Source organism: Glycine max, chromosome 11 (assembly GCF_000004515.6).
Source record: "Glycine max cultivar Williams 82 chromosome 11, Glycine_max_v4.0, whole genome shotgun sequence".
Lineage (NCBI taxonomy): Eukaryota > Viridiplantae > Streptophyta > Magnoliopsida > Fabales > Fabaceae > Glycine > Glycine max.
This window is the reverse complement of record NC_038247.2, coordinates 15282615-15426793: the sequence shown is the minus strand read 5'-3', so window position 1 is coordinate 15426793 and position 144179 is coordinate 15282615. Positions and strand designations below refer to the sequence as shown.

General features: G+C 32.7%; 9 protein-coding genes, 1 non-coding gene and 2 pseudogenes across 13 annotated transcripts; 7 read left to right on the top strand and 5 right to left on the bottom strand.

Annotated features, from left to right (window-relative positions):
- Positions 1-6956: 6956 nt before the first annotated feature.
- Positions 6957-7680, bottom strand: LOC106795074 (DNA damage-repair/toleration protein DRT100-like; annotated as a pseudogene).
- A 16728-nt stretch (positions 7681-24408) lies between these two features.
- Positions 24409-34285, top strand: LOC100780250 (OVARIAN TUMOR DOMAIN-containing deubiquitinating enzyme 6). Of its 3 annotated transcripts, none has more exons than XM_003538057.5 (10): positions 24409-24603; positions 24786-24832; positions 24927-25741; positions 26475-26636; positions 27365-27442; positions 32824-32902; positions 32982-33127; positions 33370-33435; positions 33542-33716; positions 33899-34285. In XM_003538057.5, exons 3-10 carry the CDS (start codon positions 25097-25099, stop codon positions 34108-34110), a joined length of 1563 nt encoding a protein of 520 aa, XP_003538105.1. In that variant the 5' UTR covers positions 24409-24603; positions 24786-24832; positions 24927-25096; the 3' UTR covers positions 34111-34285. The 3 variants fall into 3 exon arrangements, with proteins under 3 accessions (XP_003538105.1, XP_025980239.1, XP_040862925.1); XM_041006991.1 differs by having other exon boundaries at positions 24452-24603; positions 33902-34285; XM_026124454.2 differs by having other exon boundaries at positions 24411-24603; positions 24786-25741.
- A 3187-nt stretch (positions 34286-37472) lies between these two features.
- LOC100779713 (nicalin-1) lies at positions 37473-46240 on the bottom strand. Its single transcript, XM_003538056.5, has 14 exons — positions 45518-46240; positions 43769-43938; positions 43194-43297; positions 42761-42827; positions 41985-42077; positions 41742-41906; positions 41493-41633; positions 41325-41402; positions 40807-40919; positions 40517-40577; positions 38807-38974; positions 38346-38447; positions 37806-37895; positions 37473-37721 (listed from the first exon to the last, which is right to left on the bottom strand). Exons 1-14 carry the CDS (start codon positions 45789-45791, stop codon positions 37659-37661), a joined length of 1689 nt encoding a protein of 562 aa, XP_003538104.1. The 5' UTR covers positions 45792-46240; the 3' UTR covers positions 37473-37658.
- Positions 46241-48139: 1899 nt separating this feature from the next.
- Positions 48140-53009, bottom strand: LOC100779185 (uncharacterized). 2 transcript variants are annotated; one of them, XM_014764116.3, is made up of 9 exons: positions 52761-53008; positions 50676-50842; positions 50399-50503; positions 50131-50187; positions 49886-49966; positions 49602-49636; positions 49310-49399; positions 49040-49199; positions 48140-48672 (listed from the first exon to the last, which is right to left on the bottom strand). In XM_014764116.3, exons 1-9 carry the CDS (start codon positions 52906-52908, stop codon positions 48553-48555), a joined length of 963 nt encoding a protein of 320 aa, XP_014619602.1. In that variant the 5' UTR covers positions 52909-53008; the 3' UTR covers positions 48140-48552. The 2 variants fall into 2 exon arrangements, with proteins under 2 accessions (XP_014619602.1, XP_025980238.1); XM_026124453.2 differs by lacking the exon at positions 50131-50187 and having other exon boundaries at positions 52761-53009.
- Positions 53010-61299: 8290 nt separating this feature from the next.
- On the top strand, positions 61300-61662 carry LOC100776538 (ethylene-responsive transcription factor 7-like). Its single transcript, XM_003539111.1, has one exon. It carries the CDS (start codon positions 61300-61302, stop codon positions 61660-61662), a length of 363 nt encoding a protein of 120 aa, XP_003539159.1.
- Positions 61663-72789: 11127 nt separating this feature from the next.
- Positions 72790-74934, top strand: LOC100778648 (probable F-box protein At2g36090). The gene is made up of 2 exons (XM_003538055.5): positions 72790-73397; positions 74052-74934. Exons 1-2 carry the CDS (start codon positions 72918-72920, stop codon positions 74595-74597), a joined length of 1026 nt encoding a protein of 341 aa, XP_003538103.1. The 5' UTR covers positions 72790-72917; the 3' UTR covers positions 74598-74934.
- Positions 74935-75573: 639 nt separating this feature from the next.
- LOC102660442 (uncharacterized) lies at positions 75574-83230 on the top strand (annotated as a pseudogene).
- An 11302-nt stretch (positions 83231-94532) lies between these two features.
- Positions 94533-95922, top strand: LOC100775996 (rhodanese-like domain-containing protein 9, chloroplastic). The gene is made up of 4 exons (XM_006591541.4): positions 94533-94549; positions 95405-95490; positions 95567-95671; positions 95750-95922. Exons 1-4 carry the CDS (start codon positions 94533-94535, stop codon positions 95818-95820), a joined length of 279 nt encoding a protein of 92 aa, XP_006591604.1. The 3' UTR covers positions 95821-95922.
- Positions 95923-110412: 14490 nt separating this feature from the next.
- LOC100305746 (putative photosystem I subunit O) lies at positions 110413-113482 on the top strand. The gene is made up of 4 exons (NM_001249217.2): positions 110413-110644; positions 110989-111064; positions 111217-111396; positions 113145-113482. The coding sequence occupies exons 1-4, from the start codon at positions 110569-110571 to the stop codon at positions 113233-113235; spliced, it is 423 nt and encodes a 140-aa protein (NP_001236146.2). The 5' UTR covers positions 110413-110568; the 3' UTR covers positions 113236-113482.
- On the bottom strand, positions 112949-113020 carry TRNAQ-CUG (transfer RNA glutamine (anticodon CUG)). Its single transcript has one exon. It is a non-coding gene; the product is annotated as a tRNA-Gln (tRNA).
- A 4186-nt stretch (positions 113483-117668) lies between the features above and the next one.
- Positions 117669-121217, top strand: LOC100775454 (uncharacterized protein At5g41620). The gene is made up of 3 exons (XM_003539110.5): positions 117669-118623; positions 118729-118854; positions 119618-121217. Exons 1-3 carry the CDS (start codon positions 118147-118149, stop codon positions 121001-121003), a joined length of 1989 nt encoding a protein of 662 aa, XP_003539158.1. The 5' UTR covers positions 117669-118146; the 3' UTR covers positions 121004-121217.
- Positions 121218-122851: 1634 nt separating this feature from the next.
- LOC100778110 (bifunctional nitrilase/nitrile hydratase NIT4A) lies at positions 122852-127187 on the bottom strand. Its single transcript, XM_003538054.5, has 5 exons — positions 126953-127187; positions 126557-126736; positions 124883-125176; positions 123940-124221; positions 122852-123181 (listed from the first exon to the last, which is right to left on the bottom strand). The coding sequence occupies exons 1-5, from the start codon at positions 127185-127187 to the stop codon at positions 123030-123032; spliced, it is 1143 nt and encodes a 380-aa protein (XP_003538102.2). The 3' UTR covers positions 122852-123029.
- Positions 127188-144179: the final 16992 nt, after the last annotated feature.

The following is a 144179-nucleotide window of genomic DNA, read 5'->3' as shown; positions in this document are numbered from 1 at the left end:
AAATCAAAGTAAAGGGAAAATGTTAGGTTTTGTGTTTTGGATAATTTTTTAGGAAAATGTAATCGAAAAATGAAAAGGGAAATATGAGAAGATGAATAAGGATTGAACGAAGGTAGGTGTTGGTTGGAATCGGTGACTCATGACAGAGGACGGCGGCGACGGTGAACGGAGAAGTTGACCAATAGTGGCAGCGGAGAGGAAATAATAAAGCTCTGATACCATGTTATAATTCATATGAAGCATACAACGCAAGAAAGAAAATGGAGAAAATGAAAAGGTGGAAGAGAGAAAATGGAGAAAAAGGAAAAAGTGATTAATATTGGGATAATGCTCAATTGAGCAAACTCTCCTCTTTACATGAATACATTTAGCTTTATATAAGTAATGCTAATATGTTACATAATTGATTACAAGAGCAACTAACTTATAACTAACTAAACTAACTAATGCTAGTAACACTAGTAGTCAGTAATTTATATCTTTAATAGCTATGATGATTAAACTGGGTTTCCACAATGGTTATGTTAAGTGGATTATGTTATGCGTATTCTATGAATTTTTTTGTTAATGTCAATGATGATGTTATTGGGCTTATTATTCTTCAGAAGGGTCTTAGACAAGGAGATCATTTATCCCATTATCTGTTTATTTTGTGTGCTGAAGGGTTGTATGTTTTGATCAAAGATGCTGAGAGGAAATGAGACTTACACAATATTAAAATATGTAGAGAAGCCCCTATTGTGTCTCACTTGTTTGCATATGGTAGCTAGCTTTCTTTTTTTAACAGCTCAGGAAAAAGAAGTTATAGTCAGGAAATTTTGGATGAGTATGCTATTGCCTAGGTCTAATGATTAACTTGTAGAAATGAAGTTACTTATAGCAAGAATGTGGAGCATGTTTTTAAGTCTTTGGTGTGTGCTGCTTTAGGGGTTAGAGAAGGTGGAGGAGGAGGAGGCAAGTACTTGGGATTTCGTTCAATTGTGGGAAGGAAAAAGAAAGCTATTTATTTTAATTTCATTAAAGATAAAGTGTGACAAAAAATTAATTCTTGGAGAAGGAGAGTTCAATCTATGGTTGTTAGGGAGGTGTTTGTAAAATCTTGCACGTGGAAGTTTTATGGTCAAATCTGAAGGACGGTGAGGGAATGAGATTCTAGAATTTATTTTTCTTTAATTTGACCATGTTATATAAACAAGGATGGAGTTTTATTTTCTTCCCAAATGCTTTGTCATCACGTGTTTTCAAAGCCAAATACTTTTCTAATGGAGATTTTATGGGTGCATCCCTTAGGCACAACCTATCTTTTACCTGGCGAAGTATATTATTATCTAAAATAATCATAAGAGAAGGATAGAGATGAAAGCTTGGGAATGGTCTTAGTATCCCAATATGGGGATAGTTGTGGTTGAGAGAAGAAGACAATTCTTTCATTTGATCCCCTATACATGAAAGTGAGTGAGCTTATCGAAGGAGAATCCTTTGTATTAGGTATGTTAGTAGTTGGTAGTTGGTTATGGTTGTTAGTAATTAGTTAGCCCTGTAACTAACTTCTAGTTAGGGTTGTTAGTAGTTAGTTAGGATTGTAACTAACTTCCTTTATGTATAAAAGTTGTACCTGTGAATATATCATGCAGGTTTTAATGATGCCAAAAGTTTACTTGATGAGCACGGATTGAATCAAGTCAAAGAACAAGATCAAGAAAATCTAAGATAAGGACTTAGTAAATTTGTTAAAAGAATCTCAATTTGATTGCTATAGTTTAGCCTCAAAATCTTTACTGTCAAAATTCTTTTATTATAGTTAAATTAGTTTAAAAATCTCTTTTTGAACTAGTAATCGATTACCAGGTTCGTGTAATTGATTACCAGAGAGTTTGTGAAAATGACATATTGAAAATTTTGAACTGAAGAACCAACGACCAAAATTATTTGAATTTTGATCTGTGTAATCGATTACAAGAGTCATGTAATTGATTACCAGCGAAGAGATTTAAAAAAAAACTATTGAAAAGTCACAACCCTTCAAAGATATGATTGTGTAATCGATTACTAGTGAAAAAGTTTTAAAAAATCTTTTGAAAAGACACATCTCTTCAGACTATTTTGAACAGGCACAATGGGCCTATATATATGTGTCCTTACTTCGAAAAGAAGTGAATTCTCAGAGAACTTAACTTTCAAAATCTCTCTAAACATCTTTGGTCAAACTCTTGCAAATTATTGAGAATTCTTCTAGAAACTTTAAGTTGTATCATCAGCTCTAAAAGAGAGAAATCATTATGTTCATCTTATAAAACTCAGTTGTGATCAAGAGATTGTTTGTCTCTTGGCGTGTGAGAAACTCGAACACAAGGGTGAGGGATTCCAATGTGTATTCAAAAATTGTAAAGGATTTACAAGGATAGTGGAAAATCTCAAATGGGTTATTTGAAGACTAGACGTAGGCACGGGAAGTGGCCGAACCAATATATATTGAGTTTGTAATTCTTTCTTCCCTTATCTCATTTATTTTATTGCAATTTACTTTGTCTTGCACATTTAAAAAATATTGTTAAATTGATTGCAACTTCTTCTTCTACATTCTAAATCTATCACATATCATTTAAAAGGGGATTAAAACTTGTTAGTCAAAATTTTTTTAAAACTTAATTCACCCCCCCTCCTCTTAAGTTATTGAGGCCACTTGTTCAACAATACCAATAACCAAACCAATAAGTGGCAATAATTCATTAATTGATGAGCTCAGCTGCATCACTCTCACAATTATCTTTTAGCTCTTTTCTGATCTATTGTTCTTGTTTTTCTCACAAGATGAGTGAAGAATTGGATCAATCACTCAACATACATAGTCCATACTACATGCATCCAAGTGAAAGTCCAGCTACAACATTGGTTTCACCTCAATTGGATCCCATAAATTATAGTTCTTGGAGTAGATCGATGCTCACTGCCTTGAGTGCAAAGAACAAGGTCTATAGTTCTCTAAGCCAGCTACGACTCATGCATTCAGTATCAACATCAACTCGACAAAGTATTCTTTGGATGGATAACATTGTGGATATATGGAAGGATCTAAAGGCAAGATACTCACAAGGTGATCTTTCGAGAATTCTTGACTTACGGCAAGAACTTGCTTCAATTAAACAAGGTGACACTAGTATTACTGATTATTTCACTAAGTCGAGGGTTATTTGGGATGAGCTTGAGAACTATAGACTATAACCTATTTACACTTGTGCCACAAAAAGCTCTTGTAATGTTTAAAAACTGTGAAACAAAGAAAGACTCAGGATCAAGTTATGCAATTTTTATGTGATTTAAATGATCGGTACAGTCATGTGAAATCAAATATTTTGATGATGAATCCACTTCCTGTCATGAATAAGGTGTTTTCTTTTGCTGTCCAACAAGAGAGACAATTTAATAATGCTAATGCTTTAGGTAATTTGAGTGTAGTTAATGTTGCTTCCAGAAGTAATTCATGTACTTACTATGGCAAAGATTATCATATAGAGGATAATTGTTATAAAAATCATGATTATCATCCCAATTTCTCTTCTAACAGAGGAGGAAGAGGAGGTAGAGGTTTTGGTAGAGGAATTTTCGGAGGTAGAAGTAATAACAATGGTAAAGTGTGCACACATTGTGGGATTAATGGACACATAGTTAAGGAATGTTATATAAAACATGGATATCAACCTAGGCACAAGTTGTACGAGACTTAAAATGTTCGATCAATAATGCTATGAGAGAGGAGTCTAATGCCTCAGATTTAAATGACAATCAAGAGACACATAATCAAAATATCAAAGTCACACCACAACTGTATCAAGCTTTGATGTCATTGCTTCAACATCAATCTAATAATGGGGGATTCACTTCAGGCACGTCACACATTAATCAAGTTGGTATTGTTACTGAACCTCACATAGGTAAAGTTATTTCACTTACTTGTAGCATAAGCAAAGCTAAGCCTAGAGATTGGATCTTAGACTCAGGAGCAACTGACCATGTTGCTTGCTCTTTAAAATTCTTCTCCACACACAAACAAATTAGTCCCATAATAGTTCAATTTCCTACTAGTCAACAAGTGATAGCCATACATTCAAGAACTGTGAAATTTTATGACTCTCTATACCTTGAAAATGTGTTGTATTTGCCATGTTTCAATTTCAACCTCATCTATTTCCAAATTAGTTGCAAATCTGATATGTCAATTGACTTTTTCTAGTGATCATTACTTGATATAGGATGTGACCAACTAGAGGATGATTGGTACAGTTGAGTATGTGCAAGGACTTTACAGATTGATGTTGCCCTCTACTGAAAGTGTTGTAATCAACACAATTAGCCTTAATACCAAATCTGTCTTTTCTTGTAACAAGGTGCCAATTGACCTATGCCATTTTCGTTTAGGCCACCCTTCACATGATAGATTTCATTTGTTAAAACAATGTTATCCTATATTGTCAAATGAAAAACAATTTGTTTGTGATACTTGTCATAAATCAAAGCAAATAAAGTTGTCTTTTCCACATAGTGATTCACATGTTGTTACTCCTTTTTCTCTTATTCACATTGATATTTGGGGTCCTTGTGCTACTCTCTCTTTTAATGGCCATAAGTGCTTCCTTACAATAGTTGATGATCATACTCATTTTGCATGGATTTTTCCTACGATTTCTAAAGCTGAAACATAAACAAAACTGAAAAATTTTGTTTCTTGGGTTGAAAGACAATTTGATACTAGAATCAAATCTATAAGGTCTAATAATGGTGTTGAGTTTCTCATGCAATGCTTTTATGATACTACTGGGATTATTCATCAAACTACATGTGTACTTGATACATCTTTGCCTACTGACCCTGACCCTGACTCATTATTAGTTATTGATATTGAGCCTAGTCATACTATTGCTCCTAGCTATCCTATCATTGTTGTTGTTCCAAGATAGTCAAAAAGGCAAGTTCACAAACCTGAGAGATTCAAAGACTTTCACACACAATTCATCTCAATTGTAACCACTGATTCCTCAGGTAATCGCTATCCATTATCTTTACTTATTTCTTATACCAAATTATCACCTTCATGTCACCATGGTATCATATTTTTTTCTTCTCACACTGAGCCTAAGACACATGCTGAAGCCTCTAAGCATGACCAACGGGTAAAAGCTATGAATGTTGAGATTCAAGCTTTGGAATCCAATCATACTTAGATATTGATCGATCTTCCTCCAACCAAGACAGCTATAGGATGTAAATGGGTTTATAAAATAAAACACAAAGTTGATGGTTCCATTGAGAGGTACTTTTTTCTCCAGTAGCTAAAATCACTACTGCAAGGTTACTTCTAGCATGAACAGTAACGAATAATTGGCATTTAAAGCAACTTGATGTTAACAATGTCTTTCTTCATGGTGATTTGAATGAAGAAGGGTATATAACTTTACCTCCTAGCATGATTGCTGCAAAATCAAGACAAGTGTGTAGATTGCAAAGGTCCTTATATGGCCTAATACAAGCTAGTAGACAATGGTATGCTAGGTTATCTGCATTTCTCATCTCTCATGGCTATAAACAATGATCTTCTGATTATTCACTATTTCTTAAAAAGTAATCAGTTATCTTTTACTAACTTATTGGTTTATGTCGATGATATAGTTTTAGCTGGAAATGACTTGACTGGAATTAGACATATTACTCAACTTCTTAATAATGTTTTCAAAATCAAGGACTTGGGAGATTTGAGATTTTTTATGGGGTTTGAAGTAGCCAGAAGCAATAAAGGTATCAACATCTGCCAAAGGAAATACACTATTGATAGTTTACATGATATAAGCATGATAGGATCCAAACCTGTTTCTACTTCATCAAAAGTCTGGAACTCTTCTTTCTAATACAAATGCTTCTGATTATAGAAGGCTAGTTGGAAGAATCATTTATTTGACAAACTCAAGGCCTAATATCACCTTTGTTGTGCAGAACCTTAGTCAGTATGTCTCTCAACCACACACTGATCATCAGAAAGCCATTTTTAGAATCTTGAGATACCTTAAGGGTTCACCAGGTTCTGGTGTGTTCTTCCTAGCTATTGGCACTCCACAGCTAAAGGCCTTCAATGACTCAGACTAGGCTGGATGCTTGGATACTAGACGTTCCATTACTGGTTTTGTTGTTTACTTTGGTTCTTCTTTGATTTCATAGAAATCAAAGAAACAAGCTATTGTTTCTCGAAGTTCTTCTGAAGCTGAGTATAGAGCAATGGTCAGTGTCACTTGTGAGCTTCAATGGCTCACTTACTTACTTGAAGATTTTGGTATTCAATTCAGTAGACCTGCTTTATTGTACTATGATAATCGTTCAGCATTACATATTGCAGAAAATCTTGTCTTTCACGAAAGAACCAAACATATTGAGATCGACTGTCACATTGTTAGAGAGAAGATTCAATTTGGATTGCTCAAGCTACTACCTATAGCTTCTGTTGATCAATTGGCAGACATTTACACCAAAGCTCTCCCACCTAGTGCATTCCAATTTCTTAATTGCAAGCTAGGAATGTCGAACATACATTCTCCAGTTTGAGGGGGATATTAGCTATTTAGTAGTTGGTAGTTGGTTATAATTGTTAGTAGTTAGTTAGCCGTGTAACTGACTTCTAGTTATGATTGTTAGTAGTTAATTAGGATTGTAACTAACTTCCTCTATGTATGAAAGCTATACCAATAACCAAACCAGTAAGTGACAACAATTCATTAACAATGTGTTTGGATGGGGAAATTAAAGCAGGTAAAGTATTTCAACAGAGATATTAAAATGCCTTTCTATAATGTAATATGTTTGGATGAGATATTTTAAAAGTAATTAAAATGTTGTCATTTTTTAAAAGCATTTTAATATACTAACTTAACAACATTTCAAATTCTCAACAAAAACAAAGGAATTAAAATTCCTTAGCAGCGCACACCAGCTCTCTCTCCCTCTCTTAGCCACATGTACTCTCTGTAACTCTCTCTCAGCGGCGTACCGGTTAGCTGGTTCCAACTTAGCAACATGTAGCTTAGCATGGCCAGATTCCCGAAGTCTTCTGGAATCTCGCCGCAGAGCTGATTATTGATGAGGTCGAGGTGTTTCAGTGAGCCCAGTCAGGTGATGGACGCTGGAATTTTGCCGCTGAAGGCGTTGTCAACGAGGTTCAAGACTGTCAGACGTGAGAGTTTGCCGACATCGGCGGGGATCTCACCGGAGACCTTGTTGCCCATGAGGTCCAGGATGTGGAGGGAGGGAAGCGTGGTGAGGCAGGCGGGGATCTCCCCGGCAATGTCTTTTCAATCAGCGATGACGAGGGTGGTGAGGGTGTCGATGCCACAGATCGCCGGTGAGAGTTTTTCGATCATGTAGCCGGAGCAACCGGCTTTCTCGAAGATTGGGTCTTCGGACTCCCCGCGGAGGTTGTTGTCGGTGACGCAGCCAGTGGTGGTGTCGCAGCTGATGTCGTACCAGTTGAGGTAGCAGTTGGAGCCCGTCCACGAGTTGAAGAGGCCAAGGTAGGGCTCGTTCAACGCCTTCCGGAAGGCCAGCAACGCCGCCCTATCCGATGGCGAGTAAACCGCTCACGACAGAGCACACAATGGCAGGAATGGCAGTCGCTAATAAGAGGAACGAGTGGCAAGCCATTGAGTGAGAGAGAATGTTTAACCATTTCAGTGCATGTTTGTACGACATTAAATTTTGATTATTTTGATTATTTAATTATTAAATATTAAAAAAAATTGATTATTAAATATTGTATAGCATTAAATTTATTTTGAATATTTAACTATTTAAAAAATGACTCATATTTATTTTCATTCAATATTGAAATTTTAATTTTTAAATAAATATTTAAAAATAAAAATTTAAATTTCATTGAAATTGAATTACTTTATCCAAACAAGAAAATTAAAAGACAAACAATTGAATTATCTCATCCAAACAAAATATTTACAAAATAAAAAAAATTTAAATCAAGATAATTAAAATGTTGTGCATTTGAATTTCCTAAAAATTTCTAAATCCCTGGTACAAACATATACTAATAGTATTACGTGGAATGTTACTTTTGAGCTGGACAATAAAACACTAATGGATAAAGTAATGAGTTCAGGTACTGGCAATTCTAAGTTAGAATGTTTAATTCATGAATGCATGAGATTAGTGGCCCGTAATTCAACCATTATTCTAGTCTCTACACTTTTAACCATGTTATTTTTTATATTGAGTAACTTATTATTAATGAAATTATATTAGTATATTGAAGTAAAAAAAATTACATTGTGGGGTTCGTTTTAGCAACTTTTTAGAGTTATTAGATTGAAGAAAAAATTATTTTAGCTGCTTAAAATAATAAAAATAATAATATAATATATTTGTTTCTATAAAAACTAAAGACAAATATAAATTTTTTTATAACAATTCACACATATTTTTAATCAACTTGTCTGTATGCTTGTACGCTTTAGATTTTTGAGTCCTTGATGCACATATGTACCCATGGGACACGAAACTAAACAAGTATTTATGCATCTTGAATCTTAACAAAATTGTTACGAATAGATTTTTTTTTTCTTTATCTTTTTTATATGGCTCTTTTATGACATTGTTACTTAAAAAACAATTAAAATTTGTTGGAGTTTTTTAATTTCTATTTTGATATTTCCAAAAAAAATATAAATAGTGGGATAGTGAGTAATAAATAATGAGTTTATATTAGAATTTTCACAATATCTTTTTATTGCATAGGAATTTAACTATATCATCCTTCCTTAAGGAAATAAAAAAAATAATTAACAATGAAAAAATAATTTTTTTAAATAAAATTTACTCAAGAATATTTTTTATGACTTTTTAGTTTAATATGGAAATAAATATACTCATTTTGATATCTTTAAGTCAAGTCTAATTCCATTCGAATCAATGATTTATCGGTTATTACACTTTATCATATAAAAATAGAAAATAAAAATATACTAAAAAATTAGAATTATTCATATATTTAATTGATATATCTCTACTTAGTTATCTAATTAATAAAAAAAATATTTATCCAAATAATACATCCAATAAATTATTTATATGAATGATACAAAATATTGTAACAAGTAAGAAATTGATTCCTCTAAATTGATTTCTCACTTTTTTTTTCGGTAGTTAAGAAATCAAATTTGTACAAACATTAGGAAATTGTTTTTTTTTACACATGTTTAGATACCGGTTCTATGGAAACCGATTTCTAAACGTGTTTTTTTTTAATTCAGTTTAGAAATAATTTATTCTAAACTGAGTTTTTATTTATTTGTTTTTTTAGTTTTTTTGTTATTTATTTTAAATTTTTGTTTCTTTTCATTTTTTTCTATTTCTTTCCTTACAGTTTTTTTAAATTAAATGTTTTTTTGTTTTTATTTTACTATTATATATATATATATATATATATATATTAATTTATAAAAAATATAATTTATCTAAAGTAATATTAAAAAAACAATTAATCCTTAAATGAAACTCGACATAGCTAAAAAAAATATAATATGGACTATCATATGATTTATATTGAATTTAAATTTAGTTGAATATTTTTCTTATGAAAAATATTTTTGTTTAACTAGTGTTTAAGGAAAAGAAACTCAATATAAATATCTAAATATTCACAAAATACAAAGATGTATATTGAAATTAATACTTGTATGGACTATGAATGTGCATTTTAGGAAAATACAAATTAAAAAAATAATATAGTATAATATCTTACCTATTAAATAGAGTCCTTATAAAGAAACAAACACAACCAATGAAAAAAAAAGAATCATTTTAAATTTTCTTACATCATATTTTTATTAATTTTCTTACTTATTAAATATATATTTTTTAAGAAAAATGCATATATTTTTAAGTGATATAATTCTTTTTTTTTTATATAAAAGATTAAGAGAATACTACTATTTGATTACCATATGTAAAATACGATTAAAATAGTGTAGGTCATTATAATTCACGCTTGAGTTTGAGTTCACTTAACTTTATAGGATCTTAGGAATTTTTGTGAAAAGTCATAAAATCTATAAATTGATTAATAAGGACAATGAGGCATCACTAAATTAAACAAATTAAATAAATAAAACATGTTCAATTTTAATAGTGTGCATTGATGATTGATGTAAAACTATAAGTACTTAAATATAATAAAGCTTAAGTAAACATCATAATCCTATAGGACTAACACGATTAAAGTAGAGAATCTTTTAAAAAAAAGTAACAACAAAATTCCAATGATGAATTGCAAGTTTATTTTAAAAAAGTAAACACAAGTAGTTTGCTCAATGACTACACATATTCATCACGCATAAGAGCAATTATCTCATCAGTCATTCTTGATTTCCTTGATTTGTGTAGCAGGGCAAGGACTTCATCTAGAGAATGTCCAAAAGTTGCATTCAACTGAATTGGACCTTTGATATTAAATTCTGAATAGATGAAAAATATTTTTCTCACATCATCATATTCAACACAACTATCACCAACGTAGATTGGTTAACAGTAAAAAAAAGTTTATTAAAATTTTGCAAGCTTCATTGGCATTAAAAATTGTTTTCTTTAAAGCAGCAAGCGACATGTCCTCATTTATTGTGATGACTTTTGGATCAGTAGGATATTCAAATGTTATCCCTTCATATGATGAAATCATGTCACCAATGCAATACACAATAATGGATGCACTCTCCATGTTTTAAACAATATGGTAAATATCAGACAAAGGTGTTGAGTTGCATCTAACCCTTACTACTATATATATTAGGTGATCAAGTGTTCTCTCGTGACTCATACCAACGACTGAGATCACACTAACAATATAAACAATTTAGATTGAGTTCGAGTGTTAATTAATTACGTTTGGTTTATGCAATTTGAAAAAATAGTGTTCAGTCACATTGTCTTGAAACAAGCAATGTGAGGTCAAATCATATGGGAAAAAGCAATGGTTGGTCAAATCATCTAAAAAAATCAACGTTTAGTCAATTCGTATCAGAAAAATGCAGTGTTCATTGTTTTAAATGCATTGTTCAGTGTTCATTTAATTAACAAGGACAAACTAATAATCATCATAATAGGACATAATGAACAAGGGCAATTAATGTCGTTAGTGTTCATAGGCTCCACATCTGGGAGGTTGCCTGTTTCTTGTCGGTTGTCTACATACTCATACATGCTCTTATGGTTGAAGTTGTTCATTAGGAACAACAAGTTACACTTTCTAGACGAAGTCATTAGTGGAAGAATTGTTGGCAATAATTTGGTGAAAGGAAGCAAACAAAGCTATTTGAGTGTATGTGACAAACCATTAAAAAATATAAATATAGTTTGCACTAAGGCAATATAATCCATTTCCTCAATCAGAAACCTTACTGCTACCCTAAACCCTAACCCTAACCCTAAACCTTAAACCATGACTTCATCATCAGTCAACGCGATTGTGTATTACAATGGCTTCATCATCACAACTAAACATGGCTTAACGTCTGTAAGCGGTTCACCAAAGATCGTTCAACTTAACAATAAAATGTCACTTGATGCCTTGAAACAAGCTATTGGAAACAAGATTAGTATACAAAATGGTAAAGTGGTGAATGATATATATTTTCGATTACCTGTATTGATAACTGCTAAATATAAGCTATTTTTGATAATAAAAATATATTGAAATATCTTTAAAAATATTTATTTAGCAGTTATTTTTGGCTTAAATGATAGGAATTGATGTTTTTATTATTTATGGCTTGTAGATATGAAAAGGAAGGATTAAAAGAGAAAAAGATCGAGAAAATATCAAAAATATGAATAAGGAAGATTTTTAGCATCAGGCCTAAGTCCACTCCAACAAGTATAAAAAGGGAGTCAAGCTAAGCAAAAAAGGGACCACCACGACACCACACACAACCCTGGAGACTCAGAGCTCTACAATGAATACATCCTAAGCTTGAGTATCTCTAGTAGGGGAAATCATTTACTCCCTTTCTTTCTTTCACCTCTCTTATTCTATCAGTTCTTATACCCCATCCATTGTAAAGCTGTCAATGGTCATGAGTGGCTAAACCCCTAGTTAGGGCCTGGCAGGCCTATAAAGGCAAAGCGATGTATGGTGTACTTCATATTTATCAATGCAACATGATTCTTTTCCAAGTTTTTCTATTCTATTATCTTTTCTGCTTTTATCTTACATTATTCATCTTTATATTCTTTTAGGGGTTAGACGCTCGGGAGAGGGTAACTTCTAAATAAGATTTAAAAAAATATGCATGCATTAGTTTTAGGGGTTAGACACTCGGAAAAGAGTAACTTCTAATAGAACAAAAAGAAAGGATTTCATAAGAAAGTCATTGCTAGACATAGAATGATTATTTTATGCCCATGCATTTTTGCAAACATCTAGAATTCATACTTCATGCATTTTATTTGTTGAGTCTTTGCAAAGGAATTTGGGAGATAGATAAATAAAATAGGTTTGTCATCATGAGAAATCAGGGGCAAGTAAATGAACAGATATAGGTAGAATAGAATCACCTAAATTGATAAAGAAAAATCATAAACTCATACATCCTAGGCAAACAAGACATGCTAGGTCCTAACATTCACATTCCATTAAATTTTCTCTTTAATTATTCTGCTTTTAATTCTTTTGCTTTTTATTATTTATAATTCACTATTATTGTCTCGTATTCTTTCTTCTACTCTTTTCTTTTATTATTTTTCCCTTATAAATTGAAAAGTATCCAAGATAAGTACAACACAAAATTCATGTGGAATCGACACTCGGACTTCCGAGACTTTATTACTTGGACATTTGGTACATTTGTCAAACACCTAACAAGTTTTTGGCGCCGTTGTCGGGGGCTTTATTTTTCGTACTTGATTATTTGCATATTCCAATTTTAAAGCAATTAGTTTTCACTTTTTATTTTTTATTTTATTTTACTTTCTTTCTTTTCAAAAAAAACTTTTTCTTGTGAGTCTAAGCTTGCAGGGTGGAACCTGAGAAGAACTTGATCCATGAGAAATATTTCAAAGATGGAAGATATTTTTAAGAGATGGACTGAGTATCTTGACAGCACACGATCAAGGGTCAATCACCCATCACCGGTAAATTGTATTTTTGTGGAGGAGAGCATTTCAATGACAATTGTCATCTCTACTCCATGAAAAATTCTTGGTGGGGACAGGAGTTACACCCTTACAATCAATATGAAAGAACTCCTAATCTTGAGAGTGTGTTTACAGAATTCATGACATGCCATCCTAGCTCTACAACTAATCAAAACTCAATGCAAAACCAGGAAATTCAGGTTGGCAAGAGCTACTCCATGGAAAATTATCAGTGAGAGCAAGAGTTACAACCCTACAATCAATATGAAGAAGAAATAAGTTCTGATCTGGATAATTTGTTGATGCAATTCAAGGAAGTCACTGAATCTACTCAACAAGCATTTAAAAGTCTAGAAATTCAAGTTGGTAAGCTAGTAGAAGAAGTGACTAAATTTGTGGCCAGAAGAGAAGAAAACTCTGTAAAGGTTGAAGCTCATGAGGAAAGCCTTGTAGAAGAGTTAGAAGAGCATGATTCAAAAGAAAAAAGATGAAAAGAAAAGTGAGGAGAAAGCACAATAATGGGAGAAGTACTCACAAGTAGAAATTCAACAAGAAAGTATTCTCCAAGTCAATATCATCCTCATCAACTGATTGTCAAGGAAGAAAGGCATAGAGAACATACGGAAGTCTTAAGTGTCATTCTTTCATTGATTGCTACCACTTCTCTTGCAATAATGTGGAAGGTGCTTCCAAAATATATGAGTTTCATGGCGTCTCTAGCTAAGAGGCGAAAATGCAAGGAAGATGTGTTCTATGTGACCTTCATGCCACCTTGAAGGTATTTGACTCGTCAAGCTAATGACATTAAAGAAGCACTTACTGGGAGGCAACCCATAATTTCTTACCTTATCTCTCTTTTAGTTAATCGCATTGTGTTTTTTTAGGATAGTTGTGTTATTTCTTTTCTTTATTTTGATTTTGTGCATTTTAATTTCAACAATTTAATTTCAATAGTTTAAATTCAGTCATTGAATAAAAATTGCATGATATTTATGAAGTCATTGCCAAAGCTTTTTCTGAAGGACTCAAACACTTGAAATGGTGCATACCAATTTTTGAGAAAATGTTGGTTCCATGAAGGCAAGCATCAGTTCAAGTAGTGGAGTATGAATCACAACAAAGAAAGAAAAGGTTAGTCTGTCTGAAAGAAATCATGGTACGGTAAGCCAATAACTTTATCTTGTCCTGGTGAGCTGTGTGAACTTAATTATGAGAGAACGTTTGTTTTTAAGTTCCTAATTTTGCATCATTCTTAGACTGTTAGATCAATTACATAAGGTGGAAATGATCAAGGCCATGTTTCTTCTTATTTTCAGCCACTTAGCCAAAAAGCCAACCTTTGATGATAATTTACCCCTTGCACCTTATTTGAGCCAAAGATGATAATGATGTTTTTTTTTTGTAAAACCCCTAAGCCTAATTTAATTATCTCCTACCTTGTTTTAGGGTTTAAGAGAGCATAAGAATTTTAATCATGATATGCCCCTAATTTGGGGGAGGGTTAAGGTAAAAATATTGTCTCAGGAAGGTAAAACAACACACAATAAGGCACCCTTAAAAAAACTAGTAAGCCCAAAGTTTCTTTCCTAAAAAAAGGAGATAAATCCAAAAAAAGAAGAAAAAAAGAGATAGAAAAGAATAATAAGGGCATAAAATAAATTGGTGCCATAAGTGTTGTTAGAACAATAAATTGAGGCTGAAAAATAAATAAGCCTAGGCAGAATAAGTGGAAGATTTTCTAGGATTAATGCTCTCTTATAACCCTAATTATTGAAATCCTAGAAAAATCATAATTTTTTTTAGCGCAGGCCACATTACAAGCCAATAAAAGTCCTTAGTGATCCACAAGTGTAAGCAGAATAACTTTAACTAAGATGAAGTGCAAAATTGGGAACATTAATTACAGGTCGTAGAATTTTAAACACTCACCCAAGACACTTGCGCAGAGAGAAACACTAAAGCCTTGTGAGGAAAAGTGAGGCAAACCGACCTGGTTGATTTCTGCTACTAACCAATTCTATCTCAATGTTTGTTTGTGCTTCCATTGCAAGATCATGGCAAATGCAAGAAGGTCCAACTAAGGGAATTTGAAAAATTGCAGTTATTGAAAGTGTTGGAGCACTCAGAGCCTGCTCTTATTTTTGTTTTTGCTTGAGGACAAGCAAAGTTTTTAATTTGGGGGATTTTGATAACTGCTAAATATGAGTTATTTTTTATAATAAAAATATATTGAAATATCTTTAAAAATATTTATTTAGCAGTTATTTTTTGCTTAAATGATAGGAATTGATATTTTTATTATTTATGACTTGTAGATATGAAAAGGAATGATTAAAAGAGAAAAAGATCGAGAAAATATCAAAAATATGAATAAGGAAGATTTTTAACATCAGACCCAAGTCCACTCCAACAAGTATAAAAAGGGAGTCAAGCCAAGAAGCAAAGGGACCACCACGACACCACACACACAACCCCGGAGACTCAGAACTCTACAATAAATACATGCTAAGCCTGAGTATCTCTAGTAGGGGAAATCATTTACTCCCTTTCTTTCTTTCATCCCTCTTATTCCATCAGTTCTTATACCCCATCCATTGTAAAGTCCTCAATGGCCATGAGTGGCTAAACCCCTAGTTATGGCCTGACAGGTCTAAAAGCCAATCGATGCATGATGTACTCACTATTTATCAATGCAATACCAGATTTTTTTTATCCTATTATCTTTTCTGTTTATCTTTTCATGCATTATTCATCTTTTCATTCTTTTAAGGGTTAGGCGCTCGGAAGAAGGTAACTTCTAAATAAGATTTAAAGAACGTATGCATGCATCAGTTTTATGAGTTAGATGCTCGGAAGAGGGTAACTTCTAATAGAACAAAAAAAAAAGATTTCATAAGAAAGTGATTGTTAGACATAGAATGATAATTTTATGCCCACACATTTTTACTAACATCTAGAATTCAGACTTCGTGTTTTTTATTTGTTGAATATTTTCAAAGGGATTTGGGAGATAGATAAATAAAATAGGTTTGTCATCATGAGGAATCAGGGACAAGTAAATGAATAGATGTGAGTAGGATAAAATCACCTGAATTGATAAAAAAATCATAAAATCATATATCATAGGCAAAGAAGGCATGCTAGGTTCCAACAATATTATCACATCCTGATAACTTATCTTTCAATCATCTTATCTTATCTTTTTCTTATCTTATTTTTTTATCTTTATCTTAATCTTTAATTTTCCTATCTTTTACTTTTTTATCCTATTTTTTTATCTTCTATTTTATTTAATCTTTATCATCTTTTAATTCAAATCTTTTATCTTTTTTTATCTTGTATTTTTATCTTTAAATCTTTTATCTTTTATTTTTTAAATCTTTACCTTATCTTCTATCTTTCTTTATCTGTTATTTTACATTTCTTATCTCTTGCTTGTAAATTGAGTTTGCATTAATCTAAGTACAAATGAAGTCCTTGTGAATTCGACACTCGAACTTCTGAATACTTTACTACTTGTGACAATTTGGTACACTTGCCAACGAGTTAACATGTATCATTTGTTGGTGATTGTGACTAGTACAAGGCATGCATATTGTATGATGATGAGGACGTAATGACTATGTTTTGTATGTTCAAGAAACTCTTCAATCTCACATGCCTTGAGTTATATATTATCACTGTAGAGACACTCACACAAACATGTGCACATCTACCACCATATTTTGCAAGCTCTTTGAATTTGGAGGGTTTGGATGAATACCTCAATAAAAAAATGAACCTTGAATCAAGTTTTGAAGAAAACCCCCGAAATTATTTGATTTTTATTTTACTACTTAATGATTTGTAGTCATCATGTGTGTTTTTCATTGTTGTATTGTTGAGTTGTCGTGATGTTAATGCCAAAAGTTAGAAGTATGGATTGTTTATTTGTAGTTTTAGAAATTTTGTCTTGTTTTTGGCCACTTTGTTAATGCGTTTGAGGGTCGAATTGATGCCCAAAAGTTGTCTTAATGGCTTCATTGACATGAAAATGATGGAAATGAAACATTATTTTAACCAAAACAACTTAATTGACATGAAAATGATGGGAGTGAAACTTTATTTTAACCAAAATAGCTTATTATACAAATAACAGTCTAAGTTTTTGGTCACTTTGTTAATGCGTTTGAGGGTTGAATCGAGACTCAAATGTTGTCTTAATGACTTCATTGACATGAAAATTACAGGAATAAAACATTATTTTAACCAAAATAGCTTATACAAATAACAATCTAAGTGTCAAAACTTACCATCATGGATTGAAATCTTTTGGTTTTAGTATTTTTTTTCCTTTTTTTTTTGCCTTCATTCTCGACCTTGGTCCATATGTTTGTTGCACAAACCCTAACCCTAGTATATTAACTGAACCATGGACACTGACCATAATCACAACCCTAACCCTAACCCTAGGTCAGAGACAATTGCTTTACGCTAATGCGTCAAAGACATTTTTGCTTTTTGCTTCTATTCCAAAGATATTTTTGCTTTACACTATGGAATCCAATGCTTCAAACCCTAACCCTAAGTTTTTAGCCCTTACTCTTAACCCCAAACCCTATACCTGCACCAAAAAACCTAACCCTAATAAAATAATTGAACCTTATTATTAAGAGGAGAAATAACTTATTTTCTCTGATCTTTCTTCTTTGAAATTATTTTAATGTAAAAAATTGGTTATATGAATAAACTATTCAATATTCACACAACAATCATCATCTAGCTAGAATTCACGACTTCTTTTCTTCTTTTTCTCTCACTCATGGGTTTACAACTTCACCCACATCAATTCATGTCAGGAAATCCAATGCTTCAAACTCTGACCCTAACCCTAGGTCGTAAATCACTAACCCTGACCCCTATATATAGAAGTCATATTCACCTTCGTTTAACACATTTGCACAACATTTTCTTTCTCTATTAATTTTTTCCAACTTTGTAGACAAAAACCATTTGTCATATTCTTTTTTTATTACATAACATGTCTTCCTCATCTATCAATTGATTAGTGCACTACAATGGTCAAATAATCAAAACAGATGAACAAGATATGTTTCAATGTCTATACTTGATGTTCTTTCAAACAAAGCGAGGCCTCACACTTGAAGCCTTGAAATGAAAAATCCATCAAAGACTCTAACTTCAACCACTAGACCAAGTATGCGATATTTCATTCTAATACCCACAGGTAGTAGGACGCTGAATGCTCAAGTTTACAGCAGTGCAAATTGTTGATGATGAAGACGTCAAAGATATGATTTTTGTTGTTTGCTAACATGAGATTCTTTCATGCATTGAATTGTATGCAAACATCTAGCTATATACACTTTCCACCCCAAACCATAACCAATATCTCATGAACCTCAATATTATCCTCGGTCCCATTATTCACACACATCTGATGCAACCCTAGACATTTTTGCTTTAATCTAACCACAACAAAATTTATTTGAACAAAACACATCTTCTTTTACTTAACTTTTTTTCACACCATTTTCCACCAATTTGTTAGACTCACAAACATTTGATGCTAATGAGGATCAACCTCACCCATATGTGAGTACCCCTACAATAGAGCCTACCTCATTAACCCAACCAAATGAACCCGAGTTTATAGCAGAGCTTGACTTACCTAACGAATCTAGGAAGATCATGAAAAAGAACTGAGCTTGTTTCTCCCATAAAAACCATACCACCATACTACAAGGCACCATGCAACATAATTTTGAAGAATTGAACTTAGAAGATTCTGAATACGGTCATATGTTGGATCGTGAAAAGGTCCAACATCCAATGGAGACTCTCTTTGAAAGGATGCATTTTCTAACAAAAGAAGAAGTACAACATGCTTTGTAGCAGTATCATGTGAGCAAAGGAGTTAACTACAAGATACAACTATTGAATCCAACAAAGCTAATTATCATTTGTGATGACGATAGGTGTGCTTGGAGGTGCAAGGCAACCTACATCCTTGCAACTAATCAATAGGAAATAAGAAAGCTCTGTGAACCTCATACATGTTCAAATCCATCAATCTCATAAGATCATGCAAAACTGTTGTATCTGCTCATCAGTAAAAGCATCCATACGTTGATTGAAAATGATTCATCAACTTTAGTGTCAGCCTTGATAACACACATCAAGAGCACTAAAAGATACACTATCACATGCCTAAAAGTATGGTTGGCCAAGCAAAAGGCCATTAGAAACATCTACGACAAATGAGGAAGATCATTCCACGATTTACCGAGATTGTTGCAAGCTATGCAACAATTTCTTCCTAGTATGGTTGTGGAGAAGGAAACACTGCCAATGCCAATACAAGGAAGTTAAATAGTGGAGGATTTCATGAAATTTAATCATCTTTTATGGAGTTTCAGATCGTATGTTGATGGGTTTCAATATTGCAAGCCCGTGATTCAAGTCGATGGAACATGATTGTACGGTAAGTACAACAAGGCCCTCCTTGTGGCAATTGCACGAGATGGGCAACAATAAAATCCTTCCAATAATCTTTACTGTTGTCGAGAGTGAAATAAAGGAAGCATGACTCTTCTTCCTCCAAAATTTAAAAAGGCATGTTATCCCACAACATGGTCTATGTTTGATTTTAGACAAGCACAAATCAATAAAAAGTGTCTACTCAAGAAGTGGTAGTGGGTGGATGACACAGAATCTTGTGCATCTGTTTTGCATTTGACACATTTCACAAAATTACATGAGGAGATACAAGATCAATGAAAAAAAAACTAATTATCAATATGGGTGAATGTCAGACTTCTTTCTCTTCATATTAAATATTACTTCATTTTGTATTATTCACAATATTGAAATTGTATGTTTATAACTACTCAACATATGCAAGGATAGAACCTACGTTCAATCACTATTATAACATTCTGAAGGAGGAAGCAGATGGTCATCAAGTAATTAATTGGCTCAACGAGATTCCACAAGAAAAATGGTTTCTTGCATGGGATGGTGACCGACGATGGGGACACATGACCACCACTCTTGCTGAGTTGATTAATTTGGTACTCAAGAATTCAAGAAATTTATCAATAAGTGTGCTAGTAAAATCAACATATCTATGGTGTAATGCATTGTTCAACAAAAGAGGGAAATAAGTCATAGCAATGCTCATATCTGACCAAGTTTATATGCAATTACTAAACAAGGTCATCAAAGATGCACAGAGAAAGGCAAATGCTTACATTGTTCTTGAGTTCGATCGATGCGACACATAGTTCTTGGTCCAGGAGACAATAAACCCAAGAAAGATTCAACCCGCTAGAAATTTCAAGGTCGGGCTGGATGAAAGGTGGTGTGACTGTGGAAAATTCTAAAAATTGTATATGTCTTGTTCTCATGTTGTTGCTGCTTATAAGCATGCTCACCATGAGTACATGAACTACATACATCATGTGTATACGTTGAAAAGTGTCACGAGCCAATGATCTGCCCCGACCCAAACAAAAAAAGAAATTCTAAGGATCATCTTGTTTCCTCTTGTATGTATATTGAAATGGATATCTGAGAACTAGATCAACCAAAGCGATGTCCCATGTGTCGCATCCTAGGCTATTCAAAGAAAAATTGTCCCCACCGTGTAGGTTCAACTCAACAACGTTAACTTCATGTCATAATCTTTGTATTTAAAATTTTTTATTGTATACTTTCAAATTTATATATTTTATTCTATTGTTGGTAATTTTATAATTTAGTTCAATTCAACTCGTTGGTTACATATGTTTTTTTTTTTAATTTCAAATATGTATTTTAATAATCAAATAAAATAAAAATATAAATAAATAAAAACACTTTATATTTCTTCTTTTTTTGTTTCGCCATCGAAATATTCTATAGTTTTTATGCAAGTAATGAGACTACACTATACTACTCATAGAGTCATGGTCAATCAATCAATTATTGCACCAGAAGAACTTTTAAACTAAGAAATAAAAATATAAAATATAAAAAAAACAAAATTGGATATATACTTACAGTATATGAAATGCATGTTAGGGTGAGTTGTTGTTCAATCTTTTTTATTTTAAAAATGTAAAAGTAATTGAATACTAAATATTTTATTTTTAACTGAACAATTTTTAAATCAACTTTCTTTCATTTTAGTAAAATATTTTAAAATAAATCTATTTAATAATTGGAATATGAATTAGAAAATAAAACATATGAAGGAATGTGTTCAATAAAATGTGTGCAAGTGTTTCTAATAATTTACCTATTATTTTATATCTTTAATTATTATTTAAACTAAATAATCATAATATATTTTATATTTAATTTTATATAAAAATATTGTGTATGTGTGTGTGTTTTATTTTTTACCATATGCATATTATAACTTTAGTCACATTGTTTTATATAGAATGAATATAACAATGCAATTAATATTTGTAATTTACAAATTTTACACTTTTTTCCTTAAAAAAACTTGGTGAATGATGTTGCTTTAACTTTTACTTTTATTTCTATTGGTCTTTTGTGTCTAAATATGTCTATAATATTAAAATTAAATGAACATAAAAGTAATAAAAACACTAAGATAAAACAAATAAAAAAGAGAATTAATTAAAGAACTAGAGTGATCATTTGATCAAAGGGTTTACAAAGGGTACTTTTTTTCCAGTATTTATTCACACCAATAACAAATGCTACTACTATGGATGTTATCTTTAACAACTGTGACATTAATCCATCTCCAAAAGGAATTAATTGCTCTTTCGTTAACAACCTTAGCTTATAAACAACTTCGACTGAATAACAATTTGAGAAAGTTTGAACTCATTTTCGTATAGGACAAGAAAAATGATCACTAGGAATAATACTAACTCTCCCTTTTACTTTTGATATATCCCAAAAGCCAAAGGTTTTTTTAATTGCATTCTTAACTGTTGTTCTTTAGATAATGACACTCGTATCGATTATGTGATTTATTTATGAATTTTTTTGGAGTTACTTAGTAAAAATAAAAAGTGATTTGAATTATCCAAGGTAGTAAAATAACAATGTAGTATTAAGAAAAAAGTGTAAAAATTATACAAAATTTCATTTAACAATTTATGAAAGTTTTTTTTTCTTCTATACTAGCATATAGACAATTAAAAAGGAAAAAACAATTAAAAAACAACAATTAAAATAAACAATACAAAAAAATCATGTTATGAAATCGGTTCATAACTAGTTCCAAAAAAAAGAACGTTTAAAAATTAATTTCCAGGAATCGATTTCTAGATGTGTACAAAATAGTACTTTTGACTTCTTTAAGTATTGTAAAAAAATATAACCAAAAAACATAAGTTAAAAAAAAATTCTTTTCCTCTCTTTGTTTCTTTCCAATTAAACATTATGTTTGGATAGATTAAAATATTTTTTTTATTCTTATAAAATAATTAAAGTTTAGATTTAATACATACAAATTCTGTACTGTTTTTTATCCTTATAAATTATAATATGTTATTTTTTAGTTTGAAGGGAGGATTGGGTGATTCCAAAAGGTAAGTGACATTTTTATAATTTAAATTTTTTGAAATATAATTTATGGGATTAAAAAAGGTGATCTTTGAGCCCTCTTCCCTCACTTTCTTCAGCGTGCTGCAGCGGTGGCTGCTTCACGGATATTTCGTGCGAGGAAACGTCCTCCGACACGTGGCCGAACGGGAACATGCCTAGCAAGAAACCTACAAAGAAGCTTGTTCGCGATTATGCAAATGCCAACAAAGAGGAATTAGTGACATTGTCAATGGCCTTTGATATGTTGTCTACGTATGAAATAAAAATAGAGATATCAATGATAAACGGAAAGAACAACAGAGACCAAAAACAAAATGGAAAAGAAGGAGAAAAAACCCTAGTGAATTTTACGTGATAAGATTTGAATGTTTAGAGGTATTGATTGATGAAATTTGATGATTTGAATTATTATTATGATTATTATTGGTATCATGATTCATGGTGATGGCCACTGGCTTTTCTTGTTGTATGGCTCCTTCAAATATTTTTCAAGACCAATTTTTCCCTTCTTCTGAGTTTCCTTCACCGGAAGAAACTGTTGGCTTTTTGCATTAGGCTTGGAGTGGAAGTCAGTTAGCATTAACTATATGATATATGTTCTTTGTTGGGTTAATAGTATTAATTGATCGACTAACTAGTAACTTTATACAGAACCCAAGCTCCCCTCTTACAGGCCATTAATTTCAGAAAAAATGAAAAAAAAATATGGCAGTTTTCAACCCACATAAATTATTTTTTTTAAAAAAATACATTGGTTTGAATATGTTTAGATTTATCCAAACTTAATTTTTTTTAAAATAATACATTATAATTTTATTGGAAAAAATAGATAATTTTTTTTACTGAAACTAAATTTGAGCTATAACAATTTTACAAGACTAAAAATATTTTTTTTATTGAACTGATACATTTAGTTTTTTATTTTAAAAGAATTATACATTAAGGTTGAATTGCAAATTTTATTATTAAATTTTCATTATTTTATAATCCAACTTTCATAATTTTAAAGATTTTACCACTCAAAAAATTTTTCATAATTTTTTTTCATTCAACTTTCAACATTTCACAAATTTAACCATTTTATTTTTTATTTTTTTTATAATTTACCATCACATTATAACAAAATGATATAAAACATCATTTTTCTAGATTTTTATACATAAGTTATGAATATAATCAATCTATATTAGATATAATTACAACCAATATTAAAAATCAAAATCATTTGTCTTTAATAAAAAGTTTTCAAAATCACCTAACTTAGTATATAGTTTACAAAATCAGTTTGTTTGATAAAAAAAATCCCTCTATAGTGATGAAATATACAATAGTTAAAAACTTTAATGATAAAATTTATAAAAATAAAACTTAAATGATAAAATTTAAAAAATAACAAAAAATTAAATAATAAAATTTATAATTAAGCCCAACATTAAAAAAAAATGTTAAAAGACACTAGTTAGTTTGTAAGACCCGATATTTATCACACACATACGACACGAGTCATTTCTTAGATAATATTATATTTTATTTTATCTCTTACTAGTTACTACTATTATTTATCCTAGCCTACAAGAAATGAATTTTCTTACACACACGTGAATTCCATTCGGGCAAGGGTAGCATAAATAAGACAGACAGTGAGAGAGAAAGAGAGAGGAAGCTAAAGCGGCACGTGCCATCAAGTGTGCCTGAGTGGCCAGGTGTAAGGTGTTGAAGGAGGGCCCTTTGGTGTTGAGTTGAAACAAAAAACTCACCCACCGTTAAAACGTTTGCACACTTTTCTCCTTTCTCTATTCTTCTCTTCTCTCCTCTTCGCTTCCAAAACCCTAATCAATCAATCCTTCTTTTCTGGTCAGTCACTCAACCACTCCATCTCCATTCTGTCTTTTTGTCCTTTCTCAATTTTCAAAATCACAATATTAATCATAACCATAATTTACAATTACAATCATCACAATTTTCCGTTGTTTTTTCTTTGATCTTTTCGATCCACACACGATTTTTTTTTTATTTGGATGCGTGCGTGCGTGCAGGTTTGGGTTCGCGAAGGGTTTTGATTTTTCGGCGGCGGAAAATCTTGGTAAAAATTCGTCTTCTTAACCAAATAAAAAAGAAAGGTTTTCTTCTTTAAAGTTGGAGGGTTGGGTCTGATGAGAATTGTTAGGGGAATGCAGAGATCGCTTTGCGAGGAATACTACTGCTGCTGCAACAAAGATTCGTTCTTCCCAGGGGTTGGCATCACTGCGCCCAAAGCCAGAACCCGCGACAAACTAATCATCCAAACCCTCTGAAAATTCATCCAAAATTAGGGTTTGTGTTGCATTACGGTACGGTGTGAATTGAAATGACTCGCGTTTTGGTTCAGAGGGGTTCTTCCGGTGGTGGTTCGACTTCGTCCAACCCGAACCGGAGTGGTGGTGGGTCTTCTTCTAATTCCTCGGCGCGGGCGGAGCCGCAGGTTCCGGTTTTGCCGGAGAATAGCGACGAGGTTGTTGTTGGTGTTGTGTCGGATGAGGTTTTAGAGAGTGGTGATAAGGGAAAAAGTGACGAGAGTGTTCATTTTGAGCAGGGTGATGGATCGTGTGACGATGGCGTGGCTGCTGCTGTTGTTGTTGAGAGTGATGTTAGGGAGGAGATTGTGAAGGGGTTGAGTGGGCTTAGAGTTGGTGAAAGGGTTGTTTCGGAGAGTGAGGTTTCGAGTGGGGATTCTTCTTCCCTCCTTGTTGGTGGTGGTGGTTCGTGTCCCCCGCCGCCTCCTGTGCCGCCTCCCAAGCCTTCCGTGACGGGGAACTTGAATCCGAGGAGGAGTGTGTCCGGGAGTTTGAATTCCGGCATTGTGGGATCCTCGAGGAGGGCGTGGCCGGTTGTTTCGGCTAGGACTTCGCCTGCTGGGTCTAGGCCGTCTTCTCCCAGGTCACATAATGAAAGTGAGGGGTACAACAGTGCTGATGAGCAGAAGCCTTGCCTGGTTTCATCTTATGATGATTTTGTAAGTTGATCACGTGTCTTGATGAATAAATGAATGTTGCCTGTGTTTTGGATTTCTATGTTGCTATGAGTCTTGGTATATGATTCTGTTTTTGGCAGTAATGTAGAGCTGGTTCTAAGGAGAGATTAGTAAGGAGTAAGGGACTAAGAAATGTGCTAAGATAAATTGGCCAATTCTTCTATGTTATAAGAGAATAACCATGTTAACTAAGAGACTATTTAAGTATCCCTTTAGCATTTTTTTCCTTGTTATGGATACATAGTTATTGAAATATCATGATGGCATATTTGTCGACTAGGTATTTATCTTTTTAGAATATTGATATAGTGGTATTTCGTCCTAGTTATTGATACAAAGTAATTGAAATATGATGGCATGCTTGTCAACTAGATTTTTATCTTTTTAGAATACAGACATGCTACTGTCTTGCAATTGGCTGATTATGTCACACAGGGATTGAGGGGATGTGTCTAATTTGTATAAAACTCTTTTCATTATTGATCATTTATACTTTACATTTCTTATGCTGGAAACCCTATGTTGTGTTGTATCTTGATGCTTGCTTATTCTAGTGCAATCTTGTCTGTTAAGTTTCTCCAAGTCAAAGGTCCACCTTGATAATGTAATTCTGTTGCATGACAGCCTTTACTGAGATCCCTTATGTCATATATATGTATATATATGTATGTATGTATGTATTAAAAATTCAAACTGATATCGACATCTATCCCAGGAAAGGGAGCGGCAGTTTGAAATTGATATCAGAAGGGCAAAAGGTTATGAAGTCAAAAAAATGATGGAGGATGGAAATTGTCTTTTCCGAGCTGTTGCAGATCAGGTGTATGGGGACTCTGAAGTGTATGATTTGGTCAGACAGATGTGCATAGATTATATGGTATGATAATGTTGTATTAGTATTTATTTGTGGCAAATATCCATACTGTTTCTGCTTCTGCTTACAGTAGAAGGTAAATCTCTGATTAGCTTCACTGATTATTCATTTTATCAGAAGCTGATTTAATTTCTATGGGTTTCAGTGATCTTATCAAACAGTGTTGATTTTTTTAAAGGATTTAGTTCTCTTTAGCATTTGTATCTCTTAAAGAATTATTCATATTTAACATATTAGGAAAGATCCTACCATATATTTTTAAGGCTGTCAAAGTTTTAGAATATTGGATTTTAGGTTTCTTGTTTTAGGGTGTATGTACTAATGGTTGGTTAATGGATTCAAGAAAGTCCTGTGACTTTTTCTTTAAATTATTTATTTTGCAGTGGCTAACACATGCCTATTTGCACATACTGGTAGAACTTGCTTCAATTATTCTTCAATGTCCTGTTTTGTTGCTTTTAGATTTTTTTTTCTTGCTTTGTTTTTCATAAATATGTTGACTCTAATTCAATTGACAAATTGTTGGCTATTTGAATTAACTTCTTAATATGGTATGACATTTGTTATTTGTAATTCTTTTGGTGGTTCATCAGTATTTTGACTCTGCCTGGTGTTTTAAGTATGTTCATTTAGGTGAATGGTGATACTTCCTTGATGTTTCCCATGCGCATACATTGTTGCAGTTTTCTTGAACTTCAGAGGATTAAGTATTTATGGTTTTATATTTTCAGGAGCGAGAGAGAGATCACTTTTCTCAGTTTATAACTGAAGGCTTCACATCTTACTGCAAGAGAAAAAGAAGAGATAAGGTATGTGACAGTATAGTTGGCAGAAGTTGTTTTTCTTGGTTCAAGGAAAAACCTACAGTTATTGGGATTTTAGGTTTGTGTTTTTGCTTTATTTCTCTCCCTTTTCATTTGCTATTGATTGTGCAGAACATTGTGGTGTAACTGGTCAGTTTTTATTTTTAACATATTTCTGGGTTTTAGCAAATTATTTCGAAAACAGTTTAGAATGTTATACCATTACAATCAAAGCTGCAAGCTTGTCATTGAAACTGGTTCGAATTAAGCAAAGAGCACACTATTAATAAACAGAATTGGAGAGATCCAGGACTCCTAGCCACAATACTAACTCCCTACTGAATAACTCCTCTCAGCCTCTCTTCCTATTTATAGGCAACATGCCTTATCTATTTCTTCTAACTCAGCTTAACTAAGGCTCTCAACTAACAGACCTATCAGTACTCCCCCCCTAAACATTCAACTTGTACTCAAGGTGATGGCTTGTGGATGTTGAAATAAAGTCCCTTTTGTGTTCTAGACTTCTAGTTATTTGAAACAGGATGTCCTAATAGAACCGTAATTTATTCAGTATTTTCCTCTGCTTCCCTTGACATAAATATGTCTGCAACGTCTCTTATGATGATGTCTTTCACATCAATGTTTCAGAGTTTCACAGATAAGAGTCATTTTGAAGTTTGAACGACTAAGTTATGCTATAAATATCCAATCTAGTACTTAATGTGTTGAGACATTATTTTTCATGTTAGATTGTGCAAAAATTCATTGCTTTATTCCCTTAGATATTCTTGCAAACCCTTATAACTTCAGACTTTCTTGTTCTTTCTGCATTGTCAATAATGTGGATGTGGATTTTCCTTATAAAGAAATTAGGGGGAAATTAAATCTGGCTCTTCCGGACAATATTTTCATAATTGATAATTAAAGGAATTCTATGAATCTTTATTAAGTCATTATTAAGGCAGTTGAATTAGTGCCATAGTGGGGTTTGAACATGCCTTGGTGTTCAATTTATGAGCTTAACAGCTTGTAATTTTCTGCACTTATTCCTAGAAAGTAAGCTTGTGTCCATTATAGAACTACGCTCGAATATGGATGTACTTAGAAAAAAGGTCAAGTGTATTAATAGTTTGGTTATATTGTCTTATTAGCATTTTCATTTGAAATAGTTCTTTTGACAAGTCCCTTTGATGTTTTGGTATTTCCATTTCTCATTTTGCAGAGTAAATTATGTATACCTATCTTTTTCTTACCCAGAAATTTTAGTTTTACATTAATTTTTTCTTGTTGATTAAGAGTAAAGCATAGCAGTAGTCTCTCTTGTAGAATTTATGATGTCAACAATCATAAAAGATGCTTAGAAATTGTAGCATTGGCTGATTTTTTGTTGGATGGATGGATGTATTAAAGGAAGCCTGTGTCATATTCTTGAAACATAGTTTGTTGTATTGAGTTGTGTCAGACTAGCAGACTAGCGGTAGTCTCTCAAGTGTAGCGTTCAATCAGTTCATACTTCATAGCAATGTTGTTAATGGCGGATGGCGGTTCATGGCGGATAGCCAAAAATCCGCCATAAAAATATGGTGGATGTCATGACGGACAAAAAAAATAAAATATACATATATATAAACTCATTGAAATTGAAAAAAACACAATGGATTGCATTCAAATAAACTAAAAAAGTTAAAAAAATTTCATGAGTTCATACAATAATCAAGTACCAACACCAAATAAACTCATTAAAGAGTTCAAAATAAGAAAATGATAAAAACATAATGCAAAGTGCAAAGTGAAGGTTGAGGCTCTAGTCATCTTCTCCAATCCCAACATAATCATCTTCGTTGTTATCATAAGGTAATGGAGCATCTCCCTCTCCCTCTTCTCCATCAGATGCCTCAAAATTGGCCTTGATTTCTTCTTCTTCTTCAGATTCAAGTTCAATATTTTCCTCAAAATCTAGATCCTCATCATTTTCTTGGACTGCTTTTTGCTTCCTTGATGAAGATCCTACAACCATTGCCTATTTTTTAGAAGTTTGGGCAGCAGCAGCACTTGTTGTTTTTTGCTTTTTCCGCCTAGTATACATCCTACACTCTTCAACCCTCGAAGCCTCATACACAGTTGTCCAATTTAGAGCATCATCATCTTCAAATACCAAATCATTTCCAGCATCATTATCATCATCTTGATCCATCTCTCCCACGAGCCATTCATTGCACACATCAATATCATTAAGAGAAATTGGATCAATTTCATCTCTTGCATTATATCTTTGCTTCAATTGTTGGTTGTATTTGACAAACACCAAATCATGCAACCTCTTGTGCTCAAGCCTATTTCTGTTTTTGGAATGAATCTACAACATAACAAATAAATGCTGATTTCAATCTCAAATATACTCCAAATAATACTTGACCATCAAAATTAAATAAAATTAAAAAGTATAGTTAGAGTTTTGTCACAATTACTTGCTCAAATACACTCCAATTTCTTTCACATCCTGAAGCACTGCAAGTCAAACTCAAAATTTTAATAGCTAGTTTTTGTAAATTTGGAGTTTGTGACCCAAACATTCGCCACCAATATGTTGCAATACCAATTACCAACCATGAGCATAACTTAGAATTCTGAATTATAACATTAATACATAAAAAAATAGTATAGTATTTGTATTTGTCATATGGTAAAAGTTTCTTACTAGGAGAATGGGTTTTCCTTTGAGCCATTGCAAAGTCAGAACCAAAGTGTTCAGCACCAATCTTGTAAAGATGCAACTCGGTTAGAATTTTCTGTTGCACTTCAAATTGTGGAATCAACTTCTTAATGCAATCAAACAAACCATTGGTGACCTCAAAATCAAACTCCAAATCAGTGTTGTCATAAAAGAACTCTGGATTTAAGAAGTGGGCAGCTGCATGCAATGGCCTATGAAGTTAACAATTTCATTTTTATCAATGATTGCAAACACATCTTTGTACTTGCTTTCATTGTTGTTGAAAGACTTGATAATTGTTTCTTTTGCCTTGTCCATTGCTTCATAAATATAGCCTATGGCTGGTTTCCATTCACCATCCACAAGACGAAGCACTTTCACAAGTGGAGTCATGACTTTAAGAGTGTAAACCACACTATTCCAAAAAGAAAGCATGAGCACTACCTTTTCAGCTTCTTTTCCCTTAGGATCCTTAGATAACTTGTTTAAGGTCCATTCATCAAAAGTAAACATCTTTCTAATATTGGCTTTCTCTTTGTGGAGCCTTTCCAAGGTTAGATAAGAAGTGGCAAATCTAGTAATAGCATATCTCACCAATTCACTCTTGTTTGTAAAATTTCTCAACAAACTTAAGGTACTAGAATGGGCATAGATAAACCTAACTAGATTAATTCCCCTTCAAATTTTCTTTCTTATTAAGGGAAGCTTCCCAATATCTTCAAGCATCAAATCAATACAATGAGTTGCACAAGGAGTCCAATAAATATGTTTTCTTTTCTCCTCCAACAACTTACCCGCTAAAATATAGTTGTTCCCATTATCGGTTACAACTTGAACAACATTCTCTTCTCCAACTTCCTCCACAATGGCATCAAGCAACTCAAAAAGCTTTTCACCTGTCTTTACAAAATCAGAGTCATCAACAGACTTCAAAAACATGGTACCAGCTTGAGAGTTTGTTAATCAAAAAATTAATGATGCATCTTTGTTTCTGATCAGTCCTTGCATCGGACATAATAGTACAACCATACTTGACCCATTGCTCCCTGTGTCCTTTCATCAAATTTTCAGTATACTTGACCCATTCCTTCTTCAGGAGGGGAGCTCTGATGTCATGATAGCTAGGAATGGGCAAATGTGGCCCATATTGACCAATGGCTGCAATCATATTCTCAAAGCTTTTCAATTTAATGAGGTTGAATGACAAACCTGCTTGGTACCAAAAGCGAGCAATATGTTGATGCATCTTCAATACTTCATTCTTATCCATTGACTCTATGTTCATTTGCCTCAACATCTCCATTTTTCTCTGATTGATTGCATTTTTTGGATTCTTACAAAAATTTGCCATTGGTCCTTTTTTAGTTCCACACTTTGTCTTTGCAGGAGCATTACAAGAGTCCACAAACTCATCATCTTCACTTCCATCACATCCAATTGGTTCACCAAATTTAAAATCTCTTATATTTGCCATATTACCATTGACAGAAGTACTGTAAGTGGTCCCACCTTTTTTGGTAGCCATATATTCCTTCAACTCTTCGACTACATTTGGTGGAGTTTTCTTGCAAGCTGCAATGTTACCCGACTTCCCAATCAAGTGTTGTTTGGCTCTGGTTCTTCTTTCCTTTGTGATTTTTTCACAGAAATTACAAACAATTGTGTTTGTATCCCTTTCAACCAGTGAATGACAATATTTCCAGCCTGAGTCTGTCTTATTTTTCCTTGTTGCACTTGCAGTAGCAGCATCGGATGATGGTTCAGCCATTTAAAAGAGGATTGAATAGAGAAAAAATAAAAAATGTGGTGTCAAATAGAAAAAAAAATAAAAATGGAACTGTCAAAAATAAAAGAGGGTGTCAAATAGCAAAACGAAAAAAAAGTTGCAGACATATAAAAGGGGTGTCAAACAGCAAAGACAAAATTAAAAGCTAGTGCGCACCACTGAAAAACGCAAACGCTGCGACGTTCGCCGTTGTTCGTGCGGGTACGAGGTTGGTTCGGCGTCGCCTTTGTGGGGTCGTCTGCTGGTGCTCGTCGCCGCCGTGGGGTCTTGTGCCCGATGCTCGTCGCTGCTGGCTGCGTTCTGCGTGCGGGGGGTCGCGGTTGGATGCGGGGGTTCACGTGGGAGGGCTTTGTTCTGATTCAAGCTGCATGGGAGGGCTGCGCTTTTAAATAAATTACCGGGTAGGGTTGGATCGGGTCAGCCCAACTCCTACCGTGAAAAAAAACCAAAAAAATCCGCTATTTCCGCCATGCCATCATAACAGCCATGGCCACCATTTGACAACACTGCTTCATAGCATTGGCAATCGTGGAATTTATTGTTGGATGGATGTATTAAAGGATGCATGGAAATAGCCTTTGTTATGCTAGGCTCTTGAAATATAGTTTTAGCTATGTTATATGGGGTTGTCTCAGAGACTGAAAACCTATATGCTCTGCCCAAATCTTAAGCCACCACCCTAAGCACTTAAGGAAAGGTAGTTGAAAGTTATAAGATTTTTGTCAGTTGAAATATGGGAAGATGAAATTGCATTTATTGTTTATGCACCGTCTGTGTAGCCTTCCTTTTTAACATTATTAGAAAATGCAGTTTTAATCTGATTGAATGTGTTTATAGCTGTTTTAAATTTCCAATTTAAGAAAAACTCATGTTCATTCTTCTTGGCAGGTCTATGGAAACAATGTTGAGATCCAAGCCATGTGTGAAATGTATAATCGTCCAATTCACATATACTCCTACACGACAGGTGAGCCTCTGAAATTTTGATGGCTGTGTGAATCTGTGATTGTTTATGTACTATTCAATAACATTAACTATTGATGCAGAACCTATCAATATCTTTCATGGAAGTTACAACACTGACACGCCACCAATACGATTGAGTTATCATCATGGGAATCATTACAACTCCCTTGTTGATCCACGGCGCTTGACAATTGGTGCTGGGCTTGGGTTCAGCAGTCTTCGTGGAGTAAGTACCATGCCTATTGTTGCATAATTTGCTCTCAATTCTCCTCCTGTGTTGTGATTTTAACATTTTATACTCTAATGAAACATTAAGAGTTTAGGTTTATCTGCCAAACTTAAGATTGCACTCTGCAATTAATATTTATAGGAAACCTCAACGATTTTAGGGCTCAGAACTATGGAAGTTGTCACGTTAACAAATTGGTTTGCTAATAGTTGATGTCCCATTTTCAATTTATGATGCAGACAAATGTTGACAAAGATAAAGTCAAGGCTGCTATTAAAGCTCAACAAGACCAACAGATCAATAATGTAAGTATTTTAAATTGTTATATAGTGAGAATGACAATTTTTTAATTTGATAATGACAATTTTTTAATTTGATGATGACTAATTTTTATCTTCTTGCTTTCAACAGGCCCTGTTAGCCGAGGGTCGGTTTTACTCTGATCTTGAGCTCACAGAAAAGGAAATTGAACGCATGGTGATCGAAGTTTCTCGAGCTGAGTACCTTGCAGATAGTGCATTTAAGCAACAGCTTGGCAATAGAGAATCCTCTACCTCAAATGCTGAACCATCATCTTCTGGAGCAAGTGAGTCTCTTTGACACTTTTATACAAGTTGTTCTATTTCCTCCCTAAAAATAGTATGTTACATCCCAAGGTTTAAACAGTGTTTTAGAACTGAATGTGTGAAATTAAGTAAAACTTTATATATATATATATATATATATATATATGTATGTAGCTAACTATTTGTGTGTTGATGAGAGCAGCAGGATCATCGGGCACTGATCGCAAGACGGAACATGGGAGAGAGCATGGTTCTGATCTTAGTAGCGGTATGCAGATGTTACTATCAATGGGATTCAGTTACATGCAAGCGATTGAGGCTTACAGCATATTTGGGGACGATGTTGATTCAATGGTTTGTTACCTGTTAGAAACCGGCAGTAGCAGCAGACGTAAAGGCAAGGCCACTGAATGACATGCCATCAAGTTAAATAAATATCTATATCTATAGTTTTTGAATTGCAACCAAATCAGTTAAATAAATAACCCTGTATCAAGCTACTTACTCTGTAGTTTAATTTGGTATCTGGCATATTTATGACGGATATAGAAAGAAAAAACTGAGCAATGATACAATTTTATTTGGCTAATGATTGCAGGTCATTTTATATTCAATCCATTTTTTTCCCTTGTGTTTTTATTCCAAGGCTAATCGCTGATGGATATTTAGACAAATTAATTCTCTTTAAAATTAAGTGCCCATGGCCATGTTATTCTTAAAACTGGATTTGTGTGTCCTGTTTCTTTAAAAATGATCTTTGTTAATGCCCGAAAGGGTTTTTATATGAAACATTTTTATTAATTTTTATTTGCATTGGAATTAAAGAGGTGTTACTTATGGAACAAATTATACAATTTTTTTTCTCTATTTTCACTAAAACTTGTTTCTTATAAAAAAAGACCGAACGGGAGTAGTAACTAATGTTTGCGCTACTTTGATATCGAGGATTATTTTTTTTAGCTGCACTGATTTCAAATTTGACTCATTTCGTTACTATTTAATTTTTTTATTTGTATTTTCTATTGGATTTTGTCTTTGAACCTGGTGTGTTTTTTGTGATCACAAATATTTTTTTTTTGTCTTCATCCATTATTATTATATTTTGCTTGTATCATGTGTGCATTTTTATTAGTTTATTGATTTTAGATATTTAAATTTAAAAACTTGTGATAAGATATTTCTTATTTTTACTTTCAAGTTATATTCCTCTTGTTTTTTTAGTAAAATTGTAATATACTCAAGGCAAATGCACCTCCAAAAAAACATTTTAGTTTATTCATTTTTTTAGGGGTCACTTTTATGTTTTCTATCCGAATTCTACAATAATAAGCCACATTTTGTTCGTCCTCTTCAATTTCTGGTCCTTCTATATTATCCTATCCTTGTACATCATTAAAAAGCTTATAAAAATAATTCCTCCATCACTCTTCGATGTAATTTGTGACCAGAAGTTCCCCTTTTGTATCCTTCATTGTCTTTTCTCTATTTTTCGCAAACTTATATATCTTAGTTCTTCATTTTTTTTATCAATATATATTAGTTTGTTAATTTTTGTTGACGGGAGGATTCAAACTAATGACCTCTTCTTTCCTTCATCACTAAGTTAACTTTATATCTTTCTTTGTTCTTCATTCTTTATCGCAAGCTCTTTGTAAAACTCTTTAAATGACTATAGATTGTGCTTCACTCACTGGTTTTCTTGTCTCTCCTAACATTTTGATACTTTGTCCAATTTTCAACATGATTGTTCATGCAAGACATTTAAGAAACATTTTTTTTCTTATCTTTAACATCTTTGTTACCAACAAGATTCTTTTTCTCAACTCAAAACCTATTGAAAAATTATTCGTGTTCTATTTAGGGTGCTACTAATGGCCCCAACTAAATTGTTCTTGGCCCCTACCAGCCAAGACCAATTACCAAACTACCCTTCCTCACATCCTTTCCTTTTTCATTCTTCTCTCCCTCTTTATATTTGACAAAATTTCAAAGCCACTTGGATGGGGAAATATGAATGATGGAAATTAATTTTTTACCAGTTTGACCTTTTGTATAGAGTTGAGCCCAATGATGAAAATGACGGTATAGGGTATAATTATGATGAAAATGTTGGTGAAGACATTGAGGGCCAAGAGCAACCTAGTTATCCTGACTTTTCTAGTTATTTCACGACTAATGAGGTATATATCATGAGACTTTTTTTATATTTGTTTGTGTTTTGAGTTTTGTTATTGAGTCATTTTTTTCAATTCTTTTAGGTTTTTCAAGAGTGCAATAATTTGTTGAATTGGGCTTGACGTGTGGGAAAGGAGCACGAGTTTGTGGTTGTCTCATAAGTCATAAGTAAGTAAAAAAATAAATAATATATTGGCTTGTGAAAAGGGGGGGGGGGGGTCCAAGGGAAAGTATAGATAGTACATAGACAAGTTAGTGCGCAAGTCCATTGGAACAAAAAAATGTGGGTGCCATTTTAAATTAAAAGGGAGGTTTGTCTGAACTATAGGGGAGAGACTTACTACGAAATGTGGTTTCCATCACCATAAAGTCATAGAAACATTGTCTGGTCATTCATATGCTAGTCATTTAAGTAGTGAAGAAAAAAAAATCGTGATTAACCAATTGACCAAAATATGGTGAAACTTGATCAAATTTTGTTAACAATCAAAGATTAAGATTAGACGAATCTCAACACCATTAAAATCATATACAATGCACATTAGAGATATTGTCTCCAAGAAAGGGGTTCAAGAATAGAAATACAACATCTGATGAAATTGATAAAACAAGACCAATATGTTTATTGGTTTAAACGAGTAGATACTGAAGATGTTGTTAGAGATATAATGTGGGTACATCCAGATTCCATCACTTTTGAACTCATTTTCAGCACTGTTGATTTGTGATACTACTTACAAGACAACATCTTCCATTACTTCTAAATATGTAATTGAAATTTTTAGGAAATTTTATTTGATAATCTCATTGCTAAAGAAAACTACAAATTCTGGAAGAAAAAAAATGCAAAACGGAAGTGTGCTTCCATTATGTGATTAGTTGAAATTTATTAAAAACCACTAATTTTAATAAGTTTTGCTTCTCAATTAATGTTTTTCTCCTGAATTTATTAAAAAATTGGTGATTTTTAATAAATTTCAATTAATCCCAGAGAAAGTATCCAAAAGAGAGTGAGACAAAATTACAGATTCTATTGTGCACAACTTTTGCTCACTCTTTGCAGTGGAAACACAATTACATTGTAAATTTGAGGGATTTGTAATTTGGGAATTTTGAGATGGTGGGAATGCTATTGGAGCTAATAGCAACTCTCTTCTATTAATCAACAAGTTTTACGTACCATCCTCCTTAACGCCGTTCTTGGGAGACCAGCTATGGAAAATAGGCGGAGCTTCATACTCAAGTCAGCTCCCATAATATTGTATCAAGTCCCCTAGTCCATTCACTGAGTTTGGGATTTTGGTAACAATTATAGATTAAAATTTTTTAATTAAAAAAAATGAACAGTTGACACGATCCGGACAAATTAATTTAGTATAATAGATATTTCAATTGCAATCTTATGCAATGCCAATTTATTAAGCATCCAGCAAACTTATATTTGACAAATTAACCAATGGGATCCTTTATTGAGCCGAAACTAAGTAGCATGCAAACAAGCCTTGCCTATAACAACCCGGGTAACCTTGTGTTCACAAGGCATGAATTAGTAAGCATTTTTCTTCCACAACAAAAATGCGCCAAATGAAACGGGCAAAAAATATCAAAATTTTGGCGTCGTTAATTTCGCACAGCCAAAACAAAATATCTTGCTGTTTTTATCCACTAAAGCAACCAACTTCAGCAAAGGACGAAAAAAAATCCGATACAGAGCTTTTTCATTAGAAACTTCCATCCTAAGATACTATTTAAAACTTCAGAACTATGTTGGAAAATCCTGCTAGCCACTATGCAGTTTTCACTTTTCGAGAGGGAGGCCGCCGGAATAAACTGATTAGATCATCAAGACCCTGTCAAACAGCATCATTAAGATTGAGTGCATACAAATCGGATAACTAAAGTTTTGAAAATGATGTTAGATGATAAATAGATACCCTAGTGGTGATGACCAAGAAACTGAAGAGCACAATCAAATACGATCCCAATACTAGTAGCAACAGCAAGTCAAATGTGACACTAGCAACCTGCAAAACCATAAAACAATTACTCAGCAACATTTAATTATGAAGCCATAAGTAAAATGCTCAAAGCATGTTTCGATTAACATTTTGGAGCCTTAAAGAACCTTTTTGGACACTTCTAAGAGATTTTGAATAATTTTTTTTTCTAAGAATAGCTCAATCAAAATGCATTTATTTAAAAAATAATACAGATTTTGTTTGTTGTGAAAATTCCCTCCTTTTAACCAAGAAAGGACGTCCTTTAAAAAAGACAAGGGAAAAACAGGTCAGTCAAATAACCAAAAAAATGTTGCGCCCATTGAAAAACACTAGATTACAAACATGGTCAGGACTCAGAAATGAAGATCGTCCAATAAGCAAGACTCTATCAATGATCCATTAAGTTGATTCAGCCGCTAAAAATAGCTAACTTTTGTATACAGAACAAGATGCAAACAAAATAACTTCAAATACCTGATAAATGTTAAGCTTTGTGCTGGTTGAATCATAGAAAGTGACAATCCCATCAAGCACATCTCTATGCAGATTTACGTCATCAGTATGATCTTCTAATTCCTACATACATGTAAGACACTTGGGTAAGTACAGGAGTGGAACTCCAGGTATTGAGAATTGAGGAGTGAGCACCCTCAGCTTAACATGAATTCTTTCTTGCGATTGAAGATTTTTTTATATATATTTTACATTAATTTTAGATTAATTTTATGTTCTATTATAGTCATGCCGTGTCTTCATGATTTTTAAATTTGCCACATCTGTATCATATAGTATGTGTCTCTTGTATTTGTGCTTCCTAAGCTACAAAGATTCCCTTGGCTGATCCACAACCAGAACCATCTTATTGTGGGTAATCCTTTAACTTGAAACAAAAGTAAAATCCATGATAAGCAAAAGCAAAAATAATGCAATAATACCTTTTTCAGTGCCATGACAAAAGGATCACTTTTTGAGAAAAATGGAGCTACTCGAGGCGTTTGGGACAAAACATCTAACCATGATCGAACATAAGAAGGATTGACAGCCAAGTTACTGTTGTCTGCAAAGATCTGAATGTTCTTTCCTTGATGTCCATAGATATGCCTCTGTAGAAAGTAGATCGGAAGACTATTTAAAACAATGAAGTTGGCTTCTCATAAAAAATATATGAACTGATGACAGACGTTTCATCAAAAGATACTGGGAATCCAATATATCTCTAATGTAATTTTTATTTCTGGGCAATTCTTTAAAAACAGGATAATAACTAATCAACTAAGTTCATGAACTTCTACTCAATTTATACTACAGCCTCACTGATTAAGCCAGGTTGCAATAATCAATGAAGGTTGTGCTTGACCCCTTTTTTCAGCTTTTTTCTTAAAAGGAAAAAGTAGGTCAGACATTTTCTGAAAATCTCTTCAAAGATTAAGCAACTTAATTTTTATAAATGGTAGCTTTTAAGAAAAAGGATAGGTAAAGGAGAATTCATAAAAAAGAAAATTACTCTCCTCATTCTCTTTTCTCTCTCCCCACTCTCTGTTCTCTCTCGGGTCACCTCTTTTAAGTTAAAAAAAAATACTACTTAATGTTTAGAGCCAAGCAAATCAAGGATTATCTTCATTAAGCACCAAAAGTAAAGAGCCAAGCATAGCCAAAGAATAGGTTCACAAGAAATCAACGATTATCTTCATTAAGGCATATACCCAAAAAGTCAACGACATGAGCACTTCAAATTTCAAAAATCTTGTTATCATATTAAACACCATCAACCACAACTACAACTATGAGATTGTCACAATTCCTATAATTCAATCAAATCAGGTAACAATATAAAAATTGGCAAACATCATGTTTTTACTTAAATGATGGATAGTGAAAAGATGAGGTGGAACACATGAATCCATGATGGAAGGAGAAAGGAAGCAAAATATGTGCCACGAGTAACTCGCTGTTTAAGTTTGAATGAATCAAACTACAGAGTGGAAACTTTGCATATTCAAGGAATCATCTTAGTGAAATCTCATCAACAACCCTTAACACAATGCTATTATATACAATAAACATCATGTCATTAATGAATTGGCATCATCCATATGCAGTGCTACACGGGCATTAATAATTAGCTAAACTTAGCGCCATTCAGGGGTATTTGTTGGATAAGACAAAGTAGAAGGAGCCACAGTGCCCACACAGGTAATAATCAAGTCAAATTATTCTGGCTACCTTAAAGTCAAACTAATTCTGGCTCAGTAGCCTTTTTCTTAATCATAATGGAGCAAACTAATGCCATGTATAAAGATAAATGCCCATAATAGAAGCATCAAAACATGCAAACCACCTGGTGCATATATTAAAAAGTATCTACCCAACAAACTCAAATATTATACACAAAATCACATAAGAGATAAGTTTTGACATTATTAGAAATACACACCAACAAAATATGGTGAATAAAATACTAGATTTTTCAAGCATAATTAAGAATCAGTGCCCAGAGCAAACAACAAAACACTCCTCATAACTCTTACGCCAAATTATGAGAAGGAAAAATAATTACGAAAACATCAAAAGGTTACATTCCTAATCTTTTGGGGTTTTCTTGTGTGTGCATTGACTTCTACTTTTTGAGGTAAAATTAATCTTACCGCAAGACTCTCAGCAATTAATTTCACACTTCTGACAATAGCCGCTTCATTGACAAAATGCCTGCAGAATGAAGCTCAGTATTAGAGTAGTACATTAGTTAGGTGACAGTTAGAAGTTAGTTAGCTGAAGTTCTGTCTATAAATACAGAAATGTACTCTCAAAGTCAGTTGGCTAAAAAAATCACTTTTCCCTTTTATCTGATTTTCATTTTCTCTTTAGATTTCTATTATTCAGTCAGCAAAAATGTACAGAAATAATAAAATTCTTGCATTTAGGTCCAGAAATGAACCTTCCATCAACCAAGCCACCAGTCTTCTCTAGAAATTCAGGTGCTGTAGAGAGTTCAGAGAGGGTGGCCGCAGTAACTCTCAGCCTTGAAAACTGTTCATGCTCCCAAGCTACCTACAGCAGATGACCATCTTTAATAACTATTAGAGGTAGCATTTAGACAAAATGCAGGAAGCATGTGCTTGCTATCAGGAAATACTTCAATAAGACATGAAGCACAAGCTGAAATGATTAAGAACAGGAAGTGGAAACCAATAGGCAGCTGTAGAAATAAAATAAAATGGTTTGACATCAGATTAAAATAAAATTAGAAGAAAAGATGCATTGCAGTTTCCAAACCTTTTTTCTATAAACATGTAAACCATATATAAGGTGTTTGAACATGGTAATATTGTAATAAAATAATGGGACAATAGCATTTGTCTGAAAATACAACCACATTGAGATTGAGCAAAAGCTAAGTATAAATTACTAAAGAGCTAGGCAGGTGAAACAGAACACTGAGAATATATCACTTACTCGGGGATTGGAAATGTTAATTTTCTTATGCTTCAGATTCACTTTAAAGCCTAATTCTTCTGCAACACTTGAAAAATCCTACACCATATTTTCCATTGAAAGTCATGAAGATAGAACTGTTAGAAAATCCATTTAGTAAAGCCTGCATCACTTTGACTATTCACTTACTTCATGAATTTTCTTAATAAAGGCATTTTCTGGAGGCTTAGATACATGAATCCACAATTCATTTTCCCAAGAGCCAATACTATCCAAGCAAATAGCATAGTCAATGCTCTCACGCAGACGTTGATCAAAGCTCCTAAGCCACTGAAAAATGCAGAATTGTATGTAACCAAAACCATAACAAAAGGGAAGGTTGATTGCGCGTTACAGTTCTATCAGCAAATAAATGAACTTCCAAACAGGAAATATCACCTTATGGGTTCCATTGTAGTTATAAGGCCCACCAGACGTTAGCCCAAACAGCAGATTGTATTGTCCTCTTGTCTTTGGATTAGAATATAAGAGAGAAAACAACCTAGCTACTTCAAGAAGAGCCACAATGCCACTTCCATTACTATCGCTTCCCACTGATAATGCCTACAATTACATATATTTTAGCATAATCATACATTTCAAACAGTTTGGTTTTATAGGTAGAATTCATAAATAACATACAGGAGCAGCCCCAAAGGTGTCATATGAAGCAACTATTGCAATGGTGGGTAATTGATGAGCATCATCATCTGTCTTCAGTCCTGCCAACCATCCCTGCAATCATATAAAAGATGCATCCAACATCCATACAAGCTCTATTCAAAGAACAACAATTTTAAAAGACTTATGACATTGAAGATAGATTGTAAATATTTTCTGTGTAATACAGAAGCATATGTAGGAGCATAATCATTTGTACTTACATATCACAAGTTGTGATTACCATGATGTATGTGAAACATGTCTTTAAGTGTTCTATTTTATCAAGAAGAAGCTGTATTTTTCAATGCTTAAATATAAATCACAAGTGCACATTTTAATATCTATAATTAATCTGCAACTTGCATAAACTTTAGAAGATGATCATTCAAGCAATTAAAAAAAAATAGGCCTATAATGAATAAAGTGTTCTTGGAAAAAAGAAATGATCAAGAGGAAGAAAATAATAAAAGTCAAAAAACATTATCAAACACTTAATAATACAAGAAGAAACATACAAATCAAAATAAATTAATCCATCAGGAAGTAACTGACGAGTTCATAAGCGTATAGTTGATTATTAAGCAGGTTTCTATAAGTTTACAAAACATTATCAAACACTTAATAATAAAAGAAGGAACATATTCACCATCCTGGAAAAAGAATAAGACAAGAAGCAGATTATATTCATACAACATTAGTTTTATTTATCATTTCAACCACATTGAATTTTTCTAAAAAGAAGGTTGAACAAACACCTGAATATTTGTAATGGGAGGAGATACAACTTTCTTTGGTTCTGTGGCCGAAACAACAAATTTGTATCTGCAACATCTCAAAAAAAGGGAAAGAAATCATTGAAAATGTCACTTCCAAAAGAACATAAACTTGGTAATGCAATAACTCAACATACATGCAAATTGACTTACTACAGACAGAAACTCCAAGAAAGAGAATTAAATATAAGAAAAGCAGCAACTATGAAACAAATAGATAATTGAAACATAATCCAAACCAATATAACAGAAGGTATTCAATAAAACAAGATCTAATACCCAGAAGTTGGAAATATGCAAGGTAATCCCATATGTAAGATCCAATGGGTCAAGTCCTAAAGTTCTTTGATCATCTAGAAAATTTTACAAAATTTAGTTAAAGTAGTGAAAGCTTTATTCACTGATTTGAACTCACCCGCCAGTTGTTGCTGTAGCAGGCTGACCAGTGACATCATTCTTCTTGATATCAGTTAACACAGCATCAATGTTATCATCCTCGAATGCAAAATAAACAGGATACTGCAACAAGATGCAGCACCTAAGTTAAAATTCTCTCAAAATAATAAAAATAAAATGATAAGAGGTACATGATAATGTAATGGAAGTGGGGGAGGGGGGGCAAAAACTAATTGTAGGAAACATGCTACCTCATATTACACGGAAAAGGATGTCATGTCACACATACTACAGCAAAAAGCATTTATTATTTTTTCCTTAGATAAATGGGAAAAACATCAATTTATGGAAGAACAATTAAATTCAAAGAAGTGCGCCTTTCATTTCTCTCACACACATTCAAAATAATAATAGTAAGCAGCACACTGATATAGGTCTTCTAGATAATTGAGTAACCAAATTCAGCAGTTCATTACTTATGTTGCCCATTGACTATGAGACTTTTAAGAATGACTAGAAGTCCATGCTGTAAACTAGAAAATGGTGCTAGAGCAGAAGCTAGGTGGAAAGTAGAAGTTAAGAAAATTTACTCACAGGTAAGTTGGCATGTATAAGTATTTTTTCAAGTTCATCCAATACATTCTTCAGCGGTTCTTTACTCTCATCTTGATGATTACTTCCCATACCATCTTTGTTTTCAAAACTGAACATCCGGGGAAGCAAAAATATTAAACCCCCAAGAGGCTTGCTTTCAGCAATATACTCTGCCATATTGCAGTCACAAGATTTTAATCTTGTTAAATAATAAGTGAGACAAAATGACATTCTTCAAATAATGATCAACATAAAATGACAGGGACAAGAAATGTTAAGCATTCAACTAGAACAATATAGAACACGGTTCAAACTTTGAATAAAATGGATGATATCAGGGTTGGGGCAAAACACAGCAACCAACTTGTCAACTTTATTAACACAATAAAAATATAACCTTTCTTGCTTGCCTAGTGAACAAGAACCTCTTCAAACTTAATACCGACAGCATATAAGCTAATAAGGGTGCATTTGGAAGAATAACACAAGTAATTGTACAAGTGTTTAAGAGAGTTTATGAAAATGGCTTAAAATATGTTCAAAAGTTGTTTTCAACTTATTTCCATAAGCTCTCCAAGATAGCTTATAACATATGAAAAGAGTTTAACCCTATTTTCTCTTCAATTGTAGAAACAACTTATACATAAGTGTTTGCATGATAAACATAAACACTTATTCAATAAGTGCTTAATTAATTAGTTTAGCTAAACACCTCGTCACCTCTAACTCTAAGTCATTTTTACAGGTATACAAAGTAAAGTACTTCCCATAGACTATTATAAGTAACATCTTAACCAATTTAATATTTGTTATTCCCATACGGCCACTAGCACTTTCTTCCTCCTCTATATACTTCTCAGACAAGTATGACCTGTTTGGATAAGCTTCTCTAGAAGCACTTTTAGGAAAAGAAAATAAGAAAAAGAAACAAGATGAGCTTCTCTATAAGTTAAAATGAGCTCTCCATTAGCTGATTTGTAGATGTCCTCTCATCTTTTAGAGAAGTTACATGAGAAAGCTTCAACAAATTAACTAATGGAGAGCACATTTTTACTTATGAAAAAGTTCATTTCATTTTTTTTCTTGTCTTCTCTTAGAAGTGCTTCAAAGAAGCTTACCCAAACAGGCCCAATATATAAATCCTTTTAAATATTATATGATGATTTCTTCCAAGAATTATGCAACTTCATCTTTTCCGTACGCAAGTGGAAAAAGATAAATCAAAATTATCAATACAAAAAAGAAAAAAAAAAGTATTGAAGCAAAGAAATTGTCACGGTGACACTGCAACAACTCTTCTGCAGTTTCGCAAACACCGCCCCTAACTCACGTAATTCTGAATTATGTTTACACATCTAATTCACGCACAACAAATGTGTTTGGATGAGAGTTCACAAAATTGATTTTGAATAAAAATAAATTTTGGATAAAATTGATTTTGAAGTGATTTGATTTATATTTGAATTTTGTTATTTTGCTGATTGTTTGAATGTTTTTATTATAAATGTAAGTTTGTAGTAAAACTCTTATAAAACGTTTTATCTAAGGTAAAAGTTACTTAAACTTAAAATCAATTCTGGAACTATAATCAATTCCTCAACACAGAACCAAACATATGAAAAATTACTTCAAATCAAGTTAAGTGGTGTTTCAACGTGATTTTATCACAAAAAAATAATAACAACAACAATAATAATAAAACCTAAAATTAAAATTTCTTTAAAAAAAAGCATAAAGTAGAAGAAGAACCTTTGACAAAAGACATGTTGAGTTCACGAAGCGGTATGAGGAGGACGGTGCGAGAGAGATCGGCGTGCGGAGAGAAGTGGAGCGAGGCGGCGTGGTGGTTGAGGCTGGCGAGTCGAGATCCGAAGGGGACGCCGGACATGTCGTACTGGATGAGGCGGTAGACGTCGACGACGGTGGCGCCGTCGCAGAGGTCGACGCAGGCAACGAGGATGAAGACGAGCGCGATGACGGAGTCGAACAGCATTTCACGCTCGCGAGGTTTCCTTGGCGCCATAGCCACGAACGTGAGATCAGATCTGCTGCTGCTGCTAGCTAGGGTTTCCGAATTTGCGATTGACAAGTGGATACAACACTACACGACGATGCCGATCTACGCTTAAATATGTCAGTCTGTTTCCATCGATCAATATAATAATATTAATTATATTTATTTTTCATTTCAGAAGAAGGTAGGCACAAAATTATGCTAGAGAGAAAGTGACGCTGATTCAAGAGGGAGAAGATGAGGAAACCACTCAAACCAGGTTTAGTAGTAGCATAGCCACGGTTCACTATAGTGACTTAGTGAGAGTAGTAGTGGATTTTCTTTTTCTTTTTTTCCATTTTAAGATACTTTCTTTTCTTTTTAAGATTTTTCCTTCTCTTTCAAGTGAGTCTCGATGAAACTAAGGAAAAATATTAGGAATAAATCTTCTATTCATATACGTGGAACAAAATTTTGGGAGAAACAAAACACACACTTGGTGATCTTTATGTTTCGAGGAACTATACGTACAAGGATATCTTATTTTCAGAAGAAAAAAATACAACCACAATAACATTTTAAAGAAAAATTATTTTCACAACTTTTTGAACAACAATGAAAAAGGGAAAACAATATAGAATGTGATAGAGAAAAAAAACATTATTGAAATTATTTTATATATATATATATATATATATATATATATATATATATATATATATATATATAACCCCAAATGTTTTTTAAATGTTCATATGTTTGGTTGGATGGCTCGGGACGTTTGAATTAAATTTCATTAAGTTATATATTTGTGAAACACTTTGATTAAGTTGTGTTTCAATAGTAATTTTGAGTTTTTTTTTAATATGATTTGAGTTAAAGTGAAAACAAAATCAATGATCAAGAACTTGAAGTCTTGAATAATTTGCGTGTTATTAAATGTAATAAACATGATGCTGAAAGAAAGAAAGAAATATATTAGAGCAATCTGTTTAAATATTTATTTAAAAATGTTTTTTAATTAAAAATATGTTTATATAATTTTACGATAATTAAATAGTTTTAAAGCAACACAAATTCAAAAAATTAATTTTAGTATTTTTATTTTTTGAATGATTTTTTTTAGTATTTTTCTTAAAATTTAAAAATACTCCTGCACAAAATTTTTACAATAATGGAGGACATATTCAAAGTAACTTTCAAGATCAACTAACATGTATGGGCCGGAAACAAAAATTAAAGAGAAAACTCGATTGAGCTTGAGCATTTACTTATCTCGCAATTTGTTTCAAACTTGGCACCATGAAAGCTATCATTAGATTTTATTCGTAAAATATTTCAGTTAGTTTTGTTTTTTTTATTAGCTAAAAAGACTTTTTACTAAGTTAATCTTCTTAATAGTTTTTATCATTTCTTAAAATGATATTTAAAATAGTTTTTTTTTTTGAATATTACTTTCTAGTTTTTATATTTATTTTCTTTTTATCTTTAAATATTTATTAGATTTCATTTTTAATTTTTTCTATTTAAGATTAAATTTTATTATTTTTATTCTTTATATAATTTTATATTTTTCAGCTACTTCAATATATAATTCTACCATATATTTATAATTCAATATGATGGTTTTTTTAACTTTCAGCTAGGTTTGTGAAACATTAGTGTTTTGGTTTTGAAAAGAATACTTATTTATAGTAAAAGAGTTAAACGGTTTCCTCAAATATGATATTCCCTTTACGTGCATGGGTGAGGATTGAAGGTTAACGTTAGTACGTTACCATTGGGTATATACAGGCTAATTAAGATTTTTGGACTTTTGGCCATGAATCATGATTTGCACCGTAAATAACTAAATATTAATGAACCTTGTAATAAATGCTTTATTAGTAAAGCTAATGAAAATAACATCTGATGGTAGTTGCATAACAATAACATAGAGTCACATTGGGTTGTATTAATTGAAATAAACCATTGATTTTGACGAAGAGAAAGAAAAGAGTGAGGGCTGAGCAAGAGAAAAGATTAGTTTTTTTCTTCTAAACTATAGATATTTTTCACTTGAGACAATCATGTTTAAGTTAGATAAGATAGATAAGACCATGTGAAAAAAACAAATGTGACAGAGAGTAGTGATGACATGAAATTATGCAAGGGAAATATTGAGAATAACCAATAAATACTCCTACCATTTCCAAGATTAATTAACCTGATTGCTAACACCCATGCATGGTTCAGCCATGTCGTCAATGTCAACCTCCTGCCACAATTGAACAGAAACATTTTCCTAAAAATATAAGAAAATTTCTCCACACTGCATTGGACACCTGATAATTATCGAATACAACAAGGGACCATAAATGTATAACTACACGCAAGCATAACAACTAACTATCACTTTATATTTACATCTCAGTAGCCAGTGCAACAATATAGTTTGGAACTACACGTATATGGGGAATATTAACATTTAACAACCACTATTTACCATTTCAAATCGTCTTGTATTCTTTCAACATCAATTTCAATTTTTATGGGTACAAAATAAAAGTGGGACGGAGGCTAATGGCTATCCAATATGCATCCATTTATGTCATGTTTTGAATTCAGAGACATGATATTAATACACTTGAAATAGCATCATTCTAAAATTCAACAAGAAGATGAATGCGGTGAAGGGTTGTAACTTGTAATCAGTGCTCAGTTAAGGATGCAGCTCAGCATTTCCAATGTCCAAGGGTATAGTGAGTAGTGTACTCAGCTGCTGAGTGCTGAGCATAGCAAAATAAATATTTCAATAGCTTGATCCATCTTCATTTTCGGGAAATACAAACCGTAAACCTTCATTGTCTCTATAAGCTTGCACCAGAACAGCAGCCTTGTAGACAAACATTCCGAACATGGCTGGCACAAGCTAGGGTGAACAAGAGACATATATAAATGAATGACCAATGTATTTAAGGAAAGTTGAATAGTAAGGCCATGATTGGATAAACTTCTCTCCATGCGTACATATGGGAGAAGAAATTATGAAGATAAAATGAATTGAGTTTCTCCTGTAAGCCTAAGTTAATTTACATACTTTGACTTTTAGAGAATTTAAATGAGATTGCTTTTATAGAAGTAAAGTGCATGAGTTGATTTTAACTCATAGGAGATGCTTAATTTATTTTATCTTCTTATTTTCTTCTTCTATAAGTGCTTATGAAGAAATTTATCCAAACAAGAAACCTTGGCGGCTCAAGAAAACATTTTTTGATATGCATGCTGCCAAGGATTACCTGGAAATCAAAAATGTCATTGGTAAAATACTGATGAAACAGAATCCAAAGCCCATATATTGTTGCTGGAATAACTAGCCTGGGAGATGAAAGAGATATACCGCTACCCTTGATTGTCCTCTCCAAGAAATCTTCAAGGTCTTCACTTCTTATACCAATTCTGGTTAAGAAATATTGTTTATCCAAAACAAGGGATAAGAGAATGTCAACAACAGAGAATGCTAACTAGCACAATTAGATCAAATTCAATGCACAAGTTTTCATTTGTACTTCTTCGACTTCTTTTTCTTGAATATTTGAGGAACATCTTCACTGGATAGGTTGTCTGCATGTTGATACAAGAGTTGAAGGTACAAGCAACTGCATTGAAAATGATATATCAGTTAAGTATAATAATGAGCAATGGTAAGAACAGTTTAATCTTTTCTTTTCTCTCACACACAAAAAAAACAATGATGAACAATATCAATTTAGGCTCTAACTGTCTTACTAGTGGCCCTTAAGCTCATTTAACAAATAATTCAATATGACAGTATCAATATAATACAATGCAATAACAAACCTGAAAAGGACTCCAATCGCATAACTTATAGCAGCCTACACATTTAGGAGAATGGCACACATCAGTGAAGGAAATAATTTGAAACTTACACCATGGGGTAGTGTTTGAAGTTAAAGCATTATGGTAAGACATTGGCATCCATCCAAAGTTAGACTTATCATGAAGAAAGAGAACATAAATGAGTGGTAAGAAGCACAAAAATGATCTGGTTCTGAATTATAATAGCAAAATGATAAGACTTTTTTATTATTTTTTGAGACACAGCATGCAAATGTAAAGTTTACCTGTACGGAAAAAATAACCAAGCAATATCCACTACAAGCCAGTCCAATACCCACAGATAGAAGCAGTAATTCCCTCTTGAGCTACAATTAAGAATAAAAATGACAGAATAAGCAGCCAACAGCCTTACACAACATCTGAACAACTGTAATTAATCAAAACCTACATGCCTTGAGGTAAGAAAACACTGATGTCACTAAACTTGAGCAAAGAAAGAACAATAACGAGGTCAAGAGAGGTATTGTACAGATTCATATTTGAGCATGTTCAGTTTCATGCGTCTTGCACTGCTGTCCTGTAATGCCTGTTGATATATGAAATGAAGTTTCCAACATTATTGGATGACTGGGTTATTATTTATTTACCACAGAGAGAAGGTGAATTTGAAAAACATTTGACAAAATAAAATATGCATTGTAACACATCAATTTCATATCCAATTTCCCTGACAAGATAATAACATACAGAAGAAAATGAAAGTTGGGATGTAAAATGAAAACTACTCTAAAGCATACCTTAGCAGTCACCTTCTTGTTTATTGGTGGAGAATTGTCACCTGTTAGCCACTCTTGGGTTCTTGTAAGTTTCAAAAAACCACCATCACTGTCAGTCTCTATGATCTACAAATATTATAAAAAACACGTGAAATTGAATTATTTGACCAACGAATCAATATACAAAATTTGCAATGAATCAGTACAAGGCAACAAATTGCCAAAACTGACACACTTGATAGAATCTTTAAAATTGGATAGGAATAGTTCGAAATTAGATATAATGAGTCTGCTGCACCTGCTCTATTTGTTGAGAAGTGTTGTCGGTGAGCTCGCTAATATCATAATCACCAGAACTTCTGAAATCTCTTCTCCATAATAAATCGGAAGCTCTTGATATAAAATCCCCATTTAATTCTCTCTCCTTAAAAAATATTTGCAAGACATCCTCATCTGTATCACTCACTAAAAAATGAGTTTCAACCAATTAGCTTTCAGCAGAAACAAGGACTGAGTGAAAAGAAAAAAGATACTGTGCCAAGGATTAAGTATTACATATGCTGGGGCTAAAATGATAGAAATAACAGTGGCAGAACATGTAATTCAATAAATGTAGAAGCTAGAAGGATGAGGTATTCGTCAATGAACAATACAACTGATGAACATTTTTCAAACACTCCACCAATGCAAGAGCCTTTTTTCAGCTTGAAGAGTAGACAATGTTTATGCTTATGCTTAGCTACCTTGTACTGAAATTCAACAAATGACGAGGACTAAGGCTACCTTGTGCTCAAATTCAATTTTTATTTACATCTACTGATGTAAGAGTACTATTTTTGGCTTGAGGCTAGGACAATATATTGGAATTTTCTATTCCAATAATTAATGTGGACTAATATTATAAGACAATTATATTAGCTATTTATCATTAATGGATTTTATTTTATGTGATCAAATTAAGTGAGTCCGTTAAACAACTAAATCAGAGGATATGGACTTAAATGAGCAAACGTCAATGTTGGCCTATTAGAGAATAATGGGAACCCTATTAAGTTAGGGTCCCCAACATACGGAGCCATCACATATAGTTTTTTTTCCTCCTCATCTGAAAAGTTAAGGAATAAAGAGGTTTCAGTTGAGGAAGAATCATGAAGTCACTGTTAGCCAGTTATTTTTTCCGTAACAGATCCTACTAAGAAGAGCACATAGATCAGATATCAAGTAATGTGTTCCTGATGGTTATATTGGTATTTTGTAAGGATACCTAAAATTACAACACAATATTTATGCATATTCTTATGCTTAGCTACCTTATACTGAAATTCAACAGATGACGAGGAACTCTTGTTTACTTGGTCAGAGAGACTCTAATACCATGTCAACAACCGATTCTCGCAAAAGCTTCAGCTATTAGGTTAAAGCTCATGAATGGTTTTTATATCTAACTATACATCAATGGAAAAAAGGCGATAGAAAAATAACGAAAATAGTGATAAGAATGTCAAACCATACTAGCTTTTAATCAAGAAGAGCTGGGTGAAAATTGCAACTCTATTATTAATCTAACATATTTTAACAGAATCGTAGTCGGAATAACAAATAAAAGAGAACTAAAATGAATAACAATAAGAAACATAAGAAAGGAAGCCATTAAATTCCCTAAAATAAAACAGAAACCTTTCTTTGACAACAGTTGTTTACTTATTTTGATGCACCCTCAACTTGAATGTATCAACAAACTACTCATCCAAGAAAAGTAACACTTCAAATGCCTCTTCTTTCTAATGGTCCAACCCATTCTCTTGCAATCCAAACACCAAAAAAGATGCATGTACTTAAAAGAGATGATGATTTTAGTCAAACATTAAACCTAGCTATCATGTTAACCTTGCAACAAAAAATTGGATATTTTTTTAAATAATCCAAGCACAATATTATATTTTCAAAGCTTTTCTGACAAAATATTCAGTTGAAACAATAATCTGGAGCTAGCCAGCCAGAATTACTTTCAAATAAATCCAAATTTTCCAAATTGCAAAAATATAGAGTGTGTGCAATTATTTTTTCCAATGCAGAGTCTAAGTTAACAAACTGTAATACAAAGTATCTCCAATTCAAATAGAAGATGCTGTTTCTCCAGCAGAGAGAAACATTCTTCAGAGTTCAGACGAAAATTATGTGCATACAATAAGAACTCAACCATGAGAATTATGCCTGTCACTGCGCATCTTTTCCATTCTGAGCTTGAAACATCATATTCAATTGTCTATTACCCATTTCCCCAAACCCCTTCCCCTTTCCAAAAATGCTAACTCACTAAAGGGATAAAAAAAACAATGGAACAAGTCCAATTGCGACGCAAGAAACAGAGTGAGTGGCTAACCTGAAGGAGGACCAGCTCTTACTCTTAGCACTGAAACCAGGGGAGTGGCTGTGGAAAAAGCATTTGGGAAACGAGATAATGCAGAGATTTTTGGGAACTGAAGACTGTAACAAGTGGGGAGGAATCTAATCCTTGAAAGGGTATCCATGACATAGATGGAATGAAAGCCCTGCAATAAACTCGAGCTACCTTACCCGCAACAGTACCACCTTTGGCAAAAAAAAGAATGGATTATAACAAAAGGGTACCAAGATTTAATCTATATTGTGATTTTGAACTTTAAATTTTATGCATATTGGACTTTGTTCCTTATTTTTAGTCTTTTAGGGTTGGCATGGGTCACAATTATTAGAGATATAATGTTATTCTAAAATGTACTGACATGATGAGAAATGATTAATTGGAAGATAAATAAGAAGTAACGTATACTTATAATTAAACCAAAAAAATGGTAATTGAAGTGATACATATCTGACGTGAAATTTGAGACCAATTTATCATATATGGGTAATTTTTTTTTTAATTTACTAATTGAGAATTGTTTTTAAATTATTACTTATTTGTGATAAGTCATAATAAGTATTATCATTTTTGAGTCAAAAGTTACATATATTATGACTTCTTTTTTTTCTAATTAAAGTCCTAAATTTTTTTACGATTTTAATTAATTATTTTTAATTTATGACTTTTAAGTTGTAATTTTTTTTTTGTTTTTACGATTTAAAGTCATAAAGTGCTTTTTTTTTACGATTTTAAAGTCTAAATTTGTAAATATTTTTTTTATTTTACAACTTTAAAGTTGTTAGTGTTTTATTTTTTTATTTAGAAGTCATATATTTATTTATGAGTTCTAATTTTTTTGTTTTATGTTAAAAAAAATTAAAAATTATAAATAGTTTTTTAAATTTAATTATCTAATAAATAATTTTTTTACTTGTTTTAGTTTTATTTAATATTTTGTATATACTTTTTATGTGATTTTATGTAATATTTTTATATTTTTAAAATTATTTTATTTAATATATTTTCTATATTTAATATTTTATATATTTTTTTACTAATGTTAAGAAATTTGATTTGTAAATGAAAAAAAATAATGCAAAATACTTAAATTTAAATAAAAATTACATCTTCTTTTAGCAAAAATATTAATAGTGAGATGATGTCCTACAATGAGTTCTCCTAGATATGCGTTAAGGTCTCTCATCTTGTTGCATTGAATTTGTAGGTGGTTGTTATCCTCTAGTGCTACAATATTTTCCTCCTCTTGTTTTAGGATGATCACATGTACTTGTTTATTGTTGTTGAGAAACATGATCACCACCATTGTCATGATCATCATCATTATCATCATTTTGGTTGGTATTGTTATTATCATCATCTTCTTCCTACTTGTGTCATGCATTTGAGTAGGTAATGATGGACAATAACAAGAGCTCGATGGTGGTGTGTTATAAGCATATGGCATAGTGTTGAAAGTGGTACCAAACCTTTATGAGAGTCCATCAACAACATTTGAGGTAGAAGGAACTTGAGATGAGTATTGAGGCATATATGATAAGAACCCTAATGGTTGAAAACTTTGTTCACATCCTTGAGGCATGTATCCAAAGAAACCAGATGATTGATAAATAGATTGTGCATGTGATTGATGATGTTGGGACATATATCCAGAAACATGCGATGAAGGTACACTGGGTTCAACATGTGATTGATGGTGGTGATGGTCAGGATAATACTATGAATTAAGATTTACAAAGTTAGAAATAATAACGAATAATAATAGCAATAGTTTATTAAAAATTCTAAAGTAAACTTACAACCTCAGTAGATAGTGTTCCCTCGCGCGATATATATCGTCTAGTTCGACGTATATACCATTACATGTATTCTGAATTTTCATGGAAAATACATTGGTCCATTCCACCTTAAACAATATAATTATTCTAATGATTCCATTTAGTAATCTAGTGACAATGACGGTGAGGCCAAAAAATATATGTTCCCTCTCTCATATCTATGTTGTGGAGTTGATTTAGGTTTGGCAGGTCATCTGGAATATTTTAGCGCAGTCCAAATTGTCTCATGACCCTGTCTACTGCATGTCATTCCACAACTGTAAAACATATGAGTGGTAATTTTGCACAAACAACCATTGATACCTTAACATTATTAATTAATGACCTTATTTACATATATTTGTATTGTCACATATTTATTAACGAATAGGAAACACGTAGAAATACTTAACATGAAAATTAAGAAATGAACTTCATTTGTATCTAGAGCTCGAAAAAGGGATGCTAATACTGCTACCCCCAACTATAATGAGCTGCCTCGGTCAAATTTGATAACAAAAGGAGATACATAAAATGAACTCTTGCTCCTGATGTATCTGGCATCAAACATCCGCATGTGAGCATCATGATATGAACTCTAGCATGTTGTGCAATGACAACATCATCAACATCAAGTGAAAGTTGCTGAAAATTTTGCCGGAACTAGGTTAGATAAATCATTTTTCCCTTTATATACCTATCAGGTGGAGTGTCCCCAAGTAAGGCCTGACAAGCAACACATACATCACCGATAATGGCACCAGTTACTGATAGTTCGTCAATCTTAAGGTCCAACTACAGTACCACATCTTATAAAGTTATGGTTGTCTTCCCATGTGGAAAATGAAATGTGTGAGTTTCGGTTCCCCAACGTTCAACCAACACATTAACCAAATAGTGGTTAATATCAATCTTTCTGACATTTATAACATGACCAAAACCAGCTTCATTTATTAGGTTTTTGACATGATTATATATACGATCCAAGTGCTAAAAGCCCTAACAGAATTACACCTTGGACGAATCATTCTCTTAGCCTTTCCACACTTGATTCGAAACATGATTGTCTTGTAAGCGCAACAACAAGCCATCAGTAGGTCCAGGTTGTGCATGTGCCATTGGTTCACAATAAAGGAAACAGAAGATTAAAACAAGGATGAAAAAAGTGGGATGTGAGAAACAAAAATAAGTTTCATAAGGGAACTTAGGTTGGATGAAAATAAGAGTGGAGAAGAATGAAACTGCAAGTGGATAAAGGCACGCTATATGAGATAAGTTGGCTTTGGATAAGTTAACACTATATGAAAGTATAATTTGTATAAAGCCATTGAGTTTACGTGGAATGCATCACACACAACCATAAACTATTCATGGCTTTTTTGTTTCACGAGGCATGCATTTGTCTTTAGCCAACTTTGAGAATCTCATGCCTATGTACTTGATTGGACTTCACATAATGGTTTGAGTTCACGTGATTGAAATGTCATGCATTTTAGTTCATGTTGAACGTGGTAGAATAGAATCTCATGCCTATGTAGCTTTGGACTTTGTTGAAGATGTAGCCTTGGTGTCTTCAAGTTATCATTCACCAGCTTTAAAACAAGAGTCTGCACTTTCAACCAGCTAAGATTCTTCATCATTCACGAGCATCATAGTTTAAATTTTGTATGGTCATTTCCATACTTCATTTCATGTAAGCTATATGCGGTAGCCTAACTTGCACTAGCTTGATGCATCTCCTTATTTCCATTACAGATTCACGAGATTGTTGCATTATTCATTCACTAGTTGCTACAAAATACTATTAATGCATGTGCAGTTCATTCACAAGTTTGCTGAATTTTCATTTAGCAGTTGTTCACCACTTGTTACTGGAAAACATTCCAAGCACGTGCAGTGTAGAAGTCGTGTAATTGGCCACGACTTTAAAGTCGTATGAATAGCCACGACTTCATCAAATAGCAATGGATGGTGGGGATTCATTGGAGGATGGAATGGATGGTAGAGGTCGCGAGATGTTGCATGACTTTAAAGTCATGAATAGTGCCACAACTTTAAAGTCGTGTGACCTTTTTTTAATGATATATGTCAGGGGTTTTTTAAATGATATATTTAATACATATTTAGTTATTTAGGATTTTACTTAATTAAAGATTTTATGTTATAAGAAAATATGTTGTTAGGGTTTTAGTTAATTAAAAGTTATTAGTTAATATTATTTTAGGGTTTTAGATATTTCAATAAGTTATAAGTTATTGACTAATATTATTTTAGGGTTTTAGTCTTTTATTACGTTATAAATTATTAGTTAATATTATTTTAGGGTTTTACATATTTAAATAAGTTATAAGCTATTAGTTAATATTATTTTAGGGTTTTAGTATTTTAATAAGTTATAAGTTTTAAGTTAATATTATTTTAGGGTTTTAGTCTTTTATCGAGTTATAAGTTATTAGTTAATATTATTTTAGGGTTATTATTATTTATACAAAAATGTTATAAGTTAATTAAATGGACTCTAAAAGATTGTACATGAAATGAATAGTTGTATCAGGTAAAATACTATTCATTATTCATGGAAAAGTACGCTTTCATCTTCAGTCATGTTCATTATAAAAGGGGCACTCAGGGTAACAAGGTTACGATCTTTCATATTTCACAAAAAATAAAGAGGTCTTTCATCTTTACATTTTTCATATGGTATTCCCAATATGTTTTTTATTTAACACCAGATACTCTAAATTATTTACATTTTCACTAATAAGTTACATTTTTATTTGTTTAGAGATGACTAGTGAAGTACCCATAATGATAGATAATGTTAGTGACTTCAGTGACAAGGAGCAATGGCACAATGTTTATGAACATGGAGAACCAAGAAATTAAAGTCAAAGTGAGTCATCTTCATATTTTGAAACTATTGATAGTCAACTTTCAAAAGATCAATAATACTTAGAGATGACTAGTGAAGAACCCATAATAATAGATAATGTTAGTGACTTTAGTGACAAGGAGCAAGGGCACAATGTTCATGAACATGGAGAACCAAGAAATTAAAGTCAAAGTGAGTTATCTTCATATTTTGAAACTATTGATAGTCAACTTTCAAAAGATCAGTAATACTCAAATCCTTATCAGAACACAGGGAGTGACAATACGAATGATCTTTACAAAGACATGATATTTGAATCAAAACAAGCAGTTGTGAATGCCATTAAGCAATTCATTTTCTACATTCATTTAATTTTGATGTTGTAGAGAACAAGAGTGACAAGTATGTTGTTTAGTGCAATCAATATGGTAATAGATGTTATTGGAGGACAAGAGCATCCTTCAGCAAAATACGCAGAAGGTGGGAGTTGAAGCAAATAAATGGTATTCGCACTTGGACAACTTCTCTCATATCACAATGTCATATTAGGTTAGACTCATTTGTAATTGCTGATAATATTGTTCATTTAGTGAAAACAAATCTTGGTATCAAAATCAAAATCTTGATTGTAGACATGCTACAATGCTTTAGTTATATTGTTTCATACAAAAAAGCATGGACAGGTAAACAAAAAGCACATGAAATTGCATTTGGAAGTTGGGAAGAATCATACAGTTATCTGCCTGTATGGATGACAACTACTCAACACTTTGTACCAGGTACAATTGTTAGATACAAAACATTCACTTTAATGGAGGATATTGAGGATAAGTCTTCTAAGATGATTCTTAATCGTATATTTTGGGCTTTTAAGTCATGCATTGAAGGCTTTTGATATTGCAAGTCAATTGTGCAAGTAGATGAGACATTTTTAATTGGAAAACATCATGGTACTTTGTTGACTGTCATTGGACAAGATGGTAGTAGAAACAATTTTCCACTTGCTTTTGCAATTGTTAAGAGCGAGAGCAAATAAGCTTGGATGTGGTTCTTGCATTATTTCAAGAGATATGTTATCTCAACCAAATTTGTGTATTATATCAGACAAGGGAACCGATTTGCTAGTGGCTTTGCAATCAGGACGAGTTGGATGGACTAGACCAGATATATCTTATGTATATTGCATTCACCACATTACATCAAATTTTAACAAACAATTTAAAAATGTTGACTTAAAAAAACAAGTCATCAATATGGGTAAGCTTCTAACCATTTCATGCATCAAATTCTTGATTTATTACGTGTTTACCATATTTATTACTCATTCTTTTGTCTTTTGCCATAGGATATGAGATAAGGAAACCGTGATTTGAGACAAAGGTACTCGCAATGCAAGCAGTGTTTCCATGAGCAACGGATTGGTTGGACCAAATTCCCAAGAGTAAATGGACTCAAGCCTGTGGTGAAGGAAAACAGTATGACCATATGACTATCAACATTGCCAAATGTATGAATTCTATTTTGAAAGGAGCTCGAACATTGCCTATTACTACCTTAGTTAATGAAACATTTAATAAAATAAATGATTTATTTGCTACTAATGACATGAAAATCATGAATATGATAAATATAGGACATAGGTACTCTGAAGAGGTATATGTGATGATGCAAGAAAATCGACACATTGCTTACGTTGCATTATGTTCGCATGTACGTGTAGCAATGACATGCACAGTCAAATTGAATGAATGATCGTGTGATTGTAAAGAATTTCAAGCACTTTGAATTCCTTGCTCGCATGTAATTGCAACGTGTGCTTCTTGCAATTTAAATTATGATAACTTTGTTGATCCTAAATACAAGTTGGAAAATATTTACAAAGTGTATCAACATCATTTTCATTCCCTTGGAAGTGAAGATAAATGACCTCAATATTTAGGTTCATATTTTATACTTGATCCTTCAAAACGACGAGAGACATCAGGAAGATAAGCCATTACTCATATACATAATGAGATGGGCGAAGCAATTCCAAATCGAGAAGGTCAACCATTACTTGTAGTAATTGTCTAAACAAGCAAGTAGACGACTAATATTGTTCTACATTATATGTTTCTCTTTAATGTGTATTGTTTATTTTATATTAATGTATTATGTTATTTTTACTTTAACAACTACTTTTATTACTAAATTATTATCTGTTGTTAATATTAAATTCATTTATACAATAAAATTAATATTAAATGATAAATTATAAGTTAATATTAGTATCAAAACATTTTAGTATTTTCATTTAAATTTTAGTCTTCTTAAATTTAAGCACTTTGTATTATTTTTTCATTTACAAAATAAATCAAATTCATTAACATTAGGAAAAAAATATAAAATATTAAATAAAGAAAATATATTAAATAAAATAATATTAAAAAAACATATAATATATATTAAATACAAAAATATTCAAAATATATATAAAATATTAAATAAAATCATATAAAAATATATACAAAATATTAAATAAAACTAAAAACAAGTAAAAAATATTTATTAAATAATTAAATTAAAAAAATTATTTACAATTTTTAAAAAAATTTAACGTAAAACAAAAAATTAAAAGTCGTAAATAAATATACAACTTCTAAATAAATAAAATAAAACACTAACTACGTTAAAGTCGTAAAATAAAAAAAAAATTTATTACTTTAAAGTTGTAAAAAAAAAACACTTTACAACTTTAAAGTCATAACAACAAAAAGAAAAAAAAATATATATACGACTTAAAAGTTGTAAACTAAAATTTTTTTACGGAAGTAGTAAAAATTTTACGACTTTCATTAAAAAAGAAAAAAAATCATAATGAATGTTACAACTTCCAATTCAAAAGTTGTAACACTCCTTATGACTTACATCAAAATGGATAATAATTCAAAAACGATCCCAAATTAGTAAATTTGAAAAAAAAAATTACACTCATATGGTCAATTGGCCCAAAGTTGGTCATCTTCAATTATGACATTTGGTTTCATAGTTTACATTATTAGACTATTTCTTTTCTTAAAATTTTATGCAATATATTAGCATGCTATTCTTTAAAAATGTTAATTTTTCGTAAGTTGAATCATGATAATTTACTATTTAAATAATTAGCTTATAGTTAAAATTATTAATTTTCATGCCTTTAATTAATATCTATTTTTAATGTGTTAATTTGCAAATTTCATGTGTTTAATTTAACTTATTTTAGAACAATATTTTTATAAACTTTTTAAGAGAACTTGCATTGTCCAAGGTCCGTAAAATACACGTGTCATGTTACATGGTATTTCGAGGCAGACGTCAACCTTCCATGTCAGCCCTGACATAAGAGCATGAACACCCAACCCTTAACAGTCGAGCTTTCCAACAACAGGTTATCTCTAACATCTTATTATTTAAATATAATGTCATCTCTTTATCTCTTGGCAGATATTCAATTATCTGCAAGGCTACACATTATTTGTAAGTAATAATTATTTACTAGCTTTTATCTCTAAGTTATACATTATCTCTAACATTATCTATAAGCTACTTTTATCTACTAACTATTATCTACAAGCTAGTAATTATTAGCAAAGATTGTTATGTCAGTGTAAAAGCCCTATCAACAAGGACCCACAACTCCCTTTTCACACTATAAGTATTAGATTCCCTCTACTCTCTCAACACGCTTGCGCTTGAGATGAACACCTTCACTTGAGATGAACACCTTCACACCTGTTCATATACTTATTCTCTCACATTCTCCTAATTCACACACTTATTTATTTTTTTCATTATTTTCTCCGAAGAGATGCGGAAGGGCAGGGGTGGAGGAGCCTCGGCGACGGCGACGGTGGATGTGAACGGATCCATTTTAAAGGAGCCTCGGTACTGGGGCATGAGGAAGAGACTGTGGGGGAGATTCACGGTAGAGATTAGAGACCTGTTGAAGAAAGCCAGGGTTTGGTTGGGAACCTTCGATTCTGCTGAGGATGCTGCTCGTGCCTACGACATTGCCGCTCAAACTCTCCGAGTAGAAGAAGAAGAAGAGAAGGTGGTACCGCCTTCAATTCTCTTTTTCTCTCTCCATTTCTCATCCTCATCATCTTATTATTCCTTTTCCATCTCCATTCTCCATAACACCCAACACACCACTTGTGAAAAACCCCATTAATATCACACACACTGACATGTATCTCTGAGCTCCAATCCAATCCAAGACCACACCTTGTCGTGTCGAAGCGTCAGAGTTCTTTGTTTTGCAGGTTCCCCTTTTTTATCCTCCTAACAAATGTCACTCTTAGCCCAGCGTGCAAAGTCCAGGAGTCCACCTTAGCCATGTCTGCCATGATGTGTGTCAGCTCCGAATTTTGGTAAGTACATTTGGCGTCTACCATGGGATCGCGGTAAAACATACCCCGTGATCTTTCTTTCTTTCTCTTTCTCTCTCTCTTTCACACTCATGGTTAGCACTCGGTCTGGCCTCAGACACGAGACCCCTTTTGAAGGCTCCAATCCTCTTGCAGTAGCGATGCCAAATACTGATACTCTCCAACAACTCCAAAACCGCATTGCGGAGACGGAGTGACGCCCTGAGGAGGAGCTAAGAAAGCTAAAGGTTGACCACGATCAGTTGAAGGCTCATTTCAAATGCCCCTAGGTCGATGAACACTCTGCTCATACATTGCCTGAGCGCACTCAAGAGGAATCACACCCCTCGACACACAGTCAACACTCAAGATGACCCAAGTCTCTCTCACACCCACCATCCTGTAGTAGGATGACTGCTCATTGCCACCCTTTTATTGATCGCATCATGGAAGCTAACATACCCCTAGGTTGGAAACCACTCAACCTAGAGTAGTATGATGAGACCATCGATCCAGATGAACATTTGGATTCTTTCCTCACCCAGGAAAATCTGTACACCAATGACAATGCAATCTTGTGTTGTGTCTTCTCCACATCCCTCAAAGGGGCGACATTGACCTGGTATGGTGGACTTTCTCCAAGGTCCATCGACATTTTTGATACTCTTGTCGAATGCTTCAGTGCGTAATATGCGACCAGCCGGTCACATCGTATGACATTTGCCGTACTGGCTAGCCTGTGACAAGCAGATGATGAATCTCTTCGAAAATTCATGGATTGGTTTGGACACATTGTTGTTCAGATCCGAAATCTCAACCTAGAGGTAACATTACATCGTTATTCTCGTCTATCATCTCAGTTACTGCACTTTTTAATTTTATGTCTATTATATAAGAAAGATGCATTAATTATTTATTCACTATTTCTTAATTTGTTTTAATATTATTAACTAATTTTCTCATTTGTTAATTAACGTTTATAACAAAACAAAACCATCAACGACACATAAATTTAGCTAAAAAATACATACATTGTAACTAATAAATTATATAATAATTTTCTCCAATTTTATCATTTTCCTTTATTTATATATATTTCTAAAAAAATAAAATAAAAATCATGTTGAGAATTCGGGTTTAACACAAAATTGAATTTTTTTTTAAAAATCAAAGTGTAAATTTAAATCTCACCCAAATTTATACAGTAAAATTGTATATTGAGATCAATAATGGAAGGGGTTGTATATTTTGGTAATTTTTTTTTTGGTATATTCTGGAAAAAAATTTCAATTGTAGAATTCGATAATTACATTCTAAATAATAAGATTCTAATAACTATATTCTACAACTTTATTTGGAATATAAAAGTATGAAGTTGCTGAGTAACATATGATTCATACCTGACTTTGCTGCCTCGAATAACTACATGCTCAAGTTAGGATGTTTTTCCATCCTGGCATCCTGCAGAGGATTTGAAAAATATCAGCAACAGAATTTGACAAATATCAGCAACAAAATGAATTATACTGTGCATTTTAACAAATATGTTTGAAATTGGAGATATTAAGGTGATGTGTGATGGGCAACATTACAAATTGAAATACAGATAGCACACAAGTGAAGAGATGTTGGTAGAGAGGAATATCAGAGTGTTATTAAATTTAAAAATACAAACTTTCTCCATAATTAGAACCTAGAAACAGTGTCGACACCGTTCTATATCATACACTCACTCCATCAACACCTATTATCTAGGATTTGGTGTCTACAAATAATGTTTCTTTTCCATTGACAAGGAAACGAATTTCTAGAACGCGAATATTCAAAAAGTAAAATCTAAAAAAGAAAAATGGAACCTTGGCAGTGTAAGTAATGCTTTCGAGTTGACAGTTCCAGTTGTCCTCGCACTCAATCATGCTTCCTCAGTAGACTTTTGAGCTCAACCGTCACCACGTGACCCGATGCCTCGTGGAGTAAGTTCACCGCTATTCCCAAACTCCTGCTCATCTTGCACCCAAACCCTACCCACCACAACACACACACACACCCTCCTTCCACACTCTCAAACCAAACGAAGCTAATTAAATTACTTCTAACAATTTCAAGTTTTTTTTTATCCGTAGTTTAATAATGGAGCGTTCGGACTGGGGAGAAGCTTTTTATGCCCCAAATCACGATTCACGCAAATCATTTCTTCCAGGAACGAATAAAATTGTTTGCTCTGTCATGGAAAACTTTCTAAGGATGGAAGAGTTATTTAATATTTTTATCAGTTATTTTATCTATTTATTATATTAATAAAAATAACATAATCTTTTTATTATAATAAAAGAAATAAAATTTGAGAAAATAAAATTCTCATATATTGTTTTTTATGAAAAAATATGTGTCAAAAACTTATGATTTTTATTTTTTTAGTCTTTATAGTTTCAAACTGATTTTTTTAATTTCTATATTTTATATTTTAATTATATTTTAGTTCTTACTATAAAAAAATATATAAAAATAATTAGCTATAAATTAATTATAAATTATTAATTATTTTTTTATTATAAATTATCTTACGATAAATTAATTACGAATTACTTGTTAATATTTTTGTAATTAATTGTAATTGATAATATTACTCACATTTTGATGATAAAGACTAAAATAAAATTAAAATATAAAATATAGGGACTAAAAATATTATTTTCAAATTATATGAATTAAAAGAAAATTAAAATAAAAATTATAAGGATTAAAAAAATTACTTTTAAAATTATAAGGACTAAAAAAGAATTAAAATATAAATTATAAGGATTAAATGAGTAATTTAACGAAACAAACTTAACTAAAAATTCAAAACTTATTCTTTACCTCCTAAATCATGCACTAAGCTCAAGCATCTGAGTGACTTACACTCGTCGGCAAACAATTTGAAGTTAATAGTACAGCCTCTTTCTCTGGCTCCATAGATCTTAATATATATGAATTTTATTAAAAAAAATCTACCAATAATAATATATAAAAAAATTATACTATCGTGTAATTTTTCATTTTTTTTAGAACGGACTGGGCAAAGAACACCCAAGCACCAAGAGTATAATTATTACTTATCATATGGGTTATAATTGTTATTTCTTAATAATTATTTAAAAAATTTAATTATACTAATATAACAAAATGTAAAGTATTATTTAATTATAAACTATATTGTACGTAAAATTATTGATTTTTATAATAATTATTTTAAAAATTATATATAAAATAATTCTTAACTGGTTTATAGTGTGTAAAAACATGTATACTTACCCAATAAAACTAATCTCGATTATAGTTATTTCAAAAGTAATAGATAGAAAGTAATAGGTTTAAAGTAATAGTAGTCATTTTAATTTTCTCACTCAAATGCAAACAAAATTAGTAAATTAATGTTTTCCCTCTTGTATCATAAATTAATATTATTATTTTTGTTTTATAATAAATGCTAACAAATGTATTTTCTTTTAAGAAATTATGATGAATTTTTTTTAGTAAATTATGATGAATGTTGGAAAGTTAACTATTTGTAACATTCTAATTAATTACCTAAAATAATTCAGGTAATCATTTTCTGACCCAAATCAATGTTAAATAAACTTAAACACTGGTTTGCTCTAAGTATCCATCCCATATTCTATCATATTATAAGTTTGAGTAAATAGTCACTTTTGTTCCTGAATGTGTAATTTGCTGATAAATATGTCCCTAAAAGATTATAAAAGAGTAAAAAAAATACGATAAATATATCTGACAGTTAACTTCCATTCGTCAATGTTAATAAAATAGCTTATTTGACACATATGGATAAATTTGTCATTAAAATAATTGTCAACGTGACCCTATCAAATTGTCAGCCTAGAGGCATATTTGTCATATAATATTTTTTTACTTTTCTTTTTTTCGTCTTCTTCTCACTCCGCTGACAAATGTGTCCCTGGAAGATGAAAATACAAAATTTAGTCCTTGAAGCTGTAAAAAGTGTGAAAAATATATCTGGACGTTAATAATAAATTGTGACTAATTATTAGAATTTGAAAAAATTTATACTGATTGCGACAAGTTTTTTTTAACAAATTCGTAAATTAAATTGAGTCTAAAAGAAAAAAGAATACTAGTTTTATAAACTTGTAAATAACTTTTTTATATTCCCATGCTTGATGAAAGGTTTAAGTAAAAAAAATGTTTATTGTAAAGCATTATAGTTAAATTAAATCCATGAATAATTTTTAGGAAAAATTACAATTACAATGACATTTTTAATTTGTAAAAAATGTTCATCTCCTTGGAATGATTTTTTTAAGGTTATGATTTTTTAAATGATTAGTCAATAAAAAATAATTGTGTATGATATAAAAAAATTAATTTAAAAATCAACAAATTTTTATTATAATTTATAATTTGATGTCATTGCATATACTAATAGACATTCATATTTTATTATGAAAAATTTATTAAAAAAACAATTAAATAAATAGTGTTTGATTAAACAAAAACAATGATTTTCTTATCGTTTTACAGTAAAAGTTTTCCTTCTTTTTTCTGTGTTGATAGTATTTATTCAAAAGTTAACAATCGAAAGATTGATTTTTTTTTTGTAGTTGAAGAAAAGTAAGAAGATCGAATTCGCCACTGTAATAAAAATTCACTTCCATTGATAATATTTTGTTGCAATCATTATAAATTTTTTAAAATGATAATAATTAGTTACGATCTATTATTAACATCCTGACATGTTTGTCGCATTTTTTATACTTTTCGAGACTAAATTTCGTATTTTCATATTTCAAGAATGTATTTGTCACTGAAGTAGAAGACGAAAAGTAAAAAAAATATTATATGACAAATATACCTTTATGCTGGCAATTAAAGACGACTACGTTGACAATGTGATAAATTTGTCTCTTTATACCATATATAGTATTTTATATATTTATCGTAATTTTTATATTTTTGGAAATTAAATTTTATATTTTTATTTTTCAGAAATGCATTAAGTAAATTATACCTTTATGAACAAAGTAACTATTTTTTTTTAAGGGCGATCATATTATAAGTTATTTGATAGAAAAACAAATGAGGTGTATCCTTCCAAGCAAGGATATCAGGTTGGCTTTCTAAAAAGAGGAGAGATTATCCCCCTAATTTGGTTTGTGATATGGCTAGGGAGTTATTCCTGGAACTTTTGATGATCCCAACACCTATGCATATCCACATAATTTGCCACAGTCATATTTGAATTTGTAACTAGAGCATTCACCCCAATATTAATATAAGAATCACTCCCAAGAACTCATCTGTCATGCCAAAATCTTATACGAATTCCATCCCATATTCTCCAAATTGCGCTTTGGCAGAAAAGATCTCAAGTAGAACATAAACCCCGTCCCAAACTTCTTTTTATCAATAACAAGAATTACAACATCCCTACACCCATACTTCGTATAAACCAAATTGGCAGATTTTGGTCACAGAATCTCCAACTGGCACATAGCATAAAAGCTTTATTTAAGTCACGCATTTTCCTCAAGCCCAAACCTCATTTAACCTTAGGCAAACAGATAGTGTCCCAATCAACCAGATGCATTTTTCCGTGTATCTGAATCATGACCCCGCACGAAATTTCTACAAGCCTTGTCCACATCATCATAAATAGACTTAGGCAACAAAGTGGACTGCATAACATAGGTAGGAAGAGCTTGGAGAACAGGCTTAGCTAGAGTAATCCTACCTTAGAAAGACAAGGTCCTAGCTTTCCAAGCTGAGAAACGCTGATGAACTTTATCCAAGATAAATTGAAAGGTATTTATGGAAGTTCTTTTGTGAAAAATGGGGACGCCTAAATATTTTCCCAAATCCTTTGTGAACTGAATTCCCAACTCCTCACTCAGATGCTTTCGCTGGTCTTGGCCAATATTATTAGAGAAATAAACACAAGATTTTTCTAAATAGTCATAGCCATCCAGCCTTTGCCCCTTCTTCTCCCCTTTCTTTCTCATGGAGTGAAAGATCTCTTGAGCCATGATGATATTATCCCCGCTTTGACAATTAAGCACAAAGCTGGACTGAAAAGGACCCACTAAGTGACTCATAAAAACCTGATCATTTGAGTGAGAATCTTAGTAATCACTTTATATACCACATTGCAGAGACTGATAGGTCTAAAGTCTTTGATGAAACAGACCTCATCCTTCTTTGGAATGAGAGTAATAAAAGTCTAGTTTATCTCCTTCACATTCTCTGGACACTGAAAAATATCCTGAATTAACTCACACACATCATTGCCAATCACCCTCCAATTCTTTTGGAAGAAAATAGCTTGATACCCGTCTGGCCCTGGAGATTTCAAACTACCCATTAATTTAATAGTTTGAAAATTTTATTCAGGAGAGGCCATCATTCTCTGGAGATCCTTCACCTCCCGTTGCGGAAAAGCACCAGCCACCACAAATGGAATATACAAGTCATCATCAAAATACAAAGCTTTATAAAAACATGTAATCATTACGTCAAGCTGTGTATGATCAGAAATCCAGTTATCATTGGCATCCTTTAGCATATGATACTTATTTCTTTTGCGCCTAATAATCATCACTCCATGGAAGTATTTCGTGTTGCGATCTTCCACGAATAACCACTTGACCCTTGACTTTTGATACCAATGTATTTCTTCTTCTGCAAGAACTTGTTGATACTCCTTCTAAGTACTTTTATATTATGTATCTACCCTTGGGTTAAATGAAACACCTATTTTACCATCCAGCCAATCAATCTTGATCTTGAGAGAAACTTTTTTCTTCCAAATGCACCCAAAAGTATCTCTATTCCAGCGCTTGAGCTTTTGAGTGAAACCATCAATATTGCAAGACGACGAACTTGCACTCTGCTCCCAATTTGAAGCCACAAAGGAATAGAAATTTTGGTGAGTTTCCCATGCAGCTTCAAATCTAAAGGGACGTCGATGATTGTTCTTTCTGGTAGACCCCTTCATTCGCAACAATAACGGCTAATGATCGGACTTCATCCATCCAAGGACCAAGGTGGACAATAATAGCATTTGAAAATCTAAATCTCCATTCGAGGTTAATTAAACATTGATCCAACCTCACCCTGATTCGACCATTCTTCCAAGTCATAGCTTTACCTTGGAAGCCCATATCCATCAAGTTGCCTTCGTCCAAGAAATTCCAAAAGGTACTAGAATCTATGTGACTATTCGAAGAGCCTCTAGTTCTTTCGCTAGAGGATAACGTATTGTTGAAGTCACTGATGGCTACCCATTCACCTTGCCTTTCCCATGGAATTTTAACAAGTTCAAACTTTCATCATAGAATTGTTTCTCTTTCCTTTTCGAGTGAGTACTGTTAGGTGCAAGACGATTCAACAACTCCTTTCCCACCTGACCCTTATGCTTAATCATTGGTTGAGATTGCTTCTTGAAGTTTGATTTCCCCCTATACGCAACTCACCTCCCTTACCTCTTTGTGAGTTCTTGCCACCATGAGCATTTCGCACACGCACCTTTTGATTATGGGCCAACACTTGGGAAGCATGTTTGGATTGCATGCCCCAATCCTTTTAGTTGGGAGTCACGAGACATAAATTTCTTATTGGTTAAAAACGGTAGTATTCTCCTTGTTTTTGGCATTGACTACCTTTCTCCTCCTAGGATTCCACTACGCAATCATCCATACTCCAAAGCGATTCTCCTTGTTTGGATTGCTGACGTCAGCCCTTTCATCATCTTGGACTTCCTGAGAAGGAATCACGACCATCACCTGTACGTTGTTGCTTCTCCTACGCTGGAACCACCGTAGTGCTCACTATCTCAGTGCAATTATCTTTTTAGTGGCCAAATCTTCCACAGTGGAAGCAAATTGAATCAAGACCCTCATCTTCTAAATTAAGTTTATAATCTCTCTCATAAATATGAGACTCCGAAGGCTTTTCTAGATCCAATTCCACACAAATTCTAGCGAACTTTCCTCTAGAATGTATAGAAGTAAGTTAATCTACCTTTAGAAACTTCCCCAAACTCGATCCAATTCGCTGGATCGAGGAAAATATCATTGTAGAGTTCAATTTGTAATCTTTGAACCCTAATCTAAACAACTACGTTCTTGGTAGTTTTTGCATGCATAAGAAAAAACAGACGCCAACGTTGAACAATTAATAGATAATGATCAACAACCAATCAAGGCCCCTCAAACAAAGTGAAATTATAATCCTCATGATCACTAAAGACCACTTGATAATACCCTATCATGGAGATCTATTATCTGGATCATTCCCTTCCTTGCCCAGGTGCGTTGTAGCTTCGCTTCCAAAGGTCGAAAACTAACCTTCTCCAACACAAGAGTATTGAGCCACAGGGAGGCCCACCTAAGAAGCTCAACACCAAATTAAGGAATAATTGGCCCATCGGAATTCCTTTCCAAAATAGGAGGCATATCCTTTGGCACTTCATCGAGGACATCACTATGCAACTCATCCTCCGTAGGCTTTTCTCTACTCACCATGCCCCTTATAGGTTGAAGGAGTTTATCAAACCTAAGTTGGGGCCCCACCTTCCCCAAACACCTCTATATCGTCTTTAAACTTTTTATCCAATGTTATATCTAGTGTACGAATTTAACACGCCATTCACCCTTTCTTTTTTTTATGAATGAAAAAAATGCGCTGATTAAAAAAAAAATATTTTTTACAAGGTTAGAAATATATGTTAACCATGCCTATGAAATAAATCTTATCTCATTTATAAATAAATAAATAAAAAAACCTTATCTCGTCTCAATTAGAAACGTTCAATCTTATCTCATATATGAATAATACAAAAATCTTATCTCAATTAGAAATGTTGTTAGTAGTTGTTACCGCATGCAACGTGCACTAATTCACTAAACAATACCTTGTTAAGAAAAAATCACTAAACAATATTCAATTGTGATACTTTGCGCATTTTGGCTTACGAGTGACGACAAATACAACGTTACAAAGAGAAGTTGTAATACAAAAATATTACCTAAAAACATTTACTGTAAAGAGAAGTTGATATACAGTTTTTTTTGTGATTAATGGGTATACGTTGTTAGTGTAAAGATCAACCAATTAAAAATCATGTTTAACTTTTAACTAGTAATTATTATAAAGTTAATAAATTAATCATACCTGATAGTTTATGATTAAATAGTAGTGTAAAGATATTTTTACTTTTCTGAAAATATCAACTATTTAAACTTCTAAAATATTTTTTAAAATTTATATTTTTAAATTAATTTTTTATTTTCTAAAAAATCTAAATGATCTTTGTAGATTAATTGAATTAAATTTCAATTCATCTTTATATATTAATCAAATTAAATTATATTCACTGATGCGATAATCGTTTTCCAAATAACTATTCTACATTAATTCTCTAGAAATTAATATAGTATATAAAATAATGATAGTTTGTAATGTTGAGATTAACATCTATAGTAGTTGACCCAAAATGTGAACGTCTTATAAAATTTTAATTTTGAATTTTAGATTAAACTTTATAGATCAATTTTTTTTAATTAATATAGAAAGAAACTATATTGATTATATGAACAAGTCATATAAAATATTGATGCCTTTTCAACTTTTTGAAAATTTTACAAAACTTTTTGGATCGGTTATACTAAAAAATAATTTAGAACTACACTTTCAATTTTGATTTTTAGTATGACCGATCTAAAATATTTATTATATTTTTTAATTATTAATTTTAATAAGAGAAAAAAATATCATGTATAATGACTTAATGATCATGCTAAAATACTAATTAATTATAAATAGAATTATTTTTATACAAATATTAAAATATATTTTTATTGTTAAAATTTAAATTTTTTGCTCTATTATTATAAAATACACTATCAGTCTATTAGAAATCACTCTAAACATAATTTTAAAAATAATTATATATAAAGAGTAAATGATATATGCATTAATTACTAATGTAAAAAAACTTTACAATATTATTCAATCACACATTATTATATATAATAAATTTATTATTTTTTAGTTAATTTTCTTAAAGGTTATACTAATCATAATTTTTTATCGGTTAATATGATAAGTTTTTTTAACACTAATATAGTACATAAAATTTAAACTACTATACTAATATAGTTTAGTATAAAATATTTATTATAAAAATTATTAAATTTACTACATGGAAATTTATTCCAACTAGATGTATTTATTAATTAGTACTAATCAAAGAAACATTCGATTGATATAGGTTTAGATAAAAATATCTTCAATTTTCAACTGTTCTGCTGATAAATTATCTAACTATTCACCAATGAGAAATATTGTATTTCATTATCTATCATTTTATATTTTTATGGCATATGTCTCTTTTCAATGTAAGTATTAATTGTTATTTTTTTCATTTATGTTCAGGTTTCAAAGGTATTGCTGAAAAAAAATAGCTTAAAAAAGCTAAAAAAAATTATTATTTTGAAGCAAAAATTAAAAGTCTATTATTTTAAAAAGGAGCAAGTATCTTTTATCATCATAAAAACTAAGGAATAAAGTGTTTCTAATAAATTTGATAATGGCCGTGTGGAAAAATAATAGATAAAAACATTTTTTTATCCATTAAAATTAAATATAGTATATTTATAATACTGAAAAATTCTGCTTAATAACAGTCAAAGACCGTACTTAATAAATTGAATTAGACAGCTTAGTATAGATAAAGACATATGAAATGCCTAAGATGTTTCCCAACTAAAATAATGAAACATGTAAAGGGAAAGGTTTGAATGCTGGCTTAGGCAGCCAGAGCTTGACAGCCAACTTTGACTAGACTCCAACTTGTCTTTCTTCTACTCTGTTTTTGGCTATTTAAATAAAGCACACTCCCTCATCTTCTATTCTCCTTTCATAATATTAATATATTACACTTCGCAAAGTAAACACGTTATACTTTATTAGTCCATTACCCGCCTCTGTTCTTTCTTTCTCCATTCTCCACTAAGAAACGGAAATTGGAACACAACTAACTATGATGATGGCTGATAATAGTGATAATACTTCACTACCGCCGGAAAAAACCGAAAGCACGTCGAGCCTCGCCACGCTCCACTCCGACATCATCCACGCGCACATCCTCACACGCCTCGACGGCGCCACGCTGGCATCCGCCGCATCCGTATCGTCCCTCATGCACCGCCTCTGCACCCAAGACGATCTCTGGCGCGAAATCAGCACCGCCACGTGGCCCTCGCTCCAAAACCCCATCGCTCGCCACGTCATCTCCGCCATCCCCGGCGGCTACCGGTCCATTTTCTCCGACGCCTTCCCTTCCCTCCACAACTCCTCCTTCCGCCGCCACCGCCCGCCTCCGCCGACGCCGGAGCTCATCTCCGCCGTGGACATGTACTACCAGGGAAAACCCGTGTTCTCGCGCGTGATACGCACGGAAACGCAGAAGAACTGGTTCTTCGCCTCGCCGCTGTGGATAGACGCGCTTCAACACAAAGAGGTAGTTATAATTAATAAAACATGTTACGCAACTAAATTTAGTTATCAAAATTGCTTTTTAATCATTAATATGCCAAGGTAGTTATAAATTATAATAAAGGGAAATCATAAACTTCACGAAAAAGTTATTCGTCAAAAGAAATGAATCGTGATTTCCGGTACAATTTTTAACTTGTATTAATTGAATTAAAAAATCCCAGCCTTAAATATTATCTCTCTGCTATGCAATTCGTACATTTTTTTTTTGGTACAAAAATAGCGTCACTTATTATATTTCTGACTGAAAGTATCCCTAGCCATAGATAACAATTAACAAGTAGGAACAAATAATTCAATTGAGTATTATTGCTGAATCATTGAATTTCTTATTTAATGTTTTCTGTAACATACTCCATGGTAAATGTCGTGATTGTGGACATATTATCAAACCAAATTTAGGGATGAAAATTATTTTTGGGGTATGAGTCTTAAAAAATTTAGTGCTCCATAGTAAAATAATTGTTGTCTCAAAATGATAGGAAATATAAGTAATTACAAAAAATAATAAATTAAAATAATAATTATTTTGAATTTTTTTTCTCTTAATGGAGGGAGTATTTTTTTTTTAAGAATTATGTATAAATTTTAGTGGTTAATTTTTAATTTTTCTTTGTAGTTAATTCCTACGACAGTGAAGTTTGCGAGGAAGGACGAGGAATGGCTGAAGCACTTGGAGGAGAATCTGAGCGTGAGCTGGATTATTGTGGACCCCACACGGAAGCGTGCGGCGAACGTATCGAGCCGGAGGGCGGTGTTGGCACAGCGGCACTGGCTGACGCGGGAGGTAGAGGTGGTATACGCGGCGGAGATGGCGGGGGAGCGGGGGGGCGCGACGGAGAGGGTGCAGTGCCTGGTGAAGGTCACGTGCTGCGGGAAAGTTGGAGGGGAGTTGCACGTGAGGGAGGTGAATTTGGTGATGGAGGACACGGAGGGGAGGCGAGTGAGTGGGAAGGAGAGTGTGGAGATTCTGCAGAGAGCCATGGAGAACGGAGAGAGGAAGAGAGTGGATCACGTGAGGGATAAAGATAGGTTTATGAAATTCACGTGCTTGATGAAGGAGAGAAGAGAAAGGAAGTTTAGGAGGGAGAAGGCACGCGATCTTGTTTCTACGTTCTTGGCTTTAGTTGCTCTTCTCTTGTTCTGTTTCCTCGCTGGATTCTGAGCTTTCAACTTTTCAAATTCAACCTCATTTTTTTTTCTCACATGTCTTTTTCTTAAAAGAAAATCATATTCCAAACACATTTAGATACTAAATATGATTTATTATATTTAATCTCTTTATACTCAACCCATTGATAAATTCAAAGTCATTTAGATCCATTAGTACTAAATGAGATTATAGATTCACTTTTATTCATTTTATTCGCACTGTAAACAAAATTCAGATTACACAAATCGTTCATCATTACATGAACATACAGATTCTAGGTTCATATATCATGATGTTATACATTCACCGATCCAAATTGGTTTATGATAAAAGCTTTGTTATTCTTGTATTTATCATTCATTTATTTCCTTTTAAGTGGAAAGTGATGCAATTAGTTTTCGTTTTCTTGGTGGTCTGCTTCAAGGATGTTTCAAATCTACCTAGATTCGTGGTTCAATTTTAGTGTAACTTTTGTGTACTAAAAGTGTTACTTGTTGAATTAGTTTAGTACGAGTGTGTTGGCATGTGTGAGCTGAAAAATAAAAATTATAATATAAGTGTGGACTATAATTATAATATTAATATTGTATAATATTATTATTTATTAAATTTAAAAGTAAGTGAATGAGGTAAAAATTAATATAAGCTAAAAAATGAATCATCAGCACATATAAACCCATTTGAGGATGGGGCAAAAGGAAAACAAATATTATATACCAAAATGGAAATAACAAAGTCATAATGTTGAAGACATTGTTTCTAGCAAAAGCTTAACAATCAAATAAGTGTGTAATTTACAATTGTGACTTTGACATTGTAGTAAATTTATAAACATGGTCAAATCAAAGCATAGTTCACATTTGGATAAGGAAATTCAAAGATTATTTCCATGCTAGGCTTGAAGCTTTGAGCTTCGAAAAAAGCTCTCCAATCGGATCCAATTTTGGTTGTCTTTCGCCAGTCATTGTGCACAACGTTCTATAATTAAATGGGTAAACCTTTTATCTTTCATAAAGTAATACATAATACTTAAAACATCCTGACATAGACAATAACTTAATGTAAGAAATGGGATAAAAAAATTGACAGATAAAGGTGCTTTTGAATTAATTAAGTATATAGCTAAGTAACTTACCAAGTTGCTGCACATGACCTTGTATTCATCCAGAAATACCTTGAAAGTGATTGAATTCGACACTTGATGGTATAATAAGTACCATTTTGAAAAAGTTTTTGCATCATTGCTGGTTTTGAATATGGTCAGCAAGAAGAGACCCTGACCATAATGGGTTAATGTCACTTGGTGATTTCCCTCGAGTCCATAGAAAGTTCTTAGTGTTGTCCATCCATGGACAATGGTTGGGCTGATCAAATCTTTGTTGTAGACAACATCATGCATATTGCCATGTTTGTCTACCAAATGCCAGTGACGTTCTAGCTAGTCCTTCCATCTAACAGCAAATGACCTACTGACTTCACCGTAAATCTACATTTGAAATAGGTGTAACATTAGAATAAGACTAATTGGTTGGTTAGGTGTATCAAAATGATTCAAAAAATGACATGGTAATTGGAAATGACAGTAATAGCATAATAAATGGTTGACCTAATCCTTTGCAAGAACGGTGTTGAACATCTGCTCTTCAATTCTTGTGATTCGCATCATTATTTCTGCCAATTCATAGTGCTTTCTCTGCATATCATTCATCAATTCTAAACTCCATATGGAGTTAAAAACTTGGCATCATTAAATCTTGATACAAAAATAACCATTTAAGCAAATTAATATGTATCTAATACTATTATACAATGCTATAACAAAATTGACATTAATGTTGTACTAATACTATTATGCAATGCTATACATAAATGAGCAGTTCCTTCTGATGCAATCCTACCCCCCAAGGGTATTGGATAGAAGACTCCAAGAGGCTTGGGCTAGAGCTACTAAAGAATGCCCTAGGGTTCTCATGAACCTTAGGGTAGATTTTTGAGCCCATGGGTCAAGTTTGGATCCACTATTCTTTGTAAATATTAGAATAGGTTTTTCCTTCTTTTAGGCCTTGTATTTTGACCATTCTAGTAGTATAGGTTTTTAACCTTGTATTTCAGGGCATTTTGAGTAGTCTTTGTAGTAGAGACTTTTTTTTTTTTTGTATTTTCATGTATTTTGTCAAGGAGGTGAGCTTAGTTTTTAGATGGGTGCGTGTAGCTAAGCTCTAGCTTCTCAAGGAAGCTTCTCAAGGAGGTGAGCTTAGTTTTTAGATGGGTGTGTGTAGCTAAGCTCTAGCTTCTCAAGGAAGTTTTCTCAAAGAAGCTACTCTCATGAGACACAACTCAAAGTTCAACTTCTCTCCCTTTTTCTTTCTTCAATTTCGTGCTCCCCCCTCTCTTTCTCTCCCTTTTTCTTTTCCTCCATTGAAGCATCCTCTCCAAGCTTCTTATCCAAGGCTCATCTTGGTGGTGAAGCTCCTTTTTCCATGGCTTATTCCCTAGTGGATGGCGCCTCCTCTCACCTCTTCTCCTTTGTCTTCCGCTGCATCTCCATGGTGGAAAATCACCATTAAAGGACCCCATTGAAGCTCAAAGATCCAGCCTCCATAGAAGCCCCACAAGCAAGCTTCCATCAAGTGGTAATCAGAGCACAAGAACTTCAAGTAGGTACTCTTTAAACCTCCATTAATTTTTTGCTTTACCTTCTCTTCCATTGTTGTTTCTTCATTTTTCTCCATGTATCTCCTCACATGTCTTGTGCTAAATGTTGTTAACATGATTCTTTAGAGTTTCCACCGATTAAACTTGCTATAAAAGCTAGATTTAATTTTCTATGATTCAAATTTCTTGTTCTTGTTCTTGAACCATGAATTGTGTTGAGTTTAGGTTCCTTTGAGTTTTGTCATGTTATTTTTTGTGGCTGAAACCTAAACTTTGAAATTCTTACAAAAATATTAAAGTAGAAGAAAACCTCAAAAATCTAGAGTGACTTGTTCACCTATCGTAGTTTTGTCATAGAAGTCATGTCTAGTCATGAAACTTGTCACATAAGATTTCTTATGTTGTGCTGAGTTTTATTTTCTTGTTTCTTTGTCTAACTCATTTGTTCATGAGTGTATGAAATTATTTTAGCCTATTATTTTATTTGAGTCAAATCTTTCATTTTAATTAGTCCTTAACATGTTCACGCAAAATTCTTAGAGTCTTTGATTGTGAACCTTTTCTTGAACTTTTAGGTTTCCTTGTGATTGTGTCTATTATGAATTTGAGTTTTGGTGATTGAATTTCTGGCTGAAATGTTGATCCTAAGTGAATATTGAACTCCTAAAACTGTGGTAAACAATCCTAGTGAGTTCAAAATACATAGGAAGGTTGAAAGTAAGCCCAAGGCAATCAATATACCATGCTTAAAAAAAAAATCGCTGGTGCTGGCAGCTTGGACATACAAACTTGTAAAAATTATTGAGAATTGGTTACTTCGAATTTTGAGATGAAATTTTTTACTGAATTTTCTAGACATCTGGAAAAAAGTTAGAAAAAAAGAAAAAAGTGATTTGGATAAAAGGAAAAAATAAGAAAAATCACACAAGTTGACAGAAAAATCAGTATGCAGGAAAAAAAACAGTGAAAGAGAAGTGTGCTTGCTGTTTTGGCTCAAAATTTATTCTATAATTGGTGCCTATGTTATACCAGTCTTAGTTCCAAAATTTCAATTGAAAATTACTGTGAAAAAAAGTGCCAAAGCTAGAGGTTTGTTGAGTCTTTTTTTTTTGGTTTTTTATTCTACTCTAGAGCCATTCTAAGTTTCTCTTTGAGTCCTAGCTTGCTTCTATGCCCTTTTCATTGCTTTAATTGTTGAATAATCCTTGAAAAATTGTCTTGTTAAAACTCCATTGGTTTAGCTTTCATTTCATTTTTTTGGTCTTTGGTTTTTTCTTGTCTCTTTGTTTCCTTGTTTGTGGGTTGCCATATAGGGAATTGGAAGGAGGATTGGTGCCATCCCTTGAAGAATTTGAGTCAAGAAGCAAGGGACTAACCACCTTAAGAGCTATTGGACTAAGAAGCACTCCAAATTGAGTGAATCACCAAAGAGAGAACAACCACCAAAATTGAGGACCGTTTTGTAATTTTGTAATTTACAATTTACTTACCTTCATTTCTTTCAAGTTTTGTAACAAAAAGGCCTTTCATTGGAAGTGTGTTGGGAGCCTCCAATAGGTTACCAAACTTCTATTTATGTGTAATAATTTTAGGCATTTTTTCCTTAGGATAGTGAGTGTTTTGTTGGGAACCTTGAATGTGGTCATCCAAACACTCTTAGGATTCGCCTAGTTTACATTTCTTGCTTACTTTCATAGCTTATTTCCTTTACCTTCCATTGTCAAACCGCCTAGATAGCTTTCCTTTTACCAATTAGTTTTTTTACCTTATCTTTCACACCTCTTTTAGTGTTTATTTTGGCTAGTTTCAACCATAGTTTATTTTACCTTTTGTTTTCAAACCTCCAACAAGAAAGAACCACAACTTAGGAACCAACATGAGTCATCATTCATCTAGTGTTAATGGTGAGGGTACTAGTCATAAAGACCCTTTATCTAGAATCTTAGATGAGTTGAGTTCCCTCAAGTTATGGAAATAAAAACAAGAGAGAAAAGAAAAAGGAAAAAAAAGAGTGGAAGAAATAAGTCAAGATGAAAGAAAGAAAATAATGAAAGAAATAAAAAGAGAAAAACATGTCTCCTATATAGTCATAACTCTTGCAAGAGCCTAAGTGAAGAACTTCGTGACTATTACGAAGGAAGGCATAGGTCACATCTTAGACCTCACTCCCATAGAAGAGAAAAAGAAAGAAAGCCTCAAGAGGCTAACATTAACCTCTCATACTTCCATGGGAAGGATAATGTAGAGGCTAACTTAGATTTGGAAATAAGGGTAGAGCAACAACTTAAAAAGAAGTCTACTTCAAAATCTTATGGCTCTCACTCTTATCCAAAGAAAGACCAAGGTCAAGGCATCTTAGGAGTGACACCTTCTAAGCCCAAAGATGATAAAGGGAAGACAATAGAAAAGCAAGCCCCTAAGGCTAGTATGCAAGAGAAAACTAGCTCTATAAAGTGCTTTAAATGTCTTGGAAGAGGACACATTACTTCTCAATGCCCCACCACAAAAACCATGATTATGAGGGGCCAAGACATTTATAGTAGCCAAGATGAGGCTACTACTTCACCTTCCTCTAGTGAAAGTGAAGAAGCAAAAGGGGAAGAATCTAGTGAAGAAATCTACCCCCAAGAAGAAGGACAACCATTAGTGGTTAAAGAGAAGTGTAAGGAGGTAAGTGTCTCCTCCAAGAGTTTAGCTAAGAAGGAAACTCATTTTACAATAAAGACAAACATTAAAGAAATTTTCCCTCTTAGACAACCTCCACATTTTCTCTTTTGTAAAAAGACACTTGTTAGCACTGCCACACCTCTTGGGCTTGAGGTTATTCCTCAAGTAAAGGAGTTGTTGGATGAAGGTTTGGTTCGTAAGAGCTTAAATCCTTGTGCTTTGTTGGTGCCCAAAATAGGTATTATTAGGCACCAAATCCCTACAATAAGTGATATGATGAATTTGTTGAGTGTTGCAACCCTCTTTTGTAAAATCAGTCATGCACCCAACGTCTTCATGATTCATGTACATAGGGACTCATTAGGTAGGTTTGTTCTTATTTTTGGTTTCAATACAAACTTAGGTGCTCATATGGGACACCTTAGGTTTGTCATATTTTTTTGTAGGAATAATCAACATAAAAATACAGAAAAAGGTATGCTTTATTACATTACTTTCCTTAATTTTTTAGATAGTGATCAAGGGGTTTCCAAGGACCCTAAGAGAATAAAGATCATTCCTGATTGACCTACTCCACCAAGTATAAGGGAAATCTGGGGCTGCCACGACTTAACAAACTTTTACAAAAGGTTTGTCCCATATTTTTCTATACTTGTAGCACCACTCATTGAGTTGGTGAGGAACCATGTTCCCTCATGGGAAGATGTCCATGAAAGGAGTTTTCAGACCTTACCTTACTCTAACATACCCAACACCACTAATACATATGTTTTTATTCTTTTTACCGGTGTCAAGGGAAGGAGCCCAAAGTATGAAGAACCTCAGGATTTGAGGTCATATCCTTTCCAAGGTGGAGGGGATGATGCAATCCTACCCCCAAGGGTATTGGATAGAAGACTCCAAGAGGCTTGGGCTAGAGCTACTAAAGAATGCCCTAGGGTTCTCATGAACCTTAGGGTAGAATTTTGAGCCCATGGGTCAAGATTGGATCCACTCTTCTTTTTAAATATTAGAATAGGTTTTTCCTTCTTTTAGGCCTTGTATTTTGACCATTCTAGTAGTATAGGTTTTTAGCCTTGTATTTCAGGGCATTTTGAGTAGTCTTTGTAGTAGGGACTTTTTTTTTGTATTTTCATGTATTTTGTCAAGGAGGTGAGCTTAGTTTTTAGATGGGTGCGTGTAGCTAAGCTCTAGCTTCTCAAGGAATCTTCTCAAGGAGGTGAGCTTAGTTTTTAGATGGGTGTGTGTAGCTAAGCTCTAGCTTCTCAAGGAAGTTTTCTCAAAGAAGCTACTCTCATGAGACACAACTCAAAGTTCAACTTCTCTCCCTTTTTCTTTCTTCAATTTCGTGCTCCCCCCTCTCTTTTTCTCTCCCTTTTTCTTTTCCTCCATTGAAGCATCCTCTCCAAGCTTCTTATCCAAGGCTCATCTTGGTGGTGAAGCTCCTTCTTCCATGGCTTATTCCCTAGTGCATGGCGCCTCCTCTCACCTCTTCTCCTTTGTCTTCCGCTGCATCTCCATGGTGGAAAATCACCATTAAAGGACCTCATTGAAGCTCAAAGATCCAGCCTCCATGGAAGCCCCACAAGCAAGCTTCCATGACCTTCTTAGCCTCACGTAAAAATCCAGATGACACATCTATTTGCCATGTGCAATGTGCCCGCCATTATGCATATTAAGAATTGAAAGAGAAGAACTAATCAATACACAAGTGTAATCACGTTAATAAAATTGCAGCACACATAATTTTTAGAAAAGCCAATTTCAAGAGGTAACAAAACAAAACTGACATATTAAATTAAGAAGTACTCTTTCATAATAGACTACATGTATATAAATGATACTGAATGAAGTATATAAACAAACCAATGTTGTAATGCACTTCATTATTGAATGATTGATATTTTGTAAGTCTTCTCCTATGATTGGCTCTTCAGGCCATGAACTTCATGATCAACATGTCACCAAACTACTCTAGATAGATAAATGTATTCCAACAAAGAGTTTAATCGGAGAGGGTAAGCTATGCGACAAGGACAATCACATGGAACTATCTAAGAGTGTTTATCTTAGCAGGTTACTCCCCTGATAAATAAATTGTCTGGAACCTATAAATAAACTACTTTTTAGTGAAAATAAATTGACAATCCAATCTACATCATGTAAGGCTACTACCTTGCAACCTACTGGTCCTAGGTTGTTTTCGCTGATACAACATCACAAGTCACAATTAGCAAATCATAGGTTGTGCCTTAAAAAACTTGTAGTGGTTGCCTCATGCATTGAGCCACTATTTTGTTTTTTTTTTTTAAAAACATGACTTTGAATGTTAAAACCAAGATTGCAGTCAAAATGCCATGATTTTGTACTCTTCTTTGGACCTTGCTATCCATATTTACTTCTCGATGATTTAAAAGGGTTCTCCATCATACATTAGTAAGACTATGCCTATGCTTGTCATACAGGCAGTGTCATCCTTTCCGGATACCTTCTTGTATATATGATTTCTCAATTCTCACGATTAGAATATTGGACATATTTCATACCATTTCATAATTCCTTGTGTGAATGAAATACCTTGAGACTCTTCACCTTTCTTTTATTAACACATTTCATAAGTTTGTTAGATGAAATACCTTCAGACTCTCCACACTAAATGGATTTGCTAAGGTCAATTCACTAATTCTAGTGTAAGATTTTGGAATGTGTTGATGTAATTAGGGTGGTTAGAGAATTTAAAGTTCAAAATTAGTCCAAATAAATACATAATGACAAATCCTTTTAAATTTTTACCATAACAATGACCCAATGCATGTCATTTAGTTCCTTATGTTATTGTGTATGGCACTTCAGATGAAGTTGTAGATTGCTCCCATGGCAAGCAACTCTGGGGATTGTGTGAAGAGAAGTATGAACCACTCTGGCTCAAAGGAGGTAACCACTGTTTGGAGCTCTTTCTTGAGTACATCAGGCATCTCAAGAAGTTCATAACAATAGTTGAGAAGTCTCCATGGCAACGATATAGCTTTCGGTAGAGCACATACCAGTTTGTGCAGCCTTAAAAGAGTACAAACATTTTCGAAGTAAGTATAAAAAGCACTGATCATAGAGAAAAGACAAGGAAGAACACAAACAGGCCATAAAAGCTGAAAAACTTGTCTAATAATTCTAATATGTTAGAGAAGTCTGGAATGACCTTTGATCACAAGGAAAGGTCTAGGAGAAGTGTGGATTGTCATGAGAAATCCTTGAAAAGCATTGGCCATCAATTAGAAAAGGCAAGGAAGAATGTTGGCAGGATGGACAGAATAAGGAGTGGATAATAATTCTTATAGTGAAATTATATTGGTCATCAATTTTGAACTCCATATGGAGTTAAAAACTTGGCATCATTAAATCTTGATACAAAAATAACCATTTAAGCATATTAATATGTACCTAATACTATTATACAATGCTATGACAAAATTAACATTAATGTTGTACCTAATACTATTATACAATGCTATACATAAATGAGCAGTTCCTTCTTAGCCTCACATAAAAATCCAGATGACACAACTATTTGCCATGTGCAATGTGCCCACCATTATGTATATTAAGAATTGAAACAAAAGAGCTAATCAATACACAAGTGTAATCACATTAATAAAATTGTAGCACACATAATTTGCAGAAAACCAATTTCAAGAGGTAACAAAACAAAGCTGACATATTAAATTGAGAAGTACTCTTTCATAATAGACTACATGTATATAAATGAGACTAAATGAAGTACATAAACAAACCAATGTTGTAACACTACATGATGTATATGATTTTTTTAATGTATCATTTGGTGTTGACAAGACGCAGAGCTATATTTATACTGTTGATATGAATGAAATTGGTAAAATAGAAATGATTTTCTAACAATTTTAATATAAATTCTGATACCAAATTATAAAAATGGCTTAACACTTATGTATTTTGAAGAATCAAAATGCAATAGAGAAATGAGGTTTAACACGCAAGACTACATGTACTATGACATGCCTAACACTATCATTTTCTTTTTTTCCACTTGTAATGCACATTGGTTAATTAAAACTAAATAATTAGGTCTCTAATTTGTGTTCCATACTGTTATGATTATCCAAAAATTAATATACTTTGTTAATGAAACAAAGTAAATGCAAAGAATCGTAAGGGTAAGATTATGTTGGCTCCATGAGCAATCTTACCAAGCGCGGTGCTTCGACGCGTGTTAGGTGTCCGGTTGACAGTGGTAAGCAACGACATTGGTGGACACTATCGTTGCGTGTGAGACGGACCAACTTCATCTTTGAAGTGAGTTTCTTTCTTCATTTTTGACAGAAAATCGATGCTTTTTCCACTGGTCAGTGAAGAAGGCACAACAAGGTTTGGAAATGCAAAGGATCAAATGAAACCGTGTTTGCAGTTTTAAAAATGAACAAAGTTTTAGCAGCCCCACTTTGGCTTCCAGAAATCACCAATATACTTGCACACCCAGACTATTTTGGATAGTTCAAAAATTTTCCTTCGATGAATCTGATACGTACTACGAATCCATAAAATCATTACGGATTTGTAATTCGTGTGGGTCAATAATGATTTTTTGTTTATTGCTACTAATTTGAGTGTGTATAAAAACAATTTGTGCTATTGTAGTATATAAAAATAAGTTTCAGTCAATGATTAACATTAATATAACACTTTAAAATTAAGTTTTGAATTAATTAAAAAGCATTGTCATGGTATCATATATTATGGACAATGCGATAATTAAGGTCTATTAGATCTGTTAGTAACTATTGATAGTTACAGGAATAAAATGTGGGTTTGTAGACATTAGACATAGATTTGTCAAATAAAAAATAGTCAAATTCATTTTTTGAATATGTAATTAATCAATTTTTGACTATTTCAATAACGGGTTAATAGAAGACTCTGATATTTACAAAGATAAATTATAATTTATTTGAAGTGGTTATAGAAAACAATATGGGTCAAGGTAGCATGAAAGGATGGAAATTATAATACTTGTCTTTCTTACTTTCTTTATAAATCAAGATATTGTGTAGTTCTTATTGTGCATCCGCACAGGTAAGCTGAAAAATAAAAATTACATTACAAGTGTCCATTATGTAGTTACAATAGTGTACAATATTGGTATTTATAAAATTTGAAAGCAAGTTAATGAGGAAAAATTAATATTCATTAAAAATGAATCATTACTATGTATAAACTAATTTGAAGATGAAGCAAAAGGAAAATAGATATTATATACGAAAATGGAAATAAAAAAGTCATAATGTTAAGAGAAGGACATTGTTGATTTACAAAAATTTACATAACTCAAAATAACATTGTACTTAATTTATAAATATGGCCAAAATAAAACATAGTTAATGGTTGGATCGGGGAATTCAAAGACAATTTGTATGCCAGGTTCGAAAGATTGTGTTTGACAAAAAACTTTCCATCCGAATCCAATTTTAGTTATCTTTCTCCCGTCATTGTAAACAATGTGGCATTCCACAATGTCTTCCAAATTCAAATGATTGAACCATTTGCCTTTCATGAAATAATACAGACCGCTTGGAACATCCTGATGTTAACAATAAATTTTTGTGAGAAATGAAATAAATTAAAAATTTGGCAGATAAAGGTTAACTGAATGATTAAGTAAATTACTAAGTAACTTACCAAGCTACTACAAGTAATTTTGTATTGATTCAGAAGCACCGTGAAAGTCACCGAATTCGGCACTTAATGGTATAATGAGTGCCATTTGGGAACAATTTTGGATGGCTGTTGGTTTTGAATATGGCCAGCAAGAATACACTCTGACCAAAACAGATTAACGTCAGTTAATGATCTCTGGTCAGGTGATAGAAATCCCTCAGTGCTGTCCACCCTGAGACAATGGTTGGGCTGTCCAAATCTTAATTGTACACAACAGATGCATATTCCCATTTTTGTCAACCAAATGCAGTAATGTTCAGGCTAGTCCTTCCATCTCATGGCAAACGACCTACTAACTTCACTATAAGTTTACATTAGGTGTAACATTAGAATGAGAATAATTGGTTGGTTAGTTGTACAAAATAATTGAAAAAATGATATCTTAAATTAAAATGAAAATGATAATAATATCATAATAAATGGTTGACCTGCTCCTTAGCATGAACGGTGTTTAAAATCTCCTCTGATGTTCTTGTGATCTGTGACATGATCTTGGCCATTTCGTAGCACTTTGTCTGCTCTTCTTCGTTCATCAATTTTAACTCCATATAGAGTTAAAAAGTTCGCAGCATTAAATGTTCATACATAAATAACCATTTAAGCAAACTATTATACAATCCTATAACAAAATTGACACTAATCTTGTGTCACAATGAAAGTCATTTCCTACAATACCTGGCATAAAGATGTACATCACACATCTATTATGAATTGATAAAACTGCAACACTTATAAATTGCATATTATGAATTGATAAAACTACAACTCATAAATTGCATATTATATACATCCAGATTATGCATATTATGAATTGAAACAGAACAACCAACCAATACATAAGTGTAATGACATTGATAAAACTGCAACACTCATAAATGGCTTGAAAGCCAATTTCAAAAGGCAACAGAACAAAGCTGAAATATCAACTTCAAAAGTACTATTTCATAATAGACTACATGGTATACCAATGATACTAAAAGAAGTACAGAAACAAACCAATGTTGTAACATTACATGATCCATATGATTTTTTTTCAATGTATCATTCTGTGTTGACAGTAGCCAGAGCTATGAATATAGTGTTCATATAAATGTACAAAAGTAAGGACTACCTATATTGTAATTTTTTTGACAGTTTGCCCCAAAATTATCACTTATTAAGAAAGTTCATGAAATATGTTGATTCTTCAACAACTTAACATATAATGTAATAACAGTTAAGTTCATTCAATTCACAAAACATAACCTGTTGTTGGCCACTAGTAATGCAGTTTGATAAATTAAAACTAATGCCCAGGTCTATGTTTTCTATTCCACAGTTTTATGATTATTCAAAAAATATTATACTCTGTTAACAAAACAAAGGAAATGCAGAGAATTGAAAGGCTAATATGATGTTGACTCCATGAGAGACAATAGATAACCCTAAATGCAATGTATTGGTACAAAAAATTTACCAGGCACGGTGCTTTGACGCTTGGTAGGTGTCTGATTGAGAGTGGTAGGTAGCGGCATTGGTGTAGGAAGGCACTGTCATTGCGAGTCAGATGGACCAACTTCATCTTCCAAGCTAGGCTCCAACTTCATTTTTGGGAGAATATCGATGTTGTTTCCACTAGTCAGTGAAGAAGGAAAAGCAAGCTTTGGAAATGCGAAACATAAAATGAAACGCCACCTTTGCTTCTTGCACCCACCAATATACTTCCACACCATGCCATTTTGGATAATTCGAAAATTTTCCTTTGGTGAATCTAATACGTATTACGAATCCATAAAGTTGTTACGGATTTGTAATTTGTAGGGGTAAATAGCAACTATTTGTTTACTGCTACTATTTTGCGTGTGTATAAAAATAATTTGTGCAAATTTATTTAAAATTAATTTTTTGCCCAATGAATGAAATTAATATGACAATTTAAAATTAATTAGAAATCAATTTCATGGTAATGTATAATGTGGACAAAGAGATGATTAAGGCCTATTAGATCCGTTAGTAATTATTAACCGCTGCAAGAAGAAAATGTGAGTTTGTAGACATTATTATAACAGTCAAATTCATTTTTTGATTGTGAAATTAATCTATTTTTGACTATTTCAATAACTGGTTAATAGAAGACTTTGATATTTAAAAAGATTACAATTTATTTGATGTGGCTATCAAAAAAATATGGCTCAAGGTAGCATGAAAGGATGGAAATTATAGTTCTTGTCTTAGTTCTTTCTTTATAAATTATTCAATTTTTTAATTCTTGTTTCCTTTGAAATCAATTGATATCAACAGGAATGGTCATCATATACACAGTACAGGTATGTCTAAATGCTAATTCATTGTATTACATCAAAATGCAAATGATAAATGAGGTCAATTTTAGCTCTGGTGTATTAAGAAAGATGAAGGAATTGCTTATGATAACAATATATTTCAAATCATGATACCTTGCAGCTTAAACTCTTAGAAAGTGATGCTTATGATTCAAAAATAAAAGTTGCACCATTACATTGTGATATCATTTATTCACAAGAGAGTATTACATACAAAATCAAATTAATTTTGGCTTACATGACATCTGTGGCAAACACCAATGTTAAACATTGCATTCAGTATACATGCATTCAGCCTTGAACTGAAACCTGATGCTCCATACAAGAGTGGTGTTTTTATTCAATGAGTAAGAACAAATCATTACACTGTAAATACAATATAATACCTTATCCCAGAATTACAAACACATGTAATCTTAAACTGAGTCCAAATCAATAAACCATTCACCACAAACACATGTTACGATCTTAGGAGGAACATAGGTAATTAATGACTCATATTCAGACAACTGACAAACACAAAGAAATGTATTTTAAGTGCCTAGCTTGTAGATACTGTTAGCTGTGTTAAACAATTTCAAAGAGTGTTACAACAATTTGGCTTGTATCGAATTCAACAAGATGTTATTGTGATCAAACAAATTCAGCAAAAACTTGATGTGATGAAGGTGTTCCAACATACACTATAGTAAACAACCCTGCATGGAAAAGGTTCATGATGAATATCAATAGCTTTCAATGTCATCAATAGTTATTTAGCTAGTTTTAGATCATAGTACAGATTTTGAAGAACTTCCTTGAAAACCACATTGGTTGTTATGTTTAGTGGTTTTCCTTCTTTATCATGAATAAGAATTTTCAATCCACTTTTGCTTTGAACTCTTGAGAATTCCACATAAAGCTAGCCATGACTGAAAACTAGTTTAGGAAGATATAATCCTACACTTTGAAGAGATTGTCCTTGAGATTTATTGATTGTCATGGCATATGAAACTATAAATGGAAATTGTCTTTTAGTCATCTTGAAAGGTCATGGAGATTGAGATTGAGATTGCGATAAAGACATTCGTGGAATATACACCAAACTTCCTATGTTTTTTTCCCGAAATTATCCGTGCTTCAATAATGTGATTGGCCATTCTAGAGACAATTAGCCTTGTTCCGTTGCAAAGGCGTTCTGCTTAATCTAAATTTTGAATCAACATAATAGGTGTGCCTGTTTTTAGCCTTATCTTATGATTAGGTATTCCCGATGTCTTCAATGAATGTAGAAATTCTGGTGTAATAGCTTCATAAGATTCATTTGCTGCAACATCTCCCATGTCAATTGAATCACAACTGAAATATTCTTCCTCTTCACCTGGGATGATGTTTGATATCTAGTCATTTATTTGGTCTATGACCTCATTTGTTGTAGCTATAATAGCTTTGGATTTGAGAAATTCCTCATCCTTATACTTGTGCTTGATGTCTAGGTAAGTATGGGCGACAATTGCTTTAATATGATCAGTGAAGTTTGTAATCAACAATTCTAATGGAATTTCTATGTCATATAGCCCATCATCACCTTTTCCTAGTTTCCCATCACCAATATCTATCAGCCACTGAGAAAAGCACTTAATTTCTCATGCATTTGTGATTGTTAGGATGGAGCGCAAATGCATGTTTTTTGTCAGGTTTAAAACTGTGCAGTAGTCCCACAGATATGAAGCATTTATACTATGTTGGATCTACTTCCTCTTAGGATGACAGGAAGAATTTGCTTGAAATCACCTCTAAACAGAACAACTTTTCCACCAAATTGAACACTGTTGGAATTAGACATGCACATGATGTCATTCAATGTTTTATCTAATGCTTCAAAACAATACTTACGAGCCATAGGAGCCTCATCCCATATAATCAACTTAGTTGCCTTTAACAGTTCAACTTGTTTTGTACCTTAGTGGATATTACATGTGGAGTTATCTAATGTAGGCACATGAATAACAAAATTCGAATGTGCAGTTCTGCCATTAGGTAATAATAATGAAGCTATACCACTTAAGGCAACTGTCAAAATAATATCACCCCTTTCAAACGTAATGCAGAAGCTAATGTCTTCCACATAAAGGTTTTCCCAGTACCTCTATATCCATACAGGAAAAACATTCCACCAGCCTATCTATTGACAACATTGATGATTAAATTAAAGATATGTCTCTATTCATCTGTTTTTGTAATTAAAAAATGTAACTAAATTGACATGATTGAGCCATCATTGTTGCTATTCTAGTGATATTAGAATAAGAAAAACACCAGCTTTTCCTAACCTGTTAGAGAAGCAAAGAATGTTTAGAAATCATGTTGTAATTGAGCCTTGTCATAATTATGTTTAGCATATATATATATATATATACACACACACACACACACACTCTACCAAAATGTGGTCGGAACAAATTTTTTGGAAAAGGCATGGTTGGATAATCCTTTAACGATTTTGTTAGACAAGCGGCCTCAGATATCTTAAGAAGGGGGGGTTGAATTAAGATATTCCAAACTACTTCCCCAATTAAAAATCTATTTCACTTTCTATTCAAGTTATAAATTCCCTTAACAATGAACTTCTTAAATATTAATTCAAATAAAAACAATTTGAATACGAATATAAAGCAATAATAAACAAAGGAGTTTAAGGGAAGAGAAAGTGCAAACTCAGATTTATACTGGTTCGACCACACCCTTGTGCCTACGTCCAGTCCCCAAGCAACCCGCTTGAGAGTTCCACTATCTTGTAAATTCCTTTTACAAGTTCTAAACACACAAGGACAATCCTTCCTTTGTGTCTAGAATTTCTTTACAACAAGAGACCCTCGGTCTCTTAATCCCTTAGAGAATTAAAAGGAGAAGAAGAATGAATCTCTCTAGAAAGAGATAGATTTTATAGGTTGAGCACTCAAATAATTCCTTAATGAATTGCAATTGAATTGGCCAAGGAATTCTTAAGAAGATAAAATGATTTTGCTCTTTGAGAGGATAAACACTTTTGTTCTCAAAAACTCTGAGCAAATTCGTGTTATAAGTCACATATATATAGACCATTGGTGGTCATGAAAAAGCCCTTTGAGAAGTTGTGCCTCTTAGAAAGATTTTTCTGAAAATCTTGTCTAGTAATCGATTACAGCTTTTAAAATTTGAATTAAAACGTTTATTAACTGCTGGTAATCGATTACCAAAATTGTGTAATCGATTACACAGTCTAAAATTTAAATTCAAATTTTAGTAGCTGTTGTAAAACATATTTGGCCACTGGTAATCGATTACATCCTCTGGTAATCGATTACCAGAGAGTAAATCCTTTGAAAAAACACTTTTTAATTTAAATTACTTGGCCAAACCTTTTGCTAATTCAATTAGGAATTCCCTTCCTAATATACTAGTGATCATCTTGATGTTGTGACTTGTAATCTTGAAGTATTGTCTTGAATTTAATCTTGAAAAGCCCATTTGCATCAATTGCATCATATCATCATGATCATCATCAAAACACCAAAAACAATTGCATCTACATAAAGTTGAGTGAATAAGATCTTAAATGGCACAAGAATGATGAAACTCTTGGTTCTACTCTTTATGTTTAAATTTTATCTTTACTTCTTTTTATTTTCTTATTTTTTCTTAATATGCACTTATTCCCCATTGCTCCTCTATTCCTTTGGGATTTAGCCACTTATTCCATATTTTTCCATACCTTGTCCTTGGCCCCATTACAACCTTAAAAGACCTTTTGATCCTCATGTGCTTGTGTTTATGGGTTGATTGCCAATTTTAGAATCTTGCCAAGTTTATGTGGTGTTTGTTTTCATGGGTGCTTTGAGGGTAAATAGTAGCCTAGACACTTGAGAGATAGAGTGTATATCTTGTGAGGCTTTATCATTTTTCATTCTTGAGATGATTAACTATTTTGCCATGATTGGGTTGCTTGGATGATTTTCATGAATGTCTTGATCTCCTTATGTTAGATGTTACCCATTCCTTTCATTCCTTGATGTTCATTGAGAAATATGTGAATGTTTTTGTTTGTCTCTCTTTGATATCCTTGGATTTTGTTCTTTGTTTCATTTTGCCCAGGAGTGCAAAAGGCTAAGTATGGGGGGTTTTGATGTGCCATCATTTTCTTCTATTTTCTAAACCCTTTTTGCACCATTTTAATTACTGATTGGTCTTAATTGTCAATTAATCAGGCAGTTTTATTATTTGGGCTCATTTAGCTAATTTGATGTTTTTAATCTAATTTCAGGAATTAATGAAACATTGGGCTTAATCCAGATTTTGGTTATGGACTTGAAGAGGGCAAATAAAGCAGCGCTTACCTTAGTTAATTTCTAATTAGGAAATTTCGCAATTTTATTTTATGTTGTTCAATGTTTATTTCGTTTTGGGCCAGAGTATTGTAATAGGGCCCAGTGACTTTGAGTGACTCTTTTTAAATAGCAGCCTTGGGATTCGTGCAAGGCTATTCTGTTATGTTATTCATTATTTAGAGCTTTTGTTTTAGGGTTTTACGTTTTCTGCTTTGATGCTACTGTTCACGTAATGCAATTTTACATTTTCTGCTTCTAATTACAATTTCGTTCTTGTTTCTTCTTCTACTTTCAATTTCGTTTCTGTCCCAAATTCGTTTCTGTTCATTTACATTTCTGTTTGTTGACGTTTCTGCTTCATGTTTCATTTACGTTTTCTGTTTGAATCTATGGAAGGCTAAATATTTTGGTGTTGTTTCCTTTTGAAAACGAAGCCCAGCTCTCTTTGAGGTTTCGTTTATAATGTGGTTTCCTGGTAGTTTTCCCTTCACCAGTTAACCCAAATTTGTGAACATTAATCAGTGCACGCTTCGTGTTCGATTAATTGCCTCTGAGCCTAACTTATGTTCATGCTTAATGGACGAAGGGCTAACTGGTGTATGTGGTGCCTAATCACGTATTGACAACCCTAAGTTGATTTTCGCTTAGTAAATTGAAATAGGGTTGGATTAAGTGGTTAACTGTTAGGGACAAATTCTTCATGACCCAGGATAAGAGAATGGCTTCTGAATCAGAGGAAACAACCCATTTTTAATATTAGTAGTTTCATATTCCAGTTTACTTATTCGGCTCTTTAATCACAAAACAAACAACCCCCCCCAATCGTTACTGTTACTGCGCAAGTATATTATGAACATTTGGTTTGTCATTGCTCGTTGGGAAACGACCTAGGATCACTTCCTAGTTACTGCATTTTCATGTTTATTTGATTCGGGTACGGCCTCGATTACTCTTATAATCACTAATTATATATACCTTTTTACACTTATGTAAATATCACCCTCATCTAACAACTGAGATAGAACAAAGAAGATGCATGTTAAACAACACCAAAAAGATATGCTATTGGAGTATGATGTTTTGGCCAGGGTACCAAGACAAGATAAAAGGAGCTAAATGCCAATAGTAGGAAAATGGATGAATGAAATAGTTTCAGTGTTAGGACATAATAACATAATTTCATACAAGGATTCAAACTGCTTTTTATGAGGGACTGCAGTTGCAAATTCTGTTCATCTTTCCGCTACCCTTTTATATATTCTCAATGTCCCATTGGTACTAAGACACATATAAAACTTAGCTTCTAAATTCATTTTAAAGGAAGGTAGTGCTAGTGACCCAAAAATCATTTGCTATCTATTGTTACCACACAACAACAATTATATCTAAAGCACTTAAAAAAAAAAAACAAAAAGAGGAAGAAGAAGCAAGCCGGTGCGAGGTAAGGCAATGTGTGGATAAAAAAAACTAAAACTCAGCCATACGAGGTGAGCCCAATTCACACTACTACAAAGCGCGCTTTTTAAATCGGTCGAAAATGGCATTCTACATTGGTGGTCAACTGATGTAGAATATGACGTCGTTGTTAGTGTTATGTTTCAACATTGTTCCAAAATCCACCGTTGTAGAAATACAACGTTTTCTACATCAGTCCTAACCCCACCACCATCTTTGAAAGTATTTATTGAAGACGTTGACGGATTCATCAACGACTTAGAAAGTGTGTTATCTACGTCGTTGCAAAATTTACGCCCGTTGTTGAAGGTCGCATTTTTACATCGGTGCTATCCAGGCCACTGATGTAGAAATTACATCTTCTAAGTCGGTCGTTCCTTCGTAAATGATGTAGAATATGTTTGTTTCCACATCGGTGCTGACGTCAGGAACGATGTAGAAATATGTAGTTTCTACATCGTTCTTGACTTGATGTCTACACAGTTCTACTTTTGGCCATCAACAAAATGTATGAAATACAAGAAAATTAAAAAAATAATAAAACTTTGGAAGAAACTGGATGTCTACACAGTTCTACTTTTGGCCATCAATGTATCATCCAAGAGGAAAATCAAACTCTAAACCAAAATAATGCAACAAATTATCTACTTTGAAATACTTTAACTGTTTGACATCACACCCACCCTCAATTTTTACTTCACTGGGCATACCATTAATATTGCACCAATCGCATATAACACACATTACATCCAAGGATGAACAATTCATCCAGGTCAGAATTTAGTGATTAAAAAGATATTCATCAAAAAACAATGATCCTTACCATTAAGTTCATCCAAAGTAAGGCAATAACAGTTCATTAATAGGTAACTTGGTATTGTAAAAAATATTCATCCTCATTTACTATCATCCCTAGTAATTAATTACAAGTAGCAGCATGAATCACCCAAGTGAAGACACGCTGCTACATTTGTAATTTGTAAATGGAAAGAAATCATGGGACTACATATGCAAAATACCTCCTGTGGCACAAATATAAATGGGTGCACAAAACATACACATAACTAGTTTTTAATTGAAAAATCGAAATTTTCATAGAAGTGAGTTTTAATCCAAGTATGTAATATTATGCATCATAAATTTTAGCCTCTCTGTGATTTAAATTTTCATATTCAAGCCACTAGGGTCAGGCTACTGGGAGGCATGGGGTTCAAACCTCAATGCCAGTCTTGTATCCACAAGAAAAAAAAGAATCATATTCTACTCCAGACTAGACAAAAATTACCTGAATAATTTACTAACAAGGACAAGCATTAGTGTTTGGGGATTCTTAGCAAGTACCCTCAATTACTTTTGGTGATAGTTTGCTGGTAACAAGAGTGAATTGTTCTGCTAAATCCTTTGTGAACCAACATAATATTCAGCATAAATCCTTAAGAATGTTAGTTAAGAGTTGATGATAGCAAATTATGTTAATCATTGCCTAAAGGACTTGAAGATGTCTTACATGTGGGGACAAAAAGATGCATCAAACTCCTATAAATTTGCATGACTTGAATTTTCAGTGTACTTGCATCGAGTTTTAATAGACTAATATGAGAATTTGAGATTTTCTTTCTTTGTCAAGGTCTGATGCAGCAGCAAGTAAGTTAGAAGAAGCTAGTTTAAAAAATATAGCATGCATAACATCTGGCCTTCAAACTGTAAAACCAGGTTTAATAATTATTTCACTTGTGTTTAGAAGTTAACCTATCTTTTAGGATAACATTAAACTATTTTTACTCTGTAGGGACTTTTGATTCTGTGGGGTCTACAGAGTTGGAGAATGTCGGCAAAGCTGGCTTGGTGACAATCCAAGGAAAAATCTCAACTGTGTTGGGAACTATTCTTGTTTGTAAGTCTTTTTTTTCCAACATTTTTGTATTACTATTTTTTATGCTCGTATTGATTTTTTTTTAATGAAAATTTTCAGGTGCATATATATTCGTTACCTTTTTCCCTGACCAAGCAGAGAAGCTATTCCAATTGGCCTCTGCAGGCTAAGCCTAATAAATTCATTGTAGTCTTTCTTGATTTTGTTCTTCCTCACTCATTATGCATTTATGCATGTAGCATAATTAAGGAACGTGTGATTAGAATTGAGGGGGGAAAACATGAAATGTGAATAAAGTAATGTAAGAATTAGTAATGTGAGTATATGGCTATGATGCTCAAGAAACCAAATGGTTTATATCACTGGTAGTATACTCACTACTAATTTAAATTTTGTCTCTACTCTTTCAAACAATATTTAAAATGAAAATATATAAAATCACCTATATATGCACTTGGTGGACAAACAAAACAGGTTGGTTAGAACAGCTTATGGATTGTGAGTGGAAACTGCAATAGTAAATATGTACAGCCCCGACATCACCGCGATGTTTTTTTTTTTTATATCTCATGACATAACTTCCCTAGTTTTGTGCTTCTACATCACTAATAATGTAGTGGCACCACTGATAATGTAGTGCCTACCAAATTTTAGAAGACATTGTCCACAATTATTTAGCAATTGGTGAGTGTCTATGATAACTGTTTGGATACTAATCTATCAAAACACTGAATTTCGAAGGTGCTTTTAAACTAATTAGGAAAATAGGTACGCAACAAATAAGAAAAATAGACATGAAACACTTCCAAATAATGCTTACTACCATCACTAAAATTTAAAATTGTGATAGGTAATTGGGGAAAGTACAAAGAAGCATTTAAGGAATAAAAGTACAAATTAGGCATGTGCAGCACATAACAAATTACCTGTATACATAAATCAGTGGAAGACCAAAGTGTGTTCAGTTCAATAGCAACACATGAATCAGAAAACAACATTATCCCAGAATAAAGTAATACTTATTTGAAATACATGTTACATATACATATAAAAACTTAAAAAAGTTGAGTTAGTCATATATGCCTCCAAGACATTCAGTCTTAAAATGAATCAGCTTGAAAATGTCTAACACTCTACATACACAGTTAAACAAGTATTTCATGATTTCAAACACGTAATATCTTCTATATCTATATTTCTAAAGGAAGAAGTTCCAGCAAAGTAGCTAAAGGTCATTGGCAGATCAGAGACAATCACACATTTAGTATCTTTGTATAAAGTTGACACTATGAAATACTGTAAATTTAAGCCGTATATATGTTCAAACTTGTAGAACATATGCAACAAGTCAAACAAATCACAAGTCCAAAAAGTAACATGCGAAACTTGCTTGGTTTTGGTATGAACTAACAAACATCAGTATGAAAATGGGACATGCTTAATTCCCCTTATATTAACCAAGGTTTGAAGTATTCATTAAGTAGCAAGAAATAATCAACAGTAAGAAAGAATATTTTGTGCCAAGATGAAGTGAAATGTTGTGGATAATTAATAGTGAAAAGGAAAATGAATCCATGTGTTCCTATTATTGATCTTTTGTTTGAGGAGTTCCAAACATGATTAACAGTACTTGATGGCTTGATGCCTATTCTATTTTTCTGTTTTGCTGGACCAAGAATTGTTTTCTCAGAGAGCCTTGGATCTAAGGTTGGGTGGGAAGTTCATCTACTAGATCTGTGTGGAGTCTATGCGGAATTCCATGAAGTTCTGATTTTAAACTGTATCATTTTTTTTTTAAAAAAAATCCTTACTGTTTCCATTTAGAGCATAATATCATGGTTAATTGAACGCGTTTGTAATTTTATAGGTACCTAATTCATTGTACATCGAAATGCTTAAATATGTAAGTAATTTTACACTACATGCATAAGCCATTGATTTAATGTTATACAGATGCCAAGACTTAATATAGAGCAAATATAGAGCAAGCAATGGCATGACACATGAGAGAGAGAACATTTTGTCACATGATGATGCTATCAAAACTGGGCATAAAGACAAAAATGACTGCTAAGCTAGAGGACAGAGTATGACAAAGCATTATGAAATAATCGTAAATTCCAAGTGTGGGGATCTAAAGGATGCCTGGGAATTAATTGTTCGGATTCCACATAAATATGTTATGTGCAGGAATGCAATGATTTTTGGGTATGCTCAACACGGGGCTGGTGAAAAAGCTCTTTGTTTGTTTGATGAGATGAAAAATCAAGGCATGAAATCAGATTCAATTACTTTTATTGCAGCATTGTTAGCATGTAACCATGCAAAATCTTGGGGTCCAATATTCTAACACAATGGTTAGAGATTTTGGAATTGAAACTAAGCCAGAACACTACGCATGGATGGTTGACCTTCTTGGTCGAGCTGGAAAGTTATCTGAGGCTATAGATTTTATCAAAAGTATGACTTTTAAGCCCCATGTTGCCATTTATGGAACACTTTTGGGTGCTTGTAGGATTAATAAAAACTTACAGTTGGCTGAGTTTGCTGCCAAGTTTCTGCTTGAGCTTGATCCAACTATTGCAACTGGATATGTTCAATTGGCTAATGTTTATGCAGAGCACAAAACAAATGACCATCTAGCTAGTATCCAAAGATCAATGAAAGAAAATAATGTAGTGAAGATATTTGGATATAGTTGGAGAGAAATAAACAATGTGGTGCATGAGTTTAGATCAAGCAACACATTGCACCCCAAATTGGCTTTTCTATACATGTAAACTAAAAGACTTAGAGAAGAAAATGAAGCTGACTGGTTATGTTCCTGATCTTGAATTTGTGTTGCATGATGCGGGAGAGGAGCTGAAAGAACAACTTCTTTTATGGCATAATGAAAAGTTGGCAATTGCATTTGGACTTCCAAAGGTACCATTAGGGGTTCCAATCCCCACACTAGGAATAAAAGTTTTATAATTTGGAATGTTCACCCAAACAAATGTTTTAAGATACAAAAGCTCTGTTATCAATGACACCCAAACCAAGTTATATTATATAACCTTAATTTACTCACAAAGCCTTTTCAAAACACAACAAACCTACAATTACTTTCTTGTTCTGCTACATATTGAAGCTTTGATTCTCATGTTTAATTTGAAGAAAACAAATAAAGAAAAACTTAATTAGAGTTAGAAGGAATAAGCCTTTATATGCAAAAACTCAAGGAATGAGTAATTCAGATGAAGTTAGGCATAATGAGATTGTTGTGGCAACAAATTTTGTATCAACAAGAAAACTATTTTATAGACAATAATAATACATGCTTTATAAAAATATAAGAATACTAAATCTTGTAACAACAACAATATTACTGTAAATTCCAAGAGGGATAAATGTATTTTTAATTAATCTAAATTCTAAAAAGGAAAGAATTTTTCACTGGTGTAGAGGCTTTATAGCAAAGGAGAGCACCTTTAAAACAAAGATGTTTTTCTCTGTTCTCGCAGGAAATGTTACAAGGTTTTTAGATTATTTTTTTAAAATTCAAAGCTACATCCTTTTTAATTTATTAAAGAAATAAGGTAAACTACATCCCGTCTTTCATTCCTTTCACCTCTTTTTAAATCCAAATAAATTTCAGTCAACAATCATTTTTTTATACATGTGCCAATAGTTGTTAACCATTTAAGTGGATCAGTTAGCTAGTGACATTATGTTAGTTAGTTTTGTATTCTACTATATTCAATGAGTGGGAAGTTAGTGCAGGTCCTACTCTCATTTTCATGAATTGAAACAAGAATAGGAGTTACCCAACTCACAACTCAACCATCAAATGCTACCCACAAACCAATTCAAGGTTCTCTAGATAAAAAGTGCTTCAACCAGGATGAAAGAAATAATTAAAGCAGAAATAGTTCAAGGTTCTCTACATAAGGAAGTGCTTCAAGATTGAGTTATCCTTCCATCTTGTTTTAAAACAAGAAGGAAGGAAAAATATTTTTAGATGCTAATGTTCAAAATTGATTCAAAGAAGCTAAGTTATACTTGACAAGAGATGCTAATTAAGTTGAATTTCAAAATTGATTCAGAGAAGCACAAGTGCTCTCAACAACCTAAGTTATACTTGACAAGAGATGCTGTGAAATATCATAATGTTCGTGATTTCAATAAACCCTAATGTTCCAAAAAGGTCAAAAATTGCCATAGAACTACTAAAGACCATGAAGACCATGAAGGAAATGTTCGACATTTCAAGAAGCGTACCCTAATGGAGGGTTTTCCACATATATGTAACAATAAAAATAGGGAAATCAGAGACTGACCTAGCTACATGATCACAGTAAGTGACAACGGCCGAAGATGTTTGACGTCAAGGGCGAGGCGGCGTCAAAGGTAGCTACCAGGAACACCGTGAGCTCAGGGAGGGAAGGCTATGACGCGTGCGCGAAGATTAGAACTAAGTGAGCACACAAATTCCAGGGAGGGAAATCTTTCACGTGACTAAATGACGGGATAGTCAACGACGATGCTTCCCAAAAATGCGGTGGAAAAATGGGAAAGGACTGTTCAACGACGTGCTTTTGTAGCATCGTCGTTGATGAAGAAGCTAATATTACAAAAATCCCACCGTGCAAACAACTACGACGGGTTCGCACAACCAATGTAGAATGCGCGTCGTAAATTGGGCTTTTTCTAGTAGTGTCAGCCATGGTATTGAATACAAAAAGATGCAGAGAAGAAGACAGAGTCACAAAAAAAATGCAGCAAAATACCTGGGTATGATGGTGAGGTGTCACGGTGATGACCTGTCATGGTGGCGGGCTGTCACGGTGACTGCAAAGGGAGATAAAGTCACAAAGATGAAGCTTAGGCGAAGAAGAAGAAAGCACAAGTAAAATAGGGCTCGTGTTCTAATATTTTTAAATGTACCTTCAACATCGATTTTCAATACAAAAAAAACTGATGTTAACAAAACAATGTAAACGTTAACATCAGTTTTATTGAAAAAATCGATATTAACTTATCATACGTTAACATCGGTTATGCATAAAACTGATGTTAACAAATTTACGTTAACATCAATTTTCTGCATAACCAATGTCAACTAATGTACATTATTTATAATTATGCCACCACGTTTATATTAACATCGGTTTTATCAAACTTTATTGGAAATCGTGGTGATAAAAAGTTTATTAATAAGCGTGGTGATAAAAAGTTTATTAATATAAATATCCTATTTGCTATTAAAACTAAACTTTATTGGGATAAAAAATTTTCTAAGGATATTTATTTCTAAGGATAATTTTTTTTAATTTAGAAAATATAAGAGTAAAACAATTTATTCTATATTTATTATGAAATAATAAAATAATTAATTATGTACATATTTTATTTTTAGATAAGTTATAATCTCACCTTCTCATGTTTAATTAATGTTTAATCTCAATAGAGGAAATAGAATTTTTTTTCGCATGTAACATGAATCCCTTCATGAATAAAAATTTAGATATATCCTCGTATACATTACTCCACTAATCTCTCAATGCTCCTCCACGCTATGTACTGTAACTTTTTCCTTTTCCACAAATTTCGTTCCTACATGTTGCGTCAATTTCATCCATCTTACCGTCAATTTCATCCATCTCAATGCTTCTTCGTGAGTGAATTTAAGTTACTTACCGCCGATTCTTGCATGATACTCACGAAAAAAAATTCATTTCCCTTCAATGTTCTTCTTTTAACAGGGTTATGTGTATACTTAGATATGAAACTTGTTTAGCATTTATGCATAGATAGAAATTGTGAAGGTTCTGCACATTGGTTACATTCCATAAAAAAATACCTTTAACACAATAACAATAATTTAATAATTATAATATGCATTCTTAGAAAAAGAATAAGTCAATCAAACACATATTTTGATTATTTTTGAAATATAAAAAATATTTCCAACCAATTTTAATAGTTACCCAAAAATATTTTTTTAATAATATCCAAAAATAAAATTCTGATGTTATATTCTCAGAAAAAAATATTTCTAAAACTAAAAAATTATCCGTGCAACAAATATCCTTCTGATTATATGTTATTGATTCACGCGTTCAAATTCATTTAGAACTTTATTATTTTTATTTTTCCTTTTGCAATCATTCATTTCCTTTTATTTTAATTAATTGAAATATTTTTTGGATATTATAAAAAATATTTAAATTTAAGATTCAATTAGACTAAAATAAAAAATTAAAATATATATAAAAAGTAACAGTTGGATGAAAATTACAAGTTTTTAAAAATATAAGAATTAAAATCACTAGAAAAAAAATAAAAAAAAAATCAAAATCACCGATAAAAATTATGGAAATTAAATTTACAATTTAACCAAGAAATAAAATATATCACTAGAACGACTCATTGACTAATTCTTTATTTACGAATTGAATCAACCGGAGCTCTATTAACTCAATGGCAGAGTATTTGCTAGCCCTTATGTCTTTCATAATTATCATGTGTATGCACGGCCGAGTCCTACTTGAATGATTTAATAATATGAGTTTGTTTTCTTAGAAAAACTAGACTTCTGCCCGTGCATCAGTTTTGAGATTTCTTAAATGTTAAATAATACTAATATTTAGGAATATTTTTAAAAAATTAATTTGTATTTTTAAGCAAATAATAAGTAACCATATATCTAGTAATATGATTCAGATTACAAAGAGGAAACATTGTCTGATAAGATTGGTAATGTAATTACAATTCAAGTATTATGACAGACACGCATTACATATTCACGAACAAACAATCATATAAAAAACGTATAAGGTTTCATTTTCAATCGGAGTCTCTGATCCGCATAGAGGAATGCACTACTGAGTGTTGGCGTAGGATCAATGGTCTGCAACAGTAAATATATATACTAAGTACATGAAAATGTCTCTTGGTTTTGCAAAGCTATACAACCACTTTCACTAAAGTGCAAGCCTTTGTCAAAAGCCCAGCCCATATTATTTGGAAACAACAAACATTGAATATAACAAAATAATAAATATGTCATAGAAAAATTGAATCCACGAACATAGAATATAAGATAATAATATTTGTACTTTTGTTAAGATAATAATATTTGTACTTTTGTTAATAATGTTCAACAGAAAGTAAAAAAAAATTAATTGTCCATTACCCGAAGGTAATTAAGTTACAAACATAATATATAAAAATAAAACAAACAAATAATTAAAGAGTTCTTCAAATGGAGTTAGCTTCGTCCTCTTCCTCATCCCATTTGACTTGCTTCCTATAGAGGACCTCCCATAAATTTTGGTTGAAGTTGTAGTAGAAGACGACCTCATCTCCAGCCTTCAAATGATCGTCAGTTAAATATTGGATCCAGGACTTAGCAACACATGATAGGTCATTATTCATAGTGATCATCCATTCGTAAAGTCTACCACGACCACAATCTACAATCATATATTTTTTTGATCCAGATAAATAATTTGAAGCCTCTGGTGGTAGAACCTAGGTTAGAACTAACACAGTGATTAAAGATAAAACTTCAAAAATAAATAATATAAAGGATTATGATTATATTAACAAAAGCCTACCAATTGATAATTGTGTTGTATCATATCTTCAGAGACATCAATGGCAAAAACATGGCGGTTGGTGGTTGCGGCTGACCTTTTGTGTGTTTGCCTATGTAGAGGTCCCACGACGTCCACATTGAAAGTAGTATTTTTGTCCCATGCTACAAAACGCATGATAACACTTTTATAAATGCCATGGGTTCTCCTAAGTTCCTTGAGTCCATCGCCAAAAAAGAATCAGTCAGCATATTTATGAAGCTTTATAAAGTGCTTGTTTCCTTTGTAGTCGAATAACACATAAGTTGGATAATTTGGGGACCATTGTCTATGATAAGATAAAGGAACCTCAATGATATTCTGCACGTTAACATTTTAAACATATCACCATTGTATCAGAAACATTTAGTAAGTATGACATTATTTATTTGAGATTAGGATAAATAGATGAATGTTTAGGTGTGAAAATTGTGACCTTCTCAACACGGAATGACGCCTCAAATCGGTGCACAATTGTTGATAACTGTAAATTTGACGGGCCCTAGATGAAAAACATTTATGTAATGAGTAACTAAAGAAACTTGTACCCATTGAAAGGAGAAGATAAATATGCGCAATATCGAACATGTAGTAAGAACGAAAAGAGCAAGCATACAAGGATAAAAGTTATCGACAATATATCTATATCGAATATATACATGTATGAAGCAAAAAAGAAAGGAATGAACGTTAAAGATGAAATATGCATGATGAAGCAAACTCGAACTTATACTTATAAGAAGGTAAACATGAAGGATGGAAAACTTAAACTTACAACATCAGATGTGTCGGATGGTGTAGTCATGGTGTTTTGTGTTTGTAGATGTTCTTCGACAAATAACTAAAGAGTTGGTGATACTCTATGGTTATGGATTGATATAATACCTTACTTTAATAATGAGAGGGGGAGGGTGAACACTTATAATGAATAGTTAACCATGTATATAGTAGTATATTAACCGATAGCCTTTTACACTTCCCGTGCTAGTTTATTATGAATAGTGTTGTATATTTATTGCGAGGCTATTACACTTCCCATGTTAGTTTATTATGAATATTGTTGTGTAATTAAATGACGATAAATAATTTCAAGCGAAGCTTCAATTTTTAAAATTAGTTATAGTTAACATTAATAAAAAATAATAATTATATGTATATCACAAAGATGATCTTTTTCACTAGCCGATTTATGAATAGACAGGTAGTATTTTGGCATTGGTAAATTGCACCTCAGCAAACATGTAGTAGTGTATTAATTACATAGATTGTTATATCTACTCTAATAATTACTATGGATGTCACATGTCAATATAAATTAAAATCAGAATATTGACAGTCACAACACACAGCCCATAAAGTGTTAGGAGTCATTAGTACATGTATAAACACAAATTCCCAAAAATATACTGACGGGATTTTGTAGCCGTCTACATGTTACCTTGATAACAACATCAACATTTACAACTATGTTGTACCTTTTATAAGTTAAGTTCACAACGACGTCAGAATTTATGCAATTATTATTAATTATTAAATTAAATCTAAGAAAAAATATATAAAAATAATATTTTTTGTTTACGAAAACAACCCACATGTAGTAAAAAAATTTTAAAACATGGTTAAGGATGGTCAGAAACACCAAAAAGGCTAAAGACGAACAATAATCAACGACGGTCAAATAAGGGTGAAGAAGAACAATAGTGAACCACGCTCAAACAATTGCAATGGAAGAACAATAATCAAGCACGCTCAAACAATTGCAACAAAATTCAATATTTTGTACCGACAAAAGCCAAAAATATTTTTTTTTTCAATGCAAAAACTAACAAAACAAAACAAAGGCAAAAACAGAATCACGAAATGCACCATTGCATATGGTAACTGAAAAAGAAAGAAATATGAAAGATGAACATTATTTTGTACACCAAACCACTATGGACTAATGCAGAAATCCTTGTATCACCAAACCAAATGAATCCAACCAAATGCTAGCCAACATGGTTGCACTATGGATAGGAATGATGTAGAGTACAGGAAAATTATATAGACAACCACTTTGACTTGAAAAGAGTCACGAATTGGGATTTTCATATCAAACCATAGCAAATGTCATTCAGTTACTAATCTAAGGCAGCAAAAGAAAAAGAAATAAGATTTATCCCAATTATCAGTTCTACAAAACCACACCAAATTTTTAAGTTAGATGAAGTCAAATTATATGAAGTTTTAATAATCACGCAACTGAAAAACATACAAAAATCCATAACAATAAGAGCATACTAAAGGGGATACCTTCAATTTGCATTGCTTCATAATAGGAGCATCGCTAATGGCTCTAAGATGAACAACCACTGCAACAAAAACGAAAACCCAAATCAGAACAATACACATTGCAAAGAATATTAAAATTTCAACAAACACAAAACAAAGTTGCCCTTTTTTTAAAAATGGTTGATCATATGGAAAACACACTAAAATAACCAAACAAATCATTTACAAAAGGTTCAATCCTTGTGCCACCAAATGAAACCAATTGAACCAAATGCTAGCCAAGATCGTTGCACTATGGATAGTAATCATGTACAGTACTATAAATTATATAGACAACCTCTTGAGCTCAAAAGAGTCAGGAATTAGGATTTTCAAATCAAACCAAAGCATAATGTCATTCAGTTACTAATCTTAGGCAGCAAAAGAAAACGAAATAAGATTCACCCCACTTATCAATTCACCTAAACCACACCAAATTTTTCAGTTAATTCTACACTATTTATTTAAATGAAGGGCTGTGAAAAATTCTTTGAAAGTCCAAATAGAACAATAATCCAGTGCCGGTGGAAGAACCATCTTCGTCATCAACTCAGATATAAGACCATCTCTCTCACCCACAAACTTGCCCTTGCAACAAATTAAGTATAATTGACATCAAAAGAACATACCCATTAAAAAGGAAGGGCGAAAGGGGATACCTTGAATTTGGATTGCTTTAGGATAGAAGCAGCGTCGGTGGCTCTGAGATTAACAACCACTGCAACAAAGACCAAACCCAACTCAAAACAATTAAGATTGCAAACAATATTAAAATTTCAACAAACACAAAAATAAAGGACAAATAAATGAGATCACAAACCTGTATTCGAAATGGTGGACACTATTAGTCGTGTAGTTTGTTGGTCTCGGTCAAAATTTAAAACTAATGTTAATTAGGATATACCAAAATATAAGCAACCTTAACTAAACAACATAATACACAGACAAATAATAAGTAGGTGATCCAAAACACACCACGGCCACAAAAGCAAACAAAGTTTGCGTATAAGAAAAATGGTCCACCATACAAATTAAGTATAACTGACATCAGAAGAACATACCCATTAAAAAGAAAGGGCGAAAGGGGATACCTCAAAATTGGATTTCTTCATAATAGAAGCATCAATAGTGACTTTGAGATGAACAACCACTGCAATAAAGACCAAAACTCAATTCAGAACAATAAAGATTTCAAAGAATATTAATATTTCAACAAACACAAAACAAAATGAAAAATAAAATTCATCACAAACCTTTACTCCAAATGGAGGACACTATTAGTTGTCTTGTTTGTTGGTCTCGGTCAAAAACAAAAGCCAAGTTCAGTTACAATATACCCAAAAATAAACACAAATGGTCAATCATACAAATTAAGTATAACTGACATCATAAGAACATACCCATTAAAAAGAAAGGGCGAGAGGGGATACCTCAAATTTGGATTGCTTCAGAATAAAAGCATTGACAGTGGCTTTGAGATGAACAACCACTGCAACAAAGACCAAAACCCAATTCAGAACAAAACTAAATGAAAAATAAAATACATCACAAACCTTTACTCCAAATGGAGGACACTATTAGTTGTCTTGTTTGTTGGCCTCGGTCAAAAACAAAAGCCAAGTTCAGTTACAATATACCCAAAAATAAACACCCTTAACTAAACAAAAGTAAGACAACAATAACAAAGAAACAAAACACCAACAATATGGTAGGGAACCACAAAGACAAATGCAATGAAAAGGGAATGATACACATACAGCAACAAAATCATAAAGTTGCAACCACATATTTGACGTAGACATTATTGGGCGGGTGGAAGAAGTTTCATGAAGACACTGAATCACAACTTGGATATTGTATTCAGAGAAGGTGGAATAAGAGAATAAGGTTGCGAGAAAACAAAAAACCGAAAATAATCTGAGACATGGAGTGTGCCTAAGAAGTTAAAATAATTCCATTCATTTTATGGCCAATATGTTTTAGAGCATAACCCACCACAGAATTAATAATCTGAGACAAAATTGACAAAAATATAGGAATTTGTTCAACATAACATAACCTGAATGATATTGTCAAGGCCAAGTTAATATATACTTTAAACTGTGAAGGAAGTAATCTTCAAACCAAATGAAAATAAAGTCACCACTACAGACCAATAAAGATGACGAACACAAAAAAATTGAAACCTATATACATCAAATTAGGGGATAAGGGGACATAACAATGAGTAGGCAAAGGAGAAATTGTATACATGACAAACCTTTAGTCGTCTTCTTTGATGCTCTCACTCAAAAACAAATGCCAAGTAACCTAAGAAATGAAGAGAAAACAAATTTTGCCATCATCTGCTCCATCATATGGTAAACACACTAAAGTAGCTAAAGGAATGACGCCCAAAAATGGTACTGAAAAGGGGCGTTTTTTGAGTTAAAATAAATCACAGCTTTTGTGTGTTGTTGGACCTTCTCTGCGAAACAAAGAACACGCAAGAAAAGTTTAAGCAATAATTAAAAAAATCCCCAACAAATCGAAATGGAAGAAAACACAGAACACTGGGAGGGAAAACAAAGAAAGCGCCATCAAGGTAGGAGAAGGATCAGGAATACCCAAAAAATTAACCAAAAAAATTAAGCCTTGATAAAACTACAAAGAAAACGCACCTGTTGTCATAAAAATCACCACTTTTTTGAGATAAAAATCGAAGCTTTAGTGTGTTCTTCGACCTTGTCTGCAAAACAAAGTACATGCAAGAAAAGTTTAACCATTATATAAAAAAACTGCAACAAATGGAACTCATAGAAAATGCAGAACATCGACAACGCACCTGTAGTCATAAAAATCGTCGCTTTAGTGTGTTCTTCGACCTTCTCTGCGAAACAAAGAACATGCAACATAAGTTAAAGCAAAGCAACATCATAAATCTTTGAAAGAGCATCATTATAAACACACTCGTACTTATAAAAATCGAAGCTTTAAGCATCCAAAAACCGCAACAAATCAAAATAATAGAAAACGCAGAAGACGAGGAGGGTAAACAAAGCGCATCAACGTTAGAGCAACAAAGAAAATGCACCCGTACTCATCAAAATCGCAGCTTTAGTGTGAAGAAATGGAAAAAAACAAAAAACAATAAAACGCAGAAGACGGGTGGGCAAATGAAGAAATCTTACGAAGGGTAGGGTTATGCGTGTATACAACTACAGTGGGAGAAAGCCAATGGTGGGATAAGCAAGAGCATGAGCAGCAAAGAAGACATGAGAAGCTTCCAGTTGTGATGGCCATCATAGAACAACAGCACCAAGCCAGTGTCTTCCATGTTTTTTTCTCACGGGAGAGAAAAGAAACACAAAACCAAGCAACAGGGATGCAAGAGGAATGCAAAATGGCATGTAACTCGAAAATGCAAAACGCGTGCAATAAACGCAAAGCAACACGTGGCAAACCCGATCACGTCAATCAATCATTTTTGGGCGGAAAATAGGTGCACCAAAAGCTAACACGTGACAAAAATTGGATCACGTCAATCAAATCAGGACCTTGTTTGTATAAGGATAGTAGATAGATAATGACAGAGTAATGCTGTGACAATGTGGCGTAGTCATTACTCATTTATTTATTTATTTTGGTAACGACTCATTATTTTAAATATGATATATAAGGAGTTTTTGATTCCCCCAGCCCCCACCAAATCTCCAATTCATGTTTGAAGTAATAATAGCGTTTGTCAACAATTGTAATAAAATTGATAGATAAGAAATAATAGAAATTTTGTAAAAAAGAAGAAATGATAGAATTGTGAATTTTAATTCTAAGAAGTTATCGCGTATTAGAAAGATTTTTTTTTAAATTTTATTTAAACAGTTGAACTTGTGCAAGCAAATAAAAAACTCTTTTAGAACTTAATTTGTTAAAACAAACGATGCTTTTAGACATACTTTAATAAAATTCGATTTTTTATAAACAATTTTTATTTAATAAAAACTTATTTATTAGTGGATGATTAATTTAAATAATACTTATTAATGTTCTCTAATAAACAGGATTGTTGTAATGAAAGATACCAACCCATCCATAAAAAATAAATAAGAAAAGTTATTTATAAAACACACCCTCTCTATTAGTCTAATTAAAACATTCAGTAAAAAACAATAGTATAATTAAAACATCATGAAGATTAGGGTGTTGCTGAATTGAATTAGATCGGGGTCTTGAAGAGAAAAATTATCATATTCAATTATTTTGATTTTCTTAATTTATCATCAAATCGAGTTAATTTAAATTTTTAATTCAATTTGATCTGATCTAATTTTAAACGGTTTGATATTTTATTTTAAGATTACTTTTATTTTTAAAAAAAATATTAAATAAAAGATAAAATATATAATAAAAATAATTTAAAATATCAAATATTTTATTTATATGTGATTATATAACTAATAATAAAATAATAATGCATCTTAAATTAAATAATTAGTAAAAATATATATAATTAAATGTATTTTTCATAAATAAATATAAGTTATAAGTTACATAATAATTTTATATATATAATAAATAACAATGAGTGATATTAAAAATTTATAAATAAAAATATATATAAATTTTGATCCTTTTCTAAAATCAAATTTAAAATTTGATGCGATTCAATAATTTTTTTTCCAATATTTTGATCAGTTTGATTTTTTATTTTTTGAATCGGTTGATATTAAATGGGATCGATTTATCAACATATTTTGCTCCATGGATTATCAAGGGATTAATGTAGACCCCACTTTATCTTATAGGCTCCAATGTGGCACAACGTTATTGCATAACGCTCGCATCCATGCAAACGCAATCCAAACCCAATCTAACTCAATGGAATCCATTTGGTAGAAAACAAGAATAGGAACCGAAAAACTACCATAGCCACTACTTGCTTCCACTTCTGATTCAGAAACTCTTAGGCATTCCACATTCTCAACCCCGAACCCTAAGAGCAGAGCGAAAATGACAACCACCTTCGCGACCGTCGCAGGACTCGGTGGCGCATTACTGTCATCCACCTCATCTCGTCTCACCTCAGGTACGATACATACACGTACCTATATCATGCAACGTGTATGAGTTGGTATTTAACAAATTAATTTTTAATGAAATAGATTTTATAAAATTGATTCTAATTAGAATTGATTTTGAAAGTGAAATAAATGATTTATATCTAGGTATTTTAAATATAATATTTTGGATCCAACACAATTGACCTAACTTGTGTTAATTCAAAATTAATTTTAGACTCTGCATTAATTCAAAATTTATCTAAATTCAATGTGATTTTGGATGATTCAATGTGAAAGCATAGAGCAGGATCAATCAAGAATTAAAGATCGATGAGCATGTTGTGTGACATGTTATGTAATTTGTTTGCAGGGTTTGTGAAATCCCCAGTGATTGCTAGGAATCCCTTGAGGCAAGCTGTGGCAATGGGAAATGGGAGGATTACATGGTAATTTTAGTACAAGATTAATAATTTGTCTGATTTTGAAATTGGAAAAAATAACTGAATGATGATGATGTTGTATATATGATATGATACTTGAAGCTAACAAACCTACCACTAACATTTGTCAATAAAAAAAAAAAAAAAAAAACTTAAAGCTTTGAGAGGAATTGGCTGCGGGCAGATTACAGTGTGATTGGGTTTGGGTTGATTGGTTGGCTAGCACCCTCAAGCATACCGGCTATCAACGGTAAAAGTCTGACTGGCCTCTTCTTTGAGAGCATTGGTGCTGAGCTTGCTCACTTTCCCAGCCCTCCTGCCCTTACTTCGTCCTTTTGGTTTGTCACTTCACCCTTTGTATTACTTTTCTTTCATTCCGTATTATTATTATTATTATTATTCAATGGTTCTTTACTTCACAACAACAACTATAATCATATTAATATTAAGAGAAAGAGAAAGAAGAAGATGATGATGAGGAATGAAGAGAAAAATGAAATTGAAATGAGTCACTTGGATGTGTTGGACCTTGCACAAAGAGAAAACCTAACTAGTATGTGTTTGGATTGTTGTTTAGAATTTGTTAAGCCAATAATCACACTTTCAAATGTTAAAAACAAGTAAGGAAGTCTCTCTCTTTCTTTTTTTTTTTTTTTTTCATCTCCTTGAGATGAAAGTAAGTTACATTCAAAGTAACTGTTATACAAACACATCTAGAGTATGTTTGGATACGGGTTGTATTCATGTTTAACACAAAAATCACACTTTTCAAAACAAAAAATGTCAAAGTAATTATTTTATAGCTTTGATTTGAAGTCTGTATGTGTGAGACTCAATTACTTCCCAAACACACATACTAGTAAAGTTGAGACTTGCTAGTTCTATTTGACACTGCTCTCTAATCTTAAATATTAAGATGGTTGCATAACTGAATGAGTTCACGAGAAAAATAGTTGATGAAATACAAAGTTACAGATTTTTTTTTTAAATATAAGTGATTTCTTTTTTTCAAAAACAATTCCAACCAAACATGTATTTAGTATATACTTACAGTAGAAAAGGCTTTTACATTCCTTTTTTTTTTTTGACAAAAAAGGCTTTAAATTCCCCTTCACTAATATTTTAACAGTTATTTTTTTCACTTATATTAATCAATGAGAGAATAAGATGGTAATAGATAGTATAATATTGTAATGTGCTAATATAATATTTTTGATAATGAAAATGCATGATAGTATTTTCTTATTTTGGCTATGAATATTTATAATAGTTTTGCCCAACTTTAACAACAAAAATATGAGAATGGTGTGGACTTGGGCCCAGATTGCAAATTCTTCAACGATGTAAGCCCAATTCGTTTAGTGGACCAAAGTGTTGTTAATTATTAGAACATTTCTATGGTTGACCAAAAGAATATTTGTGTGGACTCTCGGATGCTTGTTATCTCTTTTCTTTTACAAACTCTATTTGACAAGTTTGATGATGACCGAGGTTGACGAGCTTTTTTTTTTCACTTGGTATTAAAATATAATTAATTATCAATAACTATTAATAAAGATAATTATCTCATTTGGTATACACATTTATTATTTCTAATTTATTCTTTAATTATTTTAAAAAATCACTCTCAATCACAAATAGTTACCGTTTAATAGTTTTTCAATATAATATTTATTACTACTGCATCTAACTAACAAAAACTAATTTAGCTCATATGAACTTCTCAATACAAATTTATAATTTTTTTTTAGAAAAAGCAAGAACCATAACTCAAATAGCCTTTCACTAAATACAGCAACATATAAAAACTTTTTGCCAACAATATTTGAAATTTGAAGTAAAATAAAAGCATATTATAAAAACTCTAAACCAACGTTAATAGAAGAATAAAGGTCCCACCGAGATTTGAACTCGGGTTACTGGATTCAGAGTCCAATGTCCTGACCACTAGACCATGGGACCACAAATAAAAAGAATGCAATTTATTAAATAAGATGAATAAAACATATCTTCTTCTATTGTTTTCTCTTTCAAAGCATTTTCTTCGAGACACACTAATAATTAACACGAGGCATACGTCATGCAGGTTATGGCTGGTTACGTGGCACCTTGGCTTGTTCATTGTCCTCACTTTTGGGCAAATTGGATTCAAGGGAAGGACTGAAGACTACTTTTGAATTCTAAACCTATGGTCTCTGTTTTTACTTTTTTTTTTTCTCTTCCTTGTGTGCCCCCACTGCCCCAGTGCCTTGCAATCTATGATGACTCTATGCTACCTTTTTCCTTCTTACTAGGAGAAATCTATGTAATATCGCCTTCATAATGTTGTATATTATTATTGTTGTACTTGCTCCTCATCAATGTCCCAACTTCTTCTAGTCTGCAAAATTTCCAAAGGCTTCCCTGCAGTTTCACTAACCTATCATTATCATAATTATTGGTCAAGGGAAAAAAAAATCATCTCTAAATTGCCTAATATTTTTTCTTGAATCAAGTGTTAGGAATATTAGTTATAATTTTACAAATGGAATATATTACTCATATTGAAATTATTTAATATTCGGGATTTTTATGCATAGAAATCATCTCTAAATGTGTTAGAAATAATCTCTATATGTCTTTTTGAAACATACAACCAAGACAAGAACAAAATGGTCATTAGAGCATGATCACATCATAACTTCATTAGTCTAGAAGGGAGAAAGTATACGTGGAACTCACATTTCATCACTTATTTCCACCTAAACTCACCTTTACCAAACCCACATGAAGAGTTCCTCCGTCGCCCCTCCTCCCTAGCTCACCTGCACGGCTGTACCAAACACAACGGTAAGAGTTATCCATATGATAATATTCTCTCTTTATATAATGATTAAATAAATTAAATTCAATGTTTAAAACAAAATTGATAAGCATTTAACCCAAAGGATTTACAAAATTAGTATAATAAGATTTTGTTGTGTTTACATGTAAAATAATATTATATTTATTGAAAAAAAATAATGTTTTATTTATTTTATGTATCAAATTCTCTTAAATCAATGATAATGATGTACTGTGGAATGAAATTAATTATTTATGATCTAATGGGTTGAAGGAATACTCATAATATTTGATGTAAGACAATTTTTTTATAAACTTTTTAATAAGAAACTCATTAGAGTATAATAACGTAGAACATAGATTATCTAAAAAATTCTAATCGATTTGAAAGGCTTTGTACCAATTCTTTACTAATCATAGTTTTGAGTTGAATTCGGTTTTGGTACCGTTTGGCATTTAGTATGGCATTTCTATTGAGAAAAAGTACATTTAATTTTTTCTCCATTTGTGGGTTACTTGTGTCCTATAGCAACAGACACAAAGAAAGAGTTCATTGATTTTGCAACGGAACTAGCTGTTGGACCGATATATATATATATATATATATATATATATATATATATATATATATATATATATATATTTAGTTTAACAATTTAATATTTTTTTCTATCATGTAAAATTATATTTTTATTTTTAGTCCTTAATTATAAATTATGTTTGTTTTAATTTTTATTTTTATAATATTTTAGATAACATTTTTAAAAATATTATTTAAATTATTTTAAGGACTAAAAATAAAATAAATCTAATTTATAAGAATCAAAAATAAAAAATAATCTTACAAAAATAAAAAATAAAAAATAAAAAATAGTAAGTTATAAGATTAAAAATATTTTTTTTATGCGAAGGATATGGAACCAATATAATATATTCTCATCAATCATTTCATCTAGCAAGCTTCCTCATCGGCAATGTTCAAATTAAGGAGGTTTCTCGCAACCTTTTCATGTGATGTACCCATTTCCTTTTCTTTGAACTTGGACAATTTTTCTGTCTTGCCATAAATTTCTCCCTTACCATCGGTTTCTTATCTAGCCAAAACCGAGCATTAATAATGCCTCCACCAACTCCAAACACCAATGTCCATGATTTTATTGTTGAATAAAAAATAATAAAATGGAAAGACACTCAACACTATCGGACAATTCTTCATTGTTAACATGCAAGAAACTACTCAACTTCTACTCATAACAAAATACCATTAAAGCTTTAAAAAAAAACTACTGTATAAAATAATAACTTTAATTTTTCATTTGATTTATAATTGGTAGATACCAGTCCATTTATATAATCCTAGAAGATGTTAATTAATGAGTAATAATTATCCAAATGTCAACATTCCTAGTATTTTTTTAAGAGAACATCACACGTAGTGTTATTTTAACAAAGGTAATATAAAAACTATAATTTATAAATCAGATATCTAATTCCATCCTGTATAATCTCTCAACCATTTTATGTTGGGTCTAAAGTGTATCCTATAAGAGACCTATATAGAAGATTACTGCATAAACCCAAACCGCAACAAGCTATTATGAGCAAATGGATCTTTCCGAAAAGCATTGTCCCCCAAAGGGATAAAAAAAAAACTGATATTGAAGATATTTGAACCTACACTCATAAAACAACAAAAGTTTCTACCAAATTCTTAATCACTTGTATGCGTTAGCATTGACACACACCAATACACCATTGTTGATGGTCTTAGACACTCCACTAATTTGAAAACCCAATTGGGATATACCCGTTTTCCTTCTTTCCCCTACAAAATAGCTGAGTTTTACGTCCTTGGAAGGCAAATCTGAGTAGATACTAGGGATCTTATAGACAATGCAGTAAAGCAAGCGATAAAAGGTGCTAGCTCAATGGACGAAGATTATAACTTGGTATTAATGCGAGTGCCGTGCAAGTTCCCGCATACTTCCAGACATAACGGCCAAATGTCCAAACGAAACCACACTGTATGTTCCCATTCCAAAAGAAAAGAATCATAATAATAGGCAAAATTAACCCCTTGGTGGGGGCCTCCCATACAACAAATTCTGTCTGTTTCCTTTACGACCATTAGATTTGCTAAAAGCCACGTTGAACCGTTTCCTGGGCTCCACATCAAAAAACCCCATTACCCTTAACTTGTTGACATTATTTTTATCATCACCTTATTGATATGAATAATTTATCAGCTTTTATCTAGAATTAATTTTTTTTTTTGAAAAATCTGACTTTAGTGAAATTTCTTTTATTAGTTATGCTTTTTTATGCACAAAATTTTAATTCTTTGAAATTTTACTTAAAAAATTTAAATCAATATCACTTCAATCAATAACTTATAGTTGACATATGATTGATTAGGAATTTTAACTCATACCCGATTAATAAGATTACTGATTACACACCCTCAGCTCAATTATTATTCGGTACTTGTAATTTTTTTTGGCCTAACTCTGCCGGTGCAACCCTACTTTTTCTTCTTTGTTTTATCTTCCTTTCAATTATCCCATACATCACCTTCTTCTTTTCTCCATAAACGTCAATGGGATTCTGTCTTAATTTGGTTGTAATGTTTGGTTTATCTCCATCTCTGCTGATTAATTTTGCTACCCGTCAAATTAAGAAAACAATAAATCAGCCCTATGACTGCTAATGATCATTTAGCATTCAATGCATCAATATCTTCCACATGCATGCTGAGACGTGACAATAATTAATGTTTCTCTTACCCATTAATCATCTTTTAATCATATCAAGGAAATTATTGGGATTGGTCCAATTAGAATAAGTTTATAACTCCAAGGAATAATGACAAAAGGAAGAGAAAAGCTATTCCTGGACAACAAAATCGTTTTATCGAACAAAAATGTATTCAATCATAAAATATTTGATATGATAAAAAGAAAAAATAAATAATGTTACAAAATATCATTAAAATAAAATAAACTATCATTTATTTCCTAAAAGTTTATATCATTATTACACTAATCATTGAAGCTATTAAGTCTCTACCATTTTTACTTATTTCATCTAAAAGTCTTTAAAATTAATCATTTATTGTCATTTTAGTATCAAAAAATATATGTTATTATTACTTAAATTACATATTTTTTTTAACTATTGTAATTGACAAATTACACTTTGAGAAAAGTCTCCAAAATTAATCAGTTATTGTCTTTTTAGTTTAAAAATATATTTAAATATTATTACTTAAATTACATATTTTGTTTTTTAACTAAGATAATTGACAAATTACATTTTAGTTTCATATACTAATGTAGCTGTGTTATACATCGTCAAAGACTAAAATAACAGTTTATTTTATTAAAAAACAATATAATTCCAGAAAGTGGTGCCATGGATACCGTGAAATGTCTGCAATGGACAGATTTGAAGAACATTCCAGGTGTGATCAGGGTTTAAGTCCTAAACGCACAATATAATATAGAATTACAGAATAAGAAGATTGATGAGATGAATCAAAACAGTACAGAGAATCAAGCCAATAAATCAAGACAATAAATTAACAATATCAATTAATGTACCAATATATTAATAATATGAATATATTACAACTCTTGTGTACGTTTCCTTGAACCTTGAAGTGTTTTTAAGTAACACAACACATGCACGTCCCTGATTGAACGCACATGCACCTCACGTGTCTGCCACGTTGTCTCTTCCCGTCTTTTTAAGTGGGTTATTATTTTTTTTTTTAATGAGATGACCAATAGATATAGACTGTGTTGTTGTGTGCACCCTTCCCTCTCACAAGATTTTTCTCTTTCTCTCTCACTTTTTTTTTTCTCTTTCTCTTTCTTTCCCTCTCACAACACCACTTCACTTAACACCAAACTCAACTTCAAGCTTCGGTTTTATTTCCATCCTCAAACGTATCTTTCCATTTTTTGACATGTTCCTACTTTCCCTGGTCCTCCACCACCCTCTTTAGCCGTTCAAAAATAATCAACGTAGAAGAAGAAGAAGAAGCATAAGAGGAAAGAAAGAGAAGATCTTTGATGACCCACTTTGCTAAAAAAGAGAAGATGATGATGATGCTGACCACAACTGGCACACCTTGCTGCTCCTAGGAACTTTGTAACACACTACACTACACTGCACTTATCCCGTGTCCGAATCCTCATGTGAATCACGCACACCCCGGGATTATCGGGTACCTCAAACTCCTTCACACAAATTTTCTCATCACCATGCCCTCTTGTCATTACACCACCAACAACAACCTCAACAGCAAGACTAGGAAACGAGGTTGTTCCTCCTCTTCCTCTTCCTCTTTGGTAAGAAGATACCGTTTCAAGAGAGCTATTTTGGTTAGGAAGAAAGGAGGGTCGAGTACTCCAGTTCCCATGTGGAAGACCAAAACAAGTTCTTCTCCTTCTGTTCCTACTCAACAACAACAACAACACATGAAGCCTTTGTTGCATTCTTCTGGCTCCATGTTACCCTCCAAGGACAAAGAACTTTCTGTTTCTGCCAGAAAACTCGCTGCTACATTGTGGGAAATCAATGATTTGCCTCCTTCGAGGGTGAAGAAGGAGTTCGAGGTTGATCAACTGAGAGGCTTCAAGGAGAAGGTTAGAGGCAGAGAGAAGAAGAGTGTGCGGTTGTCCAGATCGGGCCTGTTAAGGCCACAGATGTCAGATCCGTCGCATAGTCCTGCCTCAGAGGTGAATTTTGTGTTAAAGTTTTTATTTTATTTTATTTTTTTGTTAAAGTTCTGTTTTTTTTTGCGTTGGTTCATTGGGTGTGGTGTGATTTTTTGGTTTGTGCAGAGAATGAAGGGGCTTGAAGGGGATAATAGCTGCAAGAGAAGAGTATCAGGGTTTTCTCATCAGCTTCTGTCTGGTGATTACTATTTGGATGCTCTTGATGCTCATAGCAGTGCCAATTTTATTGAGGTAAAGAGTGAATTTTTATTTATCAGACCAAATTAGAAATGTGTTAAGCATGCTGATTGGTTCATCATTTTCACAAAGTTCTTTTCTTCCAGTTACTTTTGATTTATTATTTTATCTGGTTTTTTTTTTGTTTATTTAATGGACCAAAAAGAAGATAGATCATGTTAGGATCCAATTGGAAGGTATAGTCTCACATTGGGAGTATGGAATTTTAGTGTGGGGTTTATTAGGCCTTGTTCTCTTCGATAACTAGCTTTTGTTTTGTTGTGTGGTTTATGGAAGGTTTTTATCAATTGGTATCAAAGTCTTTCACCGTGCCTTGCTACTGCAAACTGAGCGATGCGGGTGTTATGTGGGGTTTATAGGGCTTGAGTTGTCAAACTACAGCAAATGGCACGTGATGCATGTTGTGCCCATGAGATCTTTTAAATTGTTTACTAGGACTCTTTTTAAAAATATAATTTTTTTTTTGAACTTTAATGTAACAATCATGACCTTATAGCTTCTTAATTGGAAATCACTAGTTTAAAGACTAAACTGTTATTATTCACTCTGAACTGGTATGTTATGTTCTTTACATTGTATCCTGTATGTAGATTAGAGATTAGTATTTAAATTGAAAAAGTAACAGCAAGAAAAAATAGATATAGATCCGATCAATTAAATAATTTGTAATTTTGTTGCACATATTGATGTCTTGTTCTTTTTCCTATGTTTTTTTGGGAGGGAAGAAACTGAACTATGTTGAAAAGTTGAAATGCAGGAGGTAGAAAATCAGCCAAGAAGTGAGAAGAATCGCGGAAAAGGCACGGGTGGTGTTAAGAATCGTCTGAAGGAGGCTAGAAGTGGCCTATCTACATCAAAGAAGCTTCTAAAGGTGCTAAATCAAATGTGCCTTAGAGAGCAGCAAACATCAAGCATGCCTCTTGTCTTGGCTCTGGGGAGTGAGCTTGATCGAGTGTGCCACCAAATTGATCAGCTGATCCACGAACAGCGCTCGAACCAGAACGATGTTGAGTTTGTCATGAAGCATTTTGCAGAAGAGAAGGCTGCTTGGAAAAGAAGAGAACGAGAAAGGATTCATGATGCCATAAAACACGTGGCTGAAGAGCTTGCGGTGGAGAAGAAGTTGAGGAGGCAAACTGAAAGGCTGAACAAGAAGATTGCCAAAGAAATGGCTAGTGTAAAAGCTTCCCATTTGAAAGCATCCAAAGAGCTTGAAAGGGAGAAGCGTGCTAAAGAGATTCTTGAGCAAATTTGTGATGAACTTGCCAAAGGCATTGGGGAGGACAGAGCACAGGTGGAGGAACTTAAAAGGGAATCGGCTAAAGTTCGTGAGGAGGTGGAGAAGGAAAGGGAGATGCTTCAGTTAGCTGATGTTTTGCGCGAGGAGAGAGTTCAGATGAAGCTTTCAGAGGCTAAGTATCAGTTTGAGGAGAAAAATGCTTTCCTAGAAAAGCTGAGAACTGAGCTTGAGGACTTTATGAGGACTAAAGATGGACAAAATGAGGATGTTTCTCCCGAAAGTAAAAAAATCAAGGATCTTGAGTCTTATTTCAAAAATGTCTGTAGGGGATTCCAGAATGAAGAGAAGGAGGATGATTCGGATGTTGAAAACGATGTAGGGCATGAGGGAGATGATGATTCAGATGACAGTGATCTCCATTCCATTGAATTAAACATGGATGATGACAGCAAAGGCTACAAGTGGAGTTTTGCTTGTGAAAATGTTGCTCAAGATAAGAGGTTTTCAATTGGCAAAGAAAGTATAGGGAGGAAGTCTTTCTCTGAGAAAATTCAGTGGGGAAGTATTTGCTTCAACAAGGGGACATCAAGTGGTAGGAAGAGGGACTTTTCTATAAATATTCAGGAAGTTTCTGATCATTTTGATCCTGATAGGTCAATTGAATTTCTCTCACAAGCTCTGATACAAGATGATAAAGATGAAACTCAGAGCAATAGGTCTAATCAGGGGCTCCACGACACTATGTCATGTGCCAATTCGGATAAGAGAAATAGTCTACTATTAACTTTGCAGTGTGCTGGTGGAGAAGCTGGGGAAAATGCTCTTGCCTTGGAGGTTGACAATTTGAAGCATGAAGTTGCAGGAAAAAATCTGGATGTTAAGAATTTTGATAGTGTTAGTTAGTAACTTATTTTTATCATAGATAGCTTCAACTATTTCTGTTCTAAACTGTAAATGCTGTCTTTGATGAGTTAAATATATGTTCAAGGCTCATATCATCGTTATGTGTGGTAATTGTTAAAGCCATAGCAAGAAACATGTACATATTGAATAGAGCCACATACTGCAGTTTTGTGCTAGCTACCCCTGGCATCTGAAGTGCAAGTAAATGTTCCTATGTTTTTTATTTTTATTTTTGGAATCAAAGACCGTATCAAGGGATTTACAATAAATCATGCATCTTATTTGAATATTCAGTCGACATATCTATAATAGAAAAAGAAAAAAAAATGTAATTTGAACAAGTTGTTAATAATCCACTAGGACAAAAATTGCTGGCAAACAATGTCATTGCCACACATGTATTTTGATATTCCTTATAGTTCCAAAAGGAAATAATGGAGGCTTTTCAGCTTGACCTCAAAACAAATGAGATAAGAACAAAGAGAGTCTGCTACTAAAAAACTATTCTGGGGACACAATTATACGTATAGTAGCGATTTAAATGAAACAGTACTGGCTGTGACAGCGTGATGGATAACATTATCATTGGATACTTCCAACTCCAACAATTCAAATATTTGAATTCTGTACTCTAATGCTGCCTCAGTTTGGAACTTAGAATCAACCATCGTGTGGTGGGTCCTATTTGATATTATTTGACAACAACGGCTTTAACATTTTGCAAAACAAACGTTTCCAAATATTAATGTGTTCGTAGCTCTTTGTAGTTATATTAATTGAACGACTATTTCTTGAAATTATACATGGTGTGAGTTTATCTTCACATAGTAAAATTTATATGGATCATAGAATCAACGGTACTCAAAGGAATCTGTTTAGTAACATACTTGTGTTCTAGCACCTTTATTGTTTATGGAACGTCCAGAAGAAATACGTGTGTTAAAAAATTAATAGAGAAAGTTCTCATTTCTAAACAATATGAAATACCAAGCATATAACTAGTTGATGTGGACAACTAAGGTAAATAATGGTTCGTGAACAATAACAGCATTAGGGTCCTGAGAAGCTAAGAAAATAGAATGACAAAATACACACTTGAGCTTCAGATTACACAAACTTGAAACAACAACTCATTTTCCCTTCATATGCTCAATTTTTAGTCATCAAGTTATGCATGCTAAAGACTAGGAATTGGGAGTTGAAGAAAAAAAAAAGTTACTCAATCTACGAGCTAAATTCACTTGGCACAAGTAAATTAGAATACAAACCTATGTTTTGGTGAAAAATAAGATAAACGCATTAACAGATTAACACCCGCGTCAAACCAGTACGTTACAGTATACTGGGTGCTAAAATGTAAATGTATTAAGTTATTCATTAATTATTCAACTCATTATTGAAATTAAACTCAATTATTTAAATGAGTCAAATTGAAAGCTCAACAATCAACTTTGATAACTTGTTTATGTATATAAAATAAGAAAAATTAAAATTACATAAATTTCACTATATCATCATACGTTGAAGTTGAACACATTTCTATTTGTAAATGTTTTTTAAATACGAAATTTGTAAAGATAAAATTAAGAAAAATTCTGGTACTTGACTCTTGAATCATTTACACTCTACCGGACACAATAATAGGTTTATCTATGCCTAGTTAAGTAAATCGGGTTTGTTTTTAAGTAGAGCTTGTCAAAGAAACTATATAAGTGCGATTTATTAGTTAAAACTCGTTAATAAAAACAACTACTTGGGTTTGCTTAACCTTTTGTGCAAGCTTACTTTCATAAGCATAATTGTTAGCTTATGAAATTATGGGAAAAATAGCAGACATGAGTTCCAATGTAATTTTAATGTGGCCTCATATAAACCAAACCAAAATGCAACCGCTTATTGTATAAGGTAAGCCCAAATAACCTTTCATATATGGAGATAGGAGTTAACATACAAGGGGTCAAATAAGGGTATATGGACAAGGTCCAGAACTAGAGGTTTGGAAGTTGTTGACCATGAAAGGAAGAAACTACTTGGTCTTGTCTTCAATTTTTGTCGATGTTGATGTAAAAGTAACGGGGTTCGTTGGATGGTCCTTTACAATTAAGCTAAGCACTTCAGGCCTTGAATAGTGTCCAACCACATCAAAATCAAACTTAGCTCTTGCAATTTCTCCAAGATCTGTGCAAAATTTTCAAAAATCAGTGTTAATAGACATTATTTTAATAATAAAAAAGACAAGGAAATTGATCCAACAAAGAATTTCTGGGCCAACCAAAAACAATCTCAAGGAGTTCCATTAGTTTAGCTGACCATTTACATATTTGCCAATCTGTGGTGCAGTAACATGATAGGTCCAATATTAAGAGTTTACGAGAGAGAAAAAAAAAGGTGAAATGCTAGAGAAAAGATTCTAGAATGAATGAATTATTATTCAGAGTAATAACTCAGACAAGGAAAGTCCCTTCTGCATCTGAATGATCAGTTAGTTACAAGTCAATCTCATTGCCCTCCTAATTCCTGAACCCTTAATTTTTTTTTTATCCATAGAAATCAAAGACAGTGTCACAAAATTTACAATAACTCACACTCCCTCCTTAACCAACTAAACTAAACCCCTTATCAAGGGATTTACAATAACTCCTTAACCCCTTTATTTATACTAGTGGAAAGGCACATAGAGTTATATCTATAGTAGTTAAAGAGATTAAATATATAAAACAAATGTGTAAACCAAAATGGGGTATCCTTCTTATTAGATATTTGCCTAACTAGCATGTGCATTAGTATGCCTTTCTAACTATCTTACCCACTTCGCTGTTTCCTTTTGGTACATACCTTTAATACCCTTGGTCCCTAACATAACATCATCAAAGAAAGTAACAATCCTTCTGAGCATTGTTAAGAGAATTGAAGCAGCAAGAGTAAATATGACATACCAAGGTCTGCTGAGATTAGGGCTTCCCCATCATAATTTGGTCCAGCCAGAACAGCCCCAGATGGTGATATAATGACACTACCCCCAGCGCATACAACGGAATCCGGTGTCAGGTCCTCTTCTGTGCCAGCAAAAACATACTCTGGAGGGGGAGGATAATCCTTTCTCCTACAGAACTGGTTTGCTGACAAAACAAAACATCCACCTTCAAGTGCAATATGGGTCATTGATGCTTGCCAAACATCCCTGGAATCAGCTGTTGGAGCACAATATATCTCCACACCTGTTAAACAAATAATATAATTAGAATACAGGTACAGTATACAGATTTTTTTTACTGTCATGACTCATGTCACTCAATTATAGACTGTCATGTAACTAAAAATTGACTCTTGTAATAGTTATTTTAAAGAGTAAACAGTACATGCATACACTGTTAGTGTAAATAATCTTGTATAGTTCATCTAATTATAAAACGTCATGTATAATGAGTTGGTTGACTTTTATAATATCTTAAAAGTCATACCAATTATGATTTCTAATTAGTTGATAGTATTTTAGAAGTCATATATAAAAATTGTAGTAAAATTAAAGTTGTTAAAATCCTCAAAAACTTGGCAAAAGCATAAGAGTAAATAGGACAATGTAAAAGGTTTTTATACTTTCATTTAATCACTATGTATAATATTGGTAAATTTGTTAACTTTTATAAAAATTCCCTTAAAAGTCATAATAGTGATGGTTTCTGATTGATTGACAGAGTAAACTTCAATTCTTTTACATTGACAGAAAGTAAAAATTAAACTCAACATAATAACACACCACACAAATGTAAACAAGCAGTCCCACTACAAGGAAAAAGCACCTTTACATGCTCTTCTTTAATGTTCTCATACAACACAGCTTGCTATTGAAAGATAAAAATCCAACAAAAATTTTCTAACCTTTGGCATACATTGCTGTCCTTAACAGTGGCATTCTGTTCTCCCAACAAATGGCAGCACCTATTTTTCCAACGGGAGTTTCAAACACTGGAATGGTAGATCCATCCCCGAATCCCCAGATAACCCGCTCCAATGCAGTTGGCATGATTTTCCTGTGCTTTCCTAGGTAATGACCCTGGGAATCAAAGAACAGAACGGTGCAATAAAGTGTGTAGCCATCCCTCTCTATCACACCCATCACTAAATGTACTTTATACTTCCCTGCCATTGCTGCCAATCTATCAACTTCAGGACCTACAACAATACAACATTTGTTAATGGAAAGTGTGTGCCCACACTAAGTTGGATATGTTAGAATCAATGAGTGATAAATTTAGGGATGAAATTTTTACAAGAAAAAACTCATTCCCAAATTGTCATCTCCAGTTTAAATGTAAGTAAAAATATTTATACTGACAATCAATCAGAAATCATCGACTTTTAAGGTAATTATTATAAAAACAAATTTATCCTACATTGTGATTGGATTATTACACGGATAGTGCATAGCTTATTTTGTCTAAAACATCAAGTTAAAAAAATAGAAGTTTTATTATTAGTAAATTTTTCACCTCTATTTTTATATCATACCAAACAGACCTGGGTCAAAATTCTCAGGCTGAATAAAATAATGTCAGCAGACAGCAAATTCATTCCTTTAATCCCTTATAAGTTTATAAAAATAAAACAATCACTTAGTTGACAGTAGTACAACGAATTAGACTAAGAAAATACATGTATATAATCAAAGGCGGCCAAACTTCTCGACCTTACCTTAAAATCCAACAAGGGGAGTTAGTTAACAACGTATAAGTTTAACACGGAACCTAAGATCTTACTTTTAATGCAAAATTATATTTAAATTGCATATATACGTACAAAAAAAACACAAATGGACAAAATGCTTTTATATAACAATTAAATAAATCCTATACCCCAACTCACTTTTTTTGTTTTTTGTTAAATCTGAACTACAGGGTATTATGTTTGCACTATCAAGGAGGTCTAGTTCAGTTGGTTGGTTGAGTAGGATATGTGAGTGTTATAAATCTCTCCATATAAAAAAATATTATATTTGCACTTGGTATAGTAAATTAGGGCTAAAGTTTGTGGTCCATGCCTCATTTTCATCAGAAAGAGTTTAAACAAGGGAAATACTGGGTTGAGTTTCACACCAAAAAGAAGCTACAGACAATGCCTTAAAGTTAAATCTAACGTGTAACAGTAATCAGGTGTCAGTTACAGACACGAAAACATCAAGCTTTCAGAATCACCATTTTGACAACCATTTGAATTTGACTACCAATACAATTACAAACACACTAATAAAAACAAAAATTTAATTGAAACATGGTAATCACGGACTCTCCAATAAATATTGAAAATTATCGAATATTGATTTCTGTGACTGTAATGCAAAAGTTATCCAAAATTACTTCAAATCAAAATCAATATGAATATATGATCAACTCTTCTCAATGCGGAACTAAACATTGAAATATTCATCGAAAATCATGATAACTGGTACTTCAACGTGATTTTCAATAATCGATTGAGAATCAAAATCTGGGTTCTGTAATAGTTTGTTCCAACATAAATGGCTGCAGAGTGAGAGTTTGATATCTTAGCTCTTACCAGGCACATCAATGGCTGCAGAGTGATACTTGCGAAACTCTTCTCTACCCTTAGCAGTGCGATTTCCTATTGAAAGACCAAAAGCTGAACCACGCGGGTAGCCACCCACAAACGCTTCTGGAAATACCACAAGCTGGGACCCATAGCTAGCAGCTTCAGCCAACAACCTCTCAGCCTTATCTACTCACAGAAAAAAAAAAACAACAACCAATTCAGAATCAATAAAAGCACTCAACAAATTTGATAACTTCTCGAGCCAAAGGATCAATACTGGGACCAATTTGGAGCAACACAGATGGTGCTTTCAACACGAAAACACAAAAAGACTAGAAATTTGGCACAAAACGGAAAAGGGTAACGGATAAAAAAGAGAAAGGTGGAAAATTTTGGAGGGACCTAAGGTGGCTGGAGTGTCGTAGAAGATGGTGGAGGCCTGAACAACGGTGGCTCGTACCGTTGGGGCGTTGAAGTCGGAACCCATGTCAACCTCGGCGAACAGAGGCCCCTCATTGATGGTTGGGTTTGTTGTTACGAGTGCCATCTCTTTCACAAACTTTTCACTCTCTTCTGATCCTCTCCGTTGCTGTTGTTTCAAACAAACATCATCGCAATGATCCCGAATTGCAAGCATTTATTTGTGTAAGAAAATTTAAAATTTTCTAGGCTCGTAATAATTAATACTAGTAATAATTTTTTAACGTTAAAATACAATTTTTATCTTTCTATTTTTTTTTATATCCGTGATGTTAATTTTAATTTTTTATTTTTTTAATTCAGATATTAAATTTTCTACTTTAATAATTCATAATTTTAATCTTTTTATTATTTAATAAAGATATTTTATCATTTACTTTTAAAAAATTTATAATTTAACTGCCCTTAATCAATTTTAAACTTGATTGTATATTTTTTTTAATAAATTAAGTTTGTTACCAACTAACTAATTTTTTTTAAAAAAGTATCACATGAATAATAAACAAAATGTTTAGGAAATACATATAGATCAATTGACCATAGGAAATAAAAGTACAAATTTTTCTAAAAGCGAGAGATGACTAAAATTAATGTCAACTATTTAAAAGTAAAAGATGAAATATTTCAATAAAAAAATAAGAGAACTAAAATCGTAAATTTTAAAAAATAGAAATACAAAAATTAATCATTTTTATTATTATCTACAACCTCTTTAAACTAACTTTGACCATCGCATGAATTGTTTGAAAATAATAATTATCTCTTTTTATTTATCTTGTGGATTTATAATCTCTTATTAATTGTTTGAAAAAAATAATTAGCTCTCTTAATAACTTCTTTATTAAAAAAAACAATAATACTCCATCCGATCTCAAATACTCTCCAATTTTGATTATAAGCAATATATATATATATATATATATATATATATATATATATATATATATATATATATATAAATTATTAAGAAATTAGTTATGTTGTGAATCCCAAATAAAAAATGATCATTTTTCTTAAATTATTCTTTTCAGAAATTAGATATCAAACATAAAAAAAATATTTAACCTTATTAAATAAAGGATACTTTAGATATAGTCTCATTAAATAAAACATAGATAATTGAAAGTATCCAATGATAATTAACTTTATGTTATAATATTTCACAGACAGGGCAAGAACAATGGCCATAACAAGTTCAACAGAGACTATAGCATCAGTTAATAGGCGCGGTGGTGGTGATCATACAAGCAGCATGGGAATGCATGGTGGTGAGAATGGTGAACACGGCAATTTGCCTCGCCCACTAGATCATGGTGGCTTAATCCCTTTATATGGTGCTGCTGCAGGATCTGCTCTCCAGAGAAACAACAATCACCACCATGGTAAAAGTAATGGCACATTAAATTACGTGTGCTTTATCATTTCCTTGTTTTGTTTCTTTCTATTGCTATGGGAATTTCTCTATGTACCTAAGCATACATATGTATGTAGTCGCTTTATGTTGATTCTACAGTTATCCAATTTAACAACTTTTGGATACGAGTAAGGTGTGATAAATTGATACATGGAAAGTGTGTTTATTTGGTTAATCTATACTTAATTTATATATTTATTTACTAATATGTCATTGGTTGAGATAGAACTGTGCAAGAGTACCAAGTAGCCCGTTGCTGCAATAGCCTAGTATATATGTATTTCTGATGCACTTTATTTCGACCCATCTATGTATGTAATATTTTTAGTGGTGATTAATGATTACATAGAATTGTTCAAAAAATAGTCACCATTCAAAAATTTAAAAGATATGCAAAATAATAAATTTTATTCTGTAGTTATATAATTATATTTAAATGCTTCTCAACTTTTATTATATTAAATAATTATAATTATAATTCCTAGTATAATCTTTTTATTTATTTCTTTAAAGAACGTATTGCTCATACATAATGTTGAGAAATAAATTTTCTTCCTCTATGAATACTCTAGAAAATTCCGGCCCCAATTAAGGCTACCTGCCATGCTCCACAAAGACTTCAGCATTATTTTCTCTTAGGCTTTTAATTGAGTTATTCAGTGTGGATCGGAGTACTAGTGGACAATGTATCATGTAAAGGTAACGATAATATATTCATTTCTTGCTATATAAGCTTGGTGGCCGATCGAGTCATCTTCTAGAATGGTAGTTTATTTTATTAGTTTGTTTCTAGCAGATTCTTTTATTTTTTTGTTTTAAACAAGTTTCTAGCAGATTCTATGAACATTGCTTTTGTTACAAAAATTGTATTTCCTACTGATAGGAAGAAGAAAGCGCAGAAGGAAGAAACATGTCTCCTAAGGCCCAAAAGGAAAATAGCTCCACCAAAATACCTCAAGGACGATGCATAGCTAAGTAGTGCTGAGCTGGCTGAGAGTAGTGGGTGTTTTGAAATGTTGTCTGCCATGATTCCTGCCCTGATTCCCTTGTCTACCATGATTTTCTCATCTTTACAATTCTGTTATTTTGTTAGGATTCTATTGTTGCCAAGAATTGAGGATTAGAGTACCTCAAATCATGCCTATATATATATATATATATATAGCTATTAAGCATTGTAAGAAGGCAGGCAATTAATGAAATACCATTCCCCTTCTTCCTAATTGTTTCTAGAGGTAACACTAGACCTCGAACACTAGTGAATTCATACCTGCTTCTGGTTTGCTCCTAACAACTTGGTGCTCTCGTTGTCATGGCCGATTCGACCCGTTCAAAGACCAACATTATCAGAATTGAGGATGCCATTTCACGGCTTACCTCTAATCAATTCTCCCTCACTGCTACCCAGAACTCCATGTCCTTGAAATTGGATGAACTTTTGCAGAAAATGGCCACCCTTGAAACTCAACCCCACTCCCCGTCCCATTCAACATCGCCACCCCAGCCTTCCCCCACTCTCCATGGCCCTCGCCTGAAGCACGAGATTCCGCGATTTGATGGTTCTGACCTTCTTGGGTGGATCTTTAAAATCACGCAGTTCTTCGAGTATCATGCAACTCCCGAATCTGAGCGTCTTACTCTGGCTTCTTTCTCCATGGAAGGACAAGCGCTACCCTGGTTTCAATGGATGGCTAGTAACGACCAACTCACTTCCTGGGCCATTTTCTTGAATGCCTTGCAGTCTCGTTTTGCCCCTTCTCACTACGACGACCCCACGGGCGAACTCTTCAAACTTACTCAATGAGGGACTGTCAATTCATACTTATCGGAGTTTGAAACACTAGCTAATCGCATCACGGGCCTCCCATTGCCCTTCTTTTTGAGTTGCTTTATCTTCGGTCTGACACCGAAAATTCGTCCAGAGGTACAGGCTCTGCAACCCCTGACCTTGGCTCAAGCGGCCGACCTAGCCAAATTGCAGGAAGAGAAGTTTCGGGACCTGCATCGTTCCCTGCATGGTCACTCCTCGTCGCCCTTCTCTCTGCCAGCACTTGCACCCTCTTTAAACCCACCCCCTTGCCCTCCGTTGCTTCCATCACCACCGAAACCACCCCTCCATTGCCCATTCGAAGGCTAACCCCAAATGAGATTGCTTCACGCCGAGAATGGGGACTTTGCTTTAATTGCGATGAGAAATTTCATCGCGGTCACCGGTGTGCATCTAAGATTTTTCTTCTGATTGCAGATGAGGAAGACGATTTTGCCTTGGGTACCCCTCTTCTGGACCCCATCACGGACCCAATGGTTACACCCGACCCAGCCCAAACACATATTACTCTTCACACCTTATCAGGCCATCTCGCTCTAGAAACTTTGCATGTACTGGGCCTTATCGACACTCATCAAGTGACTATACTAATAGATAGGGGTAACACCCATAATTTTATCCAGGAAGCGCTAGTTGGCGTTTTGGGCTTAAGAACGGAGCCCACTACCCCCTTACGCGTCATGGTGGGCAACGATCACCAGCTTTAATGCCATCTCTGGTGCAAAGCCGTCCAGGTCCGAATTCAAGGAGTTCTCTTCTCCGTCGACTTGCATGTGTTGCCTGTTTATGGTGCCGATGTGGTTTTAGGAGTCCAATGGCTTCAATCGTTAGGTGTTCTGCTCTTCGGCAAGTGTACCGATTCGCTCAAGTAGTATAAAACGATAAGATCGAATATCGTATCCTCAGGAAATTTGTTTCACTCAGACACTGTACATCCAGTATGCAAACATTTGTATGGATTAAAAGCAAAGTAAATATCAAGTTTAACTATGTACTAAAGTCTATTTGAACTTAAGCTAAATATCTAGAATTATGGAAGTGAAAACTATCAAGTAAAAAGCGTTGGATCGTTTTATTGAATTTCTCTTGATGTTAATATGTATTTTTCTCTATTTAACGTTATCCTAGTGTTCTTATGTTGAGAAACTACTTAAACCAAGATTCCTCTAGTGAATGAGCCTAAATCTCTTTAAACTTCGTCCTTGATCCATCAACAAACTTAGTCTAAAAGAGTTGCATTAAGTCTACAACATAATATGAACTAGATCAATGCACTCCATTCCTAGACATACATATTTCTAGCTTGATCTACTGAGTTCTAAGGCTTTAAAGCATTTCCCAATGCTAAAAATCCTAACTATACATACAAATGGGTGATCAAGCCACAAACATGTAAAATACACATAGATAGAAGCAATGAACTCATAAAAATAACATTAAATAGATAATGAAAGAGTGTTACATCAAGGTTTCAGCAGGACTCCCCAACCAAGAGGCTTAGCCTTCCGTTACAAGTAATGCAATCTCTCAATACAAGGAAGGAATAGTTTTGAGTGAAAGAAAATGGCAAAGGATGGTTGAGGATGTCTCTTACAACCTCTAAACCCTAGACTTCACTCTTTCTAACCTAAGCTCTCTCAGCTGCTTCCTTTCTGTCTTCTCAGCTTCCTCTAGTGCGCTCTCTCTAACTCTATGCTTTATTTTTGCCAACTTTAGTGTTTTAAAGGCTCTTGGACCTTTCAGCTTTCGAAGGCTCGCTTAGTGAGACTAGCTCGCTAAGCGAGAGTAAATGAATTTTGGCTTAGCGAGACTGAGTGCGCTAAGCGCGAGAAGAGACAATGACCTTGCTGGGCGGGCTGGCTGCGCGTTGGGCGAGCACATCTCAAACTGATCCTCTTCTAGGGTTTCCCAACCCACTAAGCGAGCTATATGCCTCGCTAAGTGTATGCCACTCACTGAGCGACTCATCAGCTACTTGAACCTTTTCTTCTTTGGCCTAAACAGAAAAATGGGAGTATCTACTCTAGAAAATCACACTAAACAGAAAAATATACACAATTCCTACAAAAAGAACCATAAATTGGAGGTAAAGCACTATTCCTTGCAATTATTCAATATCAAACTAACTCATGAATAGCGAATAACATTAGGTCCGGTCCTTATGGATTATAAGGCCTTAACCATGAAGTTCATCCGAGAAAGGCATACAGTTGAGCTCAAAGGCGACGCGAACTCCAGCCTTCATGCCATAACCCCCTCACAGCTTCATCGCCTAATCAGCACTGATGTCATAGGGAATTTCTTTCACCTTCGGATTGTCCCTAAAGAGCTTCCTTCGACCTAAACCACCTTCCCTGAATTTTCACCTGAAGTCTCTGCTTTCATCACCAAATTCGACACCCTATTTCAGACCCCCACTTTTCTTCCACCCTCGTGACCCACTAATCACACTATTCACCTCATCCCCAGTGCTGAACCTATCAATGTTCGTCCTTACAGGTACCTATATTTCCAAAAACAGGAAATCGAAAGTTAGGTTGAGGCAATGTTGCAACAGGGTATTATTAGGCCCAGTACCAGACCTTTCTCGTCCCTGGTCTTGCTCGTTAAAAAACACAACGGCACGTGGCAGTTCTGTATTGACGAGCTCGGTGACGCGGCTTGGTTCTCCAAGCTTGATCTCCTCCAAGGTTACTATCAGATATTGATGAATGTTGACGACGTTATGAAAACCGCCTTTCACACTCACCATGACCACTACAAGTTCCTGGTCATGCCTTTCGGGTTGTGAAACACCCCTTTTTTCATTTCAGGCCACCATGAACACTCTCTTCCGCCCATATCTCTGTGAGTTCATCATTGTCTTTTTCAATTATATACTGATCTACAGTCGAACATATGAGGACCACATCTTCCACTCGGAGACAACATTTCAACTTTTGCTAGGAAAGCAATTCTTCCTGAAGCTCTCCAAATGCTCGTTTGCCCAAACGAAAGTGGAGTATCTTAGTCATGTTGTCTCAGCTCAAGGGGTTGAACCCGTTTTGGCCAAGGTCCAGGCCATTCTCCAGTGGCCCACTCCCCAATCTCAGAAGGCACTGCGAGGCTTCCTAGGCCTCTTGAGGTTCTACCGGTGATTTATTCGAGGATACGCGACTATAGCAGGCCCACTGAATAAACTTCTGATGAAGGATAGCTTTGGGTGGATTGAAGAAACCTAGCTTGCATTTGCAAAGTTGAAGGAAGCCATCACAATGACACCAGTACTCCAACTACCCAATTTCAATTTGCCATTTACTTTGGAGACAGATGCTGCCGGTGTAGGGATGGGTGTAGTTCTGTCTCAATAAGGCCACCCAATCGCCTTCTTTAGTAAGCCCTTCTCCCCCAAATTGATGCACGCCTCTACCTATGTAAAGGAACTATCTGCAATCATGGCGGCCATTAAAAATTGGTGTCAGTATTTGTTGGGTCACCCCTTCGCAATCTTAACAGACCACAAGAGCCTCAAGGAGTTGATGACTCAAGTGGTTCAGACACCTGAGCAACACATGTACCTTGCCAGATTAATGGGGTATGATTATATGATTCACTATCATTCTGGTGCTTCGAATATGGTGGCTGATGCATTGTCACGAATATCGGAAGCCTCGTCCGGCATGCTTCTATCCCTTTCGGTTCTGTGTTGCACCTTTCTTGAGGAACTCAAACAGTAGTTGGCCAAGGATACTAAGTTTGCGGCAATGAGCCAGTCAATCACCAACAATCCGACAACATACCCAGAATATACCATGATTCATGACTTGATTATGCATAAAGGACGTATCTAGCTCCAAAAATCTTCTTCTTTCATTCCAATTTTGTTGACAGAATATCATGCGTCACCGACAGGGGGTCATATGGGTGTGAGGAAAACATTGGCTTGACTCAGCGACAACTTCACTTGGACAGGGATTCGAAAAGTTATGGAATGATTCATCGCTGCTTGTGTGGATTGTCAACACACAAAGTACGAATCGCGCAAAGCTGCCAGATTACTTTGTCCGTTATCGGTCCTACTCCGGCCATAGGAGGATCTATCGAGGGACTTCATCATAGGATTACCTCCCTATCGCGACAATAACACGATCTTAGTTGTTGTTGATTGATTCTCAAAGGGGATTCACTTGGGTGCCCTCCCTCAGAGTCATACTTCTCTAATGTTGGCCTCTCTGTTCATGGACATCATCAGAAAACTCCATGGAATGCCCAATAGCCTTGTCTCCGACTGCGACCCCCTCTTTATTAGTCGTTTCTAGAAGGAGCTGTTCCGCCTTAGTGGAACCAAGCTGCGTATGAGCTCAGCATATCACCCTCAATCGGATGGGTAGACTAAGGTGATCAACCATGTGATCGAGCAATACCTTCTCACTTTCATGCACAAGAGACCTTCCTCTTGGGCAAAATTTCTTCAGTACGCGGAATGGTCATACAACACTTCCAAACACTCAAGCTCGGGCTTAACACCTTACGAGGTATCATTTGGTAAGAAACCCCCCACTATCATGCACTATGTTGCTGGGAACTCCAATGCTGAAGCATTTGATGATTTTCTGACAAGTCAAGAAGAAGTGTATATGGAACTACGAAAGAAACTTCTAAAAGCTCAAGAACAAACGAAGAAGTATGCAGATGAAAATCGTCAGGAGCTCTAGTTCAAAAAGGGGGATTGGGTCATGGTTCGCTTAAGGCCACAAAGACAGACCTCAGCAATAGGGTCCTCGGGAGCCTATTCTAAACTTGGAGGAGTTGCTTAAAAACTAGAGCTACCAATGGAAACACGAATTCATCTTATTTTCCACTGTTCATTACTTAAACCATTCCACTCTGCAGCTAATGCTTTTGCTTTGTTACCCCTGCCAGCCAAGATCACTGAAAATCAACCAACCATTACTCCTCTAGTGATCTTAAGCACACGTTGGGATACTACTGAAACTGAGTTTAAATTGCAGGTTCTGGTTCAATGGGAAGGCTTATCCCCGAATGATGCTTCATGGGAGGATTAAGAGCAATTGAAGGCTGACTACTACCTTGAGGAAAAGGTTCTTTTAGATGGCGTAGGGAGTGATAGGAAGAAGGAAGTGTAGAAGGAAGAAACAGGTCTGCTAAGGCCCAAAAGGAAAATAGCTCCATCAAAATACCTCAAGGACTATGTGTAGCTGAGTAGTGCTGAGCTGGCTAAGAGTAGTGGGTGTTTTGAAATGTTGTCTACCATGATTCCCTTGTCTGCCATGATTTCCTTATCTTTACAATTCTGTTATTTTGTTAGGATTCTTTTGTTGCTAAGAATTGAGGATTAGAGTACCTCAAATCATGCCTATATATATATATATATATATAGCTATTAAGCATTGTAAGAAGGCAAACAATTAATGAAATACCATTCCCTTCTTCTTAATTGTTTTTGGAGGCAACACTAGACCTCGAATACTAGTGAATTCATACCTGTTTTTGGTTTGCTCCTAACACCTACCTTTTTGAATAATCTATAAAATAAGAAATCCTTTAGAACGAGGAATTTGCTTTAAAATTAGAAGTAATAATTGTAGACGAGGAAATAAAAATGCCCTTTAGCACATTAAATAAAAACTTTTATATACACATAAAACTTTAACCTATGTTTGCAGTATTTCTTTTTAACAACCTATCTAATAATTTTAATTAAATAGTAATAGTCTTGTGTATTATGAGCGAGAACAACTGCAAACGCAATAGTTAACATAAATCTATGTATAATTGATCCAATTAGTATAAATGAACTTTTTTAATATAATGGAAAGTGAAAGAAATAACAATGAGAATGCAGAAAGTTCTAATCTTGCTCTATTCGTCTCTCAAGATTGTGTTATTGGGAATGGGCTCGTCAACACTCAACAGTGACTTCGGGCATTTTGGGTTTAAAATGTTTTAGTTTTACTGTGCTGGTTATAGTGCTTTGGGTTAGTCTTTGAAATCGCCTGGATACTTGTCCATTGCATGGTTATGCTTAAATGATTATGGGCCTAGTCTGGTTTTCTTACTATTGTTTAGGGAATTGCTATCCAATCCCTACATGTTGAAAACTATATTATTCCAAAATACCCTTTTTGGCGAAAATATGATTTTGATGTACATTGTATAATGGAATCATATTTATGTTTCTTATTATTATACACCCCATTAATAATATATAATAAAAATATATTGCCATTTAATAATGTACAACATGATCATATTTTTGTTGTAATATGATTATGCTAATAATATTAAATGAAAACATACTTTCATTATAAATTTTAATAATATTTCATTTTTTAAAAATTTTATTTTTGTAATAAATATGAATAATAAATATTTATATTTTAATTATTTGTTGACTCTTGATTAGTTAATGCATATGGATCAATGTGATGTGCATCATTAATTTTTAAGGGCAAATCAGACCATTTCTTAAGTTGGACTTAATATAGCTAAAAGGAGGAACATAAAGATGGTCTTAGGTTGGGCTTGACTTGTTGACTAAAAGGAGGTTCTGATGGCGGTTGCTTTGTGCACCTAACATAATTTCTGGTACACCTAGCACAATAACACAATTCCAATATTGCCATTTCGTAAAGCTCATATGGGGGTTTACGGTCCGTAAGCCCGTAGGAATTGAACTTATCACTTTCGTGTTATTAACATAACACTCTAACCAACTGAGCTAATATGTCAATTATGTTATAAAATAATTAATATCATTATATTTAACACTAAAATTTATAATGTATATTTAATGTGCATGTAAATTTAGATAATAAATTTTGTGATAATTAATTTTGATCTAATAATTAATTTGTTTACATATATAAATTGTAAATAAAAATCATAGGTTTATTAACATAAATCTACTAATGTATTTTTTGACCTTATTACAATTAATTTTTATCTAATAATGTATTTTTTTTACATATATAAATTTCAAATAAAAATCATAGGTTTCATAAAAATTCGTATATGTAAACATATTAATTATTAGATCAAAATTTATTATCTAAATTTACATCATATTAAATATACATTACAAATTTTAGTGTTATATATAACAATATTAATTATTTTATAACATAATTAGTCTATTAGCGCAGTTGGTTAGAGCATTGTGCTAATAACGCGAAAGTCACAGGTTTAGGCCATTAATTGCCCAATCCATATGTTGTAAATTAAGAATCGATCCTCAACCAACCAAATCCAACTTTGACCACCCTAATTTTGACTCGTCCAACTTTGGGATAATTAAACACCAGTGATAAGCTTTTGATACAATCTTAAAATAATCCTAACCGAATGTAGTTGTCATAACTAACCCAAGAGTTAGCAAACTAACCTAGCATAATTATATATGCAATGGGAATATTACTCAACTGCATACTCTAATCAATTTATGCAGTATGCTCGGTGAGTTTCTTTGAACTTGGAAAAGGAATTTTAGAATTGAGTTTGTGCTATAGTACTTTAATTGACTTGAAATTTGGCATAAACTTCTAAGGGCTATATTAAGTTGTAGGAATTGATTTCATCTAAATATCTGGTTGGAATGTTATATGCACTAAGGACACTAACATGAAGCCTTAATTAACTTGCCCTTCTAATTCTAGAAATCTAGATTGAGTTATAGTAATCCAGATGATATGAGAATTTTACAGGTATATAAGTAGTTTTTATTGACAGAAAATTAAATTGTATGGGAAAAACATTATCTTAAAAAAGAGTTTTTGGTCTGAAATATGAAAATATGAAGTTAGGCTAATTAATTTATAGAATTTGCCAGTTATGTCGAAATTACTTATGAATTGGCCTCAAACTAGGAAATCATCTTAGTTTTGGTAATCTTAAAATTGTAGGGAAAAAATCTAATAAAAAAACTTCAATTGGAATTTATGCAGATTAGTTACTCGAGGTTTCTATATTAAGCTATCATTGGCAATTGATTGTCTAGTTTGAACAATTTGATTATGTTTGATTTTTGTAAGCAAGTTCTATTTAGGCTACTTGAACTTTGTGTGTAGGTATAATATTAAAAATATTTTGGATTGGAAGTTGGTGTAGTGGTCACCAAATGTGTTTTGACTTAAAATGAAGAACATCTCTTGTTTATCAAATATGGTGGTTTTATGAAAATAGATTTTTATTAATGGAAGTTTGTATTAAGTGTAGAAAAAGTTCGAGACAGATTTGTTTGATATAGCTGGTTTTATTTTTATTTCTTTCATTTGTATACTTTTGTATGTCATTCTTATAGGTTTTCCATTTTTTATTGTATTTATATTTTATGTATATATTTGTTCATTTTTGTATTTTCCATAACTTTATATTTTGATTTTTTTATTATCGATTATGAAAAGAATGGATGAATAATTGTGAGGACAAACAAATTTGATAGATATTAATCATCTCAATTGACTAACCTATTTTTAACAACAACAAAAAAACATAGCTTAGAGAAGATAAACATTTTTCAATATTTTTTTACATCTAAATCTGAATTTGAATTGCCAACAAGTAAATTGAAAATGCCAATTAAAACAACCCTAAAATGAGTTGTTAGATATATCAAGGCCCCACTCCAAATATATAATATGGACTACTTTGGTGCTAATATTTTTTAAGTTAATTATATTTATGTGTATGTTTTTAACTAATGTGTGGATAATTAGTAACTTATAGTTTTATGCACAAACAAATATTTAGAGAGACTTTACATTATTATAAATAAGAGATTTTATAACACTTATTTAAAGTCTTATGATGAGTTTTAATTGTCGTAAAAAGTTGATTATTTTTCACGATGATTTTTAAAATGATATAGAATATCAATTTTTACATTGAATTTAAAAATCGATGTGAAATTTATTACATTTTTACAATAATTTTTTTATTTATATATATTTTTACATCACAATTATAAAAAATGTAATTTTAATATTGATTTTTCAATAAACCATCATAGAAAATCTCTTTTTTACAATAATTATTGAAAAATCGATAATTTTTACATATTTTTTTTTCAAAATCAATAGTATATATATATATATATATATATATATATATATATATATATATATATATATATATATATATATATATATATATATCCATTCTTTTAACTGATGTTTTGTAATTCCTCATGCACTATCCGCATATATGGATCCTCTAATTCATCTGCTTGATCTAACAAGAGTACTCCATCAACTAAATCAACCAATTTAAAATTTAGTCAATTTTACAAATTATGGTATCATCAACAATGACACTAAATAAAAGTTAGCAGACCTCATCAATTTTCAGAATCATAATCATTGACTCAGATTTAAATAAAAATGAATAAAAGAAATTACTCCCGATACCTTGTCCATGTAGTGTTTAAGAATAATAGGTACATTAGATTTGGGTTTGAGTCCTCCAAAGAAAAACCTCAAGAGGCTCTTCCCACTATGGAGGACTTCACTACAACTAAGGCTCAGCGTGGATCCTGACTTGTCCACTCGTAAAACTACTATTTTTCCACGACCCTATACGCAAAACATCAATATTAAACAACATTTAATAAGTTTGCATCTGATAAGAGTTTATTAATGGAAATTGCAATCAAGTTTGTAAAAATTTGACAGGAACTAACTTCATTTTCATGAATTACTAGGAAATTCAAATTAGTTGGCACAAAAGAAAACTATTACTAGTGTTAGTTTTAGTGGATTTTCAAGTTTTGTGCTATGATCCTTGATTATACATCGTGCTTTGCATGAATATTAAATTAATAGTATAATTAACCTCTTGTTTAAAAGACATTAATTAATTAATTAATTACTCGCACACTCAAAACTCACCACTAACATGGAAAATGTGTTGGTTGAACCTTTTCTGTGCATTAAATTTTGTTCTCATGCTAATCATAAATAAGCATAGTTGTATTTAAGTGGTTGTGTGCACAACACTCAAGCAAAAGTAAATGTTTTACGGACATATATTTTTAATTATGTTATTGGTAGAGACTATTCATCAGCTTTCACTATTGCAAAAGGCGCATACAATGACGGTTGTAAAGGACATTCAAAGGCGATTTTGAATCGTCTTTGAAACCAACGTCGTTGAATGTCAAGACTTTCGACGACGGTTTCATAAAAAACCATCTTAAAAAATGATATCCTTCTAAGATGGTTCTTAGATAAAAGTTGTCTTAGAAGGTTACCTTTCTAAGACGATTCTCTGACAAACCATCATAGAAAACCCTTCTAAAACGATTCTTAGTTAAAAATCGTCTTAGAAAAGTACATCTCTAAGACGGTTATATGAAAAATCATCTTAGAAATGTCTTTTGTTTTAAAAAAATTAAAATAATGAAAATATTATTATTAAAAAATTATATATATATATTAAAAATATTATTTTCTTTATATTTTTTAAAACAAGAAATTTCATGCATAGCAACATATAAAAATGTCATATTATTTTTAAATAAAAAATTTATATTAAATCAGCACAAATTGGGTAACAAATGAATTTTGTAAAATATATATTAACTTCTAACAAAAAATATAGTAATATTACTAGTTTTAAATTAAAATTTATTTATAATATAAACTGTAAAGCACTTTGAATACTCATCAAGAATGCAAGCTTTTTTTAGTGAAATAGTAAACGAATGAAAAGGATAGAATAATAAATGAAAGTTCTAGATGTTGGTTTACATAAGAAATTGCCACAAACCAAAAAAACGTTTGATTTTATTAATAAACATGTAAGGGAATATTAATTCATATTGGACATGTAAGATAAACCCCAAGAATATTTACTTTTTGAATATATTATACATATTAGGCTAGTTTACTTAAGCTTTTTTTTTTTTAAATAAAAAAACATAAATTTTTTAATAAAATAAACAACTTTTTCCTTCAATATATTTGTCAACATTGTTTTTAAAGTAATTTTTTATTTTTTTAAAGAAGCAAGTTGGATATACCTCTTAAAAAATTATTAATTTAAAATTCATAATTTATAATAATTTTTAAAATTTAAACAATGCAAGTGTTACATTGACTTCCATTCAATCCTGTGTTATAATAGGTACTTTACTCCCTAATTAAGGGATATAAATATATTATATCTTACTCTATAATATATATATATATTTGAAGTTTTAATTTTTTATATTTTAGAAAGATAAATTAAAATTATTTTTCTATAATTCGTATATTCAATTGTTTATGTTTTAAAGAAATTAATAAAAAGATATAAATAGTTAATTTGACAAACGATATAGTGAAAAAAATAAGAAAAAAGATAAAAAAAAATGAGAAAAGGTATGTGCATAGTATTTTCCTAAATAGAGGTTTTAATAATACATTCTCTCATATTTTTTTCTCATATATTTTCTATTATTAATTGTAATTTATTTGAAGTTTCAAAATTATAAGTACGACCTATTAAATCATAAGTAAGATTCGTAAAATTTTATAACACTAGAAACATTTAATGTCAATCAATAATAACAAAAATGTGTTCACATGAAAGAAAGTCTATGAGCAAAGCAAAGAAAAATGGGATCTAAATGTTACCTATTGCCACCTAAGACCCAGTTCAACATAGAAGGCATCATGATGTCAACCAAAAAACCTTCCTCCAACTCTGCCAGGATGTGGCATATGAAACTGTAGAGTAAGGGAAGCAAGAATGAATTTGTGCATTTAATAATCAGCACAAGCACATGAGAGGTATATAAATCATTCACTAAAACAAAAATATATTATTATTGTAGAGAAGCAAAAGACAACTAATATTGAAATAATAATTAATAAAAAATGTATTAGAATATATTTAATAGATAATAAATGTAAACAATCTCCCGTACAAAGAGGGAATAATAAGGTTCAAATTTTGCACCATATTTAGAAAGCTAAGAGATAGTTCTCCACCATATTCAGAAATAAAGTCTGGATATGTTAACTACCAAAATCTTCCAGAATCCTGATTAGAAATTTAAATTTAAAATAAAAGGGAAACAATAGACTTGTTCTCAATGGGAAACAATAGACCTGTTCTTAACACTAAATCTGCAAAAATAATAATCAATTTCCTGAGTACACCAAATGATATTATAGCGTAATGACCAAATTAATACATATATATAGTAATGTTAAAGTAAACAAATGTAACAATAAAAATCAGAAATCCCAATTTTAATTAATGTGTTGAACATGATTCTCAACCGAAATTTTACTACCCACATGCTAGTACTAATATACTAATGTATTAAATATAAGAAAAAAGTGGCCACAAACAATCACATAACTGATGTAAGCCACTCTTGCTACCAATTAGGTCCTTGATGTTAACTTAGAATCTACAGATTCATTTTAATTTATTTGCACATATATAAGATAGCAATATAAAATATTGAATTTGACAAACCAAGTCTCTAACTCATAAAAGTAAGTTGTATACTTGGTTCTAAAGGTATCAAACAAGATATCAAAATGAATCACATGTTCCCTTCTTTTCAATTCAACCTCTTTAGCTTGAAGTTCCTTCTCCTTTTCTTTTGAAACAATATGTTAAGAAGTGCATAATTAAACCTTTGGTAAACAACAACATTGAGGCAAATATTTTGGATATTTATTTCAAACTTTTTATAATCCAGCCTACCTTTGCATTATCAAGGGGGATGTCAATAGTTTCCCCACGATAATAAGGCTCTGGAGGAAGGGATGAGAGCCTTGAGTTTGCGGAGGGAACACTTCCAATGTTCTGCAAATTCATACAAATTGCAGCAAGTTAATTAATGTACAAGGCATTTTTTCTTCTTCCTTTTACATTTTATGTTTAAAAGGAAACACAAATTTTAGGAAATAGCCCCAAAGAGAAAGTGGGAATAAAAAGGACACCAAATCATCCTATTGACAAGTTGTTAGAAAAGAACACCATAATATAATAGCAGTGCATCAATCTATATTTAGTGACCCCGTCAAATGCCAAAAGAAAAGAAATAAAGAAATAGCAAGACAAAAAGAAAATCATTATTATTATCATCATCATTATTATTATTATACAATAACAATGCTTCCACCAAATGAGAAATATCCAAACTATATATTAAACAAACAAATGCTACTTAGAAACAAAGGCAACATATAAGATAGGAAAAATGATAATCAACTGTAACTTGCCAAACGTCATATCCCTTCTTGACATAATCACTTTATCCTTGTAAGATACATATTGATTAAACACATAATGTATGTGGTTTCAAACACTAATATTTTATATTTTTTCTCTAGTTTGTAAAAGTCTTGTCCAGTCTGCAGAGTTGAATTTAATATTAAAAGGAAGGACACTAGAGCTGGTTAGGAATTGGAAGGAAAATTACAAACAGACAAACTAAAAAAGAGAAAATGCATCACCTTTGAGCAAGCTCAGCGACAATGGGTTTAGCAACAGTCTTGGGCTTGGGTTTTTGTTCAATGGAAGTCTCAATTTTTGTGTCATCATAATGCAAAGATTCCCTTGCTAATACACATTAAGAATGTTCAAACCCTAATGCAAATGTTATATCCTCCACCAGAATTTAAATAAGTACACAACCTAGATGAAGGCATTAATGCTAATATTTTACATAAGGAAATCAATAATTCTATATATTTGGAAGGTATCAAGACGTTAAAACAAAATTGAACAAGGTAAGGAATAAAGAATTTATCAGATGACTCAGAGTTTGCATTCAGCCAAGCAAAACAAAAAAGGCAAACAAAGAATCATGAAATTCTAAAATAAGAGAAAGGAGGTTAAAATACCAATTGTGCAAAACACTAACATAACCTCGATCCTGGATCAAGGAAAGATAGTTGAGTCCAATC

What these genes read in the sequence shown, in the direction of transcription:
- LOC100778648 (XM_003538055.5), top strand. Translation starts at nt 72,918, where the DNA reads ATGATGATGGCTGATAATAGTGATAATACTTCACTACCGCCGGAAAAA. An exon ending in ACGCGCTTCAACACAAAGAG is followed by an intron (nt 73,398 to 74,051) that starts GTAGTTATAATT and finishes TTTTCTTTGTAG; the next exon opens with TTAATTCCTACGACAGTGAA.
- LOC100779713 (XM_003538056.5), bottom strand. Translation starts at nt 45,791, where the DNA reads ATGGCGCCAAGGAAACCTCGCGAGCGTGAAATGCTGTTCGACTCCGTC. An exon ending in ACACCTTTGGGGCTGCTCCT is followed by an intron (nt 41,907 to 41,984) that starts GTATGTTATTTA and finishes ATGTAATTGTAG; the next exon opens with GCATTATCAGTGGGAAGCGA. An exon ending in TTGTCATGGCACTGAAAAAG is followed by an intron (nt 38,448 to 38,806) that starts GTATTATTGCAT and finishes ACATGTATGTAG; the next exon opens with GAATTAGAAGATCATACTGA.
- LOC100776538 (XM_003539111.1), top strand. Translation starts at nt 61,300, where the DNA reads ATGCGGAAGGGCAGGGGTGGAGGAGCCTCGGCGACGGCGACGGTGGAT.
- LOC100775454 (XM_003539110.5), top strand. Translation starts at nt 118,147, where the DNA reads ATGCCCTCTTGTCATTACACCACCAACAACAACCTCAACAGCAAGACT. An exon ending in CGCATAGTCCTGCCTCAGAG is followed by an intron (nt 118,624 to 118,728) that starts GTGAATTTTGTG and finishes TGGTTTGTGCAG; the next exon opens with AGAATGAAGGGGCTTGAAGG. An exon ending in GCAGTGCCAATTTTATTGAG is followed by an intron (nt 118,855 to 119,617) that starts GTAAAGAGTGAA and finishes GTTGAAATGCAG; the next exon opens with GAGGTAGAAAATCAGCCAAG.
- LOC100778110 (XM_003538054.5), bottom strand. Translation starts at nt 127,187, where the DNA reads ATGCTTGCAATTCGGGATCATTGCGATGATGTTTGTTTGAAACAACAG. An exon ending in TGCAGCCATTGATGTGCCTG is followed by an intron (nt 125,177 to 126,556) that starts GTAAGAGCTAAG and finishes GTATTGTTGTAG; the next exon opens with GTCCTGAAGTTGATAGATTG. An exon ending in CCTAATCTCAGCAGACCTTG is followed by an intron (nt 123,182 to 123,939) that starts GTATGTCATATT and finishes AATTTTGCACAG; the next exon opens with ATCTTGGAGAAATTGCAAGA.
- LOC100780250 (XM_003538057.5), top strand. Translation starts at nt 25,097, where the DNA reads ATGACTCGCGTTTTGGTTCAGAGGGGTTCTTCCGGTGGTGGTTCGACT. An exon ending in AGAGAAAAAGAAGAGATAAG is followed by an intron (nt 27,443 to 32,823) that starts GTATGTGACAGT and finishes TCTTCTTGGCAG; the next exon opens with GTCTATGGAAACAATGTTGA. An exon ending in GGTTCAGCAGTCTTCGTGGA is followed by an intron (nt 33,128 to 33,369) that starts GTAAGTACCATG and finishes TTTATGATGCAG; the next exon opens with ACAAATGTTGACAAAGATAA.
- LOC100305746 (NM_001249217.2), top strand. Translation starts at nt 110,569, where the DNA reads ATGACAACCACCTTCGCGACCGTCGCAGGACTCGGTGGCGCATTACTG. An exon ending in CTCATCTCGTCTCACCTCAG is followed by an intron (nt 110,645 to 110,988) that starts GTACGATACATA and finishes ATTTGTTTGCAG; the next exon opens with GGTTTGTGAAATCCCCAGTG. An exon ending in GGAAATGGGAGGATTACATG is followed by an intron (nt 111,065 to 111,216) that starts GTAATTTTAGTA and finishes AAAAACTTAAAG; the next exon opens with CTTTGAGAGGAATTGGCTGC.
- LOC100775996 (XM_006591541.4), top strand. An exon ending in CCTTCAAACTGTAAAACCAG is followed by an intron (nt 95,491 to 95,566) that starts GTTTAATAATTA and finishes TTTACTCTGTAG; the next exon opens with GGACTTTTGATTCTGTGGGG. An exon ending in GTTGGGAACTATTCTTGTTT is followed by an intron (nt 95,672 to 95,749) that starts GTAAGTCTTTTT and finishes GAAAATTTTCAG; the next exon opens with GTGCATATATATTCGTTACC.
- LOC100779185 (XM_014764116.3), bottom strand. Translation starts at nt 52,908, where the DNA reads ATGGATACCCTTTCAAGGATTAGATTCCTCCCCACTTGTTACAGTCTT. An exon ending in AAGAGCTGGTCCTCCTTCAG is followed by an intron (nt 50,843 to 52,760) that starts GTTAGCCACTCA and finishes CTCATTTTTTAG; the next exon opens with TGAGTGATACAGATGAGGAT. An exon ending in GCGATTGGAGTCCTTTTCAG is followed by an intron (nt 49,400 to 49,601) that starts GTTTGTTATTGC and finishes TTTTCAATGCAG; the next exon opens with TTGCTTGTACCTTCAACTCT.